This window comes from Melanaphis sacchari, unplaced genomic scaffold (assembly GCF_002803265.2).
Source record: "Melanaphis sacchari strain LSU unplaced genomic scaffold, SCAv2.0 Contig77_pilon_pilon, whole genome shotgun sequence".
NCBI classification, from domain to species: domain Eukaryota; kingdom Metazoa; phylum Arthropoda; class Insecta; order Hemiptera; family Aphididae; genus Melanaphis; species Melanaphis sacchari.
The window spans coordinates 2241457-2385635 of NW_020271547.1; the positions used below are offsets into that span (position 1 = coordinate 2241457).

A 144179-nucleotide genomic window follows, 5' to 3' on the forward strand; every position below is an offset into this window, starting at 1 on the left:
GTGTGACATTCTTCCCTTTTAGAGATTTAATCTGTCTATTTAATTAGTATTGATGTTTATCACTCGATATTCGGTCGATATATTTTAGTATAAACAGATAGCTACAATCGATTTATCATCAATAATTAATCGATGTATTTTTTTTTTTTTTTTTAATGATATTTTAAACTTAAATTCATATTTCTTATTACATTGATATTTATGAATTGTATCACTGACAAAAAAAATAAATTATTAGGTATACATAATATATATTGACTAATTTGTATTTATTCAAGTTCATGTGATGATAAGCGTTAGTATATTAATAAAACAGTAGATTTAAGCAATATGTAAAATGTATACTTTAATTATTTATTTTGTACATTAATATAGCCATAACGTGAGAATAGTATCTAATATATGAAACACATTGTTTTTTGTTAATTTTCTGTACCCACATCAATTCTTTAGTCTTTAAATAAAATTGATTCATCGTAGTCACTTGATAGTTGTCATACTCAAAATTAGTTATACTAGTATAGTAGTATACATGCAGCATACAAAATATATACACTATTATTTTTATTATTTATTTAAAACGAATATTTATATATCACTAATAACGAGAATCAAATTAAAATACTAATAATGCAATAACTAGATCTCATCTGCAATATCTGCAATATTTAGTTAAAGTACGATAATCAATATTTGTTGATATTTATTTATATTACTATAGAATACATAAGGATACATTACCTACTTGAAAAATAGATATTATCGTTTTTTTTTCTTGTATTGATGAAGTGCACCCAAATAGTCGATATTTTCTTTCAATTTTAGAGAAACTACTAGGTAAAAAAAAAAAAAAAACTATACTGAGATGCAAGTTAGCAATCACTTGGTTATGGTCTTATTATATTTTTTTTTTTTTTTTATCAGGACTCGACTTACCTATTAAATAAAATCCTGGACGTAAGAACACCGGAAATATTATGCAAAACAGAGGTTTTTAAAAACGTGTTTTTTTTTAACATTTCATCCCTTTTACCATAATTTAATACGTATACACTACATGGTATATGAAATGTATATTATGTAAGCCAAATGTTAAACCTGTTCACTCCATGTGAATACGTTGTTAGGTAGTAGTGGTCATGGTAGTATAATAATTAGTAAAAATAGGTATTTGGGAGTAACAAGGGGTTAAAATAGGGACTCGGAAAATTATAGTAATAATAATTATCGAACGGCTTCCGTACACGCGTAACCATGCGGCTTTAAACAGTATAATATACTAATCGATTCATGAACAACAATAATAATAATAATAATCGGATACTGTTAAATTTGATCCGACAATACCGCATTTGTGTTATTATAATGAACTGTACAAGGGGGGATAGACTTATAGTTGCGTCCGATTTATAAACATGTAACTAAGATGATTCCATTACCTATATTGTTATTATACATATACATACAACGGTATAAATTGTACTAACGTTTAGCAACATTCTAGACACGTTTGGTGTGTAGAAACAAAAACAATCGTAGTCCGCAATGTTGAGCCGAAGAAGATAAAAATAATAACTTTTAAAAATTGGAGTTAAGATTCTATTACGGTACAATGAAATTGTATATTATAAATAATAACGTATTGTTTCTTCGAATAATATAACGATACAACAAAAATAAGGAATTAATCGATTCTACCAATAATTTTGTTTTGATAAAAGTAGGCATAAGGTTTATCGACTCGATCATATAGCTACTATTCATAGGTAAGTATTGCATAATCTACCTATAGAGTCTGCAGTCTTAAATTCATAAAAATAGAAGAAAATCAAAATAGTATACGTTTTGGACTGAACTTATATTTTATTAGATTTTCATATTAAAATAATTTGTTTTTATGATATAAGTCATAATGTTAAACAATATATTAGTATATAATATTATGTAATAATAAAATGTATAATTAATTTTAAATACCTATGTAATTATGATTTGTATGATACAAGTGCATTAATACAATGAGTTTGGAACATAATAGATTGGTAATATTATTAAGCATAATTTATTTAAAATATACCTATACATTATATGTATATTTTATATATATATATATATATTTAAAAATGATAATATAGGTCGATTGTTATACAACAAATTATACCAACATTTTTATAGTTTATAATTTATAATATTATTTGTATATTACATTTTTAATGCACAGTGGAATCAATATACGCCCAAACAATAATTGGTTTTTTTTTTCTTTGTAGAAAATACATACGAGTGCTAATAAAAAATTGACTGATAAAATACTTTTTTCGTTTGTAAAAAAATCGTCCTGTAAATAATAGATTTTAATATGTTGACGTATCGCCGTATAGTTACGAGTATTTATTCAAGGCGCGCAAAAGACCGATGAATCTCGTGTCTGGAAAACAATAATAGTCTAAATACTAAAATACATTTAAAAAAATGAAAAATACGACGATCGGTATTACCGCAATGTGCGGATTTATTTATTTATGTTTTTAATTTATATTGTAAGCGAAATAATACGAAATCAAATGTTTACAAGACGGTACAGATACTAATTTTGAAAATTAATCTGTTGGAGAGAAAAAAAAATGATTTTCGTTTTATTTTGTATTGTATGTGGAAAAGAGAGAAAAATGATTCAGTCGTGTTGTTTTCGACATAAAGAGGATATCACTGTTTTCCCCGTTAAGAGAGGCCATGATACGCTTTGTATAATATCAGAACTTCACATGCGCGCATCAGACTTAAGTAAACACGTTTCTTGTTAAGATTGAGTTACATTTCCATTATCAGTAGATCTCCTTGTCTCAACTGTATTTGTTTTTAACTTCTCGTGCTCGGCGACTGGTGTCGACAGTAGAAGTATTTGTTGGAGGAGTGTAGTGGTAGAGTACGAGGGCTGCTGTGAACTTAGAGAGTCATAATGCGATTTATTCGGTAGCAAATTTCAATTTTATACAAATAAAATCACTATATTATTATACAAATCCATAATAAATATTATTTCAGTATACAATTATTATAATTTTTTTTTTTTTTTTTTATAACATAAGTTATATTATTAATATTATTATTATTATTTTTTATTTTTTTTTTTTTAAGTCGGCTACAGTTGTTTTATTTATATAATATTATAGGATAATATATAAATATAAATGTTAGAAATATTTAATGAACGTTTATTTTATTCCGTATGCCCTTTTCTCGTCCACAGTCTTGGTCGACTGTTTTTTTACCATCAACCAATTGAAGATAATATTTTTTCTATGTGTTTTTCATTAATCCAATGTCACTTTCCCGGAATCATCACGTGGGATAGTTGTACACCCTGTAACAGTGACAAAAAATATATAAATAAAAATCATTACTACAATAAAATTATAAACACCGCAAAATGTGTTCGTGTGGTGTTGAAAAAATGTTTACAGTTGCACTTTTGCAACAACATTAGCTATAAGTTTATTGATTTAGAGTAAATTTTGTGCATAATAGGACATGGACAAATATAAGAATTTCAATATGCGTTCTCTATTATATCAAAATATATGTAGGAGGGAGATTTATCTATTTCGAGTCGGGTACATTTATTGCTGAAACAACGTTTTCTTGTTTTATTGGTTGTAAATTAATAATGTCTGCAAAAATAAACCACCTTGCGATTGTGAAATATGTGACAAAAAGGTCGATTATTTTAATAAGAACTTAATATATTTTGCCAAATTGAGAAATATTTAAATAAAAAAAGTTAACAATATATAACTGACATTTGGTAGTGCAAGATAATGTGCAAATAAAGTGTTTATATCGATGTAGACGATAACATAATACTTTTAGAATTTTGTACAATATCGTTTACACGTTAATAATTTTAACGACATTGGTATTATAGACGGGGTAACTGTCGAGTTCTGAAAAATTTTATCTTCGGTATGAATATTATATTATTAGACACACGCGTTATCGTACGCCAATATAATAATAATATAATAATAACAATAATGATAACAATACAAGCTGTCACTACGGATATCCGATAGTGTCCGCGAATTGAGTGTAATATAAGCATATTATTATACACATTGTACATTATAATAGAAATCGCGCATATTGTTTCATAAAATCGATACCTTTCAATCAAAATAGGAATTATACATAAATACAATACGAGTGACAAGTTCGTATTATATAATACCAATTTATACAAAATATTATACATTTACCATTTTAACATGTAAATTTCACTCGGGTAATAAATTGTATAAGAGAGAAAATAATTCAATTTATGAAACTTTTAAATTCTTAAATAGCTGAATAAAAAAAAAAAAAACACATAACATTTTTATAAATAATTACTCCTTTAGCTTAATAAATAACAAAGTAAATAGAAAAACTGTAGATTAAAAATTTTAGTAAATAATTAATTAAATTAAAAAAAAATAAAATAACAGAAAAAAAAAATCAGTTTTGAAAAAATTATGAATGTGGTTTCACTTAATAATTTATTTTGAGCAGGGATATTATTTTATTTTTTTTTACCGTGGTATAATATAATTTTTCCATATCTTGCCAACATTTTTTGACTATTGTAACTGATTTTGTTTTTAAATTTTATTGTTATATCAAGTAGGTAATTGATCAACTTACTTCTCTACCATTGTGAAAATTACCGTAGTAATAAAATATTAAGATAGTAATATTTTTTTTAGCGGTTTAACTATTTTAAGAGTGCATGAAACACTATATATTTGTTGATTAATAATGATATTATTCATAGCAGTTGACCGGCGTATTGTATGGGTGATTTAGGTGCACTGAAGTGTAGGAAAACAAATCTAATATGGGAATAATATTAATAATATTCATCACGACAATAATAACGTATAAACGACTGTGCAGCATATTTAGTGGTTTACTGGTGGTATATTGATATTTATACAGTAAACAAAATAAAATCCGTAATTTAAAATTATGCGACGACAACGGAGCAACTGTTTTAGTTACAATCAATTTAATTTTCTTAATATATTCGCCATTTTTTTTATTATACCTGATTCAATTCTTAGAATTAATATTATTGTTAAAAATTAATTTCTACGTTTAACTTATTTAATTACATACAACCTTAATAAATATTTTTATTGGATAGCAGCAGAAAGAGGTGTATGTGTACTGTCTAACTAAAAAAATAAATACTTGGTACCAGGACTAACATTGCGTGTATAATTGCACATTTCGTATAACAAAAAAAAAGTATGTTTTTATTTCAGGTACATAAAATGGCGTCATTGTAAATAAATAATTATTATTTTAGTCTTCGTAGCTTTATAATGAACTATATAACCGATTGTTTCCAGAATTGTGTCAACATGTAATTTTCAATGCAGTTACAATTTAATACTAAATTATAATATAGGTTTACACGAGTTCAAAAAACGATATTATAATTACATATATTTCAAATATTTTTTACTGTAAGAAGCATGCAAATTTAATATTAATTATTATGATATAATTGACAATAAAATACGATCATTTCAAGAACAAATGTTTATTGTTACAAACATACTTGAGCTGTTCTTGATGATTTACGATTTTCTTTGATATTTTATTTTGTAAATCGAGTATAACAATACAATACAATACAAGACGTGTTGCTGTGATGAAAACTTAACGCATATAAAATAGTTTCTAGCGTTGAGGATGAGATTTGCTTGCATTGTCATTGGTTAATTAAAAATCGTCTGTCTACCTGATGGGGAGGGGTGGTTTAGATTAAATAAGGATGCAAAAGACCGAATACTTTTTATAATTTGTCAAGACGACATTTAATGTGTTTCTCTTGCTACTTCCGAGAAATGTTTGCGTACTGAGGAGGTTACAATTTTCCATCTTATGTGCTTGAAAAATAAAAAATAAAAATGTGTTTTTCTTTTTTATTACACTATAATAGTTAATTTATATTATTTATTATAACATAAACACGTACCTAGTAATTGGTACCCGATATTTCTATAATAATATACACTATTTGTTGAAAAAATAAACAAACCCATTTTTCTCTTTTATACTTAAAAACGATGCAAATTATAAGAAAAAAATAATAGCGTTTTTAATCATGCTTTTGCTGTCGAAAGAGAATTATCGTTGACAATAAATTATCAAACAGCCCATAGTTAATTAATGTTAAATAATTTATAATATCGGACATTTTAAAAGATTAAATCAGTACTTAGAATGTATACATAATACATATAATGTACATCATGCATTAATTGGTTAGCTTGACAAAAAATAATAATTATAAATTGATTTGATAAAGAACGAGGATTTGAATCATCTTTTCATACTTAGAAGTATTCCTTTGTACATCATACTACTGACATTACTTTGTATTAGAAAACTGCGATAATTAAATCACTTCCTTGCGGTCAACCAATTTTCTAACCTTTCATCGCGGATTTATTTCGTCTATCCGCAGCAGTGGGTACGCATTGCGACGAAATTACACAGACGCAATGGACGGGCATAGGCTACCACATCATGACGATCTATATAAAATGCGCCGCGCACACAGGAATATTGATTTTGTAATAATATTACTAAAGTATGAGACAATTTTACGGCAGAAATAAAATTATATTTACGAAAAATCTCGGATTTCCACTATTATACAAAGGAAGGGCGCATTTATAAATATTAATATCTTCTACATAAATTTTAGAATTTCTTATCACTTGAAACTCTTCAGTGTATGTATTTGCTCAAGATAGTAAATTCAATTTACAGCAACTAAACTACGAGTATATATATATATATTTTGAATAGTTAATGAAAAAAAAAAAAAAACCACTAAGGTATTCGTACTATTTTATAGAGTATAATAGGTTTTGAGTGTATAATATTGAATTCAGGTCGCTGTAACAGATGTGTAAAGTTTAAATATTTTTGAATGAGAAAAACGATTCTGATTAGAAACATTTGTATTATTTGTATTAATCTCAATTTCTAAAAAATAAATATATTTTATAATTTATTTATATGACTATCAAAATAATTTATTTTTATTTTAGTTACAATTTAGTATAGTATTTTTAACTATTCTTCCCCAAAAACATCATATAACATATAGTTATAGCTATGATATAATATATTATAGTTATTAGTTATACCATATTGCTAATTATTATAAAATGACTAAAAAATTGGTTATATAAATTTATAAGTTAATATCATATACCAAGGAACAACAAAAATAGGTTTGTTGTATGAAAATAGCTTAAGTAGCTTAAAATTAGTCTAAATATTAGTTAAAAATTGATTAAGTATAAAGCATAATATTAAACGCAGTAGTGAATAGTTTAAAGCTCTTTTGATTATTGCTTTTTAAATAAATAAGATTGTTAAGGAGAAATTGTTATATTCAAATTTTATAACTAAATTTAAATATTATTCAAAAATTTAAGCCCAAATTTTATATTTTTATTTTTGTATGTGTTTTATTAAATGGTTGGTGTTTTATACGACATTCGATATAACAATGTAATAGCTATTAATAGATCTATTTTTTTAATAAATATGTGTACTATGTGTTATTGTGTTGTTAATAATAAAATAATTTATGTTACTATTACTCTTATATTATATAAGATTATCGATGATTGTGAATGGATTAACAGTATACATTATATTTTATTTTTTCTGCACAATTATTTAGACCAAAATAGTACCGCCAGACTGTACTCATCCTGTTTTTCATTGAGATTAATACCAAAATCACTAAAATTACTATTTACAACTTACAAGTTAAAATATGTGACATATAATAAGGGTAATTATAGTTAGTTTAACTGGGTTATATTTTGAGAAATATATGTTATTTTCTAATCTTTATGAGATTATTATATTTTAAGTTTTCTTTTGTTGTCTGTGGTATATATTCTTAAAATTGAAAGAAATTAAATATATTTTATATATTTCTAATGGTGTTACGCAGTTTACGATAAAAGAATCATAGTGTACACAGTATATCTTTGAGGGCAAAGTATACAAAAAAAGCTTGATGGGGTGGTTTATAACGATATAGCTCATACGGCTTCGTTGATGTTATTTAGGGGGGGCATTGTTTCCGTATGTACATATGATATAATATATACTTCGACCACTTACAAGACTTTTCACTTAGCCCGCTTTTGGTGTAGTCTATACAAACACGCATTTCAGATTTCAGCGTTATAGCACCGTCGCTGCATATTATACATGTATCCGCTACCATGTATTTAGAACTTTTCACGCGAGTTGTAGGCCGGATGTAGTATATAGGGTGGTATACGCGTTGCTACTTCCGGGTGCAACGAATACACTGATTTTGTATAGATTCTACGTATATTGAGAACCATCCAAACGTGTTTTGACGAATAAGGATAAACAGTGATTGATAAACCTAAATCCATGATTGTTTGGCGTGATTAAGTCCTCCGTAATACTCTTTCATACACATTTTGGTCATCAGATATAAATAAGACAGCAAAAACACAACAGAATATTTTAAAAGTTTTGGAGTAGAATTTTAGTTTTGTTAGGATTAAGAGTAAATAAAATAAGTAAAACAATTCAGATAAGCCGATTTCAAAAAGCGTTCGGGAGCATAATATAATATAAAGGTAGATATTTGTAAGTACCAACAATATATACGTATATCATATATGATATATATATATATACATATGTACCAAACACCACAGTCGTGTATTATTTCATATTAAATCCGATTTTAGTCGATTGTATGTATTTCAGATTTATTAGCATCACTACGCTTAAAATATAAGTGGAAACTGTTGTACCTATATAGAATATCTAATATGTACGCAGTACGCATACATCTAATATTAAACTAAGTAGGTACGTGTCTCTGACAGAGTTTTAGTTACACAAATCTATACTATACGTATTGAGAGTTATTAAAGGTATTTTTATTGTAGTTTAAGTAACATATAACACTGTAAAACTCTCCCGTTCTGACTAAAACAGGTTTATCCGTAAAACTTTTTTCAAGAGTGTAAAAAAAAAAAAACCAATGAAAAATACCTAAAACAATGAACGAATGATTCATCCGTATATGTTAAAAACATAACAATATACGCTTTTGACGGGACTGTATACGTATGCAGTGTACATGTACGCGCAGGAGGATATTATTAAATAGGGCAGCTTCAGGTAATATAAAATAGTTTTTTCTCTCTCTTCTTTCATATATTCATTACGAACCTTATTCCCATAATTCATTTTTAACAACGTAGGCGGCTGCTCCGCGTAGCCCCTATAAATCGTGTCCTTTAATCCTTTTACAGCCATATTTCTCGTTGTTAATAGTGAAAAAGGTCGGAAGGAAGAGACCTGAGCTAAAGTAGCAGCAAAAAATTATGTATACTTTAATAATAATAATAATAACAATAATAACGATAACAATGACACAGAAATAACACGTGTTTGGTAATCTTCTAAGAAATTGTTTTTACATTAAAAACGTTTTCAATTACAATTTCTTGCTACAAATGAAATCTTATGCTTTTAATAGCTTTGCACTTTATTAGTTTCATAATTTATTTTTTTTCCGCTTACTTGAGTATGTAATATATTTATGTTGCAAAAGGACATTATTCATAAAAAAAAAAAATTTTTTTGAAGAACTAAGATAATTGTTGAGCTGTTGAGTTTGTATTATTGAACTTTAAACTTTTTCATATTATTTTTTTAAATGTTAGTATAAGACTTTCAGTATGTTTAAAGTGATCGTATCTGAATATAATTAACGATTTAACCATCAAACCTTCAAAGTATCCATTATTATTAATGTTTTAAACTAGTTTTTTTTTTATATATAGGACAATATTTTAGAGTAATTTATTACGCTCAAAACTATACACTTTAAACTATGAATATAAATTTTGTAAAAAGGTGTCAAGATAATTTTAAGTCTATAAATACACACATACATTTATATTATAACTTGTTATGTATAAAACTTATTTTTAGCACAATATATTTATTTATACACTGTAAAATATGAATTATATGAAGTATCTTAATCGCAACGTAAATAGGTTACACACTTAACTGATTATCATATAAGTAATTTAAAATTAAATTAAGATTCAAATTAAAAATATATAACATAATCATAGGTGTACTCGATAAGAAATAAACTACAAAATTTATTGTTATAATGGTATGTTATGGTAAATACAGTTAGCATACTATAAATACTATTTAACGTCTGTCTTTACGGTATTTAGGGAAGTAGCTTATTAAAAAAAAAAAAAAAAACATGTGATACAATTAAATATAATATTACATATTATATAAACTATATCAAAGTAGTTTTTGATCCTGTATAAATGTCTGATAGGAATTTGTAGTTAATAGATCTTAATCACGATTTTAACGTCGATTTTTTAAATCTAAGCTTATGTGTTAAGTTACTGTTAAGCAAAGTCATCTAATTATAATATAAAATACTATAATACTTTTACACGTAAGATGACTATCGGAAATATGAGTTAAAGAATAATGGTGGTAACACGGTTGGAAAAACAGAACATTTTTGGTCGTAATATTTCCCTTTTTAATAGCATGTTTGGTCCCATAATATTTTTTTTTCATACATTTGCATATTATACTAATTCAAATCCCATTAATGTTAATCAGAGAACACCGTGAGAAGGTTAACATACAGTCTGCAAAATTTATTTAATGATTATTTTTATTTTTATGCGACTAATTCATTTTTTTTCTATTGTAAGCTTAATTTGAGTATGAAATTTATTGCGTTTTTTCTTTTAAATTTGTTTCACATATTAATTTTTTTTTTTTAGTTTATTTTCTTAATTTATATGTTATTTTTCTTTCAATGATGTTTTTGAAACTTTGATGATTTGGATGTTGGTCATAAAACTGTTGGGTAGTTATAATTTTAATGGACAGATTCCGGGCCATATATCATTTTACACAGTAATTTCCAATAATCAAGACATGATCTACAGATCAGAGGATTAAGCACTTATTAGATTAGATAACATATGACTTTAAATTACTAGTTACAGTTTTAAGCCTAAATAAGTTATCAATTTTCAGGTAATTGTTTTTATTCTTCGACTAGAAGTGTTACGCCCGGAATAACAGGTGTGATAGAGTTGGTGCAAGAGGAGGCATTTGGGTATAGAAGGGGTAGTTTATATTATATATGCGTATGGAGGGGAGGCAAGGAAAAAATCTCAGTAGTTACATTAGCGTTTGACCGTAAAATTCACGTCACGCGCACAGGTATTATAGTAGGTACTTGTGTCAATATTCAAAGCTCGGACACATCGCCCCTTGCAACCCGTCAACACTGATGCGCCTTAAAAACGCCATCAGTATTCAACAACTGCAGTGGACTTACCCTCGTAAAAAAAAAATAAAAATATAAACCCTTGAAAGCAAAGGGGAAATATTATTACTGTGGTACAGGGCTTGTGCAAAAGGTAGTGAGACAGGGAGCGGAATATGTATTTTGTCATGTATACAATTTTTTATACTATGCCACGAGTAGAGTCGGTTAGGTTATGTTAGCGAAACGGAGAATTGCAATGTCCGAAGATTTTGTTCACGAGTATCTGGGATAATAAAAATTCCGTTTGCATAGTATTACATCACGAAACTCGGTGGTCGTGTCAGTTAATACGTTTATGTGTGTATGTATGCACGGTGTATGTCGTGTACTACGTAATTTTGATTTATATAGGTAATGGAAGAGAAGCAGAGGGGATAAGGAAAATTTTCGAAAAGGGAATACTCGTTCAATTTGAAGGTTATTGCTTGACATTTTACGCTTTTCTTTTATTTTTTTTCCCTACCATCGCAGCGCAGCAAACCTGATTACGTGAGGAAAACGCGAGAAGACATAAATAACTGACATGCCACCGGCCAAGGACTCTCAGCCGCACCAGTGATAAAATTAATGACACTAAAACGGTGCACGAACCGCGTACGATCGGATTGGACGAGTATTCCTTAAAAACGAAAAATGTATTGTTATTTAGTCATCTGTCTGACTACTCACATTCATACACAACGAATGTTTTCACTGTAGATTTCTATCATCATTATAGTGTAACTGACATTATTGCGCAAAGCACGTTATTCGCAAGAATCAGTTAGAAAAAAAAAAAGAAAGAAAAAACAATTGCTGTAACTTGCTTGGATATATATTGAACTACAATAATTATCCGTACGTTTAACTGATATACATTTTTTTTTAGTAAAATCAAATTAACTTGGAAATAATTATAATTGCTTATAGAAGTACCTCATAAAATAATAAATATGTAACCGGAAAATTGTGAAATGGAAAACGCTGCTTATTTTCTATTTATAGCGCAACTCTTACTTGACGGTAGACTGTAATTACAAGAGGATATCGGGAATGGGGAAAAGAAACGAGGGCGTATCGGTAATATCGAACCGATAGTCATTATCGGGGCATTCTGTTACCTAGATAGTAGATAATAAACTAACTGTCCAATCTCAATAACCATAATAACAATGAATACGAGCACAGAACGATATCATTTATACAGGTTAATTTTGTAAATCATGAGCACTTTGAATAATTAATGAATACTTTTTATGTAAACGTGTAATTTATTTTATTTTATTTTTGATTACATAACTTTATTAACGGCCAATTATGCAGTTTTAATGATATAAAATATACGTTTTTATTAAAACGATTAGATAGATAATTTAAAAAAAAAAAAAATAGAGAAAATATTATGCTGTATATTAGATATCAAATGCTACTCTTCGTTGAATAGGTTAGGTTGGAGTGTTAAACTTTAATTTAATATTAAAATATAATTGCGAACGTTTCTGTACAGATACAGTTAATATTTCTAAGGATATTTACATTTTATACATTAAACATTTATATTTTACACGATAAATGCGTATACATATTAAATTAAATTGTTATTGTCGATTATTTCTTTAAACTTATAATTTTTTATTAGTAATACGTTAAAATTAATTTAGAATACAATGATGGTTATTATTTATGTAGGCCATATAAATTGTGCATTTTTTTAAATTAATTATTTAAATGTGTTGAAAATTATGTAATGCGTTTAATACAATTTACAATAATCATATACAGCAATCATTGAATATTCTTATCATACTTACAACAATTAAGTAAGCGATAAAATAAAAGTTAAAAAATTTAGTAAATAATTTATAGCGAAGCTACACGAATAAAGCTTTTTTTACATTCCCGTAGTGTTCTTTAATATTTTATATAATTTGTATTCAGATACTATTTATTTTTTTTGTACTTTCATTCTATATTTGTATCTTTTGGATAACATTTTTCTTTACATTACTTGAACATGATATTTTGAAGACCTCGTTTTTAAGTCTATCGAATTGTAAAAATGTTTACTCGCGAAATTTTACTACAATCTGCAAAGCAGTATTCTACATGGACCCTTTTCTTTTTAACCACATTTCTCAGAGATCCCGTGGGATGGAAAATGTTTGAGCAGACCACTGAAGACGTTTATGGCTTTTGATTTGTAATATAATCCTAGGTCTTTTTATAATATTACTTATATCCATATTATATTTAATACATTTTTTTTATTATTTCGACCGCCTTTGAATAGTCAAAACTTCGGGATCATAGAAGATATTTCAGGTTATATTATACGTGCATCCTATTATTATAATATTATTATAATGAAAATAATAATTTTGAATTTAAAAAAATGATTCTCTACATAAAACAATAACAGTTGAGCTTTTTTCATAATTAAAATAGAAATAATCAAATTACACAGTTACATTGAACAATTATTTACAAAGTTAAAATATAATTAATTTATCGAATATATAATATGGTATTTTATGTATTTTTTAATAATTAAATAAATATTCATAATAAGATTTTGTTAATCTGAACTAAAGTGATTTTGTATTATGTAATTGAAATAGTAATTTTTAAGAATAAAAATTATGAGACTTAAAGTCTTACTCAACTAAAATTATAATATGCATATACGTTAATGATGAGTTGGATAAAAATTAAACCTCAATTTATATTTATTTGATAAAATTCAAATTTTAACAAAATTCGAAATATAAATATCATATTTTTTAATTAAGTTTAATAATTTAAAGTTTAAAAAAAATTAAGAGTGTCGTTTCTAATTAACTTGATGTAAGTATAAATTATATGCATAACTGAATCATTGTGTTAAATTTATTTAAAAAAAAAATAATAATAATAATAATAGCACGAATGCTTATAGCAGTATTTATATTCGCGTTTATATTCATTTTACAGTCCAAATTCGATATATTATACATTATACACACCCATGTATATATACATACACATATATAGTAATAAAACGGTAGTTCCGGTTACGTTCGGCTCTGTTCCGACAAGCCGTATATAGTACTATAACAGAAATTGCATTGTAGGCGAATAACACGCATTTTGTGTGTCCCTCCCATTCGATGTCAATTTCTGCTCTGGGCTTTGGGGCGGCAGTGGCAGTGGTCGTAAATTTTAATTTCAAATGGTTTTTGGACGCGCCTGGCTATTCCTACACCCCGATGTAAATAGCATCTTGATGTGACATTTTGTCTAGGTCACGTATTTTACCCACTGAAGTTTGAAAACATAATAATAATATACAACATACAGTATCGTTCGAAACAATATTAGTAAAAATATTTGTTATCAGACAACTCCCGACACAAAAATATCTCTGAAATAGACATTTTTCACACAAGAAGAGTACTCGTATACGTTTTCATCCATATGATAACGCGAGACTCTCTTAATAACGGTAGATTTCGTAGTGACTTGCTTTTTATATAATATTTATTTAGATATTTAGTAATGGAGAATAATAAAAATAATAATATTCATATTACAATGAACTCATGTATTCTCTTTTCTGGGGAATAAGTGTTTATAAATTATTACAATGACATTATCGTATAGATAGTATAAAACTATAACTCAGAAAATATACAAAATACCATTTTTATAAAAACAACGACAAAATGCGTTAAAAATAGCGTAGCGATGTAAATTAAAAACCATTTTCGCTGTGATAACAATTAGGACGGATTTCCTTTACACTTTTAAGAACGGTCCACGTGCACGATGGCCTTTGATAAAAAGATAAAAAATAGACCATTATTTATCGAATTTATGGCGAGGATATTTAATGAAGGTGCCCCGAGCGTATAATGGTCTCACACTTAGCCCACGCGCCTAAACTTGTTTTTTGCGATAAGAACCCAAAGTAGGTACCTACCACCAATATTGTTATAAAAAAAAAAAAAAAAAAAAATAATAAGAATAATAAGAATAATAACAAAACACTTATGAATTAAATATTTTACTCCAATTAGAAAATAAAATAAGATATTAAGCATATTGTCTTTGGATAAACTGAAAAAATGAAAAGCGAAAATACACGTTGTAGATAAATTGGTAGGTATGGATTATATTATCATAATATATATATATATGGGTGACGTTAAATTTATTCTATTCGTATCGTATGTCGTGTTAATAAATTCGAAAACTCGGAAAGTGTTGTTAATAATAATAACGAAGTCAAATAGAGGCGTCTGTTAATATAACACAGTATGTGCAGTGCCTGTATAAAATAATACAATACCTACTGCATTAGTATACATTCACAATATACTCGTATTTCAAATGGTATTTAGTTTCGATGTAAAACCGTTATTTTTTTTCTCTTTAAAATTATTTCCTAAGTAAACGATATATACCTATATGGTTTTCACGTACAAGAATGTCATGATAAAGTCTTTCAAAATTTATTCACCAAGACAATACGAAATTATCTTAGAGATACCTTGAAACAAGCGAATTTTGTTAAGTGCGCTCTATAATGAGTTTTTGAATAGTTGTTTTTTTTTTTGCAAATTTAATGAACGTCATAAATACCATATTTTTTAATATACACCAGAGTGATTTACCAACTAGTGTTTATTATTATTATTATTATTTTTTAATGGCATTTAAAGGTTGTATCAAAGCATAACAAATTGTTAGTTGCTTACCAAATATTAGTTTAAATTTAAATTTAAATTATGTAAAATAAAAACCATCATATTAATAATATTTATAATAAAAAAGGGAGGTTTCCATTTAAAAAAAGTTTTTACTACCACTCAATATTCCTTTATTTTCTTTTAAATAATACAAGTATTTAAAAATATGGTTCAAAGTGTACTAAAAAATTTAAAAATCATAATTTGAATAAATGCATAATTAAAAAATACACTGAGGGTAGGTGATAAATTGATCAGTTTTAATACTTGTATTAAATAACAAATCCTTTATGAAGGAAATTATGAAAATGGAACGTTGTTTTTTTCATTAAAGAAGACAACGATTTTAATGGAACTGCATATTAATATAATAAGGGCACAATATATTTGTCATTCTCTGGTGTGATATTATAGCAAACATCTGCAATTGTGTTCGTATTTATTACTACATTAATTCATTTCATGTTTGTTATACAATATATAAATATATTTATAGTGGTATAATGTTATATTGAATTAAATTTTATCTTATTCATTTTTTTTTTTTTTTAAGCTCCATACATTGCAATTATAAAAATAATAATATTCTCTTGGATTTGGATGAAAACACGTCACTCAATTAACCACCAGACACTCAGAGTACTCGAATAAATTGCTAGGAGATTGAAAAAAAAAATAAGATAATATACGGGCAATGAATATTTTGAAAGTGAACCCAAAAATGTACATTAGTTTAAAGTTATATGGAAACTTTAAATCGAAATAAAAACAAAGATCAATGGAATATTAGCGAAAACTTTATTATCTAGCTTTAAATCGAATAATATTTTACGGCTATGATATCAACTAGAAGTATTATAGTTGTGTATATATACATATATATATATTTACCATTGTAAAATTTGATGCTTAAATATTAATTCTAATATATTTCACATATTATTATAGAATATTATCTTTAGTAATGAAATGTAAATATATTTGGTTTTAATTCATTTTTTTATTTAATAAACACGGAACTACAATGATTTAATTTTAATATTACATTTTCATACATTAAATTTTCATGTATGTGATATTTTTATTTTTATTCATGTTATTTAACGTTAAAATACAATCGGATTTTAATGAACAAATATTTCTAAAATAAATAAGATTAATGGCTGTGACAATCGGTAATTTTTGATTTTTTTGCATAATAATATTGATTAAAAAGTTTTCCTTGTTCAGTTTTATAATTTACAATAAGCAAATTATTCTTATTTATTGATAGTAAATCATAATACAGTAATAATTGGTTATGTTAAAGCTAAAACGCAAAATCATTTATTTGTTATTACAATTATCTATAAAGTATTTTTCAACCATGAGTATTAAGGTATTTTTATGCGTTTGCAGAAATAATAAAACAGACATTGCTTTTTTATAAAATCATTATAGTAGTATATTAAAGTATTATGTATTGTTTAATTTGTTCATTAGATTTTTTTTTCTAAACTGTCAATATTATACAATATAATTGCACTTTGACAATAAAAAGTAAGCAAATATAATGGATTTTGTAAATTATAATTACATTTGTTCATATTATGCATTTTAATCCTATAATTGGATTGAGTCTAAAAAAAAAGAAAATTAACTACTGTGAAAAAATAAAATGAACGAATTATTAATTAAATGAAAATAATGTACATTATATATGAATTTGCATAAATTAAGTGATGTTTAGTTTGTATATGAATACCGCTAAAATAAGCCAATGGCTTTTGAATAGTCCTAATAATTAGTATTTTTATTTTCTATCTCCTTAAGATTATTTGTAATATAAAAAAGTGAATAATAATTAAAAAAACTAGAAAAATTACATGTGCATTTAAAATTTATTTCTAGTCTTTGATAAAATCTGGTAACAAGAACTACTTTTAAACTAAAATTAATAAAATCTATTTATTTCAAAAAATTTCTTGAGTAGTGTTAAATTTCTCAAATCATACTCTCTACAAAGACATCTCAATTATAATTATGTAAAATTTGGTAAAAATGTTCTATACATTTCTTCTACCCAATCTTAGGGACTGCCGCAAACACCCCGTTTTTCATTTTTTCTATACATTCCATCTCAGGCGAATGACATTTTAATCGAAAAACAAAGCTCATGTTTTCTATTTAAATAATTATCCTAGTAAATTGAAGTTATATTAATGGATGGGCTTATCGTGTAATACTAAATAACCACATTTTAAACACATAATTTACAATTATTGTAATAATAATTAAACGAAACGGATTTTGAAATATAGCTATAGTTAAAATAAAAAAAAATTAGTATATTATAACTCAGTGTTTAAATTAAAATTTATTTTTGTATATAAATAGGTTTAGGCTTGAGATTATTTTTTTAAATATTTTTGAAGACTTTGATAATAATTTTATATTTTTCATTATAAAGAAACATTTTTAATTTTTTATATTTATTACAATAAAGCATACCTAGACTCAACATTATAAATATTCATTAACTAAAACGAAAACTTTAAATTTGGACTAAATTAGTTCACGTTTGACTATTATATGACTGGAAAATATCAAAAAAGACATTTTAAGATTATAGCAATTCTACTGCTATTATAATAGTTGAGATAACGTGATCAAAGACGTTTTATTGTTTTTTAGTTTAGTTAAAGGCAATTCATATAATACTACGCTCAAAAATACAATAAAAATATACAAGATACAAAAGAGGAACAATAATGATGCCAAAAGATTGCAATAAAAAAAATATTTATTAAATACAAAAAAAGAAAATAATAATAATAATAATAGGTTATAGATGCCTAACATACTATTCAGAATAACGTTTATAATTTTGTATGTATAAGTACAAATTACTCAAGTATACAATTTGAATGTAATCCAGTAATGAGGTTACACATCGTTAGCAAATAATAAATATATAGGTTTTTTTATGACATTCTGAAGAAAAAATGACGACTTTAGTATTGAAATCAAACCTAGACTGTAATTGGTATTGAATTTCATCATTTCTAATTTATTGCAACTATATAGAAAGGTGTGAGAGAAGAACGATTAGGTTTCATATTACATGTTCTTCAAGGAATCGACGAAATCAAAATTTACTATACTCGTATAAATGCATATAAAATGGTTTAATGAATTCTTTGGCAATGCTATTGATTTCACGTTTAGTAGTCCGTACCCAACGATACAATGCTAACAAAGTAATATTGTGATTCAAATTCTACCCAGAAATAGCAATATAAGCAACATATTCAGAAAACTAAATTTTCTAACGATTTTAGTTAAGCAAAGCACGTAAACAGTGTTGAACATCAATATATGACTACAAAATATTTTTTTCCTATGTTAAAAAGTTTGTATTCATATTATATTTTTTGAAACTATACTTAAATATAGACCCTTCTTATTTAAACCTTATATCGGATGATTGCTTTACGTGTACGTAAATTGAAACAAATTCAATAAATATATTGACATTAGTTTTCATAATAAAGAAGTTGAGATACCAAATTTGATTTATTTTATAACTAAAACAAGAACAAATAAAAATTTATTTTAAAATTTAATTTGTTCAAAATAGATTAAATCCAGGAATATTTAATTTTGTTATTTAAACAATAAATAATAATTTAGTAAATATAAAAACATTTTAGTTACGGTTCGGGTATTTTTTTAATTTGTTTTTTTTTTTTGTTTATTGTAGTTTATTTTAAAAGGTAAAAAAAAATAACAATAACAATAACTTAAATTTATTAACTAATGAATGTAACACATCTGAACTAGAGATGTTCAACCTTTTGGGAGACTTGGGTTTTATAATTATTCAAGTAGAAGTGGTAACAGACTATCTACATTTTCCAAATGCACATAAATGCAAAAAGTAAAATCACGATATGATTCTTTTATTGAAATACATTTTATTTACAATAATGAATATTAGCATATCGTAGTAATGAATAGTATGTATAATATAGTATAATATATCTGCGTTTTATTTTTGATAAGTGTATAGTTTTGTATAATCATTAATCAGTGTAGATTTTTTTTCTTAGCATAAGTACTAAAATTATTAATCAATTGTTTTGAAAATCATAAAATAAAATCTATCAAGGGATGTATTTTCGATGCCATTGTTGTAAATGGATAATTTAATAATATTTTTAATTTTCAATTGATACTACAAGGATGTTTAGAAATAATATAATGATGGTTGTAGTTAATAAACATAAATTATTTTATTACTTTTAGAAATCAAAATTTTGAGAAATTTGTTCAAAAAATGCTAAGTATCACGTTTTATTACAGATTTGGATTTAATATAATATATAGAATGACAATTAAAAATTAATTTATAATATTGGTGTAGATTATAAGAACCCATAGAACTCTATTAATCTAGACTCTATGAAATTACATTTAATTTTTATAAAAGTTTTAGATTTTTAGGATGATTTAGATTTTTCAATCGACTGATTCCATCCATTAATTCATAATAAATTCTAGTATATTTCTTTGTAGTGATATCTATATTATTAAACAGTTGTAGTTTATCAAAATGGAAATTAATAATTTGATATATATTTTTTTGATATACTTGACGATGTTTAGAAAAAAAAAAATCATATTTGTTTAAAACGGTTAAAAGTAGCTTAATAAGCTATTGCATGAGAATAATACCAATAAAAATTACAAAACATTTATTAATAATGCGTTTTGTCCTAATTTTCTCATTAAGTATACTATATTTTCCTTGTTTTTGATAAATATTATATATTATAATATTAATCTTAATGACATTTTTTATTGGAACATCTAAAATTGTAAAATAATCATAATGAATTTATTTGTGCTTAGTAAAAAATATAATTTCAGTTTGTATATATATATATTACAATTACATTATTTTTAACATTTTAAGTTTTCACTAAAAAAATTACTCAAAATCGTACTTTAAAAATTGTAAAATTTAACGCTGTATTGATTGTTACTACATTGAATCAAACACAAGAAACTTAGATGTTTATTTTAGTTTAATATTGTGTACACAATACGAAAATAATCTGATTGCTTATTACATTTAAAAACAAATTTTTGTAGTTAAATTTTAAGCTCTATAATAGCTAAAGTCTAGTTTCCTTGAAATATTTTACTTAAAAAACTGTTTGTATTAGTCATAAGATACAAGTATAGCATAAGAAGGTAGATATTTATGTCTGTGTTATAGGTATATCTACATTGTTAAATTGTTAAGTATGAAATACTACGATCCCAGGAACAAATATCGTTTCTGATTTTAATTGTTTAAATATTTAATCCACGAGGATTTTAAGAAGAATACTTTGTTCTAATAAATAAATTACTATAATTTATACTAGATAACGACAGATTTATCGTTTATAGTATATATGAAGAGAATAATTCTTACTATTAATTGGAAATTTACAAACATGTATTAGAAATTTAAAATTTCTATATACAATATAATAATTATATAACCTGTGGCAAACATATTTTAGGAACTATTATAATAAAGACATGTATTACGCTAAAAACAATGCGTTAATATAATATTTGTATTCATAATTATCATTAACATAGGAAATTTCAGGAATTATATAACAGTAAAAAAATATTTGAGAATAAAATATTATATTTTTATTTTGTTAAATATGCAGTGCTTCCTATCATTTGGGAATAAAAATTACGAAGAACGTAGGAAATATTGGAGTAAAAAAATCCCGTATTGGTTGCAAATCAAAAACTGAAAATTAATGCAATTCAATAAACTATAATACTATTTATTTCCCTTAGGAATTCTATTAAAAAAGAATTGAATTTTTTATTGATAAATGATATAAATATGTATAACAATAATAATGTTAAGGTATAATACGAATTCGCTGGGTCATCGTTTTATAATATTATTATGTTCAGACACAGACGTATAAATGTTTGAAGGTCGACCATACAACATTATGGTATAGACACATTATGAATCATCCGTACGGAAAAAAACACAATGTTTAATACGTTTTTCTAATTTGTGTTATTGGTTCTCTTTCAAAAATCCAGCAGGAATATACGTATGAAAGCATACAATTATAATATTATATTAGAAATTACTAATTATATACGCGTAGTACCTACATAAAAACTATCAGTCATAAAAATGATAATTCTTCAAACAGTGGCTAAAATTATTAGGGAACAAAATAAACTAAAATCTGAACTATAGCCTAATTGTTTGTTTTTAGAAAAGTATTAAATCTCATTTAAAGACTTACAAAAAAAAACAAAAAAATAAAAGTACCCTATATTGTTAAGTAAAATTAAATACACAAGTGCTCATTAAAAACACGTACTACTCGTATATTATCTTGTCTAAAAAAAAAAAAACCATGTGGTCATAATTTTGTAATCATAATTAATTAAATTATATTTTCATGTTATTATTGTAATCCAGATGATGCGATAACGTTAACAATATATCAACATTTTATATAAAAAGAAAAACGCGAAACAGTACTTTATGCAACAATTTGAGGAAACATTCTTTTTTTATTTTATAAGTATATTAAATTAAATACTTTTATTATTTAGTTCAGAAGTTTCAAACATTTATACTGAATGTATATCTGCGGGAGACAAATGATACATTTATTTGTTTTAAAATTGCAGGGGAGATAGCGCTCCCTTTGCCACCACGATTTTTCCACTGGCTTCGATTACAATTTGTTTGCAATAATCATACATCCATATAATAATTATACAGTTAAAACACATTTTTATGTCATGTAATCATGATAGTGTTTTGTTGTATTTTATGTATATTATTTTTCCACGTCATTCTGTTTAGATGTTAGCACATGTAATATCACATTTTTTTTTTTTATTTCACGTGACTTGTTTATAAATTATTATTTTATTCTATTTATTACAGTGTACTATACACGGTGTACGAGGAATATAGGTACGTCAAGCATCGTCACAACATACACATAACACGCACGCTCGCACAGAAGCTCCTATTCACGGTGGCGTTAAAGGGCTTGTCGCATAATTTTTCAGACATGCGGACACAAACGTTACGGTTCGTTACAGCGGTATCTGCAGTTGGGTCTAAATGTATAATAATATATAGTGTACGATACCGACATGCATAATAATACCTATTCCGTTTATACTACATTGGCCAAAAAAAATTAACTCCCATATTTTGCTGTAAGTACAAAAAATAATATAATAACGACAATTATATAAAACTTGTATGTTGGATTAATTAACTTAACAATAGCCAGTGAACAAAAAATATAATTGAGCCAAGTGCGATAAAATATATCACGTAATAATATTATGGTAAACATGCTCAGAAATATTATCAGATACCTATTGTATCTGTTGTATCTATTCATATTTACGATAATTTCAAGGTACTCGATAGTAAATAAACACATGTATGGGTAAGTCACTAGATCAAGAAATTTGTGTGAACTTAGCTCTTTTACCCCTCTATTTATTCAAATCCATTCAAATATTTTAAAACAATAATATTTAGATTTTATTATTAAAATTAGTAAATATTTTGACTATAAAAAATGTCTTTATTTCTTTTATTTTTCATAAACGATCACCACTTGCTATTGTTTAAAAAATCTGATATAATATAAATTGTAATTTACGTAAGAGAAAAATTTGAAGTTGTTATACAATTATAATTTTTTTTTTCAATTGAGAACATAAAGGTATTAGGTATAAAATATAAACCTCAATAATTAAACTCGAATTTCAATTATGGTGATAGTATAGAACCCCATGAACTATAATTAATTTAATGCTTATAAGTACCTTAAGTTTCAAAGTAAGTGACGTAATATAGAATTAATACTTAAAAAATTTAAAGGCAAAGTAAATTTTTAAATATTATTGACGTATAGATATTATACTCGTAATTTTCAGTACATGTCACAAAACGCTATTACTGATCCATGTTGATTAATGAGAAAATAACACTGTGCACGAACCCTTCCAATTCGTATTGAAAAAAATTGTGATGATACTGATTTGTAATCGTTTTATTTTAATAGTTTTTTGGCTGTACATTGAGTAGAATTACGTTAAAATGAATGTTGTGATGTATAATTCACTTAATTAATACCAAAGAAAACGACACTAAAACACTTGCAGATCTTTTGTTAGCAAAAAAAAATCATTAACTTATAATTATAATTATGCTACATTATGACTACGCGAAACTTAACTATCTTAAACGAATATATTAATTTAAATACATCAACTCAATTAACAATTATATCGTTGAAGTACAATACGATGCCTTAACATATTAAAATATTATTTGAACTTTGAATCATATGTTGACAAAGGAAACAGTGTAATTGCATAATTTAAGATGATAACTTTTTATCGGTATGGTAAGGAGGATAATAAAGTTAAAGCGACAAAAAATGAATTCACTTGATTAAATATTAAATAAACTTTTTAAACAAAACTCGTTTATTTTTTTAGAAGCAAATAATTAAAAAATAGCTCGTTAAAATTAAAAAAAAAAAGTTTAAATTAACTCCGGTTTAAAAAAAGCTAGCTCGTTAAATCCAATCTTTAATCGCTGGTATATTATGTTACTCGTAGTATACATGAAGAAGTGGGCGTACTTTCAAATTCTCGCTGATGTTCCTTTTTTTTCTTTTTTTTTTTTATCACATTATCGTATTTAGAACGACAACGAGCTGTACTATTATGATGTAGGTACGAAAAGCTTATTTTTTTTTTTAAGCCAAAACAATAAATTATAATAATAAATGTTAATCGATGTAGGATTTCCGAAATAAAAAACGAGTACAACATAGCGTCATAGATATAACCAGTAAAATAATTAAATATAACAACTTTATTTATGAATAACCGAGATAAATTACAACGATTTTTTTTTTTTTTTTTTTATTTAGTTGACCCGCGGCTACTAAGGCCATTGGGTTTTTTTTTTTTTTTTTTTAAGTAAGGTTGGTTCGGTAGGTTGTATTTTTTACGATTGATACGGTTGATAGCAAACACGTGTATGTGTGGCAAGGTTTTTAACCACTATGATCCCGAATGGTCACCCATCCGAGAGCTAGTAGCTGTGGCCGTTACTTACTCCCAGTGGCATTCCGCAACTGGAAGCAGCCAACGCGCCACGCCAAGCCACAGCAACGATTTTAATATTACAAATAAAATACGTAATTATCTTTTGCATATTATAAATAATAATAGTTATAATATATAAATATGTAAAGGGTAAATTGCCCGTTAATATTATATTCTGTATGTTTGAATTAATATTATTAAGCTTAGAATACAATCCGTATTTTATATGTGTATAACTGTATAAGTATACAACAATCAAAGATATATAATACTAGACTCTCTAGAATTATTTTTTTTTTCAAAATAAATAAATAAATAATTAACATCTCGAAAATGTATTTTTTTCAAATGCGTTAATTCCTACAATACAGAGGTTATCAGATTTTAAATTACTATTTGAACGGAATTATACCAAAATATTGAGTTACCGTGTAATACTTAATAGTGAGGAAATACAAATAATAATAATAAAAAAAATTGTTAAATATTTAAATTTTACTAGGACACTACATTATTACTTGAATAATTTGATGATAAGTAGTTTTCATCAAATATTTATATTGCATTATTTTATAGATATATTGATTCATTATACTTCAGTATGTGATTCAATAAAATTATAGACTATGGTATCATCAATGATGGTGATCGATATGCTAAGTACTATTGCGATATATTATATTTTTATTAAGATATATTAGTTTTTGAATATTCTAGTATCTAGTATGTATAGGTTTTATGATAACTATTACGTATAATACGTATATACTGTCACATGCTGTTTTTTTTTTTTTTTTAATCTCCACAATTTTAAGTTGTATTGATCACGTTTGTTGATATTTATAACTTAAATATTAAATTTAACTGACGATTGTTTAAAAGTAAAAACAAATTGTTTCTAAAAGAACTTTGTAGAATTACATTTTCGTAAAGTAGTAATAATTTAAAATTATACAATTTTTTTGAATACAAATTATAATATATTTATATTATCAGAAAAATATTCAGTTTCTAGACACTAAAAATAAAATAAAAACTTAAAAAATAGAAACGGAAAAATAAATATACTTGTTTTTGTAATGAAATATAATTATGCAAAAAATTTATCTTCAAGAACGTTAATACTTTTTAAGAAAATAATATAAGTGTAAATGTATTGTTAAACTAAATCCTGCAAATAAAATATTCATTTCTACAATTTTTTTATTATTATTATTTTTTTTTTTTTTTTTTTAGTGTTAACTCAACAAAATCATGAGGTAAAACAACGATTTAAATAAAAACTGTTATAGCAAATATATTCTATATTAAATATTTTTTTTAAGTTATTATGAATCAGCTGTGACTTTTTAGTAGACAACAAATATTTATAAGTAAAATTACGATAAATAATTCTTTAGTTCCATTAAATTATTTACTGATAAATCAATTTATTTGCACAATTGTTTTCACAAACACTACAATGATAAGTATGTTATAATTTTTTAGAGAAAGGGTTGCGTGGAAACAAAATTGGGTATGAGGAGAAGGATGAAAAATTAAGAAAGCATGAGGAATGATGCCCCTTAACCACCATTCACCATTTCTACCACTGCTTATAGTGACTACGCACGTATATGTAATAATTTGTATGGTCATAATAGGTTAAACATACGTTGCACATTGACATTTTGCCATCGGCGTTGCGTCGTCGTGGCGGCTCGCCAGTCGAAGGTAGGGGTGCTGTGGTTTGGCCTTGTTTGTACAGCTGCCATCCCTTGACGTAGAGATCGCCAGCGAACACGATCCGACCGCCGCCGGGAACCGAGTGTCTGCGTCTCGTCGACTGCCACCTGCACCACAACAAAGGTCGACGGACCACTGATAATTACTAAGGCTTTTGCGTATTTTCCGCCGCAAGCAGATGACGTTAAATTAGATTTACGACGAAAAACCCACTTTCACCCCGTACGTTGCACCGTTGAAACAGAACAATATAATATATATATATACATATTATGTATATACCAATGAAACTAACCTTGCAATATGCTACTAAATACAACAGTAAAATACAAAATATGCAAACTCGATGGTTAGGTTATTTAGACATATATATTGTTATCTTAAAACGCTAAAACGCTACGAATGACTCGTAACATTAAAAAAAAAAAAAAAATGTAGGTTGTTACACAATTTATTGCACTATTAATGGAGCTTTGCATGGGAGGCTAATTTTGTAAGCTGCGGCTTTTTGTATGTGACTCATTTTAAATTTTGTATTTTAGTTAATTATTCTCATATATACAATTCCTATAAATTGTACGTATTAAAAAGTTATATTCTCCTAAGATATATAAAGAATAATTTACTTTAAATAAAATTAATATATTATCATAATACTGTTAATTTCAAATGAATAAGAATAAAAACAATGGTAGAATAGCCCTAAAAGCCCCGTGGTTCATGAGAAATGAACAACTACACAATTATACAGGCCTACTATACCTATCAACTTGGATAACACAACAATTTAACCTCTTCCCGCATAGAGGCATCAAATGGTGCCATATATATTTATTTTTATTAAAAATCAGCTTAAATTATAACAGTCTTCATATATCATTCTACATTATGATAACATAGTAATGTTTATATTTTACTAGTATAGGTAGCGCTAGTCATATTTAAAATTGGTAGAAAATGACTAAAAACAGAAAGACTACAGCTTTCCAAAATTACTACAAGTCATCCACTTTAGACAATTTTTTTCATACATAAAAATCAAATAAACTTTTCGAAAAAAATATTTCTGAATAGATTTATAACTTTTGTTTAAGATAATATTAATTAAAACCGGTTTTGGTAAATGGAAGAATTTTTATAGCGAGATTTGTTGATGGAAACATTTGGTGCCAGCCCGATTTGGTGGATGTATTTTTTCAATCAATTTTATGACGTTTTGTCTATTTACGTACAAACTATTGCATGTCTTTACATGCGTCTTATTTTTGTTTTTATTTCATCTATGGATTTTAAATTGTTTCCATTATTATCAGTACGTTGTGTTGTTGTACGAGTAAAGTATTGTTTATTTGGTCTCATAAATATATATTTTTTTTCAATAATTTGTGAAAATGTCTAAATTAAATGAACATACTATTGCGGATTTGTTGGATTTTGAAATGGATGAAGACGAAATGTCTATACCTTCTGGGTCTGAATTTTCTGACCAAGAAGAGGACGAAGAACATTTTTTCAGTGAGTTTGATGTACCAAATTATAATACTGATAATAATTGTTTCGATGATATTATGGATTGGCCTGTAGAATGTGTGGAAAATACAGACGTACTTCCCACATCTACCAATAACATTCACGTAGATCAAAATCCTATTATTATAAGTGTCCCTCATATTTCATTACCTAACCTAACAAGTAGGTAAATTTTAAATTGTAAAATTTTTAAAACGATACAAGTAAAACTTTTTTTTTGTATGTAAATTAATTTTTTATTTCAAGCTATAAAATAATTAACTAACAATTTTAAAATTTGGAATTTAATTTTTTTTTATATTTGATGTATATGTATGTTATCATAAAATAATTAATCAATTAATACTTCTTTTGTTTTATAATAATAAAATTTAAACATATTTTATACACTATTTATTTATTTGTTTGTGGTAATGTAGTTGAGTACTTCAAAACGGGATGGCACCAAATGTTGCCGGATTTTGTTTTTTAAATATCTTTTTAAATAATGTTTTGATATTTTTTTAAGTATTTTTTTCGAATTCTACGTCAAAATTTACATATAGGTACATTTTTTTTTTGTTAATAAAAGAAATCATGCATGAAGAGGTTAAAAGTTTCCACGAAAAACTCCACAAAGCTGACGGAACACTCCATTATAAAATTGGTAGATCCTTCAACCTAAGGTTAAAACCACGGTTACCACAGGACATCCTACTTGACACCTCAAATTCAGATTCTAAACCAGAACTAAATCCATAAACCAATCAAATTAAAAAGGATTGTAATTATTGTATGTAAAATTGTAATTTATAATTGATAATTAATTTATAGTTAATATTATAAAAATACTTAGTGTATTAACGCAATTAATATAATAAATAATAATAATAAAAAAAAACAGTTGATATAGATTTCAACTTCGAAATTGAAATTGAAATATGTAGATTTTTATAAAACATTCACATTTAGGTATTACAAACTTTAAGTTTAAAAATAAAGGCTTTTATTGGTAATACCTAACTTAAAATGTATTTATATAATAAAAATATATCTACCTAAATTAATAAATAATTGGTCGTGAATATACAATAATATTATATATATTTATTTGTTTTAAAAATATTCATATTATTATTTAGGTTTAATACATATTGTGCTTTAATTATTGGGTTAATTAGTAAAAAACGCAAATAAATATTAATAAAAAAAAAAAAATGACTTTTAGGTATCTTATAATTCATATAATTTGTACTTTACTTCAAATACGTCATTTTTGGTCCATTAATTAAAGCTCTTTACGCTATTTTTCTTATATAAATTAAAACTAACTGTTGCTGAATTAAAAAATGTGTATCTTATATACTCATATAATTATGAGGGACAACAAAGAGAAATGTTTTAGTATTTTTTGATGAACCGAATAACATTGATTTTTATTAAATTTTAAAAATTTTAAAGTATACTCGTATACAATTGATTGTTAAAAAAAATATATTATATATAAATCAATAAGAGCTCAATTTTTTAAGAACGTATAAATTGATTTGTTATAATAAGAGATCCGAATTTGAAGAAAAAATACGGTATTACATGTCATAAACACTTAACCGTTGTTATTGTTGAATCATTGTTATTATAATACAAATATGAACATTTGTTGAATACTTTCGTGTTATTAAAAAGTAAAGATTTAACCCTTTATATACTAAGTATATAAAATAATAGAAATTTAAATTTTCTTAGCGCAATTAATCGTTTTGATTTTTGATTTTTTTAAAACATACCTACTTGATAAATGAGGTTATATCTGAGTAATTTTAGGAGTTAAATAAATAGGAGTAAGTCCCTTGATAATTTGATCCATTTAAAAGATAGATTTAAATTCCAAATGGCTCATAACGATTTCAAAATTTTCTTATTTATAATGTTAAAAATGGTAAAACATTTTTTATTAGATTTAGATATAAATTAATTGACTAACAAAAATGTTTCAATAATTAAATTTTATTTACAAGTTGAACTTTAAAAAAAATATATGACAATACTAAAATTCAAATAAATAATTTTTTTTTTTAAGTTTGGAACTTCATTAGACATGATAATTAAATTAAAAAATCTTTAATATTAAATATGTGATTTATTAATACAGGCATTAAAATAAAGACCACATAATATTTTCATGATTAAAATCAATTAACCAATCATAATTTCAGAAATATCTAACAACAATTTAATATCTTCCTCTGTACAACTTTATTTATTTATTTTTAAAAATTAAAAAATTAATAAATCAATACTATGATAAATCATAAATAATACAACTTTAACGCGCACGAGCGTAATAATGAACTATAATAGTTCGTGCTGCACATGACAGAATTATAAGAAAATGTATAATATTAACATGTAACATAATATTATCCAAGTGGCTAACAGGAGTTAGGACCTTAACGTCAATTTCAGTTATTGCTAAGAATATTGTATTTATGATAAAATTAAATACTATATAAATACACGAATTTGTTTTTGCTTGATATGAAAATTATATGACATTAATCGGGTTTCTATTTATATCTGTGTACAATGTAAACATTTCTAAAAATATCGAAATACTTTTTTTTTTATGATTTTATTACCTAATAATATCGTATATTAAGTTATATTTATTAGATCTACAGAAAAATATTTCAACTTCACCCAATAACAAAAAAGAAAGAAAGAAAAAATTAGAATATTTCGGCTATTTTACAACGAAAACATTATTATATGCTTAAAAGATATATTGAAATATTATTTGTAAGTATGAGTTTTTTATTACATCTTGTAAAATAAAATATTTTTTAATGGAAATGTATGTTTTATAAAAGTTGATTACATATTTATTTCTTCTATTGCGTATTATATAACATTAACAATGTTATATATAATTATGCGTATAGGTACATACATAAAAAATAATATATTAACTATTTTTGTGAAAATAAATTTTATTTTAATTAGCAGTTTGTACGAATACGATTTTCTTGAGAATTTTTTATAAGATAGGTACTTTTGGTAAAAAATGTATTTATGTATATAACAATAAAGTTAGAATGATATTTTATTAAGTTTTAACAAAAACATTTTTCTTTCAAAATAAATATTATGTACCTTTTTATATTAAATTCAGGCCACATAAACTGAATTTAAAAATGCATGATATAATCTAGTACTACTTTTTTTATTTATACGATCAATCGTTTAAATTAATTAAAACCATTTTATTTCCAAGAATATAATTATGTTTACTATAGATACAAAAATAACGGTTCAAGATAGTAATAAATACAAAAAAAAAACATTAATAATTTATTTATATTAAATTATCATTGATATTGTTACTTATTAAAGCTATTTGCGAAATAAATCTATCCCAATGGTACTTTAAAGTTATAAAATATTTGTAATCATTAATGTGTGTTCCAACTAAAACTATTTCTATTTAATTTAAAACAAATATCTTACCATGTTATAAGTCTGTAAACTCTGGATCTTTGTCCTCGATCTCTAAGTACGCGGGCCAAACCCAAAACAGACTCCCTGTGTTCCATATTCACAGCCATGGCTCTTTTATAATAAATTAAAGCCTCAGCCATACGACCTGGAAAACAATTATTTAATCAAATATACCTACTCAAATATGCTCGTAATTGTTTTCAATAATAAATGCGATTCATAAATAGATATGCATTAGTATTTAATATTTGTATCAATTAAACTAAATTAATTAGTATTAAATTCCATTTAACCTAGTAAAATATGTACTGTGAAACATTTTAGATTGATTTCCATGCGTTTGGTTAGTTAGATGGCTACTTATTCGACGAAAAAAAAACAAATTTTTTATAATTTAATATTATTAACTACCATGTTAGTAAAAATAGTATTATTTTTTAATTTACTATAAGTGCCTTTTCCCTACTTCTTTTATAACAATTTTTATTATGATTTTATTTTTAAAAAGAGATGACATGTTTCTTACATAATAAGGCTTCATTACAATATTGGCCTTACTTTATATTCGATTACATAAGAGGCTTTTCTATAAGAAATAAGGTTTATTTCTAAATAAAATAATTCCATTGTCGGATTACAACAAAACGGGAAAAGGTAAAACGTACCTATCATCCTTTACAATAGGATTTTTTTTTCCCAAAGATAGTTTACATTGAAGAAGCCAATTATGTGTTTTTGATGTTTTTTTGGTTAAATATAAACGACATCCATTGTTCATAAATAACATAATATTAACTCTGAGGTAAATTTAAATGATTCAAATTAAAGTAAATAAATAAAAATATTACAGTTTATGTTTGAATGGTTATTTATTTGTGTTTAATAGTGATATAATTTATAATATGATTAAAAAAAAAAAAAAAACAAGTCTGTTTGTGGTTTAATTGGTTATAACTTATAAATTTTTAACTGTAAACATTTTTTTTAAGCTATTTAAATGTGTCTTGGCGCTATTATCATAAGAATCACATAAAGTTGTTAATTAATTATTAACAGTAAACCTTAATAAGCGTTCATTTTATACAGTACTCATCTAAGGGTCTAGATATAAAATGATAAATAACATTGAAACTATTTTATTTTTTAAAAATACCTAATTTCCATCATACATATTGTACAATATTAAACGATATAATTATATAAATAGTTGTACTTACGGTTATCACGAAGCCAACGAGCATAACGAGCTTGATGTTCTGGGTGTTTAGGCTGGTAGGCGGCAACGTGTTTTAACAGTCGCCCAGTTTGGCTTCCGGTATGCAATTTGGCCAATAACAAGTACGCAGCTGTGTAACCGTTATTTAACATAAGACATCGTTCCAACATAGTCACTGCATCTTTGGTCCGATTCATCAACCTAACGTATATCAAAAGTATAATATTCATACATGTGTGTGTGTTTAATTAATAATAAAGAGTAATATTAAAAATAACAATAATAGTAGACTTTTTAAAGAAATAATAATGCATCCTTTCTTTACAAAGTTCTTGAAAAAATCTACTTTGAAATTCGAAAAACTATAAATTTAAGTTATAAAAAGGTTTAATATGCAATATTCTAAAGACCCACGTGAATTCAGTTTACAACTCCCTTCTCCTTTCAAAAAAAAAAAAAAAATAATAAGGATTATATTTAAGGACTTTTATAATTATTACCTATAAACTTGACCCAAATTGTAATGAGCGTTGACGTGCCCTGGCGAGTACCGGATTGCGGCCAAAAAATGATGTTCAGCATCCCTAGACCTTTCCATCAGCGTGCCTAAGTTGTTGTGTGCACTCGCATAAGACGGCCATAACCTAGAGCGTAAAAATTACAAAAGTAAAGAATATTATTGTATAAAAATACAGTAGTTTTAACAGAAACAAAAATTCAAGCAAATAGTTTATAATTCTATAATTTCTGTTGATGTTAGTTTTAATTAAATTCTTAAAAACAATTTGACACATACAAGGCATAAAATATTATTATACTCCAAGTTATATCATGTGTGGACATAACTTCAAAGAAAATATAATTTATTTGTTAAAATCTGAGTTATATTATAAATTTAAGACTCGATTAAAGTATAAAAATTATAAAAAAATTATTTTATTCGTCAAGAAACAAAATAAAAATATATTTTTAAGTATATGTATACTATATAGTGGATATGTTTTTATTTATTGAGAGCAATACTGGTGAATCCACTGCTATAGATGAAGACATTATTTTAAAAATAAAATAAAATATAATTTGATAGTTTTTCTTTTAATATTCATTCACCTTTATTTTTTATTAAATAGTGAGTAAGACAATTTTTTATCGAGAACGCCGAGTTTTAAGTGAACTTTTTCATTAAAAATTTCACGACACGTCTTACGCGCCATTACGCCATACAAAATATAATATTTTTACTATACAATAATAGAACACCGACTGAGTTTTTTCGTTCTGTTTTCGTTTTTACACAGCAGACACGACTCGAACATTTGGCCGAGCGTCACAGTAATAATATTATGCAAGTAAGAATAAAACATGTCGTCTGTATCCGACACGACTTACTATGTATAGGTACATCGTATATTCACCGTCATCGTTGCCTGGTTGACTACTACGGCGGCAACGACAACGAAGAAAATCGATTTGTCTCGCGCTGTTTGTCCGCGACTCTAATGGAAAAAGTGTCATCGGCGAAATCCAATTTTGGACTCGTCACAACAATACCACACACAAACACACACAACACACACTCTTATACTGTGTTTTTTTGCCATATGTTGACATAGTATTCCTCTCCATCTGCGAGCAGTGAAAAACCTCTTTACACTTGTTTGCATAACCAAAGTAGCAGTTTGAATGCGCGTGTGTATATCATATCAATTCGCTTATCGGTTTTGATCTCCATATAATGCTTATCGAGAAAAAATAAAAATAGAACGAAATGCAAACCGTTTGTGTGCACTATATCAACATAATAATAATAATATGTAATATGTTAACCCAAAAATCTCTTGTTCGACAGCACGCCTTTTCGTGTTTATGTCATACGCACACATATAACTACACATGTCTCGTTCGTCATTTCGTGATATTCCGTCGACGTCATTAGAAGGTTGACATAAATGATGGTATATACAATATATATAATCCAATATCAAACACGCAGAATATTACGTTATGTTCACGAGGCGACAAGTACGACGTCGCAAACGAGCCGATACGATAAAAAAAAATGTCTGTTCACCCTATCATCGGCGCTCTTTTTTTTTTTTTTTTTTTTTTTGACACTCTGTATACAAAATATTGTACATAAAAATTATTATTATAATATTCGCCTGCACCATAATCCTACCACTAAAGCTCTCGTCTCCACCACTATGAGTCTGTTCCTGGTTCGCACACATACACATTGCGTATATATTATACGGCGTGTAAGCAGGTTAAATCTATAATTTTTGTGCTTTTTTTTTTCGTTGAAGACCAAAAGAGTGATGGATGACGTGTAATAATTTCAAAGGGCCAACTCTCATAAAATGGGTCGTTTCATCTTTTTTTAAGCTCCGTGTTGACTGAGCGTTTTTACACGGTGAATGAATAGTTTAATATAAGTGTCCACACCAGATGGGTTTTGTCGAGGTGTAAACGACCGTTTTTTATATAAATCAGCAAATTTAACATGCATGTGATTTTTGTTCGTCATCCTTGAACCACATGCATCTACTAATTTCAATCACGATTTTATCTAAAAGGAGCTCAATTTATTATTATTATCACGAGTGATGGAAATTAAATCATTTAACAAGTATGATCGTGGAGAGGAATTTTTTATAAGTCACAGTAAATAAACACAGATCTTAGAAATTATAAATTTATAACTAGTACCAAATTTTGCTTGTTGTACGTAGCTCTATTTCTAAACAGTAGATAATATTATTTATTTTTTTCACGTTAATATTAAAATTAATTTTAAGTATAACTTCTATAAATAATATTTTTATATTATAGTAATCAACTATTGTGCAAGACTAAAAATATAATAATAATAATGTAGAATAAAAAACACAATATTTTTTTGCATCTAACTATTCAGTATTGTGAGTTGTAACAAAATAATTCTAAATTCTGTTTGAATTTATTGTTTAAGGTTTTCACTGAATTTTTAATATCATGAAAAAAATGCGTAGCAAGATGAATATGAAAATTTAAAATGTACCATGAAGACGTGTACCGTTGATATAACCAACACATGTGCCACATCTCACACAAATAGCTTTTATCGGAGTTCTAATGATAATATATTATACTTTTATTAGATTTTATCACTAGAAACCAACCATTTATTAGGATATTACATAATATCATTCAAACTTCATTTTTTTTTTTTTACTATTCTAAATATTTAGTTTGAATCAAAAGCTTCAATATATGTATCTATAAATATATAGTTTTTTTCCTAAACATATAATATATCGTTATACGTTGAAAATTGAATACGTAATATATCCATTGGGATCTATTTCTTCCTTCTTTTTAGTCTTTAAAGTTGCATATTATTCATTCGAGGTTTTTTCCTATTTTTTTTTTTTTTTATCTGGCACGCAATGCGCCGCATATTTCCGGTACGTAATAAAAGTTGAAAAAGCGTAAATGTGAATGTATTTTTCAGCTTCTGTGGTTTCCTCTCTATACCTCTTGATTTCCACACACTTGGGCGTATCCGTATGTTTATGAACTGTCCGTCTACACATACGCACTCGCGCGTAATCCTCCTAGGCGTGGCCTATGTTCAACTTATAAATACGAATTTGTTGCCGACGGCTTATTTTATTCACAACCCTCAGCTATGCAGCACACGAACATATATTTTCTATAATATATACACACACATTACTCACGTCTCACACTTTCGCGTATATTATATTATATACAAGCATACACGTGCTGCCATTGCATTGCGTAGTAATTGAAACCGTGGTCTGGTAACATACGGTGTGAACACGCAGTGCCTGAATAGTTTTAATGCATTGCTATATTTTTTGTGTTAATCAAATATAAGATCATTTTATTTATATAATAGTAATTACTTACAGTATGTCAATCAAAAAATTAAGTATAAAAATTATGATTTAAAAAACACTCGAATAATATTATTAGTAAATACTATAATTTATTCCATAATATTATTATTATCATTATATGTACCGTGTATATTTTTTCTAATAAAACATAATATTTTTACGATAAAATGCTTACTTTACTTTTTTTTCGAATGTATCAAATTATCATTTATGTTTAAATATAGTAAAACATACTTATACTAATAGGAATTGGATCTAAACTAAAAATATTAGGTAGTTCCTACTAGGCCCTAAGAATATTGAAAACCGAATCCAGACCGTAACCAAAGTTAAATATTTTTAAATAACTAGAATCTATATTATATTTTTAAAATTAAAAAAATATTGTAACTATTTAATACTGGATTTAAACGGAGCCATAATCTTAACTGTGAATTAATATTTTTTAAAACTGAAACCGGAATTAAAATCATTTAATACAACGATCTAGTACCAACACTAGAACTAAAACTTTATAAACTATTCTTTGCTGTATATTTAACATCAATAATATGATAAATAACTAATTTAAATAAATAGGAATGGTTTATTCAGTTATAAGTTATATTTTATTTTAGGAATTTAAAAACACACCCAAATCGCTGCTTTTAATATAATTTTATTTTTTTTAAACCATTTTGACAGTTAAATTCAACTATTAAAATATTGGTTTAAAAGATTAAAACGGTTATGAAAAATATAAATTATGTAAAAAATAAAATAAATTATACAGACTATCTAGATAAGAATATGTTTTGGATATTGAAGTGGATAATATTGGATTTAAAATCAGGTGAAAAATGTTTACATTGTGGTGATAATTTAGAACAGTTTAAAATGATATGGGTAATATAATAATCTTTAGGATTGTTAAGTAATATGAAATTGAATGAAAGCTTATACGGATTGAAGCAAGTATAGCGTGGCCAAATAAAAGATGAAGGAATGGTGTAATGTGTTTCCTAGAGAGATTGTTTTGAAACTAATGTTGAAGTGAAAAATACCAAATGAGCAATAGCAAAATAAGATGGGAAAGTTTATCAGTGATTAAATTATAATTAGGTTATGTGTTGGAGAATTAACCATAACAATTTTATTCTATCGCCTGATTCTATAAGTAAATTTTATAGACATTATAAATTAGTTATCAAAAGAAAAAAGTTGTGATTTGAAATTTGAATAAGTTAGAGGAAAGAGACTGAAAACAGTAAAATGAGTCTATGATTAAAGAAAAATTAGAGATGTTTTTAACTTTCATAATTTTGTTAATTCATAGCAATATTTAAAATTAGAATAATTGCATTACTTTAATATATCTATTACTAACTATTACTCTAATTAATTTAAATTATTATTATTAAATATGTTTATTACTTTTTCAATAGTTATTACAAATATTGACTACAATAGTTACTAACCCTGCTTATTTTATGTTAAAATATGTTTGAATTATTCTATTAAATTTAATATTAAAATAATAAAATGCAAAATTTAATATATTTAACTGAAATTTAATATATCAAAATAAAATAAGGTCAACGGAAATGAACTCATATCTATACGTATTACGAAGCTCATGTTCGTTTATCTAGTTTCCATTGCCCTAGGGAAAAATAAAACCCCCCTGTATTTAAAATGAGGTGGATTTTTTAGTTTATTATTTATTATTATATTTCGTATAGAAAAACACTGTGCTTGGTCAGATCTCCTGTTTCATTGAATTACGAGCCTCCTGTCCCAGACTCGGATTACCCATTAAAGCAACTATATAACAAAAAATTTTCCTTTATTTAAAAAAAAAAGTATATTTATTATTTATGTTAATAATTTATATAATATATACATATAAATATATATAATTACGTAAATACATAAATATTATTATGCAGAATGTACGTGAGAAAAATCTAACCAGTAATTTGAGCAATGACCATTGTATTAAAATATTTTAAATTTGCTTGGAGTCAGATACAGTGAAATGTAAAAGTAATTGTTAAATATTTTTCAGATAACATATATTATCACTAAAATTTTTACAACTTACATGCGACTAATAGTTTATATAATGATAATAATAAACTGTTATTACAATTGTCTACCACAATCGTTTTTATAAAAAAGTTATTAATATTTTTTATGTTTATCGTTATATTTTTTTATATACTATACTTTATATTAATTTTAAACGTTATGTCAACTTTCTGAATTGAATTTAGTTATACAAAATAAGAATAAACTAAAAAACAATTTTTGTATTTTGTTCGAAATTATTAAAATGTTTAAAGATAAAACCAATTTTTTTAAATATAGGCGAGAAAATTTAATAAAATAAATTTGTGAAAAAAAAAAAAAAAGTTGTTGATTAAATAAGTATTAGTTCTTTCAGATATATTTCTCTGAGCATTTAAACCCAAGCTTGGAACTGACATAATTCAATAAAACAAACTTCTATAAACTCCCTTTATTATTATCATATCAAATTAAAAAAAAGTATTTCGTTGTTTCATTCGACACATTTTTTTTTTTTTTAGTTTTTTATACAACATATATTTATAAGTTCCGTAAGTTATATAGTATTATTCTGTTTATAACTCTGACTATATTATGACCTTATTTCGCCACATTATTTTTACTTTAGCTAACACGAATATCTATTATAAACTTTGTGCATTTGAAATCGATTTTAGGACTTATTTACATGTTTTATTTTACTGTAAAAATATAAAAAAATAAAATATACATTTTTTTTTTTTTTAAATGAACTACTTTCAATTTTTGAAGTGGAAGGATGTATTAGAATGATACTATGTATTCCGTAAGGAGTTGTGCCTTATCGATTTAACGGGAATAAAAATATATACTCGTATACATAAATAAGAATGCTACCACTCTAAAATACAAACACATTTAATCCTAAGAGCCATTTTAGCAGGTGGTGAAAAAACGGGTTGAATTGTAATGTAAAAATGTGTGTTTGTTTTTTTTTTTTTAAGCTACCAAAAAAATACGATGCATATACGCTCTGAATATGATGTTGTCAAGAGACAAGAACTTAATCCACGCCCATAACAATGCGTTTAGTCTGTGCGTCCATTTATGTTTACAGAATCTAGTGCGTGAACTTCTAAGCAACTGTTTTAAAAGTTTTGGCAATACACGTAACAACGACCACCAAGACCTCGAAATTCACCAATTCCATGAACATATAGAAGTATTTTGTGTAAAACTGTTGAAAATTCCGTAAGTAACTAGATATTATATTGCCACACAACGAGTGAGCTGAAACCAAACACACATGCAGAAATCCCATGAAATCTCGCAAGCGACGTAACCGATTTGACCGGAGTTGAAATAGAGGGAAAAAATGCTAAAACAATTTTTATCCGAGTATTTTCACTCGACGCAAGTACGCAACAAATTCAATTTCCCCTCACGCCGTTGGCGAAAAAGGCACAGGAAAACGTTATACACGGCTACCCCGGCCAATCTACCCACTCCTCCTGAGTATAGTTTACGCATAGTTGACATGTAAAACGAGCAAGGCTGTAAACAAAGTTCAGACGGCGGCGGTGGTAGCGTATATTCTATTTCATCGTCTTGACGTACATACATCCAGTGTGTCGGCGCACTGCACGAAATGACACGTAATTTTAAGCATGAACGCTTTTATCCCATTTTAGTCCAATATCAGTCGTCCACCCAACCTACACCCTTACTATCCACACAAACACTACTTCTCTTTACATAATATGTATGTGTGTGTTTGTGTATGCGTGTATGCGGATTCTCATTGGATCATTGTATTATAGCACTGACGCCACAATACAAAATATTGCTTAAAACATATTGGTAGGGAGGATTTATGAATCGAAGTCCTATGCGAAACAAGCATCATCCCCCTTCGTTACCTATCTCGTACAACAGTGATATAGCATTCGAATACAAAATGATTACACGACTGTGTGACGAATGTATATCACCAGGATCGATTCTACACAATTCCCAACAACACTATCGCCACAACGCGCGAGAAAAGGCTCGAAGGGAATAATAATAATAATAATAATACGTTATATTATTATCCAGGGTAAAAGACAAGTCGATTCTACAAAAAAAATCTGAGAGTGGAATAAAATTAAAATATTATACTGGAGTTATGAATAAATGCACAAGAGTTCTATCGAATATTCCATTTTACCTTTATACGCAAGTGTATCTTGCTAACTCTTGTAATTCGTTTGATAACCGTAAAATAACTAAAAGATTTTATACTTAAAACATAAATATAAGTAATAAGAAGTTTATTAAAAATAAATTTATTCATTTACTTCTTCTTTCAAATTTCAACTCGATTTAACAATTTTGTTTTAATTAGTATTAAAAAATGCATGCCAATAAAATATACATAAATTATAGTTTAGCGAAAAATAATAAATACTATGTAGTACAAACATTTAATTCAATAATATATTCGAATACAAAAAATTAATACATATATATTTAAAAATATAGAATTTAAAATATGCTGATTGTGTGTTTATACGCAAGAAATGCTCAACTTTTTGGTATTCATATCAACAACAATTATTATAAAGCTTTTAAAATTTTCATATTGTAATTAACTGCGGGAACTGTGACAAACGGCAGTTAAAAAATATGAATTTCCGAACTATAGGAATTTAAAATTATTAAACGACACACTGAATACTATCAAGCAAAAATTATATAAATAATTCCATAGTATTGGAGAACTGAAATAACAATCGCTACTAATAAAAAAAAAAATAAGTACTCATAAAGTACAAGTACAAATACAATTTTAAGTAAAGAAAACTTATGAATTATTCCAAAATAAAATAAAAATATATAATATTCTGAAAAATTATAAATTATAAGTATTCAAATTTCTCAAACAAAACAGAAAATTATTTGCGATAATGCAATAATTACTTAATTAGAAAAAAAATAATTGACATTATTGAATAATTACTAACTCATCAATAGTAAAAATTATAGTTAATTTTTTTTGTCAATTAAATTTAAAAAAAAATAAATAATTTTGGAAATATAAAATCCATATAAGGTGAAAAAATAAATGAGAGCAGATGATTTGAGACGTTTGGCAGAGGTAATTGTATCAAGCAATGAAGGTTTTCTATATCGAAATCAGCTAATACACACTGCTATAGTCAATAGATTGGTACACTATGTCGATAATATTATAGTTTATTATGAAAGAAAGTTTCACAGAACTCGGGTGTAGTGAAGATTGAGCCGCTATTAAGTTGATGACGGGTCACAAACCTCGTGTAACGAACTGACGTGCACTTAACGTTGGTTGCTAATGAAGACTACAAACTCTCTTCTCTGTACCCTATGATCGTCGTTATATTTACTTAAATCAACCCAAGGTCATAAAATAAATCACCTTTCGGAACCGTTTCTTAGTAAATTATGATGACAATGTACTCAATTGTTTATCGTAACGATTCGAGAAAATTTATCGTAGTTTAAATTAATAATATTAATAAAAACAATAACTATACTATTAAGATTATGAAGTTTCAAACGAAATTATGTGAAAAACAATAATATAGCGTTTTATTGGAAAAATAAGTTCTCATTCATATAATAAAATATACGAAACTCTGATTAAAAAAATATCCCAAATCTTACTTTTACATATTTTCAATACAACTAAAATACACTTAAGTAAGTTAGTTATATTTTTTTTTAGATACAAATGTGCATAATTTTTTTTAGAATTGATTGGTCCATTTTTATACATAATTTTTAAAATCACATAAATATAACCTTCTTTGTACTAATATTTTAAGCATACATTTTATGGTAAAAACATTAGTGAAAAGTTAAAATGTTTTCTAACAATTATATTTTTAAACGAGAGTAATGTTTGACTGTAATAAAATATGTTGTATAATCTATAATATCGACTCATATTTTAAATATTAAATTATTTATTGAAATATAGATAATTTTTGGAAGATCAATTGGTTATTTCAAAATTTTTCAACTCATAATTTTTAAATATAATATAAAACACATTTTCAGAATAGGTTTTCGACAAAAAAATATAAAACAATTTTATCTAAAATCTTCAGTTTAATGAGGGTTTTTGAGATGTTTACGATAATAGTCGAGGTATTTTGCGGTTTATGCTTGTCACTACAGTTGTAGCATTTCCTGTTTTCGTATTTATTCTTAAGTGGCTTCTAATGGACCTCTTTTGCTTTTAAGACATAATAGTTTGTTTCAAAAACTTAACATTAGACCAAGAATTTTTTTTCATTGTATTTCACTGAGCAATAAATCGAACTAAGTCATTTGGTATAATGTACTAGTAGTAAAACTATATCGTTTTAAGTATGATATTGGTCCAAATTACATTTCTAAAGTAAAGAATGATTCCCGTATATATTTTTATGACACGCACCAGGTGTCTTGAAAAGTATCTTTGTAATATCAATATTATGCATGATTCCAATAGTAGTTGCTGAACAGTAAATAAAATCTACCTTATATTAAGCCATTAATGTTATTGGAACACAAACGACACTCAAAATTGTTTGCTCTAAATTGAAATAGATTAATATAATGTACGTAGACATTTTTTATGTTTTTTATTGTGTAATTGGTATCTGAGGTTTTACGAGTATTTCGTTATGAAAATCAAATACTAGTGCACATGTCTATGCGTTATTAATTGTACTTTTTTTCTCCTTTTGTAACGTGTGAAATGTTAAATAAAATATTACAGTGAAAAATCTAAAATAGTACAATCATTTGGTCAAAATTAATAAATTAAATCTAGTTTGTACTTTAAGCAGTTCAATGTTAAAAATTCCAAGTATTTTATTTTTTCTATGGTTGGAAAAAAAAACAAAAAAAAATTATTTTTACACAAAATTAGATTTTATTAAATTTATTTATTTATTTAACCACAGAAACTTGAAATTTTCATCAAATATTTCAACACCTTTTAAACTATTTAGAAACATAAGACATTTTCAATAGATTTTTATAAAAAAAATGTAAAAAAAAAATTCACAAATAAGAAACAATTCTTAAAATGTTATTACAAAGTTCCTAATAATTAGTTCGTTTCTCAACTAAAAAATATCAAAAATTTAGAGCGATAATTTATTTTTATACAAATTTAAATTTAAAATGTTGACGGAATTCGTGGTAAAATTGAAAAATACAAGTTATTTTGTTGTTAGAAAATAGAAATATATAAAATAATTTTAAATAATTAATGTTATTAAGAGACCTTAGTATTTCTAAAAGGTCTTAGAATTAATATAAGTATATAAGCGCTTAGTAAATTAGTAATATTTTGTATTTAATAAGTTTTAAAATGGTACTACTTTTTTATAAGTATTAATTTTATTGAAATAAACAGTGTAAGATAATAATAGACTATTTAGTATTAAAGTTTATAAAAAAAATATTGAAAAACTTTCACAGTTTTAAACTTTCAATAATCGAGCAAGATCTGTTTCTTTTGTTTTATCATTTTATGGTCAGTTAACTACTGTTAGGGGGGGATGGGTAGAAACTTTTATATTAAAAGATAAGATAGTGATCTTTGATTGCAACTAAAAGTTGGTCTCTTTTCTCGTACGCTTCATTAAATAAATTTAAATAACTTTTAAAAAAAGAAATAAAATATTTTAACAAACTTCATCTAAATAAATTAACTAATAATAATAATAAAAACAATGTATAAACGTTTATTATATTTTCACTGATCGTTTTAAGTTTAATAAAGTAAAAAAAAACAAGCTAAATAAATAGTATTTGAAAAATGTATAAAATAGTTTGTATTTTATATATATTTTAATACATTAAATAAAAAACTAGGCAATTTCAAATTATATAATTTAAAAGTTCTTTATTTATTAAAATTCGTTAAAAATGTGAATCGAATATAATAGTACATAATATTATATAATAAAAATATCTGTTTAAAATATTATAAAAAGTAGTTAAATTTATTTTACAGTATATGTATAGCAAACGTGGCAAACATTTATACAATGTTATTTTTTCTTGATAATAATAGTGAATATTTCAAAGAAAAAAATTCCAGGAGTAAAATATGTTTTTGAAAATATTTATGGCAAAAATATTTGAGAGCCAAATGTCCAGATAATCCATTCTATGAAAATGTATCATACTTAATATTAAATACCCAAAATTTTAGATGAAACAACTATAAATATTTCAAAATAAAAATTTAAAGTTTTAATATTTTTTTATTGATACATATAGTCACATAGATTGTACAATTTATACTATACATAAATTATATAATTAAATACAGATTATGTTTAAATATTTATTATTTCACCACTTAATAAATAATTAGTTGTATAAATAATATTCAAGAAATTAATATACTTTTTTTATTTTTTTGTGTGCATGTTATGTATTTATTTAAGTTATCATTATAAAGATATAATAGACATAATCCCAAAGAGTTTTATATTAACCTTTATAAACTGTAAATATAACTATACTTCAATGTGCCCAAAATGTTATTGCATAGCAGTTTTTCTAAAAAAAATAAAACCACAGATAAATCGTGTCCATAAATAGTTGCCAATTGATTCCTACGTCGAAGTCAAATTTTTTTCATTATCTTATAACTTTTTTAATTATCATGGCAACTTCAAAGTATTACTAAACTGTTGAGAATTGCCTTCGCTCTTAACAATGAAATAAAAAAACTAATTTTATAAAACAATCAATTTTAAAAACTTTTTTTATGATTATGTGAGCAGTATAGTTAGCCGTATCTTAACTAAGAATAATTTTTTGAATGTATACATATTTTTTTTCAAATATTAACATTGATTAATTTATTCATCAAGAAATCATAGAAATATAATGTATTTATAAACAGATAATATTAAAAAAAAAAAATTACCAAACATCAGTATAGTAGCATAATATTTAGCTATATAACCGTTATGAACGCTTAAGCCTAAGAATTTATTATTATTATTGTTAATATATTATAAATATAATATTCTCGTATTTTATTCAAAATAATTAAAGTTTATTGGGTAATTAATTCATGTTATTATATAGTTAAACGTTAACAATGAATCAAAAAAAAAAAATAAAAAAAATAATGCACAGTAACTATAAAATACTTATAGTACAAATACGTCTAACTTATTGATTTTGCACAATAAATTCTATTTAGGAAATTAAAATTTTCAATTAGTTTTCATACTATGAATAGATTAGACGATTAAAAAATTAATTAAGAACATAAAATATATAACCAAACAGAAATCGTGATTCAAAATAATGTTCATACATATATAAAAAGAGCTTACCGGAGGTAGATGAATCAAAACTGTATTTATAATTTTTATTTTTATTTGAAAAAAATAGATAGTAATAAAATTTAAAAAAAAAAGTAATATTTATGATAAATATTATAGATATTCAATGCAGTTTTGTTCGATTTGATATCTATATATTAGTAATACAGCTAGTTATAATTAATATTAGTCTTTTATCTTAGCATCAGTACTTTCAAAATTAGTAAATTTTTCATTAAATAAAGAAAAATATTCATATTAAGTACAAACATATTCTAATTTTTTATTAATTCAACCATGATTTAAATTGTACTTTAGTTTTATTATAAAGCCATTTAACAAAGAGTTATAAATATCAGAATAATTTAACTAGGTATAAAAATTATTATTATAATGTTATCATGGTAAAATTAATATTTTATAATACTGTAGTCATCAAAATTCTGTTAAATTATTCTTATTTATTATGCTATTATTTAGAAAAATAATATTACATCATTTTTAAAACTTATTATACTTGTTTATAGCTTATTATTAAACATTTATGATAAGAGGGAATAGCTATAATCAAAGAAAAATTATGTGCATTTATTATTCTTTGATATTCGTTATTTTTGATAAATTATATTTTGATTAAATATTTATATTTAAAATAATTTAAATCAAAATACACAATTGTTTTTTTATAGCTTCAGTTATTAATTGTATAAAATTATCCCTAAAAAAATTATTGTGTTTGATTTATTTGCGGTTGAATGTAAAGTAATAGACTGAGAAAGTTCTGTCCCTCTTCTTTGAAAAAATTGTTTTATATTGTTAGCATAAAATATGACTCAAGAGTGTCTACGGTCTTGTTGCAAAACTATAGTAGATGGAAAGTAGACTCTTGTGGCTATAGAATGATACATGTTTCAGTGCATTATCTAAAGTCAAGAGACGAGTTTTCAGACGAAAAATATCATTCAATTTGTCAAACCGTTAAGGCAGAGTTGACATATCCATTTCAAACTTACACAAGTGTAATATTACTATCGTTTAAAATTATTCCACACTTTTTTCTTACTCTACACAGGGGAACTTGTATACCTACCTGAAAATGGGATTTTACCTGATTTATTACAGCAGAGATATTGTCGGAGAAAATAAAACAACTCAGAAAAATGAAAATTGGTTGTCGTCTGGTAAGAAACACATGTTGGTTATTTTATAATTGTATTTTATATTTCAGTCTAACAAATTAAGCAACTTCAATATTATTAGTTTTGAAACTAATAAACGCTCATAAAAAAATAAATTGTCCAAATATTACTAATCTTTTATATGTGTCCTTTGCATTAGTATAATCTTAGTTTTTAACGTTTAAAAAGAACTTGTTACCGTATAAAAGAAGTTTACAAAAACTCAAAGTTAAGTATATATAATAAATGTATTATATTTTAAATTAATTTACTTGAAGACTCAAAAAAAAAAAAAAAAATGATACATTTATTTTCATAAATAATAATCAATATTCAATAGCATATAGCAATTTAATAAATAAAGAATAAAACAACTATCAGCAATTGTCAGACAAACATCCCCTAACATTTTATTATGTTATTAAAATGTTAAAATCTATAGACTTTATTGTATTTATAGAAGATAATAAAAAATAAATTTAAATATTTAGGAGTTTTATTTTTTTACACAAGTATTATATCTCACAAAAAAATAAATAATTATTTACATAAGTATTAAAAATATTCATAAATTTACACTTTTTAGTAATTATAACTATAATACGAGTATTAGTGAATTATAATTTCATTTATTTCGTTTTTTATTGATTGCGATTGTTTTTATAAATTATTTAAATTAACGTAGTTTTGGTAATTACTTATTAATATTTACATCGTTTACATCGTATTGTTTTTGATGATTCAAATATTTTAACTTTCAAGTATTAAACAATCAATAGTAATAATATTTTTATTTTTATTATGCTAATATAGGATTTAAACTATTTTGTTTTTTTTTATTTTTCAAAATATGTTAAGATGTAAATTATAAAAATGTTCTACAGTAAAAGATAAATTTATCTATTATTTTTTTTTTCATTTTGGTAAATCGATAATTTAATATTAATTTGTTATTATTTATTTAATTTTTTTTTTTTTTTTTTTTTTTTAATATGTTACATTATGGTAACAACAAAATATTTAAAATTTTTAAATATTTGATGAAATGATAAGTCATGTAGGGTAACTTAAAACTTATACGTGAAAAAACTCAGTACTGAAGCTTAGTGTTATGTGTTAAGTCTTAGACCGGATAGACGATAAGAAGATTGTTTGGTAACAGGAAATGAATACTCGTGTTAAGTTTTCAGGGATGGAAGAGTATACAAAATTGTACTGCTCTTAATAGTATTTTAAATATGTGTGTTGAATTATATTACATATTAGATATTTAAAACAACGTCAAGATGTTAATTTTCATGCAAATTACGAAACACAAAATAAATGAACGCATTTGTTTTCAAACCATCATCATCGAATTTCTCACTAACTCAGTTTTTGGCTGTGATCACTGTGCGGAAACTAAAAACCCACACACTCTTTGCAATTGTTGACGGTATTTGAAAATGTCTCACGGAAGCTGAACGATGGTTTAAATACCGTGGCCCGAGGGGAATAAAATGCACGAAAACGAATGATTAAAAGCTTAAAAGTTTGTCAGATAACAACATAGAAAATATTGTTTTAGCCAGACAAATAAAATAGAATTACAAAATAAAAAAATAGTTACTAAACTACAAGCTTTACATCCAACTTTCATGCTTTTAATTGGTGGTCATATATTTAAAAAAATTTTTTAAATAATTTTTTTTCAGAAATGCGAATTTTTTATTTTGAAATACTTAAAAAATTATTGAATGAATGAAAAGGATTATAATGTAATACCTAAGATTTAAATATTACTTAAATTATAAAAAAATATATATAATACCAAATTTGAAAAAAGAAAAAAATTATTTCAAAATATTTATAGCTAGGCTTTAAATTTTTTTAACGTTTTTATTTTTGCTTACACATAACTGAATACAAACGTAAAAATTATGTTAATAAATAACAACCTGTTTGAAAAAAGTAAAATAATTATAATAAAGCCTAACAATTGAAACTATTAAACACAATGTAATCAAGCGTAGTGAAGCCACTATCAGTAAGAGAATAATATAAACAAAAACGTATAATTTATGCTTCACCGAAGTTTTCGTTATATCCCAATGGAGCTTATTTATATTTTAACATGTCACGCATAACAGCGGCAGTTTATCTTGCGCTTTGTGCACGTTTTAACCTTTAACAGAAAAACAAACAGTCCTCGGATCCCTCGTCATAAATATTGTCTACGCGCTGTTAGAGTATCTCCACAATAAAACTCGTTTTTTTAATACCCAACCGTCTTCGTGAAAAATAACCAAAGATAAAAACAGAAGGGACGCCGAGATATGGTTGTCTTTTACGTCTTGTAATAATAATTATTTTCCAGAAGACAAAAAAATGTTCGCATATATATACACACATTTAAAAAAATGGCTCAAGATATCCGCCTCTTTTGTGGCTTTGAAACTGCAACGACTTTTCATTTTTTAAGAGCAAAAGCACGTTTTGAAGATAGAACGGTCTTAACACTAAACAACTAAAAAAACTAATACGAACGTCGCTGTCAGCATCCACAAAATTTTATAATCTAGAAGTGTTTATTACTATAAGAAATTATAATTTATTTTTTTGTAATCTAGATATTATTATTATTATTATTTACTACGAGCGTAATTTTTAGGTACCTACCCATAATTTGCTATTGCATTTATTGTTCTTATTTAATTCTAGTAAAATTTGTATGCATACGTACCTAGTCTGAATAAATCATTATAGTTTATCTAACATTATTTATATATTTTTTTTTTTTTAGAGTAAATGCGTTTTTAAAATCTTACCTTAACGCCTCTCTGTAGTGATTTACAGCTGTTTTCGTGTCCCCTACATCCCTTTGGTAATTCGCCCAGTTATAGTGCATTTTGGCATTGTGTGGCAAAGTCTTCAAACCGGCCCTGAAAAGTCACATCACTTAATATATATTGTGATTCAATGTATGAACTATCTGGAAACTTGAGATAAAATATGCATTGAATGTTATCGATTTTTTTACGTTACATATTAATTTAAAAAAAAAAAAAAAAAATCATCTAAATTATTAAATTTATCAACGAAAAGTAAAAAATAAAATATGAAATTGCAGAGATAAACTATACTCATAATATACCATAAGTATTAAATAAAAAAATAGTAAATGTATAATGCTTAAAAATCAATAATAATGTTATACAAAAAAAAAAAAAAAAACACAATAAGTTGCATATTTATCAATTTTTGATTACATTTTAAATTTGAGTTGTTTTTATATTTACTTACTTAATAATAGCCGGTCTAGACATCCAATCACTATTTCTTAGCACAGTTCTTGCTATAAATACCAAGAGTGTGAAGCCCACAAAGAATTTTATTGTAATTAACACCCAATTTGATGATTTTTTGTGATTCAAAATTGTTTGAAGACCATATACACATAACAAAATGAATCCCATACTGTAAATCAATATAATATTATAGTAGGTATATAACTATAAAAGCTACAAAAACTAAATTTATAAATTAATTAAAAATAAAAAAAAACCCTAGAATAATTATGTTTTATATTAAATTTATAAATATACCTTTATAAATAAACTCAATACAATTAGCAAAGTATTTTAAATTTAGCATTTAAACGAAAAATAATAAATAGTTTAAAAAAGCTAGAAAATGAATTGTTCATAAATTTATTATACTAAATACTATTATAATCTCATTTTTTATTTACTTGATTTATTTTTTCGAATTTAATTTAAAAAATATTTTTATATACAATTGAGATAAAGTTATAAATGTATAGATAATAATAATAATAGAAAATTATTATTATTATTTATACAATGTATTTTGGTTTTCGATCATTATTAAAGTGCTTGTTAAACTTTTATTTGTATTATTTAATTACACAAAACAATAGTAATATCAAAAAAGTAATATAAAATAATAGGTTTAATCATTGTTCCTTAATACAATGTTATGGTATGAAATAAATACAACACAAATTTTAAAAATATTTACCTGGGTATGTAAAGTATTCTTTCAGCCACCACAAATCCTACTGTCACTAAAAGATTAGAAGCAGGAATGTAAGGGATAATAAGTAAAAGAGCTGATAAAACTTGAGGACTATGTTTCTGTGTCTGAAAATTACAATACAAAATATTTAAATTATTTACAATCAATAAATACTTATTATATAAATGTATTGATATTATATTTATCATGTAATTTACATACGTAATATGATTTAGCGTTGGTTATAAATGACTTACATCATACAATTATAATTATATTTCAACTCTTATGTGTATATTTTATAGTGTTAAGAATTACAAAAATCATATTTGATAAAAAATTTAACTTTTGTAAGATAACACTAGTGAGAAAGTACGATGATTAAATTATTTGTAAAAATATGATTGCTACCAGGATAGTGAGTAGTTGAACTGAATGATAAATTATGAAATAGTTGTTGATATCTAGATACAGAATGAAAAATTTAAATAATTTAATAATTCGTTTTCTTTGAACACAGTTCTACCCAAATCTATGGTTTGATTAGCTTATTATTATTTTTAGTTAACGTCATAAATTTTATCGTAAATCTAATAAAAATCTGGTTGTGGGATAAAAGTAAAATATCATGTATTGTAAAATAAACGACATTAAACATTTTTTTCCTATGAGAAGTGTTTTAAATCAATCGAATATTTATAACAATAATAATTTATTATAATCTATTTAATTACCACATACACAAGAGTTTCAAAAACGCGTGAGCTGAATTTCAATATAAGGTCCTGGTTTACGTGATACGATTTGTAGTATTTTAGTCATAGATGTTATATTAAGCTAGACTAAATAACATGTTTAGCTAAAACGGCTATTTATAATAATAATTATGATTTCCTTCAATATTTAAAGCAACAAAACAGAGCTTTTATTGTAATTATTATTTGGAGAACAAAATTAACGGAAGCAGTGTTGATGTACGTGTTCAGTGGGATAAATTACTAAATGCTTACAACAGAGGACGGATACAAGGGACGTTATTTTTTTTCACGCAAACAATAACAATAAAAAAAAACTCGAGGTTAGTGTTCCGTAAATTGAACCCGCGAATACAGCGTTTTATATTCCGTGTATATTTTCCCCTTTCCGTAAAATAGACGGAATAATATTATAATTTTCTGCCAATGGGGAATTTTACGATGGTGCCTAAAATTATTTTATACATATTTGAACAGCGTAAAATTTCAACGCCAAATTACTACCATAGTGGTTGGTTATAACCGTTGTTTTCGTATGCATACATGCAAGTCCGCGGGGATTTCAAATAAAACCCAACGAAAGCCCACTCTAACTGAATACCACGTCAAATAGATTGAATATTATTGTCAAGAAGTGTGTCAATCGGTAGCAATGAACTACTACGTGAATTTTATATATACGTATACCTACGTACGTTTCGCAATATTTTAATACATATCCAAGTATAATAAAAAATAACGGATATTATGAAACAACATCATAGCTATTAAATAGTGCCATGGCTTTAGTGTATAAATCAATTGATCAACAGTGTTGTATATGTATTAATAACATGAAAAAATGAACTAAAATCATTAAATTAAAATCATATGTTAAAGATAATTTATTTATTTTTTACACTAAGGGACTTTCATGTACGCTTTTCTATGTATATACACTTAATTTAATGTTCTTCATCCGTTGACCTATTTTGGCGTTTATCTTTGCCAAAATATTTCGACCAAATGTTAACGAGCTCACCAGGTCGACCTTTCCCGCTTATCATTAAATGCCTCTCCGAATTGATTGTGCATAGAATTCTGGTATCCGTTTTGAATTAAACTAACATTTACCCGCCAATACCTTCGCTAAAATGAAAACAGGAACCCGAAAATGTATTGGAATCAAGTTGAAGTTGGTCATATGAGTAGAAGGGGTAAGCATACCGGTCTAAAGACGCAGGTTTAAGGACGGAAAACATAACTCATGGAAAGTCCACCTTCCGAAATCCCGTTAGCACTATAGAATGTCGCACACAAAATCTCCCTACATTAATTATGGCCATTTAGTTGGTTACATTACCTCAACTTAACGTTATTATGTTAGTTTCATACTTTTGTCATAAATATTATGTTTAATTTAAATAGATAAATTTTTATTTCCCCAGTGAATTTAAAAAATATTTTAATCGTAAAGCTATGTTATCTGTATTATCATACTCAAAAATTTTAATTTTTAAATTTTAAAACTTTTAAAATGTAATAAGCAATTATTCTAAACATTGAATAAACTAATAAAAAGGCATATAATATGTTTTAAATTATTTTTTCAGAGAATATTGTTCAAATATCCTTAAAACATCAAAAGTTTTTTTCAATCATTTGTATTTATTTTTTTTAACGGTTACTAAACTTAATATTCGTATCCATACAATTCTAGAAACAATCAACAACGAATGTGTCTGTTAAGTATTATGTTTATAAACTTAATCATGTTAAAAATTTAAATTATAGGTAAAGTTATTTTAAATACGTTAAAAAAATTCAATATACTATGATAAATTAATAATAGTAAAATACAAGTTAAAATAAAACGATAGTTTTAAAATGAATCTTTGAAGAATTAATAGATATGCAACTATTTCATTTTATAATGATGTTAATATTAACCACGAAAAATTAAAGATTTTGTGAATTTAAATTATACAAATTAAGCATTATGAAGAGTATACAACTTACGTCCATGTCAGATAATATCTTGCACGTAGTGCACAATAAAAATGCTGCAGCTACACAAGTACCGATGTTTCTGATATCATTCAGAGACGTGACCAACGGTAGTGAATTCATTTGCCAGTCATGACTCAATGCCGACGGACACAACATCAGCCACAGGTTGAATGCAGCCACATAACTATAGCTGAGGAATCTAGAAAACATATTTTTATCTTATTTATCGATTTAGTATAGATAAATTACTTATAGTCAATTATTTTAAACTTAATATTAATTAACAGCATGTATTTTAATAATTTTAGAATACAAGATAAATTAACGTACATTGATAATTAAATTAGTACTAATAAACAAATATTCGTATTAAATTTTTCTTTTTCTTATTAGAACATTAATTAATGTAATAAACGTAAAATATTTTAACAATTTTATTAGATTTACTAAAGTTATATCAATAGTATAGGTAAAATATGAAATTAATAATCACTCCAATCCCTATCATCGATAGATTATTGTTAAATTGTTAGGAAACAAAGATATTGATGATTAACTAATTATCTGGAAGTAATTTAATTTGGCACAAACAAAAAGTACATGATAGTTTATAATATTATATAATTTCCAATATTCAATAATATATATATATAATATTTTTATAAATTTAAGGATTTTGTGTAAAATTTAAGAATTTAAAGTTTACCTACAATGATTACGTTAAGTTGTGCAAGAAGATATTTAGAAATGAATAACTATTATATTATATATTTTAACACATTTATAATTAATAACAATATTTAATCCGGGACTTTTCCCAAAATAATAAATATTACTTCTTAATTATGTAAAATTGTATATGATAGTTCATGATTTACTTTTTAACTTTTATGTCAAAAGAAGATGAATAATCATTTTAAATCTTATAATATTATATCTAGCGCTTAATTTATTTATAAAAAAACTAGTCATTTTATATTTTTATTTATTACGCTATATTGTTAATACAGAATTTTAAATATTACTTTAAAACGTCATTCAAAAGTATGTATTTAGTAGTTATTATTCGAAATACATACAAGTTGAAATCACCGCAAGAAAACATGCAACATCGAGATAGTAAAATGACGTTTTTTCCACCGTTGTTAGAGAGCAGAATTTTGCATCTCTCAATTTTGCCATCTTTTTTTTTTAATATTACTTGTATTTACCGATATTCGAAACACGTACAGATAGGTTAGTAAATTTTGTGAGGTCTAGGAAGGACATTAAAACCTTAGAAATACTATTGGCAGCGATTTCTAGGGGATGTATACGAAAGTACACTAAATTACAATGACATTTTTTTCTCTACTTCACCTTTACGAACAGTATAGCAAATAAAACTAAACTCTATGTTATGAACAATTAATTTACATAGACGATTGCGTGAATTCTAAATATTTATAAAATATATGTACGAGTATGCGCATTCAATAATTTTTCATGGACATTATTAATTTATTTTATCACCATTATACGTGGATTAAAAATCACTGTGTGTTTTACGTTTTTAAATTATGATCAATTGTATTAAATTATTGTATAAAAATATTAAATAAATAAAAATAAAATTACTGGGGTAATATACGTTTCACAATTTTTAAAGCAAGACGTCACACCGTTGAGCATAATATAATTTATTGACAAAAAAATTAAGAAAACTACTATCATTTCCATTCCTCTGTAAAAATAAATGTTGCGATTTCTTTTTTGTTTTACATAAAATAATCATGGATAATTATTTTGATAAAAGTAATCAAATTTAATTAAAACGAATACGCTCAGATGAAACAAGGTTAGTATTAAATTCCAGTTAAAACGCATAGAGTTTAAAACATTTTGTAACATTTTAGTATTTGAGTTACTAGACTGTTGTAAAATTGTCAGCTAACTCTTATACTGTAAGTATAGAACACGATGATTTTAAAACGACTTTTCAATATATTGTATAGAATACTGTTGTAGTGGTCCACATCTCCCGATTGAATGTAATAGGATTAAAAGCAATAATTGAAAACAATCTTTTACGATTCCTCTTTTGTTTCAAATAAGATTAATGGCTTTTAATACTCGAGTTTTTAAAAAGTAACATCTGAGGCCTGTTTTGTTAATACTTTGATAGTAATCAATACAAAACGTTTAATAAAAACCTATAAATTATAATCATCTTTTACGGACAAATATAATTGTCATATTTCGACGTATTTCTCACTTAAATATACCCTATAAAATTGTCAACAAATATTTCTGAATTGTTCTTTAAGTATTTTAATATCAATAAAATGTGTATGGATTTCAGAAAAAAAAAACACAAAGAATTTTTAAACGTTTTAAATTTGGGTATTCAAAAAGTAAGTATAAATTAAATTATTGTAAAGGAACCATTTGGTAAAAATAATAATAATAATCATATCAATAATCACGAATAAAGTTTATGTAGTATGTATAATGATGCTTTATTACTTAATAATTATAGCTGTAAAATATTCCGAAAAAAAATATATATGATTTGATATTTTTACTCAAAAACGATGCATTTTTATCGCTATAATAAATATCACTTCTATATTAATTAGATCATGTGGTGATGAATCATAGAATGTTATTAATTGTGTCATTGTTAAATATTAAGCTACATAAAAGTTACTATAGTAATATTTAGATTGGTCACTATATCCATATCTAATATATATACACTGAACACTCATATCATACAGCACAAGTTTTACTAACTTTTGTACGAAAATATCTCGCATTCGTTCCTTCGCTATCAATTCTTTGAATATCCTTAGAGTTAAACAGACAAAACAAATATCATCTCGCTTTATCTAAAAGACTTGGCAATCATCTCCATTGGACTGAGCCCAAGAAACTCTGAGTGTCTAAAAGTCATTAAGCTATGTTTTTTTTTCATTTTTTATGTTAAGGATTGACTAGTACTTTAGTCTCTAGAGTATTGAAGTAAATTTTGTATTTTAATTTTTTTTATAATTAGGAATTTATCTTTAATATTTTTTTAGACAACGTGTTTGAAAAAATATTTCTATTTAAAGTTAAATCAATATTTTATTTATATATATAAATTAATATACTATATAAATCATTGATACGATTAAATTTATGATATTATATACATATTCTCAAATATATTATGTTTAGTACATACTACTTGTAAAGGATTGATATAATAATTAAAACACTACTATTATTTTATTTAATGTAAACAAAATAGATCAATATAAAAAAATATAATATAGTGTAGTATTATAATATACAATGTATTTACATTATTTAAGATTTAAGTCAAATTTAAACCAGAAGCAAAACTCTTTCACTAAATTATACACAACTATAAAAAGTGCCTATTGGTAATATTATTATTTATTATGTTTTATGCAATCACTTAAAACTATAACAAAAATTAAAATTGACTAATATGAAACCTACTGTATAATAACGTTAAAAAATTTAAAAGGATTATGTTTTATATACATGGTTAATGAGTTAAAAAGTTGTATTAAACTCAACGGATTATGAATGAAAAACCCCAAAGAATTTATAAATATATATATTAATCTAATGAATAAATTGAATTTTTAAACATAGATATCTATATCGTATTTTATATTCATGATTGTTACTTACAAAGTAAATTTTTTATATATTCACTTATTGTAATAAATTATGCATATAATATTCTATTAATAAAATATTTAAGAAAATCTAGAAAATAACTTATAAAAAAGTGAATTTGAAGTTTAAATTTTATTTACTGAACATACACATTTGATATTTAACAACATAATAATTTCCGTATAGAAATGTCTAATACTGCCAAGAATATATTACTAACTCAACATACTTCTTTCTTGATGATAGTCTTAAATTAGTTTCTTTGCATACAATTATTGTTAATTGCAAAAACAGTATTGGATTTTACAACAATTATTTACTAATTTTCTGGAAATAAATTTAAAAAAAAAAAAACATTCGCATAAAATGGCTCATATAGAAATTATAACGTTTGATTAAAAAAATACTATTTGTTATATTTCAACAGTTGAACAGAATCATAGACATTTTATTTATTTAAATTTCAAAATTGTTTTTACTTACAAACATCAATTTGTTAGTTCTGTATTATATTAAAGTATATTTTTATTAGTCTTGTAGAAGTCGAGGCGATAATATTATATGTAGGTATTTACCTATCAGCCTATATTCTATATTATCTATTACATTAACTTAGTTGAATATTATAATATAATAGTGTTTAGTTTCAACTTAAGTTGGTTTAAAATCGTATTTTGAATACAATTTAAGTTGAAGCATAATGCACATACAATAACAATATATAAGTTTATATACCTAATCATGATATTTCAAAACTTTGACGATAAATAATAAAGCTATGTGAATTTAGTTAAAAGTAATCACGGTGAACCTACATATTATTTAAACTTCGATAATAATAATTGTGTTTAATTTAAAATAAATCAACTTAAATTATATTGTTAGTAATAAATAAATATTATATATTTTAAATTATTTATTCAAATAAACATCTTCGCTAGGAAACATATTGATATTCATACATTAAAATATATTCAAAGTTTTAATAATGTTCAATAAAAAATAAAATAAAAACATCATATTATATTATATTAAGATATAATTTCGTTTGTGAAAACTTGCGATTCAATTAAATTAATATAATAATATTTTAAATATTTACAAGTAAAAATACCTATCTAACTATTTAGTTATACGATTTTACAATGAATAATAACAATAATAATAATTGTTATATTATTATTACTTACTGAATGGCAATTAGAAACAGATAAAAAATTAAGAAAAATTAAACATTGACTGGAACTCTGGTCTAAACCCAATAATTTATGCTGAAAAGGAGTCGTCGCTCTAAAAAGACTCAAAATGGGTCACAAGAATCACTCATGGATATTTGATGAAGAAAAAAAAACCTCCTATGTAACTCTCTTGCCACACAATCATAATTATTATAAAACACTACAATTCAATGTCCAATATTCAAGGATATCAGAGAAGAATGTCAAATTCTAGATAACCTATACTAAACCTATATTAAGCCCATATGCGGACGTAAAAATAGTTATAACCATCTTAAAAAAAATTGAAACTTTTAACTTAATTTAGATTGATCCAATATAAATACCCTTCATATAATTAAATATTATTTACTTAACCTAAAATAATTCTAAGTTATTAACCTTATTGTTGACGCTATAACAATAAAGAAAAATAAATACTTATCATCAGTAATAAATTAAGTTTTTATCTATTTATTTTTAATAGATTAAGTATCATTTTCTTTTACCTAGATACATATTGTAATATTTAATTTATTTTCAGAGAGTTATTTTTTTTAATTTCAAAAACTATTTTGAAAAAAAAAAATCCAAACAATAACAACTTTTTTTTTGAAACTCAAGTTTGGACCACTATCAAAAACATTTTGGATAATTCAACAACTGCAGAAATAAAATTTCAATTAAATTTAAAAATATTTATATATTTTATATGGCTTATAATGTTTATAAGTTTTATATTTGGAGGTATATTAATGTTTACTTTGGTTCATAAATAATGGTAGGGTTTATGCATCAAGATTATTAATCAACTATAATCAAAAAGTTATAGATGAGTTTATTTATTAATTTATTACAACATAATAAAATTAATCAAATTTAAGCAAGTATATAAGTTGTATTTATTCACTCTAATTGTGTTGACCGAAGAAAGAATCAATTATTAAACAGGAAATAATTTACGACCTGGTCACTAACTTTTTTAATATCAATTGATTCAAATGTATTGTAAATGTAGTTTATTTGTTTCATCTGAGTGGTATAATTTAGCAGTTAACTATAGTTTGTGGAGTGTTAGTAATTAAATACGAATCAAGTGGTAAAACTAAGGTCAGGGGGGTTTTAGATAAGTTTTAATAATTCAAGCAAGTTTAATTTAATTCTAGCCCCCGTAGAGTCTCTAGAAATCGTTTTTATGTTGAGGTAACCAAAGAGCAATAAATCTATAAGTGTCTATTATTTAACAAAATTTATAGTTTAATTTGGAATTAATTACAGAGGTACGCTTTATATATGTACTGACACGAAATGTAAGAGTAGAAAAATAAAACACTCAAAATAACTCCATTTTATTAATTTCATCATCATTCGCTTATTCTTGGTAAAAATTGTACACCGTTAGGAACTTAAAAAATATTAAGATACTTGTTCATTTATTTGTAAATTAACTTTAAATGTATACCTAAATAATATTATTAATGATAAATTAATTTGCCTTTCAAATGGGTACGTTTATATATATATATATAAAAAAAATCTTCACAACTTTAATACAAATATATTATTTTTATCAAAATTACCTTAATCGGCTTAACCCATTAAGTATGATGCAATAAATAATATAAAACAATAATTTTAATTCATTATATATATTTTTTGAACAATTAAATTTATAATTCACTGATTTAAATCATATTAAAAGTAATTATGCATAAAATATATAAAAATTTGTCATAATTATAATTTTTAATAAATCAACATTTTTAATTCAAGTAAAATAATAAATATATGTGCATATATTTTTTTACATTATAGATTTTTATTTTGATTTAAACCTGTATCCATATTGAAATATAAATTTTTTAGTCAATAAATTAAGTAAATAAGAATTTTTTTTAACATTATATTTAATTTAATTGTTACGTTGACTTCTTGCACTCTTGTGTATTTAATTTATATAATACATAATATACAATGTTGAGTTCCCCCCCTGAAGTTTTTTTTCACACCCCCTGACAAATATAACTTTCAATAAAATATACTTATTTATTAAATGCACAAATGCATAATACTCGTTCAGATTATCGCACCTAATAGTGTTTAATAAAATACAATTTATTTGTATCAAAGTTTTTATACCATATTGCCAGTATAGGTACTACCTACTGACTTTTCTAAAATGTCTAAATTATAAATTGTAATAACTATTAATAGGTATAAATTAAAATACTAAAATGTATCACTATTCACCAATGAAAAAAAAGTAAGCCCTCCTCCTTGATAAATTATCTGGATTCAACACTGACATTAGGTACTTTTAACATGGTATTACTATAAAACAATAAAATAGCTACTAACTGTTATATGTGATATAATTACTATGATAGGCATTACATGGTTGTTATTATTCAATAATTATTAATACGTAACTATTATTAGTATGTCTCGCTTTATTTCAATAATTTATAATAAAATCTTAAGTTAGCTAATTTATATTATCTTTTTCATTATTTCATTCCATAAAGCATTTTTTTTCGTTTTTTCAATTATTATTAAAAATTTAAAGATTAAAATAACAGACTATTAAAAAAAAAAATGACAACTTTTTTGTTATCTAAAAGGTAATTAAATATTCATATTTAAATATCTAAATTAAATACGTTATGAGTAATAAAAAAAAAAAAAAAAGTGATTATTATATAATAATTGATTACAGTGAATTTTTCTATATTTTCAGTCATTTCTGAGAGTTTCTATCAAGTTATATTCCCAATAATTTCGTAACTCTACACGTATTCAATATTTTTTGATATAAAATACAACAGTAAATTAAAACTTAACCTTCAATGGAAAGGTTTATTATGAAAAGCTAACCACTGAGTAATAGATCCAAACACCAAATTTTTACAAACTAGTGGTTTTTGTTTCAATAAAAGGGTTAAATAAATAAAAAAACATTGAAAAAGAAATAAACAAAAAAAAAAATCATTAATTTTTTTGTTAATATTAATATACAAAAATAAATAAGCTGCTTTTTAAATAAATTAAAACTAAAAACATACAATTATTTTTATCTTTCAAAAATATTTGTTAATTGAATATTTCAAGTTCTTGATCGTACTCGTATAATAAAATATTATAGGTATATTATATTATACTATTAAGTCATATAGAACTTTATAACCTTTACTCTAAAAATACAAATTTATAATTCTCATTACAACTTTGCTATGCAATAAAACTAAACACAACTATACTTACTATACTGTAAATGTATAGTGACTTAAGCTTTAGAAAACATTAATTTTATATAATTTTAAGTATTTACAAAATAACATTTTTAGAAAAAATTATATTATTTAGTATTTTTGTCGTAATTTATTTATAACTTGCTTACTTTTTTGGAAGGTAATAAAAAATTTAAATTTAATGTTCCTAAGCAGAATAATATTTGAAAATTTCAATCGATTAAAATCAAATTGTTAATTGGTTATAAATATATAAAGTTTAGATTAGTGGATCAACATTTCGATACAGAACCTCCCACGATCGTCTAAACTTTATAATCTAACTCATAAGTTCGTTTAAAATCAAATCTATGTATTCTATCGAAACATTTCAAAAATTACTCTACATTGAAGCAAGGAGTTTGAAATGGACGTTAAAAATATATATAAATATATAAATTAAATTTTAGTAAGGAAAATTTGTTTTTAATGTTGTAAAAATATATGAAACAATTATTTTTAAAAATGTTGGTTATTTTTAAAACGATGAGTATTCTTACGTAAAATGGATCACCTGGTTTAGTAACTTGTTATTTTATAATTGAAATAATATGAACCACAATTATAATGTATATACTTGTCTTATAAAAATGAATTTTTAGGTAAAAATATAAAATGTTAATTTTTTTTAAAGCTCCAAAGAACATAAAACGTATATATTTTATTTTTCCTTTAGAAAAGATATTGCAATCTAATTAAGTACCTACACAACTATTTTTCTTTATTTTGATTTCTATTTACATAATTTAGATTTTAGAGAACTTTGTATCGTTTTTCGAAGTAATTATTATACACCTAACTAATCATAATAAAAAAAAACTTGTTAAATGAAAATTTCAAAACGAGATTTTACTAATAACTATTTGAATTATTTAAAATTATTATTGATGATATTAATAGTTTATTTATTATAATCTTACAAAAATATAATTTAATTTTAAAAATATTTAAGTACAACTAAAATAGTTCTATAAAAATAAAGTTACTTAACAAATAAAACAATAAAAATATAACTATTAAATATTGAGTACATAAAATTATGATTCAATATTGCAATTTAATTTAATAATAAATAATACAAATCAATTATATTATGCTATTACGTCATTCAGTAACAAAAATTGTCTTATTTTTTAGTTCAATTGCTTAAATATAATTATATTGCATATATATATATATATAAATAAATTTGATGATTTAAAATATTTTATATATTAATGAATGTGAATTAAATAAGAAAACTTAGAACATGACTTTAGTTAAATAAAATAAAACATTTGAATACAACAAATATAACTGAAAGTCATGTCAAGGTGTTCCCAAATTTTAGTAGCATACACTTATTTACGCAAGGTAAATTTACCAGTGTACCAAACACTAGCCTACAAATAACCTTTTGGAATTCCCAATGCCCACGATACCAGAAAATGATAACCCCGGATACTGTAGCTTGCCCACTTGTTAAATTTATCGGTCGGCGGAATTTCCTTTTATAAATGGGTTCTGAAATATGTCCATTTTGAACATTCCAAAACCTGGTGGCGGCATAAGCGCACCCCTTTCGTACTATACTCGTCGTCCACAACAGAATTTAATATTAACTGCTTTGAATGCACATAGGGGTTGTTCTCGTATAAGATACACAATAAATTATTCGACGGGGAGCCATTTAACGGGGTAGGGCCAAAGGGATGCTGTGGTTTTTGCATAGTTCCACTACCGAAACCATTCAATGGACCAAAATCTTCGGTCACGGCCTACCTCACCGCCAATCATCGCTAAACAATTATCTTTGGCCCATTAATTAGTCGTAGTTAACAGAAACTATACTTATATATATATATATATATATATATATATATATATATATATATAAATATATACAAACAACCAGCAAGAGAATATTAATATATTTTTACTACCTACGACTATTTTCGTCGTGACTTAATATAATATCGATCTGCAAACATCATATTTATATATATATATATTCTTAATGACCCTCTTGCATTAGGAGAGGTTCCGAGATGGACCCACTTTAAAAATAATGCCTACTTGATCTCATCTATCTCCCTAAATACCATCATCCCTATACACTTGACGTAGATAGTTCGAGTGTCTGTCACATTAATTATATCTGCAAGACTGCAATGCACTGTCGCATTAGCTTGCCAACAAGAGATGGTTAGGTAACGAAAGAGATTAAAATTGTAATTTTTCATTTCAAATAGGTAAGATTAGTCGATATATATATTAACTACTTATTGAAAAAGTTGTATCAATGTTTTTTTTTTCCGATAACTAAGTTACATATTCGTTTTGACAAGTGTAATTTTCGTAAATATAAAACGGTAACATCCATACAATCAGTTAAAACATAATGATAAAATTATAAACTTGTACTATGGGTACAATTTTCATATAATAAATCATATTAGAATGTGACAGAGATAATTTTTATAAATGTTAGCTGAGTTTTAAAATGTGCATTTGTTCATATAATATATATATATATAAATTAGAAAATATAAATAAATTAAATAATATTATTTAAAAAAATTAAAGTTTAGTATTCAAATAAGATTATAAATACATTAAATACATACATTTAACACGTTAACCTAACTATAGAATACCTAATGTTGAAATTATGTTACATGAAACCTATGTATTTACTCTATAAACTGTACAATACAAACACGACACTAATAATTGCTGATTGATACAATTATTTATTTTAACATAGCTAACTACAAGACATATTTTTAACAAACACCATGCTGTATAAACAGTTTGTTCAATGTAAAAATTATAGACATCAATACTTTTCAGATAAATTAATTCTGTACGACAATACAACTACTACTACTATATTGTAATACTTAATTTATGTATTTTGTAAGTATTTAATAGGCAATTAAGCTTAATAAGAACGGAAATCGGTTCATGGATATTTAAATATTTACTGACTAGACTCTATTGAATCTCACTGTATATCTACTATATCTTAATGTGTTTAACTGTCACCCCCGATCCCGTTAAAATGGTAAAATGCAAATTTGCAAATGAAACAAAATCGCTTTTTTTTATTTATTTATTTTTTTTTTTTTAAGCCAAAAGAAAATATATATGATAATAATTTTTTTTAAATTTATTTTGTTGACTGATATACCTATAAATGTTATGTTTTTCTCTGTATTAGTTGTCATTTACGCGCCCATTTAGATCTATTGTCACGTTTAAAACTAAAATATTATTAGAAATCATTAGTTTATAAAATTTATATTTCAATTAATTGTATTGTTTGTTTGTTAACACTTTCAAATATGTTTGAAAAAAAAATTTAAAGTTTTAAACAAAAAATTTAAATTATTTACAAAACTTTTGTAATATTTGAGCTTTCATAGTTTTAATACTAATAGCTAATAAATAATAATAAAAAAAATTTACAGAACTAAATTTTATATTATTTAAATATAAGTGAAGAACGTATTCGTTTTTATAATATTTTGACTAAAAATAAATAACTATAATAATATAATTATTTTATTTTATTTTTTATGAACGTTTTTGTAAAATATTTTATTGATTTTTTTTATACTGTACCCTAAGAAGTAATCGTTTGTACAACATTAAACATAAGTTTTAATACGTTTTTGAATTTATTTGTTTTTATTTTTATTTTACTGCTTAAGTTCGTTTCTCTTTTTTTGTATATTTATATTTATCGAAATTTAAAACGTTAAAACTAATTAATGTTTTTCAAATATAATGTTATTTCTTATTGCTAAATAATATTTACCTGACTCTCGAGCTGTCATGGAACGCTGCAGGATTGTCCGGCTCAGTAAATTTCGGTAAACTGCCTTGTAGCATATATAGTCGAAACGTTAACAGTGCAACTATCTGCAAAGTTTACAATAGACATTCGTGAAATTACAAATCATAACATTTATTTTGACGAAATTTTAAGTGGGTGGTTACAAGTGGTTCTTGGTTTTGTGATTGCCATATTTGAATATTACATCAGATATAGTTAAATTAAGTAAATAATGCTTACGAGTATTAAAGCGATTAATAATATAAAAAATGAAAAGTAGAAAAAAAAGTTTTAAATAATTGTTTTTTTCTTAAGAAGTTAAAGTATATAAAAATTCTATTAAATTAATATAAATTATTTTTTTTATACGTGTATAATATATAAGTGTTCTGTAATCACTAATAAAATAGCATAATATAATATTCAGTTTTTATAAAGTAAACATTAGTATATCATTGTTTTAATCAATATAGAAAAACAAAAAAAGCCCATTACACAATACCTCAAAAAACAAATTATCATGTTATAATACAAGTCTATATTAGGTTTAAAAAGAAATACAACTTAACTTCTGAAAATATACAACTAATATAATATTTGGTATCGTTTGAATTAGATTGTCAGTTAAAAGAATAATTAATGTATTTAAATTAAAATCTAATTTAATTATTTTAAATGATAATATGTTAAATTATATTTAATATTTATCCAATTAAAAAAATATAATGTATAAATTTATTATGTTTTAGAAATTTAATACAAAACTTACTGCTGCTATAGTTTTTGGAGCTCTTCTTGTGAATGAATTATATTCTTCAGTTTGCTTGTGTTCTACCAATGACCTAAAAATTGGATATTTTCTTAAACTCAACGAGTACAATGATAATACTAGACATTACTTAGCAAACATATTTTTGTATTATTTAAATACTAAAATTACTTAGGAGTTATTCAAATCAAATAATAAATAAATAAATTTAAGTAAGATATGTACTTTAACAATGGATAAGTAAATAAATAAATAAATTGGTAGGTAGATATACATTTTATTTTTTTTAAATTTATTTTCACGAAGAAAAAATATTTAAGTTCCTGTTTTTTGTCTATATTTTAATGTCGATTAGTTTTTTTCAGGGAATTTTCAAGCCAATTTACGGATAACTAAATCCTGAAGTATACTTATATCTTATAAACAAGTAAAGATTATATCACACTATGTATTGTCAATATTAACATTAACTCATTAATGCCAGAGTTCTTTTTTTTAATGCTTACAATTATTTGAACCATAAAATATGTCACGTACAAAATATATACATAAAAAACAAAATTATTTAAAGAGTAGGTAACAAAATTTTATTTCCAAATGACTTAAAAATATTTTAGTTTTCTTACTTTTTAATATGGCCCCATGAAGAGTATATGTCATAAGCCAGATTTACCAAAAGGACCATTAGTCCGGTTTCCTTTGCCAACATTGATAATGCTCCAAATGTACAGCTAAGTAACACCCGTTCTTTACGTTTCCATCGAGTGCTGAAATAAAAAATAAAATATATTTTAAAATATAAAAAGTAAACACATATAATACATACACCTAGTAAGATAAATTGATTGGATTAAAATGATAAATAAAAGATAAATAAAACAAAATCTACATTTAAACATTTTTCTTCACTATTATCTAATCTACATATTATATTTTTATATAAAAAAAAATACAATTAATTTAGATATTCTATTATTGTTTTTATAAAAATTAAGCTTTAGCTGCTTGACTATTGGCTGCCATTTAATTTGTATTTTATTTACATGTAGTTTTGTAAAAACTATTAGTTATATGGTACTAATTAGTTAATGAGTTATAGTCCAATATTAATTTATTTTATGTATCAAAACGTGTTTTTGATGAATTTCTCATCTATAGTGGAGGTACTTAGTGATATTTTGTATGTTTCTGCTTGTTTCTATTTGTCTGCATACGACGAGTAGGAGTTTCAATATAAGCGAAACGCCACAGGTTGTGCAAATGGTTTGTTTTTCTTTGTTCGTTAGCTACCCACGAGTGAGTCGGGTATAATTTATTCTTAGGCATGTTAAATTTACTTTTTCTTTTCTGGTTATTGGTTTGTATTTTACTAATGCTTGGTTGTTAGTTTGATTTTATCTAGTTAAGTTTCTTATCTTTTCCAGTTTTTTGACGATTTTGTTCTATAGAGTTTATTTTTAAATACTGCATTTTAAGTTTTTTTTCTATCTGTTCATTATTTTCTGTAAATTTTGTCAATTTTCAATCTTCTTATTCTCTTCAATATTACTGTGCCCAGGTATCCGGGAACTATTTTGATTTTTTTTGTAGTAGTTGTTGTTTATTGTTATCAATACATTTTTTAGACTATTTTTGTATACAGTTGCCTAAGTTTTTATTGAACTTAAATATTCTGTGAAAATAATGCAATTATATGATTGTTGATAATTTTATTATAGGTATTTTATTACAAAGTGTATTGCTAACATTTTGGTGATATATGTGCTGCTGATGTTATTGACTTCTTAAGTTAATTGAGAATTAAGTTTGATGATTACTTTTCGGTTTTTGAGGCATCGAGTGTATTTTTGTAACTGTTTGTGATTTGATAATCCTCTGATCATTTTATAAAATAGTTATTTATACGTAATTGTTGGTGTATTTTATTTATTTATTTATTTTTTTTTTTTGTACTTAGCTAGTGATGTATTAAAAGATATTTTGTGTCCTATATACGGTGGTAAGTTTTGAAATTTCATAATTTATTAAATTTTTTAAAAGAATTTGATTTCCTCCAGCGAAATTATTTATTCTTGTGTATATTAGTAGTAATAATTTTCTGTTGTTGTTAAATGTATTTGTGAAACAAAAATTAAATATACTGTGGCAGATTGATTTTTGGTTTTTTATTGTGTTTAAAGTTACAAATTTAAGGACTAATACATGTTTCTTCTGTATTTTAATGGTAATTATTCGATTGTTGTTACAACTTATAAACATACTTTTTATTGGGCTGCTTTTGAATACACTTATATATAATATTAAACCTGCTTAATTTATTATGCTCAACATTTTGAAAAGTGCTATTTTAGTTGTGCAGTAAAATATTGAACACTAATAAAACACTGATCTTATTATTAAGTTGTATATTTGTAGTAATGTATCTATGTCTGCATCTCAATTTGTATTTTCTAAAACTTTTATTGTATTAAGTCTTTTTTTTTTTTATTTCCTTTTAAATTATTTATGTGTAACTTTTATATAAATTTTTCTTCAAAAGCTATTATTATTACATTGATTATTTTGATGTAGGGAATTTGTTTGGTTTTGATATGTGTTTACTTTTTGAAAATATTATATATTTTGATTTTCCTGACAAAAAGGAAAACCCTGATTTTTTCCACGTTTGTTTAGATTATTTATGGTTTGGTGGATTATGTTTTTTGTATATTTAAGGGTCTTATGCCTTTATGCCTAATCCAAACGTAGCTTTTTTCAGGATTGAGAGAAATTTTCATTGGTTTTGGTATCTTTTTAACGACATTCTTGTTTACGAATAAAAATTTAGGGATAATTGATGAAGCTTGTGCTATTCCATTTTCTAGTAAGTATAGACGTAATTTAAGATAACTTTTATAAAATATATTATTTTTTCAGTGAATTTTCATTTTTGTATTTTTTTAATAACTTTTTGCCTCTATTTAGTGTTGATGTCGTTTTGATATTTGTTTCTATTTTCGTAACGCAGTCGTATGTTCAGTATTTTTTTTCAAAAATAATTTTGTTCTTCAGATATTAATTATTTTTTTTTTTTTTTTAAAACCAGATTTTGATATGCTATATCTTTGATTATTACTCAATGTACATAGAAAAATATGGGCTTATAGCTTTGTGCTTCAAATTTATTTGAATTAAGTTTTTGGATTGATAAAATTATGACCATTGCTTTGGAAGAATATATTGTTATTATAATTTATTGTACAGGTTTAAAACGTATTCAATGGCATCAATGGGTAGTTTTTATGAGAATATTAAAGGTATGTAAACCATGCCACAGCTGCAACTTTTTTTTATCTAGTGTATATAATATGAATTCATATAGTGTTATTTTCACGTTTACTTTTTATGATTCTATGTTATGATTTCCCATAAATGTGTTTGTTTAATTTTTGTATTTTGCTTGTAATTAATAAAGTTTGAATTTATGTAACTACTGTACAATGGTTTTATAAAATGAATGATTTTAATATTGTCGGTTACTGTTTGATAATTCAGTTTTAATGCATTTATTTATGTAGATTTTTGGGATAATTTTATTGATTTTATTTTATTCCATATAATTATTGGATTTTTGATTTTAGTTATTATTTACGTATATTTTTTCCATATTATTTTCTTATTTTCTTTGATGATAAATGTTACTTTTGCTTTTTATTTTTTAAGAATAATTAAATCAGTTAGTTCTTTGGTTTTTCTGTATTTGTTGAGTGCTGTATTTTAATTGTTTACTGCGGTTTTAAAATTTTCGTTTAACCAAGTAAAAAACATTTTTTTCAGTACTCGCTCTTTTTATTGATAATAATGCATTTTGGAAGATGATGTTTATAAAGATGTTTATTTCCTTTTCACCGTCGATTAATTTTTTTTTTTTTATTGTTTAATAATTTTCCATTTGTATTTAAATTCGTTGAGTAAATAATTCCCAATTCGCATTTTTAAAGTTCCTTTTTTCTTTTGCTATGAATTTGTTGGAAGTATTAATGTATTATAGTCAGAGCTTTCAAACTTAATAATAACGTTATATTTTATAAAAAAAAAAAAAACGATTGAAATTTGTAAACATTATCATAACGGAAAACGATAAACATAAATAATTAAATAACACAAAACAAAACATAACGTTTAGGTAACAAAATATATGATATATCAAAAAAAAAAAACTATAACGCAAAACGTTATAAGTATATAGTATATCATTAAATGAAATAATCAATTTCCAATTATTTAATAGGTATAATTTATAAAATATATGAAAAATTTTAATTCTGATAACGATAAACGCAAAATTTGATTAACGTTTAAACTCTGAATAACGGTAAACTCAAAATTTGTATAACATTTTAATCATAAAGAACGTATAACAAAATTTATTTTTTCAAATGCATGCTCTTATTATAGTAAACTATAATATGTATTGTATATTAGCCATTGATCATTATTGTATAGTTCTGGTTCAACGGTTAATTTTAAACTTGTCGATAGTGTTGTTGAAGCTATAGTTAAATCAATAGTTAATAATAGTAATTTATTTTTCCACACTGAAATGTATTGGACTGTTGTCGTTTAGGAGAAACATCATATTTTATTTTCAACAGTTTGTCTATTTTTTTGTATGTTAACATCTCCATAATGTATTATGGCTATTAAAATTGCGAACGAAGATAAATTGGTGTAGGAGCTGTTTAATTAAATTTGCTAATTGTTCTATGTCAATTTTTTTTTTTTTTTGGTTTAGTGTATAATACATAATATATATAAATCTAAGATAACAAATTTTTTTTATAAAGTTTTAAATGTATTGTTATCGCAGTTACTTCGAAAATGAACGTAATGTTTAATATGTCGGTTGGGTATAAATAATCTGTATATTTATTTCTGTTCTTCTGCTAGATCTTTCTCTTATTGTTAGGTTTTTTGTATATTGAGTATTGTTTATTTGATCAGGAAAGAATTCGTAAGAATTTTTGTACCAAGTTTCTTTTAGATTTTTAGTTGGTTTTCTTTGGCAGCTCGTTGATGTATATAACTGATTTGCATATAAAACATACTATTGAGTCGCCAAAAAAGAATATTATGTGGTTTGTTCGGTTAGAGTTAATTAACATTGAATCAGGTAATTTATTTAGATTTTCGGCTCTTATATACATCTGACGTCGAAAATTCAGTATGTAGTTGAAACCTTCTATTAAAATACCTGCTCCAAGATATGTAATGTTGCTAGCGGGTATATTGGTATATTATTTAATTTGTTAAATTTATCTGTAATGATGTAAGGTATAAAGAGGTAATATGTTGGATATAATTACTCTTTTGTCTGGATTGAAATATTTTCTAGTTGTTATTGGTATGTAGTTACATTATATTGGTTCAGAGTAGTAGATAATATATAAAGAAAAATACAAAAAAAATAAAAATAAAATATATAAAAAAATAGTTTTTAGGTAGTGAAATAATTATTTTTTTTTTTCCAGTAGAATTTTAGATAAATTAAAAATATGTGTTGTAGCTTTCGAGAAATTTCTGTTATTTATATTATTGATTAATGGTGGAAAAAGTAGATTCATTGGTTTTTAGTTTTTTGATTGGCAAGCAAAGATATTTTGGAAGTTATTTTAGAGTTCAAATTTAAGGACCCTGAGAAAGAGATTTATTCCTTGAGTACGTTTTGATGGTGTACATTTAATTATTTTATTGTTATGTATATAATAGTCCAGATGTATTGTAATTGTAGTGAAGCACTTTAAAACTAATTAAGCATGACTGATTAGATTGAATGGCACACATAAACTGTGCACTTAGATTTTTATATAACATCATAATTTTGAAATATTTAAACTTATAAATGAAATGAACACATTAAAAAAATCACAGGTTTACAAGAAATATGAAATTTTTAACTAAAAAAACATAACACACCAAAAAACTATTCATTTTTAAATAGTAAATCACGTTTGAATGTATTTATTACAAATTTAACTGTCAATGAAATCAAATTTTATTTTTTATGTTTCTATTATACAGTATATTTTTTTCAAATTAGGGAGATATTTTTATTTAAATCAAAATAAGAAGTTATTTTCTTTTAATTATAGTATTTATTAAACGCTTATTACAATTTTAAGTATTATTTTCACAGAAAACAGTTATTTATTATCTTATTTTAAAACCTTATATTTTTCTAAATGTAGTTCATATTAAATGAAAAACTAAAAATGCAACGAATCACTCTTGAAAAATATTAAAGGAAAGTGAATACAGAATATGCAATATCACAGCGTTTTTAGTGATAACTTTTTTTACTACAAGTTCAACAGTTTTCATTTTTTTTAAATAAAAGTTGTATCAAATATATAAATTAATTTATTAGTACAATTATTTTAGTTTTGATTTTCTTATTAAATATAAATCTGAAATGTAATTGGTATTAAATAATTAATTGTATAATTATTAATTATTAATTATTTAAATATTTATTTGAGTTCTATGAGTCATACTTATCGATTCTTTTTTAACGATGACCATTTTTAATAAATACGTTAATAAGTACGAGATTTTCCATTTTCTGTAAATAACTTTATTTATCTTTTATTTAACTTTATATATATATATATATAAATTTTAATTTGATGGAAAATAATTAAGGCTTTTATCCTATAAGTACAACAAAAATTATTTTTTAAACTCCAGCAAGTACATTTTAAAAACTGTTGTTTAATGAAGGTAAAATAATCAAATGGAGTGGATATGTATTAACTATAAATTAAAACCAGTTTTGTTAATAAAAGGTAACAATCACTCCGTTAAAAACGTTTTTGATGAACAGTATCATTCTACGGTATCCAATTTAAAAATTGTACGTTAAAAATTACATTAAAATTGAAAAAGAAAAGTTTTTGAATTAGTTTCGACAAGACTGATAAAAATTATTCATACAGAATTTATGAAAGACATAAACACTTCGATTTTTTTTACACAAAGATTTCATATATGTTTGAAAAGCAATTTACTGAGAAAAAATGAAATATATATCCTGCTTTTAAATAACCCTTATTGAGGCTGTTATTCAACTTCAAAAAAAAATAAGAATTATGATTTTTTTAAATATGAATGTTAAAAAAATATTTATATACATGACAAAAAGCATTTAATTTGTAATAATATTAAAAAAAAAAAAAAAAAAATCGAAATACTTTGGTAAATTGCACAACTTGTTTTGCTGATGACATTTTTGATTTATATTTTATATTAAATCACTTTAACACATTTTACAATTTAGCCTCATTAACAAAAGTATTATATTTTCCTAGTTATAATTTTCTTGGAGGCTAAATTTATTCTAAGAAAAAAAAACGTATATCAACATTAAAAATTCTTTCCTTGTACTTAAAAATAGATTTTAAGTTTTAGAAAAAAAGAATTATATTTACATTTTAAAATCAGCTTATATGAAGCTATTTATGAAAAACTGTTTTAATTTAGAAAATAGTATGTAAAATAAATTCATCACATCAATTAAAATTTATGTATTTTTTGATTGCATAAGTCATTTATCAAATAGTAACTATTATAACACAACAAAATCATAAGAATATAAGAATTTTTACATAAAATTTGAATTTATATATCATACATATAAATACCACTAATATGATTGTGACAAAACTGCAGTGAATTTTGTGCTCAATCATAATAAGTTTTTTGAATCAGTGGTTATTTAACTTCATTTGTGCTTAACCGAAAAGCTAAAAAGGTAAAACGAACTCAATCGTGCAATAACCATTTTAACCATTTAATTATGTATTATATAATATCATTAAATAGATAAATTAACACTGATATTATTTATAAATCATTCAAGGATAAAGATTATACAATTGCCGCGCATTTATAATCAATGATAAATACTATACTTATAAATTACAATTGATTTATCGACTGCTAAATACATTGAGAATCTATCATTTAAGGGCATATTCAAGAATTCCTTTTTATAGAGGTTAAAAACTACTTTAATTGTATGAAGTATCGAATAAAAACAAACACAATTATAATCACTTGGAGGTAAAACATAAAATGTAGTCGCTGCAAAAATTTTATGTAACAACTTGTAAAGAATTTCGATGATAAAAAATATGATCGTCTACAAGTATTATAATAATGCATAATGTATAGCTTTAACACTCTTGGCATACTCATGTTTTATCAGGAAAAAAAAATCATGATAAAAATTGTTGAAATGTAACAGTTCAGTCGTAATCGTGTGAACGCTAAAACGAAAGTCTCGATAGTAAACGTGTGTGCTGTTATCGTGTTTTAAATATAAACTTAAATATATATAAATGTGTTAAGTGTATCTATTTGTTTCATAAAAAAAAAGTGTCTCCAACAACTATATTTCATATTATATTGTTGTTAATTTTATTGTTTGAAGTCTTTATAAGTTTACGATGCCAGGATATACATATAATATGTTCAAAAGTTTTTAAAGAACGTACGTTAAATAATAAACGTATACCATTATATCTCATTATAAGGTGACAGTGCTGGCTGAATTAAATTTTGGATATGGATATATTGTCATTCCCTTAAAGCGTATAGGGTAAGATGTTTCAAATGTTAGCGTATATTCGCTCGTGTGAGTGATACGACGAGATTTTTTATTCAAGCATGACCCTACACCTCAAACTTCTGCTATATACATAAATTGCAGTTAACAGTAATGATTAAAACTATTAATATAATTAATACACTATTAGTGAGTCATTTATCCTTGCATATTTAATGCATTTCTATGCATATACACTTTAAGAGTTAATTAAAACAATATTATTGTCACTTATAAAATAACACTGTTTAGATTGAAATTGTAATATCGTCTTCATAAAAATAATAGAGATTCAAATTTTATGATTTTTTTTTTTTATTAATAAAATGTTATGTAATGTAAGTTATAGAAAATTATTAAAAATGAATGATATTGTAGTGATCAAAGTAGTGAGCAGACGATGAAACTTTCACTAATAAAAAATAATATCTACTTATGGGTTGATATTAGCTTTTTTTAAAGTCTAAAATGATAGTCTTTTGACGTATTCGAAACCTAGTGCAGTCGCGAAAACGGGTGCAACGCAATTGTGCCAATGCAGTAGACCTATATTATAGGACGGAGTAGAGTGTGGACATTAATGATTACACGTCTGTGCATTTAAAACGGCTCCTCCACGACGCCACCGCGTATAATCTGCCGACCGCGTGCGATGACAAACGATCGTCAGGGCACAAAACTCCGCCGCACCTGGTGTACCTCTCACGGTGACGGTATAGCGACGACACGCCCGTTAAAAATACTCATTTCCCACACACACACACACATACACGCGCGTACACCGAGTTATATATAGGTATATATGTATATTGTATATGTATAGATAGATAAATAGATACGCATGTATCCCAAGCGCAAGGCTTAAATAAATGCTCGACAATTTACTGGCACTTTGCACACAGCTGCTAATTCCTGCACCGGAGGGCTATCATTCATGCTTAATCATACAACAGCACTGCGTCGGACATGAAGCGACGGCAACCGGGGTGAAAAAAAAATGTAAAAAACCATATTGCACCTCGTTACCTTCTTCAATTATTCACAAACAAAAAAAAAATAATAATAATACAAAAAAGAAATACTAGGGCCTATGTAGAGGAATAAATCTAGTGATCAATACACTGGCAATGGTGGTCGTACGATTTAAATAAATAAATTAAAAACCAAAATACATATATGCGTTAAATGATTTAACTTTGTCAGAATGAAATTTTTATTATTACCGTTCTTCTTCCACCAACGGCAGATCAATTAAACCTCAATAAAGTATAGAATTCTTGAACTGATCAACTAATATTAATCGTAGACATAAATATCAACAAAAACGATGATAACGTAATCGAAAATTGTTTGTTTAGAGGTACGAGTATATTGTCTGTTTTTTAAAAAATGTTGTCGCTTTGGAGACCTTTTCACACTGATTATATTTTTTTGCATAACATTATTCTAAAAATGTATTGAAAATATTGTCAGGATCGTTATATTAATTTTTATTGTTGATGAAAATGTATTCTTAAAAAGTAAAATAAAAAGTAAAATGCATATTTTAATAAGGAAATATACTAAAGAACTTTATTCGAATCATTTAATATAATTATTTTGTGTCTTTGTAATAATGCATGCATTATATTTAAAATATTAACAATGGTAAAAGGTTAGTATAAAGAAAATTCTATTAATAAAATATGCGTTATTTTAAGTTATGTTTATTTTCTTTTTTTTTTTTCATAGTTCATATAAGTAAGAAAAAAGTTTATTTTCTTAAACGTGAAATACTTATAAATATTTGTACTGCAAATGTATAGCATAATATAATTTATTATTATACAAGGAACGTTTTTTTTTTTTTTTTGTAGTAATAAAAAAGAAAGAAAATAATATATAATGTAGAATATAAATATAAAATATTAACTAAATATTTGTAATATATTATTATAAAAAAAAAAAAAAAAATGTTTATAAATTAGCGGTTAAACAAAAAAAAAAAAAATTACATCATCTAAATATTGCAGAATTAAAAATTAAAAAAAAAAGATTGAGTAGATTATTTCTTTGTTGTAAAAAATATGTGGTTAGTATACTTCGTCACTGTGAGTTCTAAGTCATTATAATATACGCATTAAATTTAATTCAATACCTAATAATTTGTTGCATACAAAAACCTATTCTGAGCGAAGATGGTTGATATACCTATATTACAAGTAGTATATTTTATTAAATATTTATATTTCTTCTAAAATAATGTTTTAAATGTGATCGATTAAATCGGTTTATGCCAAAAAAATTAAAGTTTAGAACGTCAGTGTGTTTATAACATAGTTTTGTATCTTAATAGTTTAAATCCCCTTGAAAAATATTTTTGAATTACAACAAATTCTTTGACATCTTTTAAATACCTAATTTCCTACGAATTTCAAATTAAAATGGCTATAAAAAGAATAATTTTATTTATATATTTTTTATATATTTTTATTTTAGTAATAAGTAATAAATATCTATTTATAGAAACTAGGTATTAATTTTCCAAACTTAAGTTGTGGAAAAATGTATTTTTTTTTCTGTTTTTATAATTTAAAAAAATATTAAAAATGAATAAAATTATTATTATTTGTATTGTGTTATTTATTTATACTATGATATGATTCTCTATAAAGATTCAACGACTATCTGTTAATACATATTTTTAATATTTTTTCAACGAATATTTCATAGTTTTAATCTTTCTATGTTTACAGTTTTTAAATGTTTTTTTTTTAATATTTTTAATTTGTATTTTTATCAGAATAATTTAAATTAATTGTATTATATTTTTATTACATGAAACTATAAAATTATTAATTTAAATAGATTTATTGCTACTTTTTATCATCCTAACTTATAAGTAATTTAAATAATATATTCTACTAATAGAACAAGCACAAAAAAAAAAAAAAAATGTTTCACATTTGTAAGGTATTGAATTTAAAATATAAATTTTAAAAAATATTATACTGCTAAAATAACCTAATCACACACGATTAACAAAAAATAATGAGCATTTTAATCAAATTTTGATAGTCAATAAACTATGGATTCAAAATAAATCTAATTCGTGTATGGAATTCTAAAATGAATAGTTATTGTTTTTATAAGACGCAATAAAAATATTTATACTAAAATCACATTAACACGTACATATTAAGTCTATATAATAAATGTCCAATAAACAATTATAAGAGATCATATTATGTAATAATATATCAATGTACTTACTCGTGATACGTTAAAAATGATAATAAAAAAAATAGACACGCCAAAACATCTGCTCTTCCAACGATTCCCGTAACCTGAAACAATTTTTAAACTGATGAAACATTTTTCCACATCCTAACCAAACTTAATGTTAAATACACATATTTAATAACTGCTAAATATAATGGACCTATAAAATATCAAAGCATTAAATAATAATACTTGACTTCATATTTATAAAATACAAAATAATCTATATATTTTATGAAGCGTTTTGTTTTAATTAAATATTTTTATTTAGAATTGTTTTGTGGATTCAATAAAATTCTAATGTTTTTGATTTTATCTGAGGCAAATTTAAAATATCGATTTTACCATATAATATATTTTTTTCTGAAAACAATATTTTTTTACGTACATACATTAAAACATTGCAAATAAAACTTGTGGTTTGCCGGTGCAGATCGATGCTAAATATGGGTTTCGTTACCTAAATATTTATGGTGCGTGTACTTACAAAATTAAATAACATTATAAAAACGATACTACCAAAAGGTTAAGTCTTTTAGTAAGAACTAGACTGGTTGCATGTCATATACACAATCGTGATAAATATCGGTAATATTTTTGAATTTTTAGTGGACAATTTGGACGTTTATTTCAAGATGAAGGGAATAGTTGAAATACTGAGAAATAATTTATAGAAAAACATTATTGATATTTAAAAAACTACGTGTGAAATAATATATTGACAATTTAAGAAGTATTATATTATCTTTAAATATAAAATAAATACTTTTTAACTAATACACCTATATGCTTAAAAGTCTAAATATACTTGTGTTTATTTGGTTCAGTGTTTACTCATAAGCTTTCATAATATATTTATAAAAAATGTTTGAATTTATTGTTTATAATAAATAATAATACGCATCACAGATATTCTATTATCGAATGTATTACACAATAACATACTAAAAATAATATTAAAATACGTATTGGAGTAAATCGTCTTCAGTTTTTATTGATGAAAGTAATTTCAAAATTATTAACTCTATTCCTGTATAATATAACTAATTAATATTTTATATTTATTTATTTATACTGTATTATTATTTAATCATAAATTAAGGAAATTATAATTAATATAAAAAATAAAATAATTATACATTTTTAATACTTTATCCTTTCTCAAAAAATTCAATTTATCGATTCTGGTGATTTGGTCTGGCTATGGGTGAGGATGTTAGTAGCTATTAATGTAGGTAATAGATATAATATAATATGGCATAACATGGCCATTTAACACAATAAGTGCATATTCTACACGTAATAATATTACACATCTTATAACAAGATTTGCGTAAGCGACACAAAGATTGCAGAACTTTCTATGAAAAAAAGGAAAGCTATCCTAACCTAATCTAACCTAACCTAACCTAACCACGTGCCCTTGTTTCCAAAAATGCGGTACTTTGTCGACAACAGTGGAGCGTGATCACAATGGTATACCTAACGAAATTAAAAGCAATTCAAAGCACACACCACTGCCACACGTACATATCGTCCAGACCTTTAGCCGTCAAGGGAAATTACACAAAACGGCAGACATTTCATCTCAAGTTCGAGTCAACAAAAATAAAATCGGTGGAAAAAATAAAACTCATCCGTAACACACACGATTGGAAAGACGGAATGGGATGAGCTTTTGCAATTAAAACAATAAACGTCTCCGAAGCACCATTATTATACAAGTGTGCCACAGTGTTTCCCAAAGGATGTGCCACAGCACACTGAAGTCCCTTGAAATTTGAAAGATATGCCTCGAAAAGTTGAACTTTATACACACACACACACACACACACACACACACACACACACACACACACATATATATATACCATTTATATTTGGAAAGTAGATAATATTTAATATTTATCCAAAGTATACCATGACTTATAATAACTATATAATTATGTGTCACGATGGAAAAAAGTTTGGAAATCACATCTGTATGCCTTCTATATGCATATACCGTAACCATGGTTCTATCGTACTGCGACAACGAGGATTTATATATTATTATTATTCTACTAAAATTTTGTCTTCGTCGATTATTTCGTGTGTTTTATTTGTTAGTCGACGCCACCACCATCGTACGTTCAAAATAATCTTATGTTGACAACGGCGACGACAACTTTTAATTAAAATCACCCTTGGGGACTATACGAGTAAAAGCTTTGCATGGAGATGGCGGTGACTTTGGCCATTATATTATATACAAAGAGTTATTGCACTGAAAATCCGCACACGTCGCAATAGATTAAAGCAAGTTCCCATCGACGTTTTTCCACAGAAAATAACACGTGAGGTAAAATCTTTGATATCTGATACTATGACCGTATGCAGAGTAACTGTGGATGACAATTAAGTTTTGTAGGAAAAACTGTCCACTATCGATTAAAAAATAAATATGATGATTGTATTATATTCATATTGAATGTCTACAGAAATAATTCATAAAAGTCAGATTTATAAAACGCGAATACAGTGATAAATATCAATCTAATAATAATTATTTAAATTTAAAATATATTTACACCAAGATATTTTTATTTTAATATTTATTATTATTATTTGTTTTATTATGTAATGCATTCAATTTTTAAGAGGACCATTTCAAATTGATCTTAAAAATTAAAATATGTAAACAGTTATAATTTTACACTCCAAAAGGTTTAAAAATAAATAATTAGTACAATAAAATAAAATTTAAAAGCAAATAATAAGTAGTTGCTAAAATAATAATTAATCAGTCATTTTAAATAAAATCAACAGAAAATAAACGTTATAAAATATAATAAGACAAGAAAAATAAACAATTATTTATGACGCATATAATAATACAATATACAAGAGGCAAGAAAAAGTTTTCATGCATCGTCGAAGATCCTTGAACATTAGTGATAAAAAAAGAGTTGGCTAACCAAGGGTTGTTGGCCTTTCGTGAAACTTTTGGCCATTCATTGCTTTTTTTACAAGTATGCAATAAAAAAAGGTATCAAAAAGTCGGCCAAGCACCCCAGCGTCAGGATGCATATCATTTGAAACACTTTTAATATTTTTTTTTATTTTTATTATATTTTTTTTCGTTGTTGTTTTACAAACTATCTGACCAAATATGTTTTTTTTTACTATACCCACATAATTTTTGAACCTAATGACATTGAAAGAAATATGAAAATGTTCGATCACTGTTATTCTTTTTTAATGTTCTTGAAACAAAAATCAATCCGTTAATATTTAAATGATTAAATAGCGCTAGATACATAAGTATATAACAGTTTTTAAATTCACAAACTCATTCCATTTATGACATTTCAATCTAGAGATGTGAGTTTTTATTATACAGAAGTTTAAAACTGTATTAAATACATAATATAAAATTATTTTATACAGGCATTATAAAAAAAAAAAAAAAATTAAGGCATTATTTTTAGTTATTATTATCATAAATAATATTTTTATTATTTATTATTATCGTTTTATAATTTTAATATGTTTATTTAGCATTCATATGTTTAAAATGACTTAAATTAATTATACTATTATAATATTGTTAATATAAGTATAATTAGATAGAATATATTATATAAGTAACAATTATTATTTCTGTATTTCTATTTAAAAATTTAACATAAATAAACAATACCCTTATACCTTTAAACTTTTTAAAGATAAAATTATATTTTTCACTAAATTTCTGACAGTAAATATAAGAACTTATTACTTATAAAAAGTAAAAAATATGGGACTCAGAATTTAGTAGATATATTTATATGTTAATTTTCAAACAATAAATAGTGACTCAAATCCCAATTTATTTTGAAATTTATCAGGAAAATTTATTTGATATTTTAAGGATATAATTTGCTATAAATTATAAATTATTAAAATATTTTGAATTTAAATCATTTTTAGCTATTAGGTATATGAATATATGGTACATGGTGCATCATAATTGGTGTAGTATGTTTAAATATTAATTTGTTGAATTTGGTCAAAAATAATTCTTATATTATTATGTATTTTTTTAATGTTTTCTGGTCTTTTAGCCATTTTTAAATTAATAAATAATTTTAAAATGATTTATATTTCCCAATTAACAATGGTTTTATAATAAGTATTACATTTTTGATAATTTAAGGTACTTTAAAGTTTTATACGGTATAATAATGTTATAAAAAAATAAATAAGTTTCAATAGAATTTAAATGTTTTTAAACGTAATATTACACGTAAAAACACACTTCTTTTTAAAACCAATACTGCTGTTCTAGTGATTTTATTATTTCATAACTGCTGTATTTTCTTAAAAAAAATGTAATTTCCTAAATAAAACATCAATATGCTATATAGTAAATATATAATATTTTAGAGAATTATTTTCTGTATAAAAATATAGAACAAATTTAATGGAAAAAATGTCAAACTCGTATACATAGAAATATAATGTAAAGTTTATCTTTCTAAAAATAATATTATTATTTTCAAGTTAATAGGTATTTTGAAATATATATTTAGCACATCAAATACGATAGGAATTAAATAAAATGTTTTATTTAATATGACACTTAACATTGACATATTAAATACCTTATCATTCAAATGCAATGTTTATTAATAACTATACACAAGATAATCCTTTTATCGAATAACATATTTAATTTAAAAATCTATTTATATTTTTGAAAATATTTTTTATATAATTTCCAATCAAAATAAAACAAATTATTATTAAATATTTTTTATCAATATATTTTTTTAAGTTTTTAATTTTATGAATGACATTATTTTTAAGTTCTAATATTTAACATTTAGGTGAACGGAGTAAAGTGCTAATGGATAACCCGAAAAATGTTGATTTACTACTCAATTTAACTAAATTTTAAGTACTTAGAATCTAAAAAATTTTCATATGAATTTCAATTTATATGTATCAAAATACTACGGAACAATTTTGCTTCAGAATATGAAATTGAAAATGTATATTATCATTTTTTTTTTTTTAAACTAAAAAAAAAATTATAACTTAGAAAAATATTTAAAATATTGTTTTTTTTTTTTTCAATTGAAAATATTTAAAAAATATAATAGATTTTGAAGTCATGAGTGTTATTTTATAAATAAATTACTAAGTATTATAATATTTATAAAGAAAATTAGTGTTTTGTTTTATTAACTCACTGCTTCCGTATGGATCGGATGGACAGCAAAAACAATTCCAGCCAAAAGTCCATATTTATGTTCTAATCCAGCAACTGAAATGCACAGACGAGCAAATAAAACACTACAAATGCCATGAAGGATAACATTGACAACGTGAAACCACACAGGTTGAAGTCCAAATATATAATGGTTCAATCTGTAACACAAAAATATATATTTATTGTATAAATTAACATATTTTGTTAATTCTTTTTCTTGTAAAATGCTGTTCTTGTACATTTGTTACCTAAATATATTTATTTGTGAATAAAAAATAAATATTGGTTTGGCAACAATCTAAATAATCTTAGGAATAAATAAGCCTTTTAAAGTTTAGTTTTCCTAAAAAAATACTGCGAAAGTTAGATAGATAATTCAAAATCATCTATTATTAGTCCGTTGTTATATAAAATGTAGATTTCTCATCTGAATTAAAGATAACAAAAAACTTTTGATGTTTTCGTATTAATTAAATATATTAATATTTAAATAATATAAATTTTTATGTCTTTCAAAAGAATTTCCTAACACTACTTATATAATATTATTGCAAACATAAATATAGACATTCAGTTTATAGTAAAATACTGATGCATTTAAACAAAAAATTGTTAGTTACACACATAAACGAGTTAGGAATCTACAATTTTAATTTAAACTATTAAAAAATTTGCACTCCGAAGTATTGGAAAGAGTTAATTTTGAATTCAGCTCAAATCTATATTTAAGAAAAATAAATTTGATCTATTTAAATAATATTTCTTATTGTTTTAAATTTATTCGAAAAATTCTTATGAACGTTTTTAGTAACTATTTTTATACATAATATTTTACTTCAAATAACATAAATTTAAAAATACTTTGAAATTTTTGGATAAGTTCTATTTTACGCAGTTTTCATTACTTTTAATCACTATAAATTTGTATTAAGTATACTATTTTCATCTAAAATAAATTGTATTCATAATTAAAGTCATATCTCTGTATATTGTGTATAATACGGAATGAAAATATTTAAATTCTATTATTAATAGTAGTATTATTTATTACTTTTTAGTTATATCTTAATATTAAAATCTAGTTATTGGATATAAGAAAAATATATTTAAGCCTGTAAAATATGTTTTTAAATTCAGCATTATCAACAAGTAATGCACTAATTAAATCAAAATTTAAGATATTGTTATAACTTATGCATTTAACAAATCATTTAATATTTTTACAACGAGTTATTTTTTCATACTTTTTTCTACGTATAGTTTGTTGCTATTATTTACAATATACTTAAAAAATACGAAAAATAAAAAAAAGAAAAACATAATTACTATCTGTTTTTAATTTTTAAAATCAAAATATTCAGTTATTGTACACAAAGTGTCTACTAAAATACTATTATTTGACCATCTTAAAATATGAATTTAAATAAATAATTTAAAATTACTAGCATTTAGTATACAAAAAAGTTCTAAAAAACTTATTTATATTTTTTGAATTGTTATTTTATATGCTAATAACATTATATTTTTGTAAATAAAAAAAACATAAGCGAGTTAATAAAACAATATCCTAGTTTATTTATAATTTTTGTTAAAATATTATCTACACTAATATTATATACATTGAATTTTATTTTATTAAAAATGTATTATTTAGTATGTATAATTTATAATCATTTAATGATACTCTCTTAATTTTTAATTGGCAATTATAATTACCAAAGTTTAGTGTATTTATCATTGGGAGTTATACTCCTATTATGCATAATAATTTAAGCTACCTCTACTATGTCTTTATTAAGATTGTATATTATTGCTATTTAAATGATTTTTAACAAAAATAAAATACTCGTCAATAAGCATTTGAAAACAAAAATTAATCAGATAATTAATTTATTTTTGTTTATCAAATATATCTAGATAATTATATCATATATTTACATTTTCAATATCTTTAAAGTATTGAAATTTGTAATTAATTGAATTATCTAAATATACTTTAAAACTGAATAATTTAATTAAAATCAATTTTGCAGTTTTATTTAATTAAACTTAAAAAATTATTTTTTATTGTAATATACTTAATTTAAAATTATAAGTTATTATAATTCACTTACAGAAATACTTCAAATGTTTGTGTATATATATATATATATAATTGATACTGTTACTATCTACTAAATTATATAAATTAAACAGGTTTAAATATAAAGTGAAAAAAAAATATTAAAAATATTAATAGGTAACATAGAAAACAGAAAAAAAAATATTTAAATTAATTCAAACCATGAAGAAATATATATCTGGAAAATGAGTAAATGAATAGGCCTGTAAATAGTGGCGTCGTATAGACAGTTTTCTGAGACTAACGACTGAATCATAATAGTAATACAAATATATAATGAATATGAGGTGTAATGGTAAAGAAGGCCATTATATTATTAGTTTATATTATATAGTATATATAGTATATTTCTATAGTCATAAAATTTGCAATGTATTTATCACACAACTCCACGATATTCATTTATTTTTCTAAATTACTAAAATATAATTTCAAAGTTCACCTTTTAATTATTGAAAGATTTTATTGACAATACATGGTTCCCGCTGGGTTTTCAATTAAATTTAAATGATATTTTCATAATTTAGTTTTTAATTGATAATATACTTAATGATTCAATTAATTAACTGTTTTTTTTTTTTTTTGGCCATAACCCAAACTAGTTGGAAACGGATACTCGATAAAAACTATTTGCTCGATTTGTGATGTAGACCATGCCAAACTTTTTCAACTTATAATTAAAACTGAGAGATTATATTCTCTTCTGAAATAATTAAAACTGGGGGTTATTCTGTGAAGAGCTTAAACTCTCGTGGAGAATTTTACTCTAGCAAACGATTATCCACAAGTTAATTTAAATAAAGCCTATGCAAGGAATATAGATTGCAGCAAAGTCCGAGTGCCTGAATTCCCACCCTAGTTCTTCTTTAAAGAAGTCATTTTAAAACTTTTCCCATCACGTCAACAAAGGTAAGAAATAGCAAGTAGCTAAAATGTAACTGATGTGATTAAAACACTGCGTAAATCGATTATTTTGTCAAACTACCTCCATCGTAGTTATAGGTTAATTTAAAAAGTTGTGTTGATTTGGAATTCTTTAAATGTAAATTAAAATGTTCAAAAACTTTCAATGAATACGAAATTTTGATAATATTTTAACAGTTTAAATACGATTATACCTCATAAATATTACATAGGCAATTATTTGTATAAACATATAGACATTGATGTAGAGAAATCAAAAAAATAGACATATAGTATTATATAGTGTATAATATACCGTATTATAAGTCAATATTTATTTTCATTATATTCTTTTTTTTTTTTTTTGAACAAATATAATATAGTTATAAAATTTAAAACTCGCATTTATTATAGTTAGGAACTTTTTTCATTTGAAGCCCAAACTCAGTTATCTTTTTCATCAGTTTTTGAAATTTATTTGTATGCCTAACTTGTATACAAAAAATTTGTAAATTTATACTTCTGAAATACTTTAAACAAAGTAAAATAGAGTAATTATTATTTAACTATCGTCTGAATGTACTTTAGATAATAACATAGTAATTACAGTCGATTTTTTTATAAATATACTGTTAACGCCACAATTAACATTATTATACTGCTAAACTGCTTAAACAAAACATATAATTATATTCTTCATTTAATTCTAAACGATTCAAGTAATGAATTAATGAAAGTGAATAAGTACTTTTTTTGATTAAAATTCAAGATTATTTGAAATACTGTGTGAATACAATTTTAATGTAAACTATTATTATAGAAAACAACATGCTCATTACTTAAAAATATGATAATTCAATAATCTTCACTGAGTAACCACAAATTTAAATTATTAATTTAATAGATTATATTAGTTTAATGAACTAGCTTTATGTTGTTCATTCAGAAGTAATCAAATTAATGAAAAAAATGTTTGTGTTATGGTTACGAGTATTTCATTTTTATTTTCAGCAATCATAACAATAATACGCCTACGTCAAAAATGTATTTATTTTTTTAATGTTAATAAAAAACATTAAAAAACGTTTTAATTAATAGAGATTTGGACTTTTGAAAACACTCTTTATATTTATTATTATTATAAATTAATAAAATCTATGGCATAAGCTCATGGAGCATGAGTTAATTGATGTTAAGCATCTATATGAAATTAAACCCCTTCAATTACATTAAAAATTTAATAAAGTACACGATTAAGTGTTAATTAACTTTATTGCGATTTGTTAAATCAAACTTTCTTAATTGATTTGATATTTTTATTTGAATATAACTTAGTACTTACAATAAATACTTACTTATAATAATTTAATTTCATACAGTTACTATTAAATTAATGAACCTATTTATATTATCAAACATGTATGTAAAATAAAATGTTATCTTATGCATCAAAATAATTAACAAAATATAAATATGTGAAAATAAAATAATAAACACGATACACAAAGAACACATTGAATAGAAAGTACTTATTATATTATTTAAAGATTCTTAATTATTATTTTGATAATAGTCTAAGGTATTATAAGTAAATGAAAATATATACATCATTCGCATATTCGTTTTTATTCTAAGTAAAAGTCAATAAGTAAGCCGTTGATAAAATTGTATTTTTAATATACCAAAGTAGGTTTGAATTACATTTATTTTAGACAAAACTTTAAAAAACCATTTTAAAGGTTCGGTTTTATTATTATTTTCATAAAACTTAAATTTAGTGGTGATTCAAGTTTGCAAGAACAAAGTACCCATTGAGGATTATTATTTAGCACGCAAATATGGTATTTGAACTTTAAGCATTATTATCTCGCAAATATTTAATGATTAGATACCTAGTAGATTAGTAAATTTAAATAATTGCATTAAGGTGGCTATTTAAAAACAATATTTTTTACAATGTTCACTATAAATTTATTTTGTATAATATTATATGTTGGTAAGAGAAAATACTTTTATTCGTTTATTTTTACCTTGAATTTTTTTTTTTTCTAATGAGATTCTACAAAACACAAAGCCTATATACGCGCCCTTTGCGTCAAGTAATCTGATTAGCCGTACATGACGGCCAGTATGACGTGCGTGTTCTGGTGTAATTTCCAAATATGGCCTTTCAGACTTCCATTAAAAGAACCAAAACTCAATTATCATCTATCCCTTCTTTCTACCTTGTCCACTCTCTATCTAACTCTACACTTCCTTTTCCGTCAACAGCAAGAGGACCTTCGAGGAAAAAAAAGAAAAAAATATATCACAACAGAATACTGAAGTTTTACCGTACATTTAATCATATTATACTACAATGCCATAGTGCCGTGAGGAATTTCTACGCTCTGTAATTATGAAGTTAGCTGTTTGTTAAGTAAATTAGGTATAATGCAATTTGATTTGGACGAATTTAATGTCACGTTGTGAGCTCTGGTAATGGAATTATAACAAAACAACTGAAATAAAGTTCTGCATTACGACAATAACATTTTTTTATTTTTTTTCCATTTTTTTCAATTTTTTTTTTAAATTAAAAACCTGTCGGAACATTTCATTGCGTAATTAAACGTTTGAATTAAATCTTAGTCATATTACTGTTAACCCATACAGAATAAAATAAGCATACCTAAATTCAATTGATTAAATTACACTGTTTTTTTAGATTAGTTTTCCGTGTAAAAAAAAAATATGACAACATAATTTGAAGAGTTAACGTCGATTTATAATAAAATTCCTCACGACCAGATGATGTTTGTGTACAAAATCATATTGAATGACATATTAGAATGTAATATTATTATTTCATTATTTCAGACACGATAAAAAAATGGTTTTACATAAAACTCTCGTACCAAACATTAATTATTTAATATGTATTATATATTATTACATATTATATTATATAAACACTTTATTCTAAAACAAAAAAAAAAAAATGAACGAATAAAATTATTACTATGTTGTAGATAATCTAAATTTAAAATCAAAATTATGAAACATAATAAAGTTATGTAATATTAACATATAGACTTAATTAACTCAACAAATATGTATACGAAATGGATCAATAATTAAAGTATTGGTGTAAACCATAATGGTATCTAAAGTGTTTTCTTTGGTTAAATATACTAGGTATATATCTACTGCATATAAATATTTGATACTAAAATAATTATTATCAGTTGGCTATTTATTACTCTTGAATAATATTATTTAATATTAATTATAATTCAAATATATATTACAATATTAATAATAAAGGGTTAAAATAATTAAATATTCTTGGAAAATGTTAAATTTACAAACCTATTGTTATTCATATAAATTTGATTATATATATAAAGATGGTTTGTATACAAATAGAAACACATATTTTACATAAATACTCAAGCTAAATGTTCTTCTTCGACTGATTTTATACATATAAAACTTACATACAATAAAATATTAAAGAATTTACTTTTCCTATCAATTTTGCTTATAAATTATATAAAAAAAAAAGGTACTTTACGACTTTCAACTTATTTTATATTACTTAAATAACTTATAAAACGTATATCATTTTGTTCCCGAAAAATTATTTTTTTCGATACATGTTTTATGATTATTCCCATGTCAATATTGTTTTGTTATTTACTATATTCTGTTATAATGTTATGATCAAATAAAATTGACCTCGAAGTTATCTAATATTATTTCAAATTCAAAAGTTGACAGAATTTATCGATTTAACCTCAAATGTAAATTAATTATACTTTTATTTGATAATCACATTTCATGTTTGTTTTGTTAACATTGAATATCAAAACTTTTACAGTTTGCACGAGTTGCACAGGTAACGTGAAATAAAATACAATGTACGAATATTAATTATTAACAAAATATTTAGGTATTAAGTTTCAATCCGTATTAAATTATTCCATCAGATTTTAGTTTAACGAATCTTATTTTTATAGAACTTTAGACAACATGTTGATGTTCTGAAAACTACAACTTCTTACGTAGTTTATTTTCTAATGACAACAGCAAAGCGTAAAAAGATTAAACCTTATCATTTATTGTGTGGCTTAAGTAAATATAACATGAATGGTTTTACTATAATGTATTATAAATTGAAAAACATTAGGAATTGTATGAATAAGCGAATAATTACAGCTACAATTTTATGTTACTTTATTTTTAAATATCTAGCATTTCTAAATAACCATTCTTACATTTATAGGCATAGAAAAACAGCATAAGATTTAAAAGTAATTTGTTGACATATTGAAAATGTTAAGACTGTTAGTTTCATATTGATAATTGTATGCATCCAGGTCATTTTTTAGAAATCTAAACAATTTCATTACAACCTTTGTATATATTATTATATCATTATTTTTTTCAAATATTAACTCACTAGTATTCACCATTTGTGCGGCGTTCATTAAAAGATATGAAATTATATAATCTTAAAGTTTACATATTAATAATACCAGTTCTTACTTCAATATTATTTTTTCTTAAGAACATCTCTGATCAGTTAGTTTTAATTCAAAAACACTTTTTCTTTAAATTGCACATTAATCAACATAAAAAAATATTAGTTTTAATAAGAAAATTAAAAAAAAAAAAAAATTAACAAATATTGTATATTTTGTGACAAAATGTAAAAAATTTTCATTAATTATCGTTTTCTTTTTTTATTGGTTTCAACTTTATTTCTTCTAAGTTTTTTAGCGATATTTCAAAAAGACTTTTGTAAATTATATTTTAAACAGCTATTGGGATTTTCCTATAGAAAGTCATTATCCTATAGTTTTTATTACACTTAGTACATGTTTAATAACCTAAAATCGGTTTTTATAAAATACGACTATAGAATATTAAATAGGTTATTTACCCATATATTATGCAATATGTAAGCTACTTATTACGTTAACAAGCAATAGTATTACATATTCTAATCAAATCTATAAATTAAAACTACTTAAGTATAATATGTAGATCAAATATAGTAAAATATAATAAGATATAATAAGTAAAACAATGGAAAATAAAAAATAATGACCAACAATTTTAAATTAAACAGATTATATACTCATATATATTTAATGCACTATATTTATTAAATTATAAATAATAAAAAGCGAACGTAACATCATAATAATATAATACTCCAACATTTTTATTTTACAAATATTATTAAAAATATAATGTAATATTATATTATTATAACTAATTAAAATTAAATAAGTTTTTTTTTTTCCAAATGTTTCAATGGCAATACGTGGTGTTGTATGTATAATTATATTATTTAATATATTTTAATATTTTAGAAACTTTGGTGCATCATTTTGAGTAAAAAAATACTTACCAAATTAAAAACTCATAAAAATATCTAAAACTCAGATTTGAAATAAATATATTACTATGCTTAGTCGTAAACTTTTACACAAATAAGAAAGTTGATTGTATCATGCATGGTACAACATTCTCATAAGGTTGTTTTAAATTTAAAATAATAATATTACTTCATTGGATTTTTATTATTTAGATCGCTATGATAAATTTATTTTCAATATTATTAATTTAAATAATAATGTAGACGAAAATAAATCGTTTATTAGAATATAACATTGGTGATTATTAAATTACTAATTAATAATAATTAGAGATATCAAAAAAATCTGTAACTTTTTTTTTGGATTAGTGAAATAAATTATGATTTATACGATCTTATTTATTTCAATATTTTGTTGTAATATACAACATTCATGGGTATATGAATTATAAAATAACAGTCTTAGTACAATAACTGTTTCCTTAATAAATTTTAAAAGATAATTTAGTAATTATATGTTAAATGTAGTTAAGATAAAACAATACTTATTTTCCTCAAATTAAAACTTTTAATTTTGTGTTAAAACTGTATATTATTATATTTAAAATAATTTAATTTACTTTTTTGATAAATTAAATTTTAATAAAAGTAATTTTGTATTTTCCGATAAATTTTCTTAATCTATAAGCAATAACTCAACTATTAACACTAGGTAAAATTAAAATCAAAAGTGCAACGATTAAAACTTTAATGTCAAATAAAAATAAATTATGATTTCAAATTTTGAGCAGAGAGTATTGGTTTTACAATATGTTTATATTTAATTTTAATTTTATCGTGTTTGTCATTATTTATTAATTTTTGGAGCAATGTTGAAAGAGCTTCAAATTTCCACTTGAAAATAGTTTCTTATAGAATATTAAATCTAATTGGTACTTTAAGATGCTAAATGTAAACAACTCCCTGTAATTTTAATAATATTTTAAAAAACCTAAAATTTAAGTGAAATTTGAATTATTTACACAACATTAGCTTTCTATTTTAAATATATGAAATTATATATTCATATTATAAAAAAAAAAATTAAAATTTTTACTGCAATAAACTAATGTATTTTGATGTAATTGACAAATTGTGAACTACAGAGACTTGATGCTTTTTTGGATGCAATCTTATTATTTTTTAGTACAATGAAATTTTCAATGTATATAGACTAATTTTAAGTAACTTACGTTTCAAACTTATTTACACCATTATATTATAATACAACGTATTAAATTGCAAAAGCTTATTGTAAATGTATAAATTAACAAGAATATTTTCATTTTATTTCATAATGTTATTATTAAAAATAATTGATAATGTAATAAAATATTTAAATATCGTCAAAAATTAATTAGGTTAAACCCAGCGTATTACCAATAAAGAAATAAATTACTCATACTAAAATAAGTATAATATTATAAAATATCTTTAGAATCGCGTCATCTTCTTTATACCTAATTGATTTTTATACACATTGATTAAGCATTAAATACTTTGATTCCAATTTATACACCTATTGCAGAGATCTTATTCAATAATAAGGTACATAAATAATTTACTAAATAGCTAACAGAGTTCTGTTAAAGATTTTTCTTAAACTATGAAATTTTAAGATACTTTACTCATTACTGTAAAAACTCCAGTGAGAGTAACAAATTAAAAACAGTGAAATATTAAACGCAAAACATAAAATATTAGCAATTTAATAAAAATTACAATAATTAATTAATACCGTGTGAACGATAATATATATATTAATTAAACATTTAGAAAGTTAATACGCAAAATTCAGTCAGATATCGACATATAATTTATAGAATAACAGTTTGTATTAAAGACGTATAATAACATTTTAAAGTTAAAAAAATGAATATCGATTATTTTTAGTTACCTATTAAAAAAGATATTAAATGTATTTATACTTTTTATATAACTATAAATTGATAAATAATATCACGCTACGTTTACTATACATATACTTTTAAAATTTAATTCAATGCTCTCATTAATATTGTATAACGTGTATAATATACGAATACATATAAATTATAAAATCCATATTATTATGATAATTCTTTAAAATATTCATGTGTGAAATTAGCATCATTCATAGCCCAAAGATCCTAGATACCTTACATTATTTTTTATTGATTACTTTTACTATTTGAATTAGAATATAACGACTATCTACACAATAACTATAAATATAATATAGTGTTAGGGTTCTTTCAGGATATAGTGCTAATCCTTTTAAGAGGACGCTACACCTACATGCAATTCCTCTGCTGTACAAACGTATAGCATAGCAAATTATATGTTGTGAAGAATGTATTTAACTATTTTATTTTTTATACTACTGTGAATTTACTCATTGTCGAATTCAAAAGTAAGAAATAATCCTTACGGATTTTTTTTCATACTTTAATTTTAAAAAGATTTATGAACATTGTACAATTTAAAATAGCTTATACATTTTAAAATGTTCACAACTTGCCTTAAAGTTTATAAAAAAAAAAAAAAACTAACAAGGTTCACTGGGTAGATTCTATTCTTACTTTAAAATTTGATAATATTAAATTAACTACGATATTAAGCATAAATCAATACAATAGATTCTTCATGACGTACATTTACTATGTTATACATTTTGTAAGATAGATACGATGCATGCTGGTGTAGAATTAATAAAAGATTTAAATATAAGTATTTATTAACAAAAAAAAAAAAAACAACAATATTTAAATGACAATTTGAATACTATCTAATAAATCTTTATTATGTACCTAGGTATTATTTATGTACTTATATAAATACATATATAATTAAATTTTAAAAAGTTAAATAATATATATATAAATATATACTATACTGCATTTTAAATAATTTACTACATCAGTATTTACGATGAAACAATGTATGCGTCTATTGATTAGTTTACATTAAATATTTTTACAAAAAAGTTAATTTTTTAAATTAAATTAATACATTAAGGTGTGCGTGTTGAAATCAAATAGCCTATTTAGCTTGTACTGTACACCTGTTGTAATACTGCTATCATGTATGTTATTGCGTGTGGACAAAGCATAAATTAGATTTATATCATGTAAACGAATAACATTTAAAATAATATATATATATTGTATCATAGTAAATATATAAATTAAAAGAAAAATATTATTATAAGTTATTTCCAATAAATGAGAAAGTTTTTAAACTTTAAGAAATTGAGAAGGACTTGCTTCTAACTTTGTTCAGCGCTCTAACTCAAAACAAAATAAAAATATAATATAAAGAAGGCTTCTGCAAAATTTAGTATGCGCATATTTTTCAGTGGGATATATTATAATGGGTGAATCCCTAAAGTTTAAAGAATATTGTAATCGGACCATCCCTGCTCAATATTCTAACCGAGTTTTTGGTGAAATTTCCTCACCGAAAATATTAACTCTGCGTGGCAAAATGCATGTGTTATGTGTTTCTTTTATTTTTTCACCACGTGTGATGCTCCTTTCAAACGACCACTTCCTAATTTTAATATATTATTATTCTATTTACACATTTTTTTTTTTTGGTTTTTTGGACATAAGGGATCATGTAAACTATATTAATATTTAACAAACATCAATCCATTATTTAATATTTAATGACACAATGACTTGTTTGTTTCAAAACATTCATAAAAATATATGTTTTTATTAATTTATCGTAATGGATAAAACTCATAAGTTCAAGCGTTATATTATAATTTAACAAAAACATTTAATTTAAACATTTTTAACAAAAAAAAAAAAAAAATGTACGAATAATTTTATTTCAAAATGATCTTTTTTCGATTGAAAATATTTAAATCAATATATTATAAATACTATATTATAATTTAAGTTTGTATTTATAATATTTTCATGATAAATAATTTCTTAGCAGCATAATAAAAGAAAGTAAAGCATTTACAGTGATAATGGTTATTTAACTATTACTAAAATGTATTCTAATAGATAATTTTTTAAACAAAAAAAATGATATATTATTTTACAATAAATAATAATGTTTATAGTTAATGGAAGCATTTTAAGTTATTTAAAATACATGATTTGAAAATTGTATATTGAAAATCATTATAATTGATCATTAAAATAATAATATTTGTTCATAGGATGACATATTAAAATTATTTATTTGTTAAAATTACACAAGAAATAGTATTTAAGTTAAAAAAAAAAAAAAAAATTATAATATTTAAAGAAATAAAAATACACTTAATAATTTTTACGATGGACAATTTTTTGTTTTTTGTTATAATATAATTCTATCCATATTTAACAGTTTTGTCAAAAATAGCAATGTTACACCTTTTTACCCTTTATTTTCTTTTAAAAAAAAACTTTGCTTGCCAAAATCATATTTTATTACTGCAAAAAGTTTTTAGAGATATTTTTCCATCCATCCTGGATGTTTTTTTGTGTCTTTAAACACAAAAGAAAGTCTTAAGAAATATCTAAGTCATAAAATATAAATTGTACACATAAATAATAACCTAAAATATGATTTTTAGAAAATAATTAACTTTGGTTATACAGCTCTCGTGTAATATGTATTTCCTTTTACTCTTTGTTAAATAATTTAATAAAATATAATCATAATTATTCAAATTTGTTCAGATTTAGAAAATTTTAAAAGTTAAAATACGCACAAAATTATTTTTATGTGCTTAATAAATTTATTATTTTAATCTAATTTTATCAATTAAGATTTTTTTTTTTTTATTTAGTATTAAGTTTAATAAAATCAAAAAAATTATATTTAAAATATGAATATTAACTTTATAAGTGGAAAATATAAATGTGGACATTGTTTGAACAAAATATGTGATAGTAAATTATGTATTCAAATATTATAAACTACTCCTATGCATTACTCATTAAATAAAATAAATATATAAATTATAATTTAAGTATTGTTCAATTTTAAACTTTTAAAAATCATTCTTTATATGTTAATAAGACTATGTAATATTCTTATTTATATTCTTTAATTTATGTATAACTTAATATAATAATATACAAAAATAATACTATGAATAATTTAATTAAGTATCAAGCATGAATAAATTTAGAGTTTTAATTAATCAATACGATTATTTATCTTTTAACTTTGTTGGTTCATAACTAATGAAACATTATGAAATTATGAAAATTAATTTAAATAATTTGAATTAAAATAAAACAGTACAACCAACTATAATAATATATATATTTTTTCAAATTTAACTATGGCTTCTAATTCATATTATTGAAATAAAAAAAAAAAAGTTATCTAAACCAGTTTCAATATATGGGTCGCTAAAAGTATGATACTATAAAAAGTTCTATTGGACTATAAAATTCATAAATAGAATAATCATTTAGGTCCACATTTTATCTCAAATCAAAATTTTGATGTATTGTGATGTTAAATTCAAAATCAATGATCAATCATTGAAAAAAAAAATAAAGGTTTTAAACGGATCTTGGTTTAAACCATGTTTTTGGAAGTTTCAAAATGTTTCTTTCGACTTTGTTAACGGATGTCAGTAAGTATATCCATAAGCTTAAATAAACGATTCAACAAAAATCAAAGTTTGACCTTTTTAAAACACCATTTAAAGATTCTTTTTAAACACTCCTTTTAAGCTACTTCTTAATATGTGTTCATAGAAAAATATAATGAAAAAAAAATAATATATTCCTTGTTCACTCAGAATCTAAAATTCAATGAAAATCAAATAAACCGCTCAAGATGAATTCTTTTTAAAATTCAAACACTTTTGTTGTTTTTTAATACAATAGGTGATTTATAATTTTTTTTTTTTGAACAAAAAAAAGTTAGTGGAAAGCTTTGACGCATGGTTTTATATTATATTTAAACAGTCAATAGATTTTTATGCATATTTTTTTTAACGTGGTAAAAAAATGATGTTCTTTTGAACTATTAATAATTTATTGAACTATAATTATTGTATTATTAAATTATAGACAATATACTATAACTATATAAAATATCGTTATCATTTTAACTTTTTTTTTTAATGCAATTTTATTACAAAAATTATATTTATAGTATGAAATATTAAAATAATTAATCGCATTTATCCACAATATTAATAACTAATATTTATACTAATGTGTTCTAAGGTCAAGCATCGATCGGCGTTACTAGCTCGCGGATGGGTGACCACCCAAGTTCTTAGAGTAACGAATTCATGGTGCACACATATACAACACATGTTCCAACCCTACTAATCTATACTTATACCTACAAAAAACAAAAACTTACTGTTCCTATCCACAGCTAATGATCTTAGTTTCCGGACTTAAATAAGATCAATAAAAAAAAAAATAATTAACACTTAATTTAATAAAAGTGTACTTATAGTATAAATACGTTTTAAGTGAATTTATATAGCATTGAGTTGATGGGAAGTAAATAATTGTATATAATTTCCCTAGAAATATGTAGGTAGTATTATTAGGTATATATGATACATTTAATATCAGTGTTAAAAGTATAAATTAGTTCAAATCAATTTATTTTGTTGTAATTTAAAAATATTTGCGAATGTAACACAATGTTGTCTAAAATTTGTATATACCTAGAAAAACCTATTATGTTTAAAAATATTTTACTATGTATACCATAATAAGGCAATGTGTAGGTACTTTAAATTCTGAAGAAGAATATTTTTGAATTAGTTGGATTATTAAATCGAATTCAAAGTAAATAGTTAATTAGTTATCAGTTTTTAAAATTGTGTTGACATTTCGAAGTACCACTGTGCCAAACTACTCAGCTCATCTTCACTTTAAATACTTTAATAATTATAACAGTTATTTTTAATTTACTACTTGTTAAAATTCTATTTTTATCAATTAAAACTATCGAAAAAATATTTTTAACTAAGTAAAAAGTAGATTGTTTTAACCTAATTTTATTTTAATATACATCATGATTCATGATATAAGATTGATGTTTTAATAGTATGTATATCAATTTAGTTAAAAGTATTATTATATTATTATCATTGAAAAGTAATAACAATTTCCTCGTTCTCAAAAAAAAAAGTCTGATATTATTGGAAGATGTCTGCTAATGGGAGGTTCATTAAGATAGGTTTTATTATATATATAAATCAAAGATAAACAATCGTAATACCTCTATAATATTTAGAGAATTCAAAATGTCTTAAATGTGTACATACGTATGACACCAAAATATCAAAAGTCTAAACTTTTTTTTTTTTTACACTAGAATATATTTCAGGATCCTATAAGAAGAACAAAGGTGCAATAAAATATGATTTTTCATTTTCGTGGTGAATATTTTCTACTTAAAACTTTATCCAAAGTCATATTAATGCACTTGTTTTTTTTCTTCTAGTAATGGGATGGTCACATCGTTATTAACATATCGTGATGTTCTTCGTAGAAAAAACTGACCCGGGTTAAAATATAATTGTTAATTTATATTTTCTATTACTTACTTTCTTGGGATTTCAATAAAATTCTTAAGTTTTAACTTAACTTATAACGGCGTATAATATGGTCAGTATATTTTATAAGATTAGTATGCTTTAAGTATAAACAAATATATTATTCTTACAATAGTCAACAAAGTGACTATGTAAGTGCTTAAAACTAGCAAAAACTTAAGTACTTAGCTATTGAAAAGTTTTAATTCAAATATGTTGCAATTATTATCGACTAAGGTTAAAAATCTAGTAATAAATATTTAAGTATATGACAAAGAAAATGTTTTAATAAACACATTGTTGTATATAAATAATAAACATGTAGATGTAAATTAATTGAGAATAAGTAGATGCGTTAGCTGAGTATATTATATCCGTCTTACAAATTTAGTAAATTTTCCTGGTAACTATTTAAAAAAGTTACAATTAAAGTTAATAGTTTCATATAAATAAAAAAAAAAAATGAAATAAATTCCAGTGTAAATTATATTATACATTTTTCTTATAATAACTATGTGAAAAATTCACTATTTAAAACAGGTGAAAAATATAAATACTATAACTATTTTAATTTCACCTAATTTATACATTTCAAAATAAATGTTACTTTGAAAATCTACTCCATTTAATTAAATAATTTTATTTATCCACATGTTTATTTTTAAAATCGATAAAAATTTAGTTAAAAAACTATCATTTTAATTACTCGTTATATTTTTTAGATAATAAAAATAATGTAATTAGTAACAACATATAATCAAAGAGTATGACTAGGTATATATTTTTAACAAATCAAAAAGTGACGGATACATCATAGATGATAAGGCGCTTTTAGACGATCACGGATTATTATTAGCAACTAATTAAAATGACTACGACATAGTAATTAGTCGGCCGTAATATCAAAACGCTTCATAATCACCAGACTTCCGGTTTTGTCTCCAGATAATCTCAAACGAGGGTGAGTTGTTTAATTAATTACTTCTCAGGCATGTTTATACAAATTTACGAACACATCGATAAGTGTATATCAATGAAATATAATTGAGTAGACCAGGGTAACTTTATGAGCTGGATAAGATGACTAATTAATAGTAACTGATAATAGTTAAATTAACTTTATAATTGTAAACTAAATCAATATAATGGTGTAAAAAACAACTAAATTACTAGTTCTTATTGTTGCTTTGTATTTTTATTTACGAATTTTAGTTATAGTCAACATTTACTTTAATTTTACGGCATCTTCAAATTATGATTTTTAATAAAAACTATCTAAACAGTAAACTTTATATTAAATTAAAACACTACATCTGGAGCTATATTTACATGTTTTTTTTTACTTTTGATCTATTACGTACAATAAAATAAATTTCAATAAATAACTATGGTAAAATATTAATCATCAAATGAAGCTGACAAAGGTAACATAACTACTTTGACCAATTTCAATTATATTACGGATTTTTAAGCATTTATTATGACTAACATTATAATATTATGTATAGTTACGTGTTTGATAAATATCAAACAGATCAGTTTACCTATTGCTAATATATAATAAATATACAACCACACATATGAAAATAATATTAATTGAATATATGATGAACCAAAAATAATTAAATCAATGTGTTTAAAAAAAAAAATTCACACCACTATAAATAGTAAAAACATATATCTAAGTGACATAATAAATCCGAATGTAAGTTATATGTTGACATATTATCTAGCTTTTATCCGGTTATACGACATAATAAACTACAAATACCATGAAAAAATATATTTGGTATAAGGTAATATAGTAGTAGTTAGTTATTATTATAATTCAATACTTAAATAGTTAATTTTTAACATAATTATTCAAATTGTATTTTTTTTTTTTACGAAGCTGTGTATTCGTTAATCGCAGCTATTAGTAACCAAATAATATTTATTTTTACAATTGATTAAAAGATTATTTTTAATTTGTTCTTCATTTTATTGTCATAAAATTGTGTATGCAAATAAATATCAGTATTTAATAATTTACTATGATTTTATTATCACAGTTTCAAGCATTGTAATCTTTAACATAATATAATATACTAAATAAGTTAAGTATTATGACAATAAATAATAATCAATTTTTTTTTTTTTTTTTAACTAAATTAATGGTGTTTAGAATGTTTTTACTGCATAAAAATACAATAAATTATTTATTTTTTTTTGTGCCAAAAAAATATTGTTTTAAATACCCATTTGAAAATTTGGTTAATCGGTTAGATATATGGATTTTATTGTATGGGAAAATAATAAAACAACACTATAATAGGGTATTGCAGTTATTTAAATGGTATAATTTCTGTTTGTAATGGAGTAGAAACACCTATTTGCCAGGGCCTTTGAATCGTTAAGGGTTCTCAAACAATCAAGTATTTCAAAAGCTAAATCTGGTTCCACAAGCTCTTACATATAGTAATAATATCACACAGTTAAATAATCTTTGTCATAATATCACTATTAGTTGGACATATATTTTACACTATTTAAAGTAAAGAATATTGTTTGGTTAAAATAATACACTCATTTTTTTTTAATAATATAAAAATAAATATCATAGATACTTTTTTAAAGTAACACAAAAATCAATATTTGTAGTTTTTAAATATTATTGAAGCGTTAATTATTATAATAATAAATAAAAACATTTAACGGCAATTGCAATGACTATATATTAAATAATTTAATATTTAGTATTTAAATATTGTTAAAATAAAGTATACAAGTGTATAAGGCTATTTAAAAATAGCGGAGAAACATTTACCTGAGAAAAATATAGCTATAATTTTAAATATGATAATATAGTGATATATATTATATAAACCTATTGCCCTGGGGCTTTAGTTAGACGAATATTTATTTTTTAAACTAATTTTGATTCATTAACAAAGTTTGTTATACATTTTTTACCGAAGAGATTTTTAACTTTCAAAACAAGTTTCTTTATTTCATAACATAGAATAAAAATATAATAAAATACTATATTTTTATGTTTGTTGATATTTCAACTTAAAAAAAAAAGAAATTTATTCCTGACCATTTAAAGTTAGTCAAATTCAAATCCCTTCAACCGATATTATACACTTAAATATTCGTCTTTTGAGTGACTCCGAAATACAGTTAGCAATGATCATGATATACTTGGTCACGTGTTCGCGCATACACTGGTGTGTTGCCACGTGTACAGACCACCGATTAAATTCAACCATTCGCTTGCTAAAATGACCATAACATGTCCAAATTAAACTAACATACAATCGTACTTTACTCTTCACATACTGACATATTTTTAATATACCGTCATATCAATATGTACTATATTTTTCTCCTTAGAACATGCAGACAGCTATAATCATTTACCTAAATGAGCTATAAAGATATATGTCCCTTCTGGTGTTTTTGTAATTAAAATATTGACATTTGCATCACAATTATTTATGTCAATGAAAATGGTTTCAAGAAATAATGTCAAGTATTTCATACGTATATTCCACAATCAACAAAACATATAATGTGCATACACTAAAAAATGTGTATGGTTTATTATAATAAATTGATGATCGAATAAAGAAAACGTGATATGGTGACTGGAATATATCCGAAAATCTTACTATAATTAATGAAGAAAATAATATTCTATAGTGAGTTTTTTCTGTTGATTTAAATGTAACATAGGTATATCTTTTATGACATATTTTACTATAAAAAGATAATTTAATACTGTTAATGGTGTAAAAACTTGGTTAAGGTCTACGATGGCAATAAAATAACTTAGTTGATAATATTATAAATTATTATTTTTTTAATAAACCGAATCTAGAATTATTATAGGTCTTTAAAAAAAAATAAAAAAATACCTATATTATAAAATTACCACGAATATATTAAATAATACAGATATAACTACTACAATAAATGTAACGATATAATAATATTATAAAATACGTAATTTTGTGTATGACAGTTTAATCAGATAAAATAAATATTGTTGTAAAATACAATGTATCCCTAGATTTTCAAAGGTAGGAGACCATCTGTTTTGTTCCATTGTAAATATTTTGATAATATTGAAATAATATATTATTATTAAATAGGTACAAGTTCAAAACCACATAAATATTGCCTTATCAAGAAAACCGCCTGTCATACTGCTGCACCAGCTGACTGGACTATAATGTTGATAAGTACCTACTATAATTTTGCTCTGCCAAAGTGAAAAGCAGTAACCGATAAATTTTCAAAAATAATTTTACTGTAGAATATTGTTTATTGAAACATTTTACATCGATTTTGTCAAGATAAAATGCAGTAATACATCATTTACACCATCAAAACAAGTTTTTTGAACGTGTATTATCTAAAAAAAAATTTAACTCGCATAACATTACGTACTGTAAATTTATAATTATTTTTTTCTATATACTCATTTTAATAAATTGGACTCGTCGATATAAATCATAAAAAATAAATTAAATATCATTGAATACTAGACGAATGAGCAGTAAATTATATATCCTAGAAGAAAGCGCAGCATGTTTTATTATTACTGCTTAAATATCATAATATTACCTATATGTTAAATGCATTAAATTTATTTGGGAAAGCTGCACATTTATCTAATAATTCTTGATTAAACAACCAGCAGTAAAGAATATCTAAATGTTAATAATTAAAACATGTCAATTTTCTATTTTTTTTTTTTTTTTAATCTAAATTTAAAATTGTATAGTTCAATAAAATGCAAAGATTAAAACGAGTTTACTCTTAACTTTGAAACTATATCTTTCTAACGTACCTTCGACTGGTCAGAATTTACATGAAAATATGTGTACCTAATTGTAATTATTTTTGATCTTTAAAAATGCAATAAATATCTACCTTATTTATCAAAAAAAAAAAAAAAAAAGTATAAATAATTGATTTAATAATGCTAAAATTATCCAGACTGATTCCTGAGGTAAATTTTATTACTTACAATTTTATTATAAAAAAAATTATTTCATGATTTCGTTAACAATCAACAACTGTTTGAAAAGATAACAAAAAACCCATTTTCCAGACATTTGAAATTTTATGGACACCACCTTTCACTGCGGCGGCGGGGAACAGTATATTATAATATTGTCGTTTACGACGGGGCCCACCTGAAAGTCAGCGTAGTCAGCGGCCGGTACGATTTGTGGCTGTTGGGGTCCGACAGCGGGGTACCCCAGAAGTCGTTGGTGGCCACGAGGGCCAGCGGGCCGGTGCCCAGCACGTCGGCGTTCATGGCCACGGCCGGTATGTCATCGTGCACGAAATCGCCACGCAGGCCGTTCCAATAGCACACGGTCACGGCCGCAGCGACGGCCACGTAAACGGCGACGGCGACTTCGGGCCACCCGTGTTTGGGTCGTGCGCGCCTGCCGACGCCACTGCCATTGCCGCCGCAACCGTGATGGTATTGGTGGTACTGCTGATAATGTTGCGAGTTGTTGTTGTAGTTGTTGTTGTTGTTGTTGTTGTTGTGATTATGATAATGCGGTGACCCCCTCATCGTACGACGACTACCACCTGTACCACCATCACAACAACCATGCGGCCGCGCGAGCGGTGAACAACGAATCAACGATAAAAGTAATATATTGTTCTAAAAATATTTCAATCGACAGAACTCGACGTAGGTAATGTTATCGCTTAACGACGAATAATAAAAACCCCGTTCGAATAACAAAATCGACCTTTCGCGAGATTCCTTTAGTTAATTATTTGTTTTTTTTTTTTTTTGTTTAATTTTATTTCAACGTGACCATAATACTGTTGTCATTATTGCCATAGAATCGCGTTACCGGGCCGCCCGACGTTGGACGACGCACCACGCGCGGACGACGACGATCGTACCGATGCGCACCGCATTGCGACACCGACTACCGAGTAACAGCGAGTACGGTTTACCAACGAGTACTGACGCGTCGGCACGCCAAACTGCCAGAGTTCCGACGATGCCTTCGGTGGCCGCGTGCGCGATTACGGTTGAACGGAAAAAATAACCGACAATGTCGCTAGCCACCCCCGCCAGAGGGCGAATTGCCGCTACCACAACACATGTCCGCGGACGACTCTATTCCCACCGCACTAGCGTCGGCGACGTCCGAGAAATATTGTTATTAATAATACGGACTGGGGGAATTATTTTTTTTACATATTAATTCTAATTTATTTTGTCTACGTACACCACCACACTCTTTTCGATCATTGTGTGTTTGTGCGTTGTTGTGCGCGAAATCGTGAATAATTGTAATGCGTCTATACCACACGTAGAGTTTTTTAATAATAAATATCATTTATATAATATTGAATTCCTTTAATACAGGATAAATATTTTAGAGGATATCAGATATCAAAGGATTTTAAAAATTGATTTCATTTTTTTTTTTTTTTAATGGTTAAGATTTTATTGCTATTTTAAGCTTCCTATCACAATATGAAATTATCAGTTTGGAACAAATATTTTAAAACAAATGTTTCTTTTTTTAAATTTCAGAAGACACATTAATATTCTAAATCTATCGCATGTACTTATTATCTAACCTATCCAATTTTTAATAACTGTTTATGAAAAAATAATAGATTATCATGTATTCACAATGATAATTTAGTATACCCACACGACAATTGCTTTGGAAATTCTGACATGTTTTTCATCAAATTAAATAATTATTGTAATTATTTTCAAATAGAAATACACAGCCGTCAACCACATAATAAGGTGATACGTATGATGTTCATGATTTTGTACAATATATTCGTATATCTAGCTTATAATATTATTTAAAATCCTAGTGATTCAGGGTAAATACTATTTTAATATAAAATAACTCATTACTCAAAAATAGAGTACCATTGAAAAATTAGTATAAAAGTAAAGTGAATAGTATTGTTCAACTAACTTTATTGTATAAACTACTCGTATATGGCATCAAAATGTATTATATGAAAAAATAGAACGCGTTCCAATAAGTACAGAAACAAAAATGCATACATGTGTAAAAAATGTTTTAGCATTAGATAATTACAACTCTAATTATAATGATGTTACCTTCCTATTGCTGTTTTTGTGTATTTTTTATTTTTTAACCCGATTTAATATGCTAGTTTTTGTTCTTTAATTTTAAGCTATTACTTATTTTATTTTTATTTTTTTTTTCATTTTAATATTTTGTGTTACTTTTTAGATATTTTATGGTTTACGATAAAAATCATAGAAATCACTCTGTACAATATTTTAAACATTTAATGAAATATCTGCATTTTTTTAAATCACTCATAAAGACTGATAGTTTTTGTTTTCATATCACAGAAACTATACAAAAATATATGGAAAAATAATTAAATGGCTGACATTTTTTTCGAATTCTTTCTTACTACTTTGCTATTGTTATTTGTCATTTAGCTTAGACCTATACTAGATACCTATTAAAATATCAAATCGATTTGAAAAGAGGTTTTTTTGAATATATATAAACCTAAATTTTGCTATTTAATATATACGTGTTATATCTTTACTAAGATGTTTTGAAAAACTAAAAATAAAATAAAATAAATCATGATTTTATTTTTAAGTGGTTTAACGATTTTTTAGTTTTAAATAATACTGTAATTATTATTTGTTTTTTTATAATTCAATTATTATCTGTTTAATAACTATATAAAATTATATAATACTATACAGTCTATACACCTACGTATAACATATTATATACTTAACAATAAAATCTATATCAATCCAATAAACACTACACACTACTATACTTAACATTTTAATTAAATTTCTTATTGTATAGACTAAAGTAATGTGTTTTAAATTTTATTTAAGATTAGAAATTATTAATTAAACATTTATAATTTAATCTCAATTAGGTACCTACTTATTATTATGCTTAGCTATTTTTAATTTAGTTTTTAAACGTATATCTATATATGTATAGTTATATGTTTTAAATTTAATATAAATATATATATATATATATTTTTAGTGTTGTAATTTTATTGTTATAACTATAATATTCTTCTATAATAAGTACTTACATGAGTCGTTTTTAAATTTAAAATAATCAGCCCATTTTGACTTCATTAAATGGCTCATCCAACATGGAAAAAGTAATCCTTATGATCAAACAAACATAAATTCTTGAAATTCTTCAATCTTAGAAAATGCATGCCTTATTCTACCTACTAATAAAATTTTAATACAATTTAAAAAAAATGTTTACTTGGTATTTAAATAAACGATAGGTATCAGACAAGGTTTTCAATCTCTATGTTATATAATTTGTTATTTCATTATTTTATACATTAATTGAGAAATTTTATAAATTAATAACTAATGAGTTATAATAATTATGGTAATACATGCAATAATATTTACTTTTAAATTACAACGAATCTTTCTTATAGAATTATTTTTAATTTTCGGAAACTGCAATATTTCTTTATGTAAAATCAATTTTTTTTTCAAAGTATAAAAAATTTTCTGGTCGCATTCTCTATTTAATTAAAAAAAAAGTATAGCTGTTTTAAAAAATGTTGACAAAATTTGCCAAACTCGGAATATTTTTGCTTTTCTTCAAATATTTTGCTCACTCACTATTGTTTTTACATTTTCATAAAACATAAATATTTTAGAATAGGATTGGTTTAAGTCAATATAATATAAAAGTATTATAGCCTTTAGGCGAGACCGAAAATTCAAAAGAATTTAACAAATTCAAATCAGCTGATGTCGAATGCAGTGTGACCAACACCTAATTTTAAGCAAATGAAAAATGCATAGGATTTTTTTTTTTATTGAAAAAATCAAACTTTTCATGCAGATAAGATATAAATAATTACATATTTCATTAATCTACTTCCAGTAAGCTTATTCAACTCGTGATAGATGTAGAGAATTATGATTTCTATTAAATAACATTAAAAATATAAATATAATTTGGAGTAATAATACGAATAAAATTCATAGGAATTATAATCAATTAAAAATAGATCGTAAATTAAAAGATGACAATAAATATTCTTAAAATAAACTTATAAAGAACAATATTAAATATTGTAGGATTAGATTTTTTTTTGTTTGATAATATTTCAAGTTATTTATAGCAGAATAATATACTGAACAAACTCGTTTTAATCGAAGCTATAGATAAAATGTTTGCTCTAGGAATTTATATATAATATTTAATAATTTAATAATGGAAAATAAAAATTGTCTTTTATTTTATTATAATTTATTCTTAAATACTTTGCCTATAATATCATCCATTAAAATTACGTAATTAATTATAAATTTTTCCGATTTCATGACTAGTTTTATTTCACAGGCTAATGAGTATTAATTTATAGACTCATAAGTCATAATATAGAACACTTGTAGTTACTAGTTAGTAGCATGTTTAGGTTTAAACGTGTAGGTACCTACTGCATATTATGTTTTGTGTAGTACCCACACGCTATAGATGCAACGCATTATTAATTGTCAATCAAATTTTTCCGTGTTTAAACATTTGATGAAACTATGATAATTTATAATATTATTACAATAATTATTCTATGTAAATGATATTTATTTAATTTAACAGTAAATTAAAACTTGGCACGTTGATTGACAAATAATAAATATATTGTACAGTTACATCGCTTAATTCTTTGAATTCCATCGATTCTTATAAAATCACATTAAATTTAAAATATATTATAGGTAACACATAACAACCATTTATTTATAAATTAAATATTATATTAAATATTAATATAAAGGTATTATTATTTTATAATAGATATTGAAACAAATTATGATATTATAAAATTCATTTTAAACTTATTAATACATTTTAAATCGGTTTTTTATTTGTTTTATAAATCTATTCTTATTGAGCAACACTAAGTAAAATGGTCAAGCCCCCTTCCCCTTAACAATGTATTTCTCCAATAAACATACATATTTATTTATTAAACACTTATGAACTAATAATAAATGCATAATATTTTCGGGGTAAGAAGTCATCTATTAATAAAATTTACGGTTGAAATTTAAAAGCCTTATTAATGTATTAATTTTATTGATATTAAAGCTATTTATTATTGATATTAAATTATTAAAATGTATTTATTTTCAAGCAATTTAAAACTTATAATTTAAAAATTATTTCAACGTAATGTAACAACAAACAACTAATATCTTTTAATATTAATTAGAAAAAATAAAAATAAAAGTTTTATTGATAATATATTTGTGTTTATAAATGTATTTAATTAATTTTTAAATAATAAGTTTAATAATAAAACAAAAAAATAAAATAATTAAAATAGTAAATACCATACTTAATATACTTGTATTATAAAATTTAGACCACAAATTTTTATATCTATATTATGTTTGAAAAACCACGGAAGAAGCGTAGAAACCTGGTTGGAAACTTTATTATTTATTAAATGTATTCAGTGAGACAGCTAACGAAATTGAGACAAGAAAAATAATCGAACCGTAAACCAATTTAAACAACAATTTCTCAAAAAAATCATAAATATTGTAAATATTTATGTACATTATACATCACTAAGTTCTAAATATAATTTGAAAGTTTATATTTTATTATCTTCCCAAAATATATAATGTAGTAGATATAAGTATAGGTTGTTAGTTTTATAATTTGTTGTATAACTATATTATACACTAAGATGTTTACTTGGTGCGTTTATTTTAAAGTAATAAGTTGTTAGTGAGTCATTAGAAAATATATTTCTAATTATTTTACGGTTCTTTTTGATTTGATTTACAGATATACATTTTATCAATTTATTGTTTAAATATTAAGTTAATCTTAACACAAATACATATATTCATTCAAAAGTTACAATCGAAAAATTATCAAAATCGTTTTACATTTTAAAATAAAATATCGTTAAATTATTTGAAATAAAAAGTACTAAGCCGATAATCTGGGTTAATTAATATTAGATAGAAATAGTTAGGATGTATAAATTCAGATAATTAAAATGTAATGAAACAACGTAAATAACATGAAACAAAAATCATACATATTTAAAAATAAACATTAATGACGATTACGGAGAAGCAGCCAAGTAATACAATTTTTCTTAATGTTTCTTTTTGTGATGCTCAATTTTTCGTCCAAGCAGTGGACATCTAATTAGTTGAAGTTTAGATAACCGATGTTTTACTGTATTTAAAAATATAAATAATTTTAGTAAATAACTTTGGTTTAATTACTGATAATTGAAACTATATAAATTAGTATTAAACTCTTGGCGTAAAAATGTTTATTCGTTTATCATATTGTCCAAACATAAATGATTCTAAATTTGTTTCAAATATCATAAATTATAGTACCTACATTAAACATTAATAATACATAAATAAGACTTATATGCAAGCACTAACTCGACTGTTAGGATAACAGTGCCGAGTTAAAGTATTTTTCGTAGTTCTCCCGTTGTATGCGGTCATCACCATGACGGCGTCAGCATGTTACATGTTTCGTAACAACTATTGTGAGGGTATATTTATCACGTTGTATTTACGTATATACTACCTTTGAGTACTAACTTATAGAACCAAATCGATGTGATGTTTATCATACATAATATACAATAATAAGTTTATATATATATATTCTTATCTAGAAAGAGTACCTATAGGTATTTCGTTATTTTTAAGTAGTTAAAACTCAAACACGTACAAGAACGATCAATATTTTTTTAGTCATTGTTAGTTGCTAGATGCATATTGTTATAGTTATATTAACATCTTTATTTTCATTCTAAAACGATTTATCAAAACCTGTTTTATATTGAATCAACTTTTAAAGTATTTTATGTTATTCCCTTGTCAAAAACTCAAAGTTGATTAACATCATTATTCATTGCACACAATGATTTTGCTGAGATATAGTCATCAATGTAGATCAAAATTCTAGAGTAAACTCCACAAATCCACTATACAAGACAAAATTATTTGTATATATTGGCAAAAATTCATAAAATATATGATATTATCTACAATAAAATATTATATAATATAAGGTACTTATTAAAAGCAATGACAATTAAATTGTTCAAAGTTTAAATTACATTCAAAATTATTAATATTTTGTATTGATCTATTTTATGTTTTGCGTTTGTTTGTTAATAAATCTAAATAAAAACTTTTAATTTATCATTAAATTAATGATTTTGTTTACAATTTGATAATCTAAAACAGTACCAAAAATATTGTACCGATTTATTGAAATTACTAGTTTAGCTACACATTTTGCTTAGTGCTTAAGAATCCTTAATATTTATAGACGATTTGTTTTTAAATGCTTATAATTAAAACATGCACGCGTCAAATCACTGATAAATTATAAATCTGTAGACGTACGATTTTCAAGGTGGCAAAGGAAAATATATATTACCATAATAATAGTATAGCCAAGTTATCAAAAACTATACATTTAAAATTTTTAGTTTAAAAATAAATATCACACATCGTTACTATGCTGTCGTTGTTTATTTATAAATACTCGAATTGTCTTTAACATAATATGTATTACATAAGAACCATCTGTAGTATAATGATATTATATAGGTAATGATAATGTGCGCGCATTATGCGTGAATAACATGCCAAAAATAATAGACTATAACATAATACATTTTTCACTAAAGATGGGTTACACACACGCGCTACTAGATTACTTAAAAGTTTATTATTATACTGGTATAGATGGTACTGTAGCGATTTAAAATTATATTTTTGATATAGATACTATGACGCGTTTAATCGATTAATATTAATGAAATAATAAAATTATATATTTACATTGTTTACTATAGCTCAGTGGTTCTCAATCTTTTTAGTACCACGACCCAAGTTTCCCCCAAAAATTTTTTTACAACACACATGGGCCACATGGTTTCACTTTTTAAAAAGCAATTAAATAAAATAAAAAAAAGTTGTAAAGTTTTAAATTTTAAAAATATATATGATAATAATAATAATAATATAATATTAATTTAACATACATTTCTTGGAATCTGTATAATTTAAAATATTATTTGCAATCTACCAAAATTGACTGACGACCCACCAGTGGGTCGCGACCCACAGTTTGAGAAACGCTGCTATAGCTACTATAGCTACAACCTAACTTTAGTTGTAGAAGTGGTGTAAGTATTTTAGTGAGAGAAGAGGGGCAAAAGTATAATTTTTCTCCATAAATACATCTAAAATAGACATCTTTAAATCTTGTAAAACAAATTTCAAAAAAAAAAAAAAAAGTTCTAATTGTTTAAAAACCATTATTTCAGTTGTTGGCTAATGACATGAAATCGATATTTCTATAAGCATTTTTTATTTCAGTATCTAGTATATCTACAAAATATCGAATACCTTTACGTAAATAAATATTAAATAGGTGAATATAAAATAACAGTATGTAGATATGATTTAAAAAAATAATAATAATATGATAATATCCTGCATTCGTATGGCGTTAGCATTTTAACGTGTAATCAAAAAGTTCTTTGTTTTAATTTTAAATTGGTATAATGCACGTAACGATTGTAAAAACTATTGCATATTCATAAAATCATGTGCCGTTGTCCCTAGCTAGACGGATATCATCGATCCGAGTTCCTCATGCACTCACTACTTACCTATATTCAGAACAAAAATAAATTCAATTATTTTTATCAATAAATAAATTCTATGAATATTTCAACTGCATTAACTTTTCTTGTTACTAACTGTTATAAGAATACATCAAATCATCGAAATATATTGAATCGTCGTTAAATCCCTAGCAAGATGATGATGATAATAATAATAATAATAATAATAATAAGACGACGACGATAGACACGCGTTTCGATTTCTAAAAATCAGCTGAGTTACCATCTGCAATAAAAGCTTAAAAATACAGTAATACTTATACAAAGCTAAATTAATACTTACACCATAAATTTTAATCACTTAGCAGGAGATTTAGTCAAAAAATTCTCGTAAGATACTATTTTTTTTCTTTACTTACAAGAACCCACTTAACATGACAAATATAAAATAAGCATACACTCTACCTACACGTATTTACAACTTGCACGATATATAACTGAATCGGTAAAATACATTTAGCAAAGGAAAATAAACAAATTGTATTATCCTCATGATAAAGTGCATTTCAATCTGTCGTTATAATATGATTGGTGCATAATAATGAGATTATTAAAAAAAAAGTTTCCCAACGAGATTAAAATATCTGTTACAAAAAATACAAATCATAGCCTATACAAAAAAGTGCAAACTCAGGCATTCGCCACCCTCTCTAGAACCTCATATTGGTTATAATATACATATCTGGTTTCTGTATAAAAAATAACCCGCAAAATCCGTTATGAATTTTAAAATGAAACAAAATTTCAAACTATTGAGATCAAAAATTTAATGTAAGATGGTAATTAATTAATTAAATTATATAACTATTTCATACGTTTAATTTAGAATAAATAAAAAATAATAAAAATTAAACTAGTATATTACGTATGTTATTTTTTCTGTATTGATTACCTAATATTTTTAAAAGGAGTAATTTTAATTGTTTTTAATTTCAAAAATATATTTAATAAAATTATTTTTGCTAATTAAAACAGGTTTGAATCTATATTAATGAACATACACGATATTCATACTATGAATATATTTAAATTTAACTTCAAATTATAAAAATAATTTAATGGTTGTATGCATTTTGAGATAGTTATTGGAATTTATTATAAACAAGGTTAGTGGCAATTGGTAAAAATTAATACATGATCTTAAAAAAAACTTCAATATTTTTTAGTTTATTGACTTAATGTTAAAAAAATTAATATTATATTATTTTGCCTCTCGTAAATGTTGACTGACTTTCTCTTACGTATGAAATGTAATTTTTTAAAAATGCAAAAATCATTTTTATACGTTTGTTTCACATTTATTCGAATTCTGATTTTTGGAGTTTTTTAATACATAAAATAAAGTTCATATATCACCAAGAAAACAGTAACGATAATAAAAATTCAAAGATTTAGAAAAAATAGCGTTACTTATAAAAAAAAAAAAAAACATCACGACTAAAGCATCAAGAAAGTATTGAAAAATCTATTTCTGTTTTCAAAACTATTATCAGATTATAGGTTGCAGAGTATGGTTAAATGTATTTAGAATGAGTGATTTTTAATCAAAATACTCGGGTATATAGGTTTCTTAACGTATTATAACTATTAATCATTAACGAAGCTTGAACGATTTGATTGAGAATCTTTGAGAATCTAACGATGCGTCATAAGTGGAAAAAAATGTAAGTTGCCATAATTTTCTTTAGACTGATAAGTAGTGACATCCAACATAAATTGTAGCAAATATTGATTATTGAATATTAACCATAAACCAGAGTTTAGAAAATTAATTTAAGAATTATAAGTATAATCGAATTCGGATTAATCCGATTAATTGTGTTTTTATTTCAAAATCAAATTTATTTAAATTAATATTCATTGAAAGGGAATGCATTTATATCCGTACATAAGTTCATTAAAATACTAAATGATCAATAATACTTATAACTTTATAAGTTTCTCTTATCTTATTATTTATTAGTATTTTATCTATGTGATAATAGTTTCCACTATTAATATCTAGTTAGACAACTGTCTTTTACATTTCCAAAAAAACGTTGAAATCGTAGTACCAAAATATACCAACAGCCAACAAGGCAGTGTTCATGAAATACCTCAATTGTTAAATTATTTACATACGAATATAAATTTAAAATATATAATACAGTTTTAATTATTATTTTGTTGGTATATATATATATATATATATATAAGTCATGACTACTTAAGTACTATTTTGTATTCAGCTATCTAGTTGTTTTAAGTGTCCATGTAAGTTACCTCTGAAAAAAGTAAAAACGATTCATTTGTAATTATAACTTATCGATAATATATTTTAAATCTAGTTATGATTGACAAAATATAGTGATGCATCTCATTGATAACTTCATTTTTTAGTAAAACATATATTTTAATTAAAAAATGTATGCATTTTTTTCGAATTCTGTGACAACAACAAAGGCCACCTTATTTGCGGTAAACGTTCTGGCGCGTTTTTATATAAAAGACGAAAAAATAATTTATATTTTGTAACTTCGTTTAAAATAGAACAAATTCTAATGCGGTAAACATTGGAAATATTTGTAATTGAAAAAAAAGTCGAGCCGTCTGTTAGACTAAATGTTAATGTAAACATTTGCAAACATCGTAAACACAATTATTCAACGTGTGATCCATTTGGTACCAATAATCAAAACTCTGATTGGTTTTATTTATACTTTCGCCGCTATAACCATTAGATTGAAATTAATTTTTATTTCTTATATCATGGTTAAATAATAGACTGTATCAGTCGCTTATGAATTTAAACTTAAGAAACGTTTCAAACGTTTGCATTCGTATTCTAAAGCATTAACTGCTATTGAATTTTGTCGTAGACCGTAGTTATTCTCACGAAAAAATGAACTAAGATATTTTCTGTCGTCGGTTGGAGGGTGTTTAGTCTTTTTCAGCTCTTTTCTTCGTTTTATTCAGTTTTCATGATATAATAGTCTAAAGGTGCAAATTATTAGTAATGGCATTATACATTTCAATGAAACTCTTGTAGCAGTGCAAGCCACGAATCTCGTAGGTATAATATAAGCCGGTCGCGAGGGTAATGTATATTGTGCAATCAAGGTAAGGCACACAGTCACGTAATCTATATTATTCATAGGTTCCTTGAACAATTAGATAGACAGGTCATACGTTTCAAAGGTTATTATTCTCATTGTTTGTTATCTATCGTGTTGGGTATTAAATTTAAATAATATTGTGATCAGTCGTGTATCCCATAGGGTATACAATAATATATTATACTCTCAAGACTTAGTATCACATTTCAGAAAAAATAAAAGGTGTTTATTCAATATGTGAGTGTTGAAAACTGAATAATCAATTTTAATTTTGGCATATTTTTAGTAGTTAATGATACAAAAAAATGGTTATCATTATTATGCATTGGTGAGTAATGGTACATGCCAGTGACTGTGTGATAATAATTATTATTATAACGTAGTTGTCCTAGTTATTTCAGTAGACTTATATTTTTTTTCTTTTCGTAAATACTTAATTATCGTGATATAATATTACAATGTATTAAATATTAAGGTAATTTAATTGTTTTTTATTTAATGAATTTTACAATAGATAAATATTATAATACACTAGAATCTCGGTAATCCGGTCGTTTCATAATCCGATACGTCCAGTAATCCGGCTGTATTAACCTATATGTACCAATATGTATTTATATAAATTTACTAACCGTTAAATAAAACTAAGTAATAACAGATTAAATCCCAATAAACAAAAAAAAAAAAAAATGCTCTCAACCTAAAATATTTTTAAATAATTTTTTAATACGAGTAAAAATGTAAAATTCAATAAGTAAAAATGCGTTTTTTTGTGAACTCCCCACTAATCCGGCAGTAGCATGATCTGATATGTGTCAGACTACCGAGATTCTACTGTATATCTTTAATTTTTTTCATATTTTTTATACATTCGATTATACTTAAATAAAACGTTGTTAAAAATTGTCTATACTTTTTTATACATATTATTTGTTTTTTATTTTTAAAAACAATCCTTGGAAATAGTGGTACTAGAACATATTTATATTTTATACTTTATTATATTTTCATATTTGAAAGTTAACTAAGTTAGTTATTGCTAAATCAATTATATGGAATCAAAAATATAAAGTTACAGTTTTTTTTTTTCACAAGCATTTTGAGTTTAAATATTTAGGAGATTGATCAAAATCACAAAACGAAATTAAATCGTAGTTTAAAATTACTCAATTTTAAATTTTACCGCCTTAATCTTGAAAGTTTAAGACAATGTTTCACTTTTTATTTTAACTAAAAAAAAAAAAAAAAAAAAAAAAAAAAACAGAAACTTTAACATAAAGTTACATACATTTTCTATAGGTGATTGAATTTTATATTTATTTTTAACAAATAATATATTCTAACGTATTACAACACAAAAATTGTTTATTCTTCAACTATTTTGTTTTAACTAAACAAATATTTAAAATAAAAATTTGAAACATCCTATTAATGCTAAAATGATAATTTTTCATACACAATATAAAAAATTTATAAATTATGTTAATAATTAACTAAAAATATAAATATTATTTGTAACTACTTTAAACTTTTTTACCATTATGTATGCTATTATTTAATTTATTTACTTAAGGTTTATTAAACAAATTTCAAAAAATTGAGATTTATTTAATCTATTCATGTTATAAACTTATTTACGCAGGTCGGTATTACTTATAAGTTATAACTTAATTATATAAAAAAAATAACAGCTAGTAAAAAAGTTTTAAATACTATTATAATAAATATTATTTATTTTAGATATTTGTTTTTGTCAAAAATTAGTGTAACTATTTAATTAATAGAACAATAAATTACTAATAGCATTATAAATATATAATAAAATATCCATAGATAAACTGCCTCCATTCAGAATCGTTGAATTTAAATTTAACACATGCTTATCAATAACCTAATCAATGACAAAGTATACCCAATGACTAAAGAAAAGTTACTTTTTTAAAATAATTATTTAAAAATAGTGAGCAAAGATACAAAACACGTCATAATAAAAACGAATATTTGTAAAACAAATTTATTGAGTTATTTAATAAATAGTGAAATTCACTAATTAAAAGCGTTATACTAAAATTCAAAATTATTTACGAAGTTATAATTAGCAAATAATTTAAAAAAATCATTAAACATGTTCTGTACATTATAATATTCTATACAATTATTGTTTATAAATTGTAAAAATTAAAATACATATAGGTACTATATATAGTATTATATTTTATATTTATTACACTGTGTAGCATTACATATTAATAGGGTACCGGCGATGATTCGTTTTCTATCCCTAACTACGCACACATAGTTAATTTTCGTTTGGTTTAACCCTCTTTGTGTTGTTGGCTATAGTATTAGAATACATTGATTTATTATTAAATATAAATTTAAGATTTTATTTGAGTAAAACAATTTAGAATGGCTCATATTTCATTTTAAAACTATAAAATAAATATTGTATACAGTTTTATATTATAATATAGATAATGTTCTAAACTCTAGTTAAATAATTAGTCAATTTACTCTAGTACTAAAGCTAACGATACAAGGTTGGTTTTTCTGAACTCAAATTTGCTAAATATGCTGTGCGTGGGTTGGAGAGAAAAAAATAGCATGCTGACATCCTCTAAACATAGCAGTACGTATAAACATTGTTTAAAAACAAAGTACCTATGAAGAATAAGTATATCACAGTAGAAGTTTATGAAAAAAAAACATCATGATTAAACATATTAGTATGAAGTATCATCAACCAGGACCATTATACGACGCTTACATTATTAATTTATTTTGTATTAGCACAAGAAACTTAGTATATTATATCATACATATTATATAAAATATTGTGGTTTGTGGTGTTTTACTACGGTGATAATATGACGTAGGTATATGATATTATATACCACATACCTACTTGCATAATATTTTACCATGTACTAACAATTTATTTGGTACAATTTATAGCAAAATTGCGTACAAACTATGGTCAGTTAGGATTCAAACTTTTTTCAAACATCATATAGGTTCATATTAATATATTTTATATTTTGCGTATTTATAAATAATAAATATTTATTGTTTTATAGTTAACATACTTAAAAAGTTGTACTACTCAAATTTAAAATATTATTATTCTATAAAATATACTCCGTCATCACTAAAATCGTTATTGTCTCCTTTATATTTAAGTATACTAGATTTATATTATATATAAATATATAATTTGTTTTAAATAAAATGCATTTTTTCGCTAATCTTAAATGTTAACTGTACATAATAATATGTAATTAATATTATACAGTCATATTATAGACAATGTAACTTTTTTGTGTATGATTATTTAAATTTAATTCTATAATTAGATTTTTATTATTTTTTCCCTATGATATAACAAGCAAATAAGTAATAACAGTAACACAGAAAAACTTAAATGTTTATTATACAATACACATTTCTTAAAATTAATTCATATTGTATAGCGTGATATTATATTCAATTCAGTAGTTTTAATACCAAGAAAATTCTTTAAATATTTTGGTGAAAACATATTATATACGTATACTATTAAACAAATACAACAAACATTGGACGTTTTAAATTCCTTTCAAAGATAATGAGGATTCTCTAAGGCCAAACCCCTCCTTTATGAGTAATCAACAGCTTAAACACTGGCATAAGGTCTATCACCGCCTCTCTATAGTGTAACGTTTATAATTTGACATTTTTCCCTTACCACCACATCACATCACAACCATATTGCTATACCGTTGTGTTGCTTCGTCATTATTTACAAGCAAAAACGATTTTTACCATTCATCTTATCTTTACCATGACACCTGTTTTTGTTTACTCACCCTTAAATTAGGTGTAAATAAATAAAACCTTATTGTAAATAAGATCGATGCCTATGCCAGGATGGTAATATTATATATATTTACAGGGATGTAGAAGGTTACAAGAGTTTGATAGAACATTCGGGTTATTGTTTTCTATCCCAGTACGTAACACCGTCAATTCCAAAGCCGGCTCTCTATAAACAAACGCTGTAGTCTAACCTTTATAATACATTTCACACAAACATAAATAATAATATATATATATATATATATATATATATATGAACTATACAATATGTGAATGTCGAGTATTTACTATGTTATCGACCCTGTAACAAACGGAAACATGATGTAACAATAATAGGAAAACAAATTTAAATAAACATACTTATTATTTTACATATTATTGAAATTTGAATTACAGAGGGTTTTTAACATTTGAAAACTGTTCTATTTGTACACATTTATTTTTAAATCATGCTATTTTACTATAGAAGATGAAACTATTAATTTAAATGTGTATATTTAATATATATTTAAAATAATAATAAAAGATGAATTATTATTTATAAATCTTTTAAAGTTAAAAAATAGTAACAATTGCTTAAAATTACTGATTTTTTTTTTTTTATGTAAATCTTCCTTATTATAATATAACACATGCGTGCATTTTTTTCTAATATTTTTGACGAAAAAAAAAATCTTAATTTTTAATTTAATTATAATTTATGAAACCCAAATACCGAAGTTTTAAGTATTATGCCAATCATACTTAATAATCATATGGAGCGTATTTAGTATATTACATAGTTTATTTTTACATAATTTTAAAACATAAGAATTAATATATTTTATAATTTTGATTACAATAAATTATATTAATATAAATATATCGTACTTTAAAAGCTCTATTGACTTAAGTACCTAAATGATTCATTTATTTTAAAAATAATATTTGAAAAAGCACAAATTTCTAGATTAGTATAATACTCGTATATTACAAAAAAATAAAAATAATATTTCTTACTGATGCTTTACTTTATTTTTAAGTCAATTTATGATTGTACATTAATTTATCATGTTTTAAAAAATTATAATTATTTTTATTGGTTATTAATTGTTTAGTAAAACAATATAATTAACTTGCATACTTAAAATTATATATTTTATAGTTATTATTACATAAAATTACTTTGTAAACACAATATACTGTCATTATCAAAATAAAAAATGATATTGAATTACTTATATCGTGTGATGTTTTTCCTTTGAGGATATTAAAGTCAACAAAATTTTAGTTTAAAAACTTGATTTTAAAGTTTAAAGAAAAAATTCGTACACCTCATAAAATAGTCAGATTAATACCTTTTTTTTGTTTTTTGTATGGTAATGAAGCTTTAATGTTAGATTGAATTTATATTTAAAAAAAAACTAATTTTTAAGTTATGATAAAAGTCTAAATATTTAAATATTTTTTTCGAGTATTTGGAAATGTATTATTTTTTCATAATTTAAGATTCATTTGGAGTTCATTTTTTTCTAAATTAAGTACCTAGTATTCTGTCAAACAATAAAATAAAATAACTAAAATGGTATTAATCTTCGAAGTGTTTTAATTTTTTTTACTTTTGGTACCTATTGAAATAGTTTGATTTGATTTTTGTGTAAGGATTATTGTATGGCTGTTAAACTACGCAACTAGAAATTGTCTGCATTTTTTCTCTTAATAAATAGCTGGCTCCGACAGATTTAATAGAATAGTATTTTTTTTCTATAGGGTAGTCCATTAAAAAGGTATTGTAACTCTCAACGTAAAATAATAAATTAAAGGCTTTTTATTTCCACGATCTAAATAACTATCCATTTAGGTTTATAACGTATTTAACGACAAAACACATTATCCCTCTCATATCCTATGCTTATTTTAATAAGTTAAAAAAAATGTTTATTTAACATATATATATAATATAAACGTGACGTAATTCTTACAAATATAGAATATAATAACAAAGAGAACTCACAATAGGTTGTTTTTTAGAGTCTTGTTTTGTTGGGTCGATTAACGAGTGGTTTTAAACAGGCATAGTTTTTAATGCCTTTGGCTAGGGATTCATATGTGGGATTTTATCCTCGCTCATTTCCCTATCTAACAATAAAAGTATGTTTAAAAAGGATTAATACTTAAGAAAATTGTATGCACAATATTACGAATTAAATTTTTTTTAATTATTTTTAAGATGATTTAAAGATATTTTATAATAAATTTCATAAAATAATATATTTAAGAATTTTTGAGTGAAGTTTATCATTGAGAATATTACTTTAATGGTTTATTATAAAAAAATAGTTTAAATAGATAATTCTAAAAATGAAGTATTATTTTTGTTCACAATACAAATAAAAAACAAACAATTTTTTTTAAATCTGTTTTTTTTTTGTTTAATAGTTTGATAAATATTATTATATTTTATTCTATGAATAACTATATATATAACATATGTATAGTATCATTACACGTAATTGTTGTTCAACTTGATAATCACCACATGAACATGAAATTAGTTTAATAAAAGATCTAAATACTATTTAAACAAGAATTTTTAAGTGAATAGAAATATGTGTAGAGAGAGATAGTGAAATAAAGTAGCATAATATTAGTAAAATTATGATATTTTATTCACAAAATATTGTATTTACCTTTGATAAGATCAAATAATTTAATTATTTAAATTATAATCTAAAAATATAGGTTATAATTAATTTCTAGATATCTATTATAGTTTCATGTTTTCAATGTTTTCAACATATTTAATTATATTGTAATATTGTTTTATACATATTATATATAATATATTTTCTTAACCTAATAAAAATTGATTCATCATGTTATAAAATTAAATATAATATCGATTATATTCAAATTATATAATTGTAATATTCATATAAAAATTTAACCTCAGTTGTATGGAAATAATAACTAAGATATTGTATTAATGTTTTGTTGTAATTTCGATTTAAATAATTGAAAACTAACGTAGGCAAATTACATTAAATGCTTGTTTCAGACAGTAGTCTTCCTTCAGGGCCTTTTAAAAACATCCCATAAGTTCCTTCATTTCTGTTTTTGTTTTGTCTCTGTAACCGTTAATTAACGTACTGTTTGTAACGGGACAACGTATTTGCCGACCACCCCGATCTGATTATATGCTTTGTTAATGGTAATAAATTATATTCTCGTTTGTTTTATATGCTTTTAGTGTATGAATTAACGAGAACCTAAGTAAAAATGATCTAACATTTGAGTAGTCACTTTTTCAAATAAATATACCATATATAAGAATATTAATGAAATATACTGTAAAAATTAAATTAAGATATAATACAGCATTATTCTGATAAATGGTAAACAGGGCTCGTAAGTTGACACATTTACATATAAATGCATATTTAAGATTTTGGTTTTTATAGTACGTATTATGTACTTTATTTTAAAAAAAAATTTTTTTAAATTAAAGTATATTATATTTAAAATACTGTAGTATTTTAAAAAAATTAAAATTAATTAATTAATTCATAGACATTTTATTGTTATATGAAATAAATAATATTTAATGTAATAAAATATAAAATAAAATATTATATTTTCGTATTTTCGAGATTAGCTTATAAATAAATCCTATGTACCGACGATTTTACCACTATATAAGACCTGCTTGCCGTATTTCTTATCTGTTTATGATTATGTATTTTACAAAATGTTTGTACCTTCAACATGTTTATTGTTTCGCTCTAATGGAGTTACTTATATGCGTTAAAAATCATATCAATCATACAATTTTATTAGAAAATTAATTTCTAATGATGTTATAACTAAATACACTAAATGTTTTGTTTTAATATAAAGATAGTTTTAGATATTTATAATACATTTATTTTTTCTTTAAATGCATTATTTTAGATTTTGTATGTATACAAATCTATGTTTTTAATTCAATAATTAATAATACAAAGATTATATTTAATATTAATAAACATGAGTGTTAAGTATATTACTTAAAATGTTAAAGTATTATTTAAATTATCTAAATGTATAAATGTATTTGAAATTTATATGAATAATTAGTATCTCAGTACTTTGTTGATGAATTTATACACTTATGTAATTGTACAACATTGTAGCGTTCAATTTAATAAATTCACTTATTCTAGAGATTAAAATTAATGTTTGACTTATTTATAGAGAAAAAAAATAATGTTTGTATTTTGAAAGAAATTATTAAACATTTATTTTTAAATTTTTAATTTAAAAAAAAAAAAAAAAAATGTTTTTTATAATCAGTATAATTATATTATTGAAACGTTGTAAATTTTAATAATAAGTATAAATTCTTACATGTATGGTGTAAGTACTTGCCCATGGTTTTCAGTAAAGTTTTTTTTTTTAGAGTACAAACAACACTTATTTTAAAAATGTAAACTTGTTTATTGCATACTGTGAAAACCTAGGAATGTAATAGTGATTCATTTTTTTTTTATTCAGTGATCGAAAACTCTCAAATTCCACACCCTAATAAATTCACTCTGTCAACATTGTTTCCGATAATTAGAAAACTTACAGTGAAACGCTTTTCGAAAAGTTTCTGTTGATTTATTGAAGTGTCTGCCAGGTCAAGGCGTGTAAAAAAAAATGACTGAATAATCTGAAGGGACAAAAAATAAAAATAAATAAACAAAATTAAACAAAACTCAAACATTAAAAGTTGACTCGATAGTGGGGCAAACTAACCAATCCGCTTAAATTAACGTTATTTAATGGTGGTTACTTTAATAATTCTATAGTCAGTTAGTGTAATCTTGCTTTAATCAATGCTTATTTCTATTTGGGTGCATTTTAACATAATTTATTATTATTATTATTTATTTATTTATTTATTTTTTTGATCCTATTCGCGTATTAAATATTTTAATATATTATTATAAATTCAAATTTCAATAAATTCAATGTAATTATCAATAATTTAATTTTAAGAAATAAAAATCATAAGTTATTATTAAATGTTTTCAATCACTTGTTTATAATTATTTGAGATCGTGTTACCTGAGTTTATGCATTTTATAATATGATTTTTTTATATTTTTTAAATTTCATTTTATATTTATTTTTCTATCATAACATTATTTATTCAAATTTAGTATTAAAGCCAAAATAAATACACGTAATCAAGAACAATTTACATTATCTAATTCAAGATAATATAATATAACTAGTAAATAATTATTCTAACGTTAACAGTAAAAATATAACAATAATTATTATTTTTCGGTGAATATATAAATATGTATAGGTAGCTAAATTAATTTTTTTTTAAATAAGAATTTCATACTTAGATATTTCCGTGATTGTAGTAACATATAATATTATGTGTAATACATTTGTAATATATATATATTTATTTATATTGGAAAACATTTAAATTTTTAATAAATTGTGTAAAATCAATTTCAATCAAAACATTTTATCTTATTTTATGTTGACACTAACATATTAAGAAGTTTTAGATTTTAATAGCTATTAGTTGCTTAAAAAAATTTTATTTTTAGTATAGAATATTATACTTCAATATTAAAACTGTTATCAATTTTTTTTTCAAGAAGAAGAGAGGTTAAAACGTATATTAAATCGGTTTACTTATTTATAGTTTAAACTATGTAGAGATATTATAAAAAAGTTATTTATTTTCTAATTAATTTTTCTTGTCGTTAAAACCATTAATAATTTATAACCAATAATTTTCGCCGAAAATCTAAATTTACTTACGAATTGGATTAATAGCTATGTCGTTTTAGTATCATATGCTTTTATCGTATTCTGATTGACTATTGTAAAATAGTACCATTCACTAATAGATTCTTATCAGAAAATCTCAAGAGTTGAGCTAACTTTTACTTTTAGACATCATAAGATAATGTGAACAAATTCACATAACTGTAAATTCGATTATACGTACTACATCCAACTCGATCGTTGATAAAATTAAAATTTTTAGGCCAATTTTAGTATTTACTCTAAATAAAACTAAAAACAATTATTAACTATTACTTAAATTATTTAAATTATTGGTTTCAATGGTTTTATTTTGATTAAACATGTTAATATGATATACATTGTAAATTATACATTTAACATAAATAATGCCAAATTGCATAACATGATAAATGTTTTCAAAATTTATGTCACTGTATTTTCCATCATGATTTTTTCATGAGAATTATTTAAATTTATATCTCACACTTTAGTCAAAGACTAAAATAAGTGCACTTTATACATTTATATTCATCTATGATGATTTAAAAGCTTTTTTAAACCTTATTTAATACATGCAATTGTTGATTGATCAATATTCTGTAAGTTTACTGAATGTATTATCTCGGGGGAATGTGTGTTGAATATATTATTACAATGATTTGATGGCTTAAATACCTCGTATGATATGTTTAGTTAAAAAAAATAAAAAAAAGTACGTCTAATCAAGAAATCTGGGTTGTTTTTACGATTCTGCTAAATATAAAGTTCCAAAAATTATTTTTATTTACGTTTTATGAAATAATTATATTTTTGAATGCATTAAAATGAAAAATCCGAAAAAAAAAGGTGACATTTGATTCAGAAAAAAATATTTTGATGTCTAGTTTAAGTAAAAAAAGAAAAAATAACGCATATGAGTATAAAATTTTTGAAAAATTGATAATTTAACTAATAATTTGTGAATCTATATAGGTATAATGAATAATGTACCTTGAATAAAATTATCCAATACGTAATTATTCTTTGTTCCGGCCTGTCTCTATAATTTTATATACGCAATGAAGTATTGAACCTCAATAAAACAAAACCTTCCAAACCCGGAAACGGAATGATTTTGTTAGTCCCATGCAAGTTAAAACCTTGCATAAACCGGAAATATGACACGTGTCACGTTACGTTTATATAAGTATGTAGGTACATCATAAAATGATAAATACTCATAAGATAAAATTGCGCTACATATTATAGGTATGATATATCAGTTAGGTCATTTGCATTTTCGGTTATCGTTTTAGCGATACAAATTTTTCCTATATTTATAGCTGTGAAATAGTTAGCACCAATAGTCTTACACAAATTGTTTTGAAAATAATTTATTTGAAGATGATGAAGACAAAAAAAAGGTAAAACACGAATAAGTTTTATGGATAAAAACATACAAAGACATATTAATTGTGATAAAAAATTTATATCAGTTTACTACAGACCAACAAGATGATAATCTTCTTCAAATGGTTTCTTTATCAAACAACATACAGAAGGAAAAATAGTAGTAACAGTGAAAAAACACTTCATAGTTTTTGGAAAAGCTAAATTTTTTAAATTTAATTACCTATTTTCATGTATATTATGTAACATAAATTATCAATAACTTTTTAATAAAATAAGTCTAGTTAACGAATAATTCAAAAATAAAATTATAAATGTTATAAACTAATTTTGTAATATGAAAAATTGATATAAATTGATAAATCGAAAAACTACTTAAAGCGGAATTTTTAGTTGGTCCCATGCTATTTTGCATTAAACAGTTTGCACTGTACCAATTTATAATTTTAATACTGATTTATATCCGCGATTTTTTGTATGTTATTCTATCATACTTTATTTGACATTTTTTTTTTAACCATTAATTTTAAATTATGAAAATGAACATAGTATGCAATTATTTTTAGGCTTCTGCCCTGCCTAGAGGTTATGTTATTAATTTTAAGTAAATATAATTATAACTGAAAAATATTTAATTGGATCTATCTCTAATGGGTACCTACTACGTTATGTTATATATATATTTTATACTTTTACTCTTCATATATTTATATATAAAATTTAATGTTGGCATACCAAAACGAACGCTCATAAAACTTACTGCTGTAGGCCATTGACTCATTTTCGCTGCACGAATTATGTTTGCCAAACAATAATAATAATAATAATAACTCACACAATTTTCAAATGGTTAACAATTGGTTTAATCGACGCCTAAAGCGCTTTAATGTTCGATATTTCACATCATCTTAGTACTATTGTGTACAAATCTATCATGTCTTAGAGTACATTAGAGTGAACACTTTGAAAAATATATGTTTAAAAAAAAAAATTACCAGTTAACAATGTGTATTTCCTTTTTCTTTCTCCTCTTCAAATGCTTTTTATTTACTATTTTTAGCACTGAAAAAAAATTTAGAAACTAGGATTAGGCAAGGACTTTTATATAGAACTGGTTGACTTTAGGTAAAATTGACTACTAGAGCAGAAATTGTATAATATATATATATATATATATATATATACACCTGTATAGTGTATAGAAAGTATTGAGTGTTCGTCAATGTTCTTTGATGGTTGAATATTCAATGGGCGCTTCGAGCACCGACCTAATATGAATAAATAAACAAAACAAGTGAACTAGAGAGATTTAACTATTTTATTTTAGGAATCGATCACGTGGAAACTTTACTAACACATAACACACTGTATTCAAAGACTATTTTAATATTATACAATCATTGACAGAGGAAAAAAATATAGGATATGAATATGCAAATAATTTAATACAATATTTTAATAAATCGAACAAATGTACATTTTTTTGTATTCTCCATTATATATATATATATATATATATATATATATATTTTTATTTTAATTAGAAACGTTGTTATATTATATAAATGTATTATACGAATTATACGCTGTATATTGTAAGTCTCTATAATATGTTTATCGTCCAAACAGTAGTATGTTATTATAGCCGATTCCATTATCTATATAGTCATATTAATATATCAGCTATATAGTTCATATTATTATTCTCGTATGTTACCATGAATACATTAAATTGCTGAATTCACGAAGTCAACAATTTTCTTGTCTGTTTAACGAATTCATGATAACATAGACATATTATTACAGAATATATTAAATTCAAAATCATAAAAAATAAAAATATTACTTATTGTGATTTGATTATCATAAAATATAAAACCAGAGATCTTTTTTTTAATATTTTGTATACTTTTAACAAATAATGAATGTAGGTACCTATACAATTTATGATAAAAAAATTTTTTGAAAAATGTTTGAATAAAAAAATTTAAAACGAATATCTAATTGCTTTTGAATCCACCATAACATTATCCTGTATAATATTAATAAAAACAAAAATTAAGGGATTTTTTTTTTTACTATAACTAAACCATTTTAATAATTCTTATAGAAGCCACCAAAAACACATTTATATGATGTATATTATCCAATGCTTTTCAGTGTAGTAGAGAATAATTTGTTAATTTTTAGTAAATATACTAATACGCGTTAGTTAACAATATATTTATTTTTTATTTTTGTATATTTAAATTGCTTACAATAAATTTATCTAGTTTAAATTATTAAAGAAGATAATCAGCTGATGTGTTGTCTGAGTTGTTTGGGTTGTGTGCTACCGACAGAATAGTTACTAAAAATTCCCGCTTCTTGTCTCTTCTTGAAATCTATTATACTCGGTCATAAGTGTTATAGTGAGTTTCATTTTTATGTAAACTTGGTGAAATTTAAATAAAGTATTTCAAAGACAAAATTTTGAATACTTTTGAAATTATTTTTAATACTTAAATATAAAAATAAAAATATTTATATTTTATTAACTTTTTTTTTATGTATTAATATTTATTTTTATATATTATGTCATAAATTATGGCATTTGTATAAAAAAATTATTAAAACATTTGTAAACAGGAACAATATATTTGATTTTAGCTATAATTTTAAATTTTAATTCTCCAGTAAAAAATCATATTTCTTTTAGTATCTAAAAAAAATAATATTTAAAAAATATTTGGATTACTTTTATAGTATTTTAATACTACATTATTCAGAAAACTATTTTCATGAAGTATTTGAGTATTTATTTTTATATATAAAGGTTTACTTGAAAGGTTTTATTAAGTTTCATGAGCGATAAATAGATAAAAAACATAGAAAATACAACTAAATTATATTAATTAAACAAATTAGTAAATTACGGAAATACAGACCGAATGCCTACACTAACTGGTATCCAGTAGCATTACTAACATCGCCTAGTCATAACCCTTTCATTTTTTAAATGTTTAGCATTAACGGTAATATTATATAAGTGTATATATTATAAACTTACAATGTTTATTTCTTCGAAACCCATTTTAATATATTTCACATAATTATGAATAGGTAAATTTATATAAATAACTATCAATGATTTTAATTCAGTTAAAATGTTATTCTATATTGACTTTACGCATTACGCAACTTTTCACTTGCTCCTAGTTTAGATGTGTTAATATGTTACTCTATGGAAATCAACGTTATTTTATATATATATATATATTTAAATTTTTTACGCATATTTTATATAAATTCAGCAGGGCTTTTTGCAAATCCCTAAACTTGATAAGCGAGACAAATGCAAAAGAATATTTTGACAAATGAAGATAATATTTTTTGCGCCACTCCGACCGTATATAATATGATACTACAGTCAAAATAATATAGCATGGTTTTAAGAGTAAGTAAGATTGAGTAGTTTCATAACATGGACAATACTATTAAGACCATCCAAAGTCTTGAGACTATTCTGATCCCATTATCATAGACTTAAACTTTAACCGATTTCAACTTACCATAGTCGCTTTGCACGAAGTAGTCTTATTATCTATTATAGAAGATCTTGTATAAAAATGTAAGTGTTTATTTTTAATATATAAAGTTATAATTTAAGACCGGATTTTTGTGAAGCTCACACCTAAAAAATATGCAATCAAAATATTAAATTGTGCAAAATTGTGCAAAAATTAAATTTTTATTAGGTATAGGTATATACTATGTATTGATAATTTATCGACTATCGTAGTACCTAAAGTCATTATATTAATCACGTCGTATTTTATCAATAAATATATGTATGTATGTATATATATAAATATATCATCAGATATAAAGGTTCAATACTTCATATAACAACATAATATATCAGTAATGAAGTAGATAAATGGTAATATACAAGGTATAGTTTACACAGCAAAAATATTTGTACAAAAGTACCATTTAGTGCATTTTTATAAAAAAAATTGGAAACATGCAATTCTGTGCAACATAAAACTTTTTTTAAATTAATCTATATCTCTTAATTTAGATTTATAGTTTGTTTTTATAGAATTTAAGACAATCCATAAAAAGATGCAATAGCACGGGAATCCGGTCTTTAGTTATAAATTTATAAAAAATTTGTAAATTTAAATTTATTTTTGTGTAATTAATATTATTGAGATAAGTATTTTAAATGTTATTTTTCTATGATGAGAAAAGTTATATAAATATCTAAATTAATATTAAAAATTAGAAGAATAAAATTATGATTTTTTTTTTATATACATAGAATTTATTAAGCATGCCATTGCTTACACATATTTTGTGATTTAATAATATATTAAAAAATTGTTTAAATATATTTAAAGATCATATTCCTAAATGCTTAATATATTGTATTCTATACTTAATAAATGTATATGGAATTACAAACTATTGTTTCTTAATTGAGGACACTTTTTTTTTTTTTATCAAAACTTGTTAAATGGTAAATTTTTTAAAATTCTTATGTACCTAGTTCAAACAAATACATTTTCAGTTATTACAATTTTTAAATTAAGGATATAAGTCCTTAAAATTTTTTTTTTTTAAATATAAAATAAAATTATGACTTATTGATTCTATATTTATAGTAATTGGACATTTTTTTTAAATTATAAATATTAATAGATTAATATATTAAATTATTAAAAAAATTTAAGTTACCATAATTCCATATTTTTCCAACGTATAATTATGGAATTATTACTAAATTATTCTTAGTACTCAAAGATAAATAACTTAATATCTACACGTTCAAATTTTGATTTTGATACGTCAAAATTTTCAGAAAAATTATCTGCTAAATAATTTACAGTAAAAAAGGTGATTTTTATTTGAAAAACAAATATTTATATCTTCACAGGACATTCCTCAATTAGAACAAAAAAAAAATCTCAAAAATTTAAAAAATATGATGTTTTTGAATACTTAAAAGCTACAAAAATCAAATCTTATTTTAAATAACTGAATTGTCTTAGAAAAAAAGGATTTAAGCTTACTTGGTCAATCATTTTTAATGTATATACAGTTAAATTATAATTTTTTATTTATTTTTATGAAATTAGTATATTTTGTTACTTTTTAAATATGGTTTATTTTTTATCAACTGTCATTAACTAATAGTTAGATTTTAAGCATCTATTAAAAATAAAAGTATATTAAAATCAATATTTGTTTATAAATCTAGCCTATTATTAATAAATAAGTTTATGGTTTTAATGTTGGTAGTTATTATTAGATTTGGTTTGTGTTGATTGAAATTTGAAATATTTAGGACTTAAATTACAAAAAATATTTTTTTGATTTATATACTATCTAATATTTAGAAATAATTAAATACAGTTATTATTACTTGAAGACAATACGAGTTTTTATTATAAGGGATACATATTTATTAATTTTATATCGATTAGTAGAGAGTAGAGACATTTTGGAGGCGTATTGTAATAGGTTAATTATAATCTATCAGTTTATTTTATATGATAGGTGGTAAACATAAAAAAACCATATTTTATAATTTAAAATTATTTACTGTTTGTGTGATTTAATATTTTTATTGTGCATATTATTAAACGATGCAACATAAAAAGGATTTTTATTTGAATTTGTTAGTATTCGGGTGGGTCTGGCGTAGTTATTTTTCCATAATAGGGTCACCCTTGTGTGTTATACAGTAATAATAACTTTTTGAGTAATTGTGTTTTAGCGAGATAAAAATTAGATAAATAAAGTTTTCGGTACCATAATATACCATGGTATTTTTATTGGAATATTCTTAAAACGATGAAGTGTGTCTTGATACGAAAGGGTAGTTGCACACCATAATCAGTTTAATGTAAGCTGTTAGGAATGAAAACTAATTACGAATATGGGGTGCTTATGCTATTTGCATTTAAAAATATAAAATACATAATATTTATTAAATATAAACAACAAGGTATTTTAAACAAATTAATATATGGATTGGAAAATATACATTATTCTCTAATTGGAGCATTAATACATTATATATATAATCTATAAATTATAAATTACACTTCCGTTGTATTATATTTGTAAAATAATATTAGATTTATAAATATGTTCGATTTACTTCTCATATTTAATATTTATAGAACAATAATTGAAATATTAATTTAATATTTAATATCGTTTAATGTAAATATAAATTCAGTATACAAACAACTTTGTATTCACGATCACTGAATTTGATATTTTAAAGATTAGTAAAACAGTTAAATTATTATTAAATTACCTTGGTTATTTTATTTAACATTTAAGTATTATAAATTACACGAATTATGTTAAATGGTAATGTAAAAGTGTAAAAAAAAATAATAAGTCTTCTCATTCCTGATCGTGATGAAAAATTAATTTAAATTATTAGGTATTACTGTTTTGTTAAATTCATAAATAATAACTAGGGCTCGCAAGTTGATGAATTTTGCATATTTTTTTTGGAACTTATTAGACAATTCTCTCCTAGCCACAAATTTATTTCATAAATATATGAATCTAAATAACTAATTTTTATTTTGAATTTTTTGACTGTTTTACTTTTTAGGTCCTATTTTCCTTTTTAGTTCAATTTTTCGTATGTATGAATACATTTTGTCAATTAACATCTTTACACGCATAGTTTTTATTTTACACAAACTGTATACAAGAACCTACATCAAATTTATATTTTACACAAGTTGTATACGGGTTATGTAAAGATAAAGATATGATAGAATAAGGCAATTGCTTGCTGTCATTTTTACTTTTGACGATATAAAATATGCTTTAATAGTATAATAATTTTGGATAAATTTTGCTATTATTACTAATTTTTTTTTTTTTTTTTAATTGTATTTTTAATAATTTTATATAAATATTAATAACTTTTTAAGTCATTTTTAAGTCATATTTGCATATTTTTTTAGGTCATCTTTTAATGTTTTTAAGGTCATTAACTTCCGAGCCTTAGTAATAACAATACTAAAACAAATATAATATTTTTTTTGGGCGTGGACTCTTAATATCGAATATGTGTGTATTATATAGAAAGCTTCTGTTTAAGACTTAAAGGATTTCTAGGTCATTGTGGTCCCACAATTTAATTAATATTATTGTCTATTTGGTTTCCGCAAATCTTCCAACCTATTCATTTTACCTTCTCTTTATCATATACCTAAGAAACACTCAGTATGGTTCCAAAGTTGCTTTCTTGATTTACATAATATGAGCTTGACGGTCAAATATGGTAGTGTCCAAAACATTTTTAATCATATTTGTCACCATCGTCATATGTTTAGTTTTTATTATTATAATGTAGCTACTAGTAGTTACCTATTAATATTAAAAAATCTCATGCAAACTATTTATGTACTCAAATGAAAAATTTAGTGTGATATTTAAATGAAATAAATAACTTAAACGTAATTATAGTTAATTAGTTGTATGGTATAATGGCGCCTATATGTAGAATTCAATTATTTTTAATTTTCATGTTTAAAGTTATAATGTACCGCCATAATATAATATAAACGATGTATAATTAATTTAATTATGTAGGTACACATTATATGTTTACAAATAAAACATTATCTACCACAAATATACGTATAGTAAAGTTAAACCAGTTGATACAAATATCATTAATTTTAATATTTTCTCAATAAGTGATTAGTTTAAAATATCTATACTTTAGGTACTCTCATACTGCAGTCTATTGTGAGACATTTTTTTATTAAAAATGTATAGAACCGTTAAATTTATTTATATGCCTAATACTTATATCACAATAATCTTTGTATTAAAAGCATAATATTATGAAAAAATTATCTGGCATCTGGCTCAATATATTTTATATTATTAGCTTATTGAAAATATGAAATTATCAACATCAAATTCAATTTTACGAGTTTTTCATAGATCTTAAATGGTTTCCCTATAAATATTTTTAAGTATAAACTCAACAAAGCTATAAAATGAATTATATATTTATATAATTTATTATTAGTCGATAACCAAAAAATTAATCCGATGATCCTTGTAATAATTTATAGATACATTGAGCATAGAAATTTTTTTTATATTCATGGAAGAAATAAAGGGAATAATAGTTAAGTTTTGAAAAAAAAGTTATTTACTAACTTTCAATAACTTTAACTGGGAAAGGGAAAGTGTTATACTTCTATAGCCATTAAATATCTTATAAGAAAATCTTAAACGGTTTAATTAGATCCTTAAAAAAACTGTTATATATATTTTTTTAAATGATTCCTCACACAAAACTTACGTAAACTTAATAAAAAATGAAGTATAACGTCTTAAAATGTTGATTGAAATACAAAAATATTATGCTTGTTATAATATATAATAAATATATTTTTAAATTTGAATTGAATAAATGTTGCTTAATACATTGTAAATTATGTCAAGTAAAATTAAAATATTTATACTTGGTAAACTAACCTTAAGTAACTTAAGTTCTATATTAGTATATTATATATAATATCGCAATATCCGTAAACTAGTTACTAGTATATTATCATAAAATTTTTATAATTTATAAAAATTGTTTTATCGAATTAATTTATATTTATTATTTCAGTTAAATATCATAAAACCTTATTAGCTTAGTTTTATTTCTAAATATTTTTTAGAATTATGATTGATTAAATTATTCATTGATTATTAATTATTATATAGGATATTATTTTATATGCTGCAGATAAATTCCAAAATTTGAAGTATTTTTACTAGTGAATTTATGAAAAATAAATTATTAGGAGTTATTAATTGTTTTTAATATTTTTTTGGTTAATATAATTATCAATATAGGAAAAATTAATTTGCAATTGTTTAATTATATTTCGCTTGGTGAAAAATTAAGAAATAGTCAAAAGTAAACATTTTAGATTTTAGATTTGGCTTTTATATTGAGGATCGTAAATTATTTGTGATTTGTTTAGTTTTAACACTCGACTATACTCAATTCAAACCAAGTGTATATCCTCAGATGCATACGTACGTCTTCCACATTTGTAAGTATATATATATATATATATATATATTATATTATACGCATTATAATATGTGTTTTCATTACAGTCATAAATTCGCTTAAGAATAGAAAACAACAAAAAAGCATAGCGTTTGCTTGAGTGCTAATTTGGCGAAACGGAAATTAGTGTTGCATTGGCGAAAACCCGTTGGGAAAATATATATTGTGTTATATGACTAGGAGTAGCGGGGGGAATGAACGCACTATCTGGGCTTGGCGTGAATCCAAACAGCCTCGGAATCTACTAAATTGTAGCTTATGTATGGATAACCATTTCCAAAACGGTGGCGAATGCAAAAAGTTTCCTTTTAGTCAAAACACACCGTGCGGGCATTTGTTGGCTCGAACACAAACGCCAGAAGGTCCTACGACTGTAAATCTTTGGTCGTTCAATGTCGTTTGGCAGTCGGTTTCGGTACCGTCGGCGTCGGCAACGTTTGTTACCGTTGAATATTTCACCATAAATCACCACGTTTTAGATATTATTTGTATTTACTATATTATTATTATAAAAAATATGTTGCGTTAGTTTTACAACAAATCCTAATAAGATATACGTAGTTGTTATGTATCTTCTTTATTAATGTCGAAAACTATGATATTTTAATAGTTAAATAGTATAATTTCTGATAATCATATAATAGTAAAATTTTTAGATCCATAAACACTTTTAATTCATTTAATTAACGTTTATATTATATTAACAAATATTAAAAAAAAAATTATTCTTTCTTCGTATATTACATTGCATAAATGTCAATGATTAATATTAATATGTATTATTTATTTCACCTCAACCAATCCATGAATCAGTTGTAATTAAAATAATATGCTAGGTAAAGGGACACTTACACTTTCATTACATAATAAAGTTATTTTATGCCCGTATGAACACTATTACAATTAAAATGGTAATGGCTACAAATATATTGATTTTAATGGAAACTACGATAGTTGTCAATTATTTTGTACTTTCCTAAATACACGATAAAATACGAGTAATAACAATAATAATGATAATATGATGGAAATCATAATGCGATTATATTAATATGTTATTATGACACTATAGATAGTTTAAGACCAGTAATTATTGGCACCGTTGATACGTACGGTACTCTGATGTAATTGACAATAACGCTGGATAGACATTCAGTAATATCATAATAATCATTAGTTGTATTTATATATTTTTAATTATTATATATATATATATACAGTAGAATAATATTTAAAATTGTATTTAAAAATAAAGTAGGGCGTATATTCTTACAATATGTATTTGAAAATGCCCAAAGCGTTTTCATTTTTCACAATTTTAATAATATTATTTTATTAGTAACTATCATTTATTTATTTTTTTTTTTTTTTAATTTTAATATTGAAATTATGTTTATATTATTATTACTTTTTTTTTTTGATGATATCAAGATTGAATAACATTTTTTAAATAATAAAATTTAGTTAAATTTTAACAGTTGTAAGTGATAAATTTAAATAAGTACCTATTAAAATGTTTTATGTATCACATACATAATAATAGTATAATAATAATAGAATTATAATATATTATACATCATTACGTGTAACATTGTGTATAATATTACAATATGATTACTCGCGTCTCTTTACCAATGAAAATCGTACGTATTTCGCTTGTATTAATCTTGCGTTTGAAGTCCGGCCTACAGAATCTCATTGTCATCATCCCATGGGCCTCCTCTTTCCAGTTCTCACAATCCAATCCATCTAATCCACACATCTACCCGTGGTGAATACACATACAAAACTCGCGTTCCCAATCACCCACACCTCTTTGTCACCTGACGCCAATTTAATAATAAGGTGTCAACGTTAAAATTGATGGTAATTTGAATTTCAGAATATCAACCCGTACGTGAACTTACAATAATACTATATCATTACTATATGTTCTGTATATAATGATATTATTTGCGTACTTCTATCACACTATAGTATTATACATATTATAATATTATTACGCGCCATGTTGCTACGCTGATAAAAAATAATTAATTAATTTTATTTTTATTAGGTATCAATTGCATAATATAATCATAATTATATTTGTGGCCACTAGTTCCCAAAGAAAATATTTTTTTTTAATATTCATATGCATATTTGAATAACAACAATTTTGTTAGAGTTTATTTTATACACATTACTTTTATGTACACTATGACGCTTCATTTATCTATTTTGTTTTATTTTTTTAAATAAATAAAAAATGTATTTACTTAAAACAAAAAAAAATGCTGAACATATTTTTTATATTTAAAATTTATAATTTAATGAATTTTAGAGCTACAAAGTTTCAAACACTGATAATAAAATACATAATAATGCATAGATGTTTAAAGAATAATATACTACCATGTCACTACTGTTTTAAACAATGGTTTATCTACCTCATTTTTTTATTTGATAATGAATTTATCAACATTTTGATTTTTAGAGTATTTAAATGTACACAAAAATTGTATGCGAGACTTTTTGAATTTTTTTTTATTATCTAATGATTGTCTTATGGTAATACAGTGTACTGTTTTTAAAATGACAACAATTTTAATCATTAATTATTCAATGGATAATTATTTTGAATATTTTTATACATCTGTTTCATAATTTAAATGGGTAGTTTCTCAGTTATTAAAATATTTATATTAAGAATAATAATCTTTAAAAATAGCTTCACAATAATATACAATTGATGAAATATTTTAATTTGTATGCATTATACTTTGACAATTTTTAAAAATTCTTAATGTTGATCAATTAATATTAATCACTCAACATTTTCATAATAACTGTTATAGCCCATTATTTTAGTATTTCAAACCCCATTATATGGAGTTAATACATTTAATATACAATTTTAATTAACTTAAAAATCATTAGTTCAAATTTTAATTCTAATACCTGAAGATTTTCAAAAAAAAAAAATTAAAAAAAATTTTCCACTAAGTAATTTACAGTAGATAATAGGGGTTTTCATTTGAAAAAACAGAAGTTTGTATCTTCACAGAACATTCCATAAGTATTACAAAAAATATTGAGAATTTGAAAAAAATGATCTTAAGGTATGTTATAAAATTCTAAAAAAAAAAAAAAAATATCAAATTTTGAATAACTGCACTATTGAAGAAGAGAAAAGAGGTGATCATGTTTAGTGAATCACTGTATATAATATTATATAACCATGAACCTATATTATGTTATATACTTACATACGATTTATATGTATATATATCATGTATATTGTGCAATAGTAACAAATATTATAATATATTCGTCTCCGTCGCGGTCTGAATACAATATGTGTTTTGGTTATCTTTTAGGGTAGTGGTGTTTGTTGCGGTATGTATATAGTATAATATGCCCATTCTACCTCTCACCCACACGCCGACACACCCGGACCATCGACCCGGTCGGGATTATACGTCCACCGACTCCGTGTTCACTGCAACGAACACAAGCTCACACGCCTAGTGACATGGACACACCGCCATCACTATTGGACCTATGTATAATAAGTGTTAACTGCTGTAGAAACCGCGCGTGGCATAATTATCATATTCAATTTTCGCGGGGCAATTAATTTTGGAAACTAGCGTGATCCCGATTTCCGAAATGCTATCAGCCCTACCATCGCCTCGGCTCTTTGTTCTGCACTCCATCACCGGGATCGACCGCATTGAATCCAAAAGGGATTTTAATCTCATACATGATAATATACATATTTATAAATTATAATATTATGTCAGTGGTGTTCATCGCTTGGGTTCGGTAGTGAGAAGGAGGAAGTGAAGAGAGAAAAGGTCAGAACAAGATGGTCATTTGCCGTCTTCTATAATTTCAAAATTGGCAATATATGTTAGTGAGATCGACCAGATCAGGATTTGTTATTTAGTATAGAAATTATTTATTACTACATACATGTATAATAAGCTCATAATACTTACGTATTGGCATATAAGTTTGGTGTACCTATATTATTTATTTGTGGAAGAGGGAATAACATTTTTTTAAAGTATTGAGTCACGATTCCGAATCTTTTAAATCTACAAGCGGATGAGTTACCAGAAATACAATTTAGAGATATGGTTAGAATTAAGAAGTATTTATTTAATTTACATTTCTTGTTTAAATGCTTAAAATGTAGTATTTCAAGTTAGCTTACAATCTTTTGAATGTTTGAATGTTTAACTCTAGTAATGAACTGGTATTCTATTTTGATTACCATGTGTAAGACTAGAGTAATCTAATAATGATTTAAATACAGGAGTATTTTTAATTTAATTCTGAGTTTGGTCTTTTAAATAAGACTAAAAAGGTAAAACTTTGGTCATTTTGTTTTGTTTTTGAAATAAAGGTTTGACGCTTGTCGAGTATGATACCATTATACCAAGGTATTTTGTTCCCTCAGAGATAGAAATGACTACATTGTTTAATTTTATTGAGAGACATATATCACAATAAAAGGAAAAGGTGACTTATGTTGACTTGCTCTCATTTATTTTGATCAATAAATTCTTGTACCAAGCTTCAATGATGCGTGATATTGTAAATTGTGTGCAACTGAAATAATAGCATTGTAGTGTGTATAATATGACTGTGTCGTCGAAAATCTTTTTACCTTCTTAAAAAAAAAAAAAATAACGCCTATCTTACGTTGACAGCGTATTCATTGACTGCTTTCTCAAAGTTTAGTTATCATTTATTATCCTTTGAATTTCTTTCATATAATTAGGTATGCACTTGTATAAGAAAAAAAATACGTATATTTTGGAAAATATTAGTAAGTGTATACTGAAATTACATTAAAATATGTCATATTTATCAGATACGTTGTTGGTGTTGAGGTGGTTTAAATAAAAGTCACAACACGTTATATTATTATATTTAAGAATAATATATTTTAATCAGATGAAAATAGTATCTTTGTCGACAGCCGTGACTAAATGCTAATGGCCACGACAACGCCCTTTACATATATATTATATAATAATATAGTATGTTTATTGTTTATATATGTGTGCGTGCGTGTAGCAATAATATTTTTTTAATGTCCATGTGCACGCGCATGTCATAAAATGGCTCCTGCAATTACTTTCTGAACAATATGGGTATTACGATTATTTTTGGTCGGATTCCAGTTGAGATATTGATTGATCCACTAAATAAAATATCAATGTTTTCGTGATAATGTAATGTTATATAATAGCGAAACTCTTATAATACCTACATTAACGATATATTATTTTAAATTATAACCTAAGAAAAATGTAAATATTTATATTTCAAATTATCCATTATATATCTGATAGTTTTCAAGATAATATTGTCGTATATTTTTGCTTTTATTTTTATAGTTATTAAAATTATGTTTGATATAGTACTAAAATGTATGATATATGTTATGGTAATTCATGATAACATTATAAAATTAATTCTTAAAAATCAATAGAGTTATAGTAAATAATTTTTACTAAATAGAGTAATTCATAATACAATTAATTTGATGTTTCTTGTTTCATTCAAAAATGTTTATAAAACCTACGATTATTTATGATAATAGTGTAGTAATATATCTACACAAAAGCATGAGAAAAAGAAACGACTACTGTTAAAGGTACTGCTATTAATTGTTATTTTATTTTGAGCCAATTATATGAGCACTGATTCCGTGTATAAATATTGTCCCGTACAATAAACTATAAAGAAATATGTTATTCGTTTTGTTTTATTTTTATTAATATTAACAACGCTATTTAAGTTGAAACTCTAATAATATATTCTTATATGGACTTCATTTCACATAACATTTTTCAGTTTTGTATCAGCTGATATCGCTGTATGTTATAAACACGTCAAGTTTATTGTAAAAATCGCAATGGTACATATTGAGGTAGGCACTGAGCTAATGATTGAAATCCATGTTTGCAATGCAGAATGGTGTACGCGGGCGCCAAAGCTTTATCAATATTTTTTTAATATTTAATTAACCGTGATAATTAATAACATAATGAAAAATTAAAACAACACAATTTCAAAAATAAATAATTAATATTTTAAATGGATTTTAAGGCATTAGCGTACCTATAAATTACTTATTGAATAATTAGTTAATATAAGCGTGCCTCCTTTTAAACTCAGTTAGAAGTAGGAGAAATGAGTCCCCGTGTTCCTTCAATGTTAGCCCATGCATAAGATGTTATCTTTTACATTGATAAGAAAGTCATTTTTGGGATTAGTGCAGTGTTCCTAAACTTTTTTTTATACTATGCCCTCCTATACATTTTCAAAATTTTCACCCCCCCCCTTTAAAAAAATATTTTTTTTTTATTTTAGTGATAAAAAAAATTTAATAATACTTATACAAATAATGACATATTATTTTCATCATTTTAAAGACAAGTTAACAAAGTTCTCGTTATTTCATTATCACTATATTCCCCTCGTACAGTATCTAAATTACCTCTATCGGGAGGGAACTATTGAATTATTGGGTTTAGATGGTTGAAAAATGTTTACTTCTTTTTTTTATTGCGATGAAACCAGGGTAATATTTTGTTATTAGTTTGCTATTTTTTGAAGTTTAAAAAGGAATATAAGTGTTGTTTAGTAAAAATAGTGAATGTTCATTACGTAGTTTATTCTACTGATATATTGTATGACATTTTTAAGGTAATTTATGAAATATTTGTACCCAATAGGTTTGTTTAATAGGTAAAAAAAAAAAAAAATAAATTGGAATAAAAAAGTCTATTAACTTGATAAAAATACTCA

General features: G+C 23.9%; 1 protein-coding gene across 1 annotated transcript; it reads right to left on the reverse strand.

The window, feature by feature from the left end:
• Window positions 1-3150: 3150 nt before the first annotated feature.
• On the reverse strand, window positions 3151-106405 carry LOC112601341 (transmembrane and TPR repeat-containing protein 1-like). The gene is made up of 15 exons (XM_025348913.1): window positions 105578-106405; window positions 84430-84607; window positions 79205-79278; window positions 67935-68075; window positions 67309-67381; window positions 66522-66625; window positions 54550-54739; window positions 51800-51921; window positions 51062-51235; window positions 50587-50700; window positions 33799-33942; window positions 33300-33499; window positions 32092-32227; window positions 27005-27182; window positions 3151-3364 (listed from the first exon to the last, which is right to left on the reverse strand). Exons 1-15 carry the CDS (start codon window positions 105967-105969, stop codon window positions 3326-3328), a joined length of 2259 nt encoding a protein of 752 aa, XP_025204698.1. The 5' UTR covers window positions 105970-106405; the 3' UTR covers window positions 3151-3325.
• Between the last annotated feature and the right edge of the window lie 37774 nt (window positions 106406-144179).

Coding starts and splice junctions, on each gene's coding strand:
- LOC112601341 (XM_025348913.1), bottom strand. CDS start 105,969: ATGAGGGGGTCACCGCATTATCATAATCACAACAACAACAACAACAAC. Junction 84,608..105,577: donor CTGACTACGCTGACTTTCAG/GTGGGCCCCGTC, acceptor TTTGTGTTACAG/ATTGAACCATTATATATTTG. Junction 51,236..51,799: donor AGAATACTTTACATACCCAG/GTAAATATTTTT, acceptor ATTGATTTACAG/TATGGGATTCATTTTGTTAT.